Source organism: Rhinolophus sinicus, linkage group LG07 (genome assembly GCF_036562045.2).
Source record: "Rhinolophus sinicus isolate RSC01 linkage group LG07, ASM3656204v1, whole genome shotgun sequence".
Classification (NCBI taxonomy): Eukaryota; Metazoa; Chordata; class Mammalia; order Chiroptera; family Rhinolophidae; genus Rhinolophus; species Rhinolophus sinicus.
In genome coordinates, this window is record NC_133757.1 from 114,586,532 (window position 1) to 114,730,710 (window position 144,179).

Sequence of the window (144,179 nt, forward strand, 5' to 3'; positions counted from 1 at the left end):
GCAGCTTTGTTTACGGTGGCCAAGACATGAAACAACCAAAATGTCCTTCGATAGATGAATGGATAAAGAAGTTGTGGTATATATACACAATGGAATACTATTTGGCAGTAAGAAAAAATGAAATAGGACCATTTGTGACAACATGGATGGATTTTGAGATTATAATGCTAAGCAAAATAAGTAAGACAGAAAAAGTAGAGAACCATATGATTTCACTGATATGTGATATATAAACTGGAAACAACAAAGGAACAAGACAAATGAGAAACAAAAACTCATAGACACAGACAATAGTTTAGTGGTTACCAGAGGGTAAGGGGGGTGGGGGGTGGGAGATGAGGGTAAGGGGGATCAAATATATGGTGATGGAAGGAGAACTGACTCTGGGTGGTGAACACACAATGGGATTTATAGATGATGTAATACAGAATTGTACACCTGAAATCTATGTAATTTTACTAACAATTGTCACCCCAATAAATTTTAATTAAAGAAAAGACTCGGGCTAAGCCCCTCAATTATTCCAAACTGTCTATCATCAGTCAGGGGTCAGATGATAACCCCTCAGCCTTTCTAGGAGGCTCTAATCAAACACACCCCTATCAGGCCAGACACGCTGGAAGGAGACATAATCCTTAGGGACCAGTCTGTAACTCAGGCTGCCCCAGATATCCGCAGAAAGCTACAGAAGTTGGTTATAGAGCCCGAGGGCATATAGAACAATTGCTTAACGTAGCCAACACTGTATTTTTATAATCAAGACCAGGAGGAGACACAAAATAAAGATAAAAAAGAAAACAGACATGCTTATAGCGGCCCTACAAGCCACTGTCTCAGAGGAGACCAAGGGAAAATACAACTGTTAATCAATGTGGACGGTCCAGGCACTGGAAAAAGGACTGCCCCCAGAGACTGGGGGCAACACAGAGACCACCCCGATCATGCCCCCACTGTGGAGGAGACCACTGGAAATTCGAATGTCCTCAGAGGCCTCAACACCTGGGGTCAGCCTCGTCCAGTCAGGCCCCCACATGAGATTGAGGGTGCCGGGGCTCTTAACAATGGCTCCCAAATCCCTGATGCCAATAGAGACTTCTGAGCCCCAGGTACTGCTAGAAATAGAGGAGAAACCTGTAACTTCCTCCTAGATACAGGAGCCACTTTCTCTGTCCTCCTCTCTAACCCAGGGACATTCTCAACCACTGCGTAACTATCTGCAGAGTAACTGGAAAATCAGTCACCAAATACTTCTCACAATCTCTGGGGTGTTTGTGGGGCAATCTATTGTTCCCTTACCCTGTTTTGATCATACCAGAAAGTCCCACTCCCCTGCTGGGAGGAGACCTCATGACAAAACTAGGAACAGTAGTCCTCCTGGCCCCTGGACAAATTCCCAACTGCCTCCCAGTAATAGAACCAGACATTGACCCTGAGGTCTGGGCCGAGCCTGGAATAGTCAGCCGTGGCCTAACGGCCGCCCCAATCCATGTTTACCTCACAATGACCCCCATACATTTCCTTGCAGGAGGCTGTACCCCTTAAAACCTGAGATTTGACAAGGACTAATCTCAGTTATCAATAACCTTAAAAAGACAGGGCTCCTCAGGACATGTAACAGTCCTTGTAACACCCCCATCCTGGGAGTCTGGAAACCCAGAGGAGACTGGCTCTTGGTGCAGGACCTCCGGGCCATCAATGAGGCGGTCGTCCCCATACACCCTATAGTCCCAAATTCATACACCCTCTTAGCCCAGATACCTACAGAAACCAAATGGTTTACTGTCTTAGACTTAAAAGATGCCTTCTTCTGCGTACCCTTACACCCTGGTTCACAGTATCTTTTTGCCTTTGAGATTCCCGAAAGCTAGACATCACAGCTCATTTGGACGGCGCTTCTGCAGGGGTTTAGGGACAGCCCATATTTATGTGGACAGGCCCTCTTGAAGGACCTGTCCGACTTCTCCGACCAGTGTACCCTGTTACAATATGTAGATGATCTCTTGTTGTGAGCTCCCTCTGAGAGCCTTACAAGCCACAGAACAACTGCCCTCCTAAACTTCCCAGCTGCAAGGGGTTACAAAATTTCTAAGGCCAAAGCCCAGATGTGCCAGAGCACAGTCAAATATTTGGGCTTAATGTTTTTGGAAGGATGGAGAGTCCTAGGGCCAGAAAGGGTCCAACCCATTTCCACGTACACCTACCCTAGGACTCTTAGGCAAATTAGGGGTTTTCTTGGCATTACAGGATATTGCTGTCTATGGATTCCTGGCTATGGGGAAATAGCCAGACCTCTGTACCAAATCATCAAAGACACTCAAGAAGCCAAGACGCACCTGTTGCTCGGGACCCTGAGGGCAAACAGACCTTTAACATCCTGAAACAGGCTTTACTAACTGCCCCAGCTTTAAGCCTCCTGACCAGGGGGCCCTACAACTTACATATCAGAGAGAGAAAAGGAATGGCGCTGGGGGTCTTGACCCAACCAAAAGGGCCTCCCTAACAACCGATAGAGTATTTAAGCAAGGAGCTGGACTTAGTAGCTCGTGGGTGGCCCACCTGCCTCTGTTGGTTGTAGCCACTGCCCTCCTAGTACCAGAGGCCCTCAAACTCTCCCTGGGGTAAGACCTCACAGTATACACCCCCACCACATTCAGGGATTACTAAACACTGAAAATAGCTACTTGTTCACAGACACTGGTCTCTTAAAATACCAGGCCCTGCTGCTAGAAGACCCGATCACACAGATCAGGACACGCTCTGCCTTAAACCCTGCCACCTCCTCCCTGAGGATGACATGGGACTCAAACACGACTGTCAACAGGTGTTAACACAGACCTATGCAGCCAGGTGGGACTTGCAGGATGTGCCCCTAAACTACCCAGTGGATGCTCTTCACTCTTTTATAGAAAACGGGGCCTGCCAAGCTGGCTATGCCGAAGTTACTTTGCATGAGATCACAGAAGAACCTGCCCCCAGGGACCAGCACTCAGCCACCTGAAATCACTGCCCTCACCTGAGCCTTGGAACTGAGCAAAGAAAAAAGGGATAACATATTTACTAACTCCAAATATATCTTCTTAGTTTTACATGCCTGTGGAACCATCTGGAAAGAAATAAATTACTTAACAGCCGCTGGATCAAATACCATCAGAAGATCAATCTGTTACTCCAATCAGAATACCTCCCCCAAAGAAATAGTGGTCATACATTACATGGGACACCAAAAGGGAAATGATGGGGTTTCTGAAGGTAACCATCTAGCAGATCAGGTGGCCAAAAACGCTGCCAAACTAGCTCCCACAATGGTTCCTCTAGTCTGGGGCTTGATATGTGTTGTCGACCATACAGGAAGACCACACAGGAAGAACAAAAGTGGACAAAGGAGAGGGGTTACACTTATCTGCCTACAGGATAGCTACAAAGTGAAGCTGGCCGTCTCCACCTCCCATCAGCAAATTTGTGGAAGGTCCTCAAAACCCTACACAAGACCTTCCATTTAGGGCGGAAGAAAACTCTACAGATGGCTCAACAGTTATTCACAGGCAAAGACATTCACAAAACTACAAAAAACATCCTTACCTCCTGTGAGGCCTGCCATAGAAACAACCCCTAATGCATCCTCAAACACCCATGGGAATTCAAAGGCAGGGTAAATATCCAGGGGAGGACTGGCAATTAGATTTCACCCACATGCCAAAGCAAAAGGATACAAATATCTCCTAGTATGAGTAGACACCTTCACACATTGGGTTGAGGCCTTTCCCTGCCGGACTGAAAAAGCTATAGAGGTAGTTAAAGCTCTAACCACAGAAATCGTACCCAGGTTTGGTCTCCTCAGGTCCCTCTAAGGCGACAGTGAACCCTCTTTCAAATCCTCGGTCACTGAAGGAGTCTCTAAAGCCTTGGGAATAAATTACCATCTCCACTGTATGTGGAGACCCCAGTCCCCTGGCCAGGTAGAAAAGATCAATGACATCATTAAAAGACATCTGCAAAAGCCATCCCAATAAACCATCCAAAGCTGGACCACCTTGCTCCCTATAGCTCTCCTTCGTATTCAAAAAACCCCAACAAATGGGGCCTAAGCCCTCTTGAGAAGCTCTATGGCAGACCCTTCCTAACAAATGACCTACAATAGACCATGAAACCATAGAATTGACCCAACATATTACCTCTCTAGCCCAATTCCAACAGGCCATCCAACAGATATCGGGATCACAACCCAGAGAAAAGCAGCTCCCTGTTTTCTCCAGGGGATGAAGTGCTTATTAAAACCCTTTCCTCTATGTCTCCTAGTCTAGACCTGGTCTGGAAAGGGCCCTACATGGTAATACTTTCCACTCCTACAGCAGTTAAGGTGCCAGAATTCGACTCCTGGATCGACCACTCTCGGGTCAAGCCAAGGACACCTGTAGATCCCAGCCCTGAATACTCCAGCCATCCCCAAGGAGATCTGAAAGCAATCCTGCGCCATTCAGATAAGTGCCCAGATGGTGGGACTTAACCCCAAAAGGATGATAGTGGAGGGGTTTCACTCTCCTAATACTTGCCTTTTTCCTCTTTCTTACTGTCACTCTCACCTGCACGGCCCTAGACCCGACACCCCTTCCCGGTCGCGGTCTCCCATGGGCAGGCTTGAGTTTGGGCCTGATCTGCATTGTATTCTTAGGACTCACTCTAGAGGTCCTACAAAACCTTCCTGAAGTCCAGGACGACCACAGGACTCATCTCCCTTGCTGTCCTGCCCGCTGCCACCCGTGCCCTCCAGGCAGAGGGAATTTCAGAATGGGTCCAGCTGATGGCAGCCACCTTTAACCTAACTGATTGCTGGATCTGTGGAAGGAAATCCCTGGGTACCATCTTCCTGCCCCTATTCCCACCTGGCTACAAGCTACTTACACTGTTACCCCCCCTCAATCTCTTACACTAGCCCTTTCCCCAACAAGGCCATTGAGGGATTGTTCCTGATGCCTGGAGGGAGGACATGGAGAACAAGAGATGACAGAGTCCCTGGTCCAATGATACCCAGACTCTCGCCTGGCTAGATAGGCTGAGCCTTAATACTTCTGCCACCTTTCCACTTTGCTTTGAAAATGCTATCTAAGCTGTATGCCTGGAATTATTCCTTGGGATCTTCTCTCTTCCCAATGTAAATTCACTTTCAAGGTCACCACCGGTTCTGGGGAAGAACATTGGAATTCTTCGAATTATAACACCCTACAGGCATATAAAACCCCCACCAAATATCACATGTTCCTCAGGAACCCCAACCCCCCCGCTCCCAAGTAGGGCATGCTTTACAGCTACCACAAACCCATCCTGTTCTGCAGGATGGTTTCATGCAGTCCGCAACTCATCACAGCTCACTTTGGTGTTCCGACTGCTCCTCTCCACTCACCGGTTCTCCCTAAAAACTTACCCCTCAAGCGCTTTAGCTTCCACAGTCTCTGATAGACTCAACATGGATCTAACTTTAATTTGGCAAGAACTGAGGGGAATGTCCTCCGGTTCAACCAAACCCGAAACCCTCTATACATACAGGTTTAATCTTAATCTAATACCTGAGGAAGGTCTTTTTTTCTTCTGGGGCACCAGAGCCTATATCGCCCTACCTTTCCTAGCTCCCATGGTGGGCTATGCTTCTGGCACCAGCTATATGCCACATGTTTTGAAACAACTGTGCCCCAGAGCATGGAGGGTAGCAGTAGCACCGGTTCTAATCCTGCTTCTAACTCGGATCTAGCAGCATCCGGTACTGCCTTAGGGGGAACCTCCATCCATCTGTCAGTCTAACTAGCAAAGGATTTAAAAGAAACCACTACGGGAATATGGAAGCTTATCCAACAAGTAGATTTACTAGCAAGGGTGTCTCTTCAAAATAGACAGGCCCTAGACTTACTAACTTCCTATACCGGGGAGGGGCGGGGCATGTGCCTACCTAAAAGGGAATGCTGTCTCTACATAAATCATACTGGGTCTGTATACTTAGATACTGCAAATGAACTCGTAACTTCCTTTGAAAATCAGACTGGTGGGCATCTCCGAGAGCTCAACTCTTACGATGGCTATGGCCCCTCCTGGACCCTCTAATAGTTCTTCTTTCTGCTCTCATTCAGACTCTGCATCCTCAATCTGCTCTTTCAGTTTATCTCTTCTCGCCTAGAAACTGTAAAGCTACAAATGGTACTCAACATGGAGCCCTGCATGGACCACCAAAACCCACCCATCTACTGCGGACCACTAGACCGCCCTCTGACCGACTAGCCCACTGCTGGCCCATACCTCCACTCTTTCTCAGCAGAAAGCAGCCAGAGCGGTCTTTGCTCTTTCCCCAATGGCCATTAGGATTACATCATCAGAAGGGGGATTAAGAAAGTCCTAGGTAGTCAGGAACAGGACCACAATAGACCCCGTAGACATCAAGGTCCAGAAAAACTGTTTCAAAGTAAAATGGAAAAGTCATGGGCATAAGGGACATACAGCAGAGGACATCAAGGCCAGAGAAAACAGTTTCAAAGTAGGTGACAGAAAAATGTGGAGAAGGGAACTGAGCAGGAGTAGCTACTATGCCAGACTGCAGTCAGCCAAGACACCAGCCCAGGTCCAGGGGCGTGTAGGTGGGGGGCAATCAGCTTCTGGTAAACAACTTAAAGATTACAGACTCAAGGACATATAGTCTCTGGCACAGCTTAGCCTGCGGGACAGTCCATTTTCTGATCCCCTCTCTCCCGAGAGCTTTCCCCTTGTGATTTACAATAAAACTGTACTGCTCAAACGTTGCCTCTCTGATCCACGGTTCCATTCTTCAGCGACTGCGAGATCATGATCCCGGGGACACCACGGACACCCTCCCACATCAGTAGGGGACTTTAATACCCCACTTGCTTTAATGAATAGCTCATCCAGATAGAAAATCAATATGGGAGCACTGTGTGTTCTACAGTTTCTGGATGAAATGGACTGTATATATCTCTTAAGTTCATCTGACCTAAATTATTGTTTAAGGTCATTGTTTTCCAGTACACATGGAACATAGTTTTATTGATCTTTTTTATTGTGTGTTTTTTTTTTTTTTCTTTTTTTTTTTCCGTCTGTTATTTCTTCCCTCCTACTAAGAGCAAGAAAGAGATAAATTCCTGGAAACAGAAAACCTTACAAGACTGAATCATGACAAAATTGAAAATTTGTGTTTTTGGAATTTTAAAATTCTGATCTAAAATCTAGGACCAGATGGCTTCCCAGACAAATTTTACCAAACATCTAAACTATTCCAAAAACAATTGAAGAGGAAAAAACACTTCCACACTTATTCTACGAAGCCAGCATTACCCCCATACCAAAACCAGACAAAGACACCACAAAAAAAGAAAATTACAGGTCAATCAAAAAGTAAAAATCATATGATCTCTCAACAAGGTGGGCATAGAAGAAACATTCCTTGAAATAATAAAGGTCGTATGTGACAAACTTGCAGCTCACATTACACTCAATGGTGAAAAGCAGAGCGCTTTTCCTCTAAAGTCTGGAACAAGACAGAGTTAACACTTTTGTTTTTTCTCCAATTGCTGTGGCTGGAACTTCCAAATACTATGTTGAATAAAAGGCATCCAAATCAGAAAAATGCTAGTAAAATGTCACTATTTGCAGATGATATCCCACGATATATGTAGAAAACCCTAACAATTCCACCAAAAAAACTATTACAATAAATAAATTCAATCAAATCATAGGATTCAAAATTTATATACAGAAATTAGCTGCATTTCTATACACTAATAATGAGCGATCAGAAAGAATTTTACAATCCCAATTACCATTGCATCAAAAGAAATACAATGGTCTCTTCAATAAATGGTGTTGGGAAAACATGACAGCTACACACAAAATAATGAAACTGGACCACTATCTTACACCATATACAAAAATAAATTTTAAAATGGCTTAAAGACTAGAATTTTTACATTTTAGATAAGAAAACTATCAACAAAATGAAAAGGCAACCTACTGAACGGGAGAAGCTATTTTCAAATCATATAGCCAATAAGCGGTTAATATAAAAAAAACAAAGAATTTATACAACTTAACCTAACAAGTGTTATGTGGATGTGGAGAAAAGGGAACCCTTCGAAACTGTGTTTGGGAATTAAAATGGTACAGCCACAAATGGAAGAGTATGGTGGCTCCTCAGAAATTAAAAATAGAATTATCACACAACTCAGGTGTTCCACTCCTGGGTATTTACCCGAAGAAAACAAAACACTAATTCCAAGAGCTATATGCATCCCTATGTTCATTGCAGCGTTATTTACAATAGCCGAAATATGGCAGCAACCTAAATGTGCATCAATAAATGAATGGAGGAAGATGTGGTATAGGCAGACCTTGAAGATATTGCCGATTTGGGTCCAGACCACTGCCAATAATGTGAGGATGGCCATTGAGTTGTGAGGCATGGACCTCCACTGGCAAAAAACAAATCACAGATGTTGCCTTTTTTTTTTTTTTTTTTTTTTTAACAAAAGCATTATAAAGTGAGGTGCAATAACATGAGGTATGTCTGCATACACACACAATGGACTATTACTTAGCCATAAAAAAAAAAGAAATCTTGCTATTAATTGTTTTGGGTTTCTACTTTGGTGTCCCAATTTGAAGATAAACAGACTATGGAAGAGTGAGTCTAATTGTCAGCATCAAGATTTTCTCCAACGTCAGATGTCGTGCGAGAATGCAAATTTCTTAAAATACGTGATGGTGCTATCAATTTAGGTATGATTTCTTAATCCTGTGAGTATAAATTTTGTTGATGGAACCAATTATTACATTTTAAGAAACATATATATCACCTAGTAAACTAGGAAGGAATTTCATTAATTACAGTGCTAAAGCTTGTGGAGTTTAATAATTTCAGAAGATAATGATTGTTATTTTTAATGCAGGGATTATTTTAAAATACCATATACAGGTATATGCATATGCGTATACAGGTATCAAGAACTTGTTATATTTTGTGAAGCAGCTTTTTGTATTTTCCTTACAGGCTCTTATTACTAGAAACTTATTACATTTAAAATGCTACAAGGTACGGTTTCCACGTAGGGACAGCAATGCTTTTAGCTGTGGTAGCTGTTCTAGGATCAATGTCAAGATTTATAAGAAGCTGACAGAGTTTTTCCAATGAAAGTCGTCCAAAATCTATGGTGTGACACATTCTGTATATTAGCCCTGTCACTACTGTGCATGGATTTGAATCCCAGATAAATTGAAAATCCCGAATTCCTGAACTTTAGAAAATGGATTTTTAGATAGCTGTAATTTCTATAGTCTCTAGAGAACACATAGTGGCAGTTATAGATATGTATTTTTTCTCTCTGAAAGCCGTATCTTCCGCCCATTTCACCATCCTGCTTTCCCCCTTACCCCATATCTATTAAGTAGCTTTTTATGCTTGGCTGATTTTGAACAAGATAAAAATCTTATTGGGTATTAAAAAAAACACAAACCACATGATGTCCCTTGGATTTTTATCCCTGTATTGTTGAAGTGTGGTACTTCAGATGAGAAGAGTACCCATGAGGATGTAATTGAGGATGTAAAAGGCTTTATTTTTCCATAGCTTTCTAAATATAAAAATGACTTTAGCATATTAACCCTCACCATCACCTACATGTTGGCCGCTCAGTAACGGTAAACTTTGGGGTGCCCTTAACAATCACTCAGACTACGTAGAAATTCTTACAGTATTAGATAATTCTAACTGGCACAGGTGTTAGGACCCATATTTGAAGACAGAGTTTATTAGAAGATTGGGATATCCTGGAGAAAAGTATAAACATCTAAAAAATATGTAACACGCTAACAAAACCAAGAGATAGTTGCCAGAAAACATTGCACATGAGGTTTGATTCTTGGCCTTTAAAATCTTACAATTGGATTGATTGGTAAATATGGGGATAATTTTACAACTTCTTAGGATGAAACTGGCTCCTTTTTTCAGACTTCCTCCACATGTTGGCGATGTGGTTGAGTTTAGCCCAGATGTCACCTATCACTCTTACAAGGAATTATCATACTGTATGTTGGCAGAAATATAGGTGTTTTGCAATTTGTAATTCAACGGCTCAGTTTTTACAAAGTGAGGAAAAATGAACAACCAACAGATGTGACACAAGCCTTAAGAAGTCCATTCAGCAGTTCAACTTTAGCTACAAGATTTGACAAGCTTGGGCAACATTAAGTGTTAGACAGCAGTACTCTATAATTTGCACATAATTTTATAGCCTTATCAGCATGTTAAATACGATGGCACATTGGCCTCACAACAGAGCACATCAGAATCTCAAGGAATGCAGAATGAAAGCCAATGTAAGTTTTTTGTTGTTACTTAACCTTAAACTTTACAGAATGTTCTAATACCCTGTTTACCCGAAAATAAGACCTAGCCGGACAAACAGCTCTAATGAATCTTTCGGAATAAAAATTAATATTAGACCTGGTATCGTATCATATCATATCATATATTATATTATATTATACCCAGTCTTATAGTAAAATAAGACCGGGTCTTATATTTTTGATCCAAAAGACTCATTAGAGCTGATTGTCCAGCTGGGTATTATTTTCAGGGAAACACGGTAGGTAAGGCATGTGAAACTGATTTTAAACATTTAAAAATTGTACTTTTTTTCAGGCTATATAATAAACATATTTGATTTAATAAATACTTGGTATGGCTTAATTCCCTTTTAATTAAATAATGAGCCTTTTCTGAACATCTCCCCTGTTTTGTTTCTCATTAATAAAGCTCCTGAAGCATCTGCTGTAGACATTCTATCCAAGAGACCGTCCTTTGCATAGAGTAATGAAGAGCCATCTGTTTCCGTTTTACAATCATTAGAATTGTGCTACCTATGAATGAGATTTAAGATTCTCACAACTAGAAAACAATCTTTTGTATAACTATTATTTAGAATGTAAGATTTATCTTCTAAATGGGAGGACGGAATTTAAAAAAGAAATTATTCTAATTATCTGTTAGCTCTTAATATTGCCCCTATATTTCCTTGGTCAGAATGATGTAAAGGTTACCAGGAGGGTTATACTACGGAACAAAACCCTATCTTTATATAACAAGGTTAACAGAAGTTCATAATTATATTAATTACATTAAGCTCAAATGTTATATTAAACATTATTGCATTTGTCTTATTGCTCAATGTTGTAGTTCCATATTGGCAGTGAATTGTTACTTCTCATGTATAAGAAAAGGCCCCCCATACCTAGGTGGCTGGAGTTGAAGATGCAGGACTCAGTGATGTTTGGAATTAAGCATTTCCTGAGATTTCCGTTCAGATTTATTCATGTAATTAAGAACCAGGCTCTACCTGTCTTTTCTGGTTTACTTTGTGGGATAAACCACTAATTTACCCCATTAGTGGTTTACCCCACAAGGTCAATTGTAGCTCTAAGCAGCTTTCTCAGGAGGGAGAGCAGTAGAAAATACTCTTCTGTAAGCCAAGCGAGAAAGGGAGTAATAGCTGCTATCTAAACAGCCAGCAGTGTCTGCTATGATACTTTGCATAATTTATTGATAAGATATAGGTGTGCAAGTATATTACATATATTTACCAAGTATATTTACTTAATGGTTTTAAAGAGAGCAATTACAAATAGTGGCATAACTACAACCTTCCTTGTCTTTCCTTCCCTCCCCTGTTTTTCCCATACAGTTGAGCTAGGCCCTCATTCTTTCAGAGTAAAAAGTCTATAAATAATGGTTATAAGCGAACACATTTTTAGATAAAATTAGGTTTCAAAAAAAAAAAAGATCCAGAGAATTCAAACTATTTTTCTCTGGGAAGAAACAGGACAGAATATGAAAACGAATAGAGAAGGGACAGTTGCTTTTTGTGTCACATAAATGTTTCATTTTTAAAAAGTCATGTGCATACTTTATTTGATCAAAACTTAGAACATTTCATTTACTTCTGCACAAGGTCTTCCACTAAGAAAGAAGATTAACTGTCATCATAATAGATCTTTTATTTCCTACTTTTGGTATATTAAAAAAGAAATTTATCCATCTCAAAATCCATTCCTTCCCATTTCAGTTTCTTTGATGCATTTAGTAATATCTCAGAAATTGATATGCCACATCTTTAACTTACATATAATTCAGTGAGTGAAAACTCCGTGTCACTTGACTTTGAAACAGACTTTCCAGTTAGCTTAAGAATCAGTGTTTGGGAAACATAATAGAGTCCGTGTGAAACTGCTACCTTGACTGATCTGTCATTGTCTGACTCACTCTCGGGGGTCTCTCTCTTATACACATGCACACACACGTATACACACTTGCCTAAGTGTTGTAATTCTTTACCTCAATAGTGCATTCAATCCTCTGTAGTATTTTTTAAAGCATTCCTTGAAAATTAAATGGATCATTGAAGCTCCCTGGTTGTACTCATATGCACCTGCATTGAATACCACACAACCATCTTCTAATTTCCTCAACAAAGTCACAGCAGTCCATGGATTTCATCATGTCAGAATAATTTAAGGAACCAAAAGAATGTATATGCCTCAGTTCCAAAACCAGCCTCAAAAATGGGGATCAGAAAGGCTTCATGAAGGGGCAAAACGGGTCCAACCACAGGCAAACACTGCTATGGGTGCCTTCGAAATGGAACTCTGATGTCTGGGAACCACCTCAGGGTCTTTCCAAAGAGGCACAGAAACCCTTCAAGATAGGGAGCCAGCATTTTAGACTTGCCACAGGTAGGTAATTGTCATGCGGGGTCTCAGCTCCCGCTCCCCACATAAGAATGCAGGACATGGTGAGGCCAAAAAGGAACACCCACGGAGCCATAGACAGGGGAGTCATACCGCTACATTCTCGCTGGCGACATTTGCCTCTCTGCAATCTCCCCTTGCTAGCCCCCATTTTCTTCTAGCGAGCCACGGCAGTTATATTAATGGCCAATGGCTCACTGGTTACAGCTGACGGCCAACTAGCCACAGCTGATGGCCATCCAATCACAGTTGATGGCCATTTACTACGTGAGTCAGCACCTTTCCACGTGAGGGCGAGAGCCTGGAAACTGCACTCCTGGCTCTGTCCCCACAGTCATCAATAGCCAGCAAGTTTTAGCTAAAGATGGTGACAGGGAGCATTTGAGATCTTGGTCCCTGACATATGTCATCAGTTTGGCTCAAATAAACTCTTATAAAAAGTCTCAAAAAACAAAACAACAACAAAAAGGCACTGACAACCAATACAATGGCCTATCAACGGTATCAACGGGCAGTTGAGATAGCACAGAAACGGCAAGTACCTCCCTCCTATTTCACTATACCGATGTCACAGGAAAAGAGTTATGTTAGGATTAGTCCTGGCGTCAGACGTCTCCGCTCTAAGGTGGCAGAGTGGGAAGAAGAGTACAGAGAACAGCCTGGCTTGCACCAGCCTTGATGGCACTTGCCAGAGGCAAGAGTAGGGGTGGGTAAGATGAACATCAGGCTAAACTGATCAGCCTCTTAACCACACACTCCCATGAAGCACTTTATCAACTATGGGCCATATACTGCGAATAAAGCGTATTAACATTTGTACTATTTAGCATTCCTTGAGCCACTTAATTTAATATAGAGAAGTTCAATGGTTCAAATGGTTTCCTGAATTGAGAACCCAAAACAATCTTGGGCATATTCCTAGAATACAGTCATAGCCAATAACTTTTCTTTACCTAACCTTACAGGTAGTTACAGAAGGGACACACAGAAAAACAAGCCAACAACAGGGCTGTTTGTGTTAGAAAAGGAATCAAGGGAAAAACAAAAATGAAAGGAGGGAAAGAGGTAAAAAGGAAAAGAGAAATAGAACATAAGTTGATGGATTGTAAGTAAACAATTGAATTTCCCAAATGTCTGTATGTTTCAGTTTGCCAAGGTAAAATCCGAATTAAGAAAACTGACAGGTTTGATAGACAATATACAGTCACGACTATCTCTAAAACTACAAAAGTTTCTTTATGCTATTACTTCTGTTGTGAATCTGGGGAACCCCTCATCTGCTGAAATCAGATTCAACTTCATTTACCACTCTCTAAATGGCAAGGCAATTGATTCTGCTCCCAGAACAGTGTGCTAGATCACATAAGCACATTGTAATGTAGGAGTCTGCCTGTTCAAAAGTCAGAATTAGTGTTAAGCTATTCAGCCCAGCTTTGCATATGGTAAAAATCTAGAGGTTAAAACTTACTTTTTTGGAAAAAAAGAAAAAATGAAAGAACTCAGCAATCCATTATTGGTTAGACATGCATTATTATTGGTTAGCAGCTGTTTTTTTTTTTTTTTTAACAGAACATTTCATTTCTATCATGCTATCTTTCTAATTCAGCTCATCTGTGGAATTTAGCAGTGTCTAGAAACTTGCTTTATTTCATCAGTATTTCACAGATTCTTTGTTACATTGAAAAATATCTATGGTGTACTTCGGAAAATCAGACTTTACAAGAATCAAGTTTTATGGTCACTGAGTTGTTTCACTGGGATAACGAATCAATCATTTAACATAACAGAAGCTATAACGGCAAAGTTATGTTCTGCCACTTCAATTATCAAAAAAGAAGAAAAATTGACAGCTCAAAGTTCAACTAAGTTTTGGTGAGTTTCCCTTTAAAGCAGCATGTATTACTCTTACTGATAAATAATGTGTTCCACATGTAAACGCTGTGTAACTCATTTCCATGCCTCACTTGATTCAAGTGCTCCTCTCTCTAATTAGGCATCTGTTAGACAATGAAACTTTGTTTTCCTGCACATAATATTGCTCCCTTTCCTAATGTAGCTTGAATAATAACAACTTCTTTCTCAAGAGATTAATTTGATGCCTAAAGTGTCAGGAAGGAAGATTCAACATTTACATTGTGGTAATTGGTAGGGTATGAATATGGCATGGTTTTTACACAAAGCCACATATTTTAAAATACAATAGTAGGAACCAAAACCCAACAACTTTGAACACAGGAAGTACGGCACTGGCAGCATCAGTGTGGTATCCCGAATATGGTATCCGTGGCTGTTTGTGACATGCTATTACTTTCAAATATGCAAACTGATAGATCGGCCTTCTTTGTTTTGTATGGTTATACATACCCGTATTTTTATCTGTATTCTTAGAATTCAGAACACATTTCCTCCATGAGAAAATTCCCAATATACAAAAATGTGTATTGATACATGGTCATTAGTTTTGTAAAAGAAAGCTGTTCAAGGAAAACTACCAAACCAAAGATGAAGCTATGAACTCTGTGGAGCTCTTGCGTGTCAGGGTGGTCAATTATGACAACAAGTCAAACTGAAAGCAACCATCAGGCCTACCATGTTTCCCCAAAAAGAAGAAAGGGTCTTATATTAATTTTTGCTCCAAAAGATACATTAGGGCAGATTTTCAGAGGATGTCTTGTTTTTTTCATGTATAACAATCTACATTTATTCAACTACAGTCATGTCATTATCTTCTGGAACATATCATAACGTATTAAATGCGTCCATCTGGCTAAGATCTTAACTGGGGCTTATTTTCAGGGTATGTCTTATTGTTGGGGAAACACGGTATTTACTTACTGTAACAGTGTGACGAGAGAGCACAGTAGATGGCCACTCCCCAATGTTCCATGGCTGTCCGTGGAACAGCAAGGCGAGGGTTAATGACATGCAGTGCAGACAGGGCCATCATGTAACAGCCAAGGAGCCCCAACAGAACAGAAGGCCCCTGCCTTTTTATGACTCGAGGGACTTGGGGTGAGGGCTAAGAGTGGAAAAGTACTGAGCCCAAGTGGACAAAAGAGTCTTGGTTAAGGTCCCCACAAGGAGGTCTCAGCAAAGATGCCTGAGAAGTGACTCAGCCAGTTCCCCCGAGTCTTCTGAAGGAAGCGCCTAGGCTAGGGAAACAGATGTGTAAAAGCATGGCTGGTCTGGGGAGCCTCAGGCCTTCATTGCAGCTCCCTCCAGAAATTGTAATACACAGGCTATGCAGCACATCTGTTGTGGACAGGGCAGCTTTCCCCATGAGGCCTGCAAGGTTCACACAGGGAATTCTGGCCCAGAGTCGGACTCCTCAGACCAGTGGTGTCAAATTCAACAAACAGAGTCCACATTTCTGAACACCTGTAGCCTTCACCTGTAGCATGGCAGAAACAACTTTGATTTCAGCAATGATAAATAGCAAAAACAATCTATTCAAATTTTCTACTTCATAAAAAAGAATGTCTTTCTTTATATACTGTTGAATTTGGTATAAGCATACTGAAGTGTTATATCACTATAATCTCAGTGTTCATAGAATGCGTGACCTCAGATGCTATGGCATGTGACATTTACAATGTGGACGAAATACTATCTCAGCCTGTGAATGATGGAATTTATTGCAGCAATGGGTACTGCTGCTCTGAAAGAAACAGTGCTGTTGTTTTTTTTAAGATGCATCATTGTGAAGCAAAAAATATTGGCTCTAATAATGTATTTATACACCAGCAATAATGAGCAAAACAGAATTATTGTTGAGCTGAAAGCCTTTGAAATTAATAGTTAAATAGTTATTCATTAAAATGAACTGTACATGATGTAAGAATAAAATTTTACCAAAGTTGTTATTTTCTCTTCAATATTGAAAAGGAATGTGAAGGAAAAAAAAGTCCTGTTTAGCTTTAAAGAATTGTTTGAAAAAGTAATGGATAAATAGAGAAGTTGTACCCGCTGCAAATCCAATTACTTGCTTATCAAGAAATCACAGCATTTAATCAAATACAGCTCCCATCTCATTTTTAATGTAGGCTTTTTAAAGCCGTAAGACATGTATGGGTTATACAGAACAGTGAAGACCAAAAATAAACAGGAATTTAACTTAGTTAATATTTGTATATTATAAATATACACTGCACATGTGAACACAAGCCCTCGTCCTTGAAAAGATATTTATCAGTTTTCAGTTGAGCAATAATATTGCATTAAATTTGTATTCATTTTAGTCAGTTTCCTGCTTATCAAAAGATATGAACAGAATCTGAGAAAAGGACTGACAGTATCACAAAACTAGACATGTGAAACCTGTGACATAAGAGGATGTGATACACATTATCTTACAGTTCCCTTTGCAAAACCACAGGACTTAGTGAGATGCTCTAGAGCAGGGGTGTCCAAACTGCGGCCCAAGGGCCAACTGCGGCCTGCTATCCATTTTTAAATGGCCCGCAGCAAATTCCAAAAATACATTTAGTTTACTTAAATAAACCAGGTGAGGCAATATGTACTCCACCTCGAGTGAGTGACCCGGCTGTTTGTGTATTTTACCGCATACGGCCCTTGGTGAAAACCATTGAAAAAAGTTTGGACACCCCTCTCTAAAGCCTAGAAACTAGGTAATATGTAAGTGCTATTTCCCAGTTACCAGTGGTTTACCACCTGCCTTGTCAGGTGACATAAGACATCAACTTATAACAATCATGACAGTTAAACTCACTGAACTAAATTGTGATTAGCACATGAATAAGTATAAATGATTTGAGAATTATATAGGAGAGTTTAGACTAATCTGTAAAATAATAACATAGTTGACATAAAACTGACTCATGAAAATAAAGTAATAACATACTAGACATAAAACTAAGTCATGAAAACAATGTATTTTTTCCTCATTAGAGCTGATATAACAAACTTATTACACACGAAATGATATAAACAGAATTTAAGTACACTTGCGCTGTCACAGGTTATGTATCTTTCTTTCCTGGAAGTAATTGGCGGTGGTATATAAAATTTTCAACATTTATATTTTTAAATAAATTCCTTCACACTTTATGAAATAATTTTGTTACCTATGGTCCCATGATTCCAACAAATGTAAATATTGTGGACAAGTGTAACAATAATTTAGTGTCATACAAAATCAAAATATTATTCTTTCAAGTATATATCACCTACGTACTTGGAATTGTAATGAACGCATTTGTAAAATTCGAGTTGTGGGGATTTAATGGAACTAAATACATACTGTCTTATCAAATTCAACATGCATGCTCAGAACAAAGACCTCATTTAGAGTAAACCAAATCATATTCCTGTCCTGATTCCTGTATCTACTGCCCCTGCACATTAACCATGTTAAAATGAAACCGACAGTGCTTTAACAATTTCTGTTGTTGCTCTGCTAGCACATTTCTGGTTTCCTAAACAGGCAAACAGCACAGTGAATTACATGGATCTCCTTAATGCTAAGTCAAAGAATTTTTTTGGTAGCAAATTAACTTTTATGTTTGAATTGAAAACACGATACAAGCAAGCCTGGAGTTGCAAAGTGATTGATAAAGCAAAATTCAATTAGATTGGTCTCAGTTCCTTCTTTGCAGTTTAATCAAATTTGTGAAACTTTATAACTCTTGGGGAGTCAATGTCACAATCGTTTTAAAATAAGGATACTGGGAAAGAGTCAGTTATCATATGGAAACTAATTTAGCTGTTTTGCTAAGAACATACTCATTTCTGTTTCATGTATCCTATGTTCTGTAAGTGTAACGAAAAGCCTCGCACTAGGGTACAGAAATGCCTGCTTGCAAGGGTAGAAAAGGACTTTCCCTTGGCCTAAAAATACAAAGATACTGTAGGCTGATCTCATGCATTTGTATATGACCTTAGTATAGCTATGACCAATCTTCTTACATCATCTTGACATAGAATCCCAGGCCTGAAAAATCTATGCAGAATAATTCTGGCTTTGATAATATGGCAAAATAGATAACATGACTTCAACCCCTGAGCTCGACCTCCAAAAACCAACCTGCTCGAAATGTGGGATAAAATTTAAGAGCCATTCTCACAAGGAAGAAAGCGAAATCCCCCAAACAAAAGAAAAAAAAATTGAACTTCAGCACAGATTGTTAAGAAAATGAGCTGGCACCAGAGCTACACAGAGGTCTTAGTCCTTAATCCTTGTGTAAGTTACAAAAGAATAACAGAATCCCTGTAGAACTGAGACCCTCGGAAACTCTACTCATGGAGAAAGCCTGCCTAATTGCATATGGGGGTCACAAGGAAGACAGTACCATGTTTCCCTGAAAATAAGACCTAGCCAACTATCAGCTCTAATGCATCTTTCAGAACAAAAATTAATATAAGACCGGGTTTTATGTTTTAATATTTTAATATAAGACCTGGTCTTATATGATACAATATAAGACCAGGTCTTATATAAGACACGGTCTTTAATATAATAATAACATAACATAACAATACTGGGTCTCATATTAATTTTTGCTCCAAAAGATGCATGAGATCTGGCTAGGTCTTAGTTTCGGGGAAACACAGTATGTCTGATGGGAAGAGATATGTATCTTGGAATTCAGAACAACAGATTCACCTCTACTGGGTTTTGGTTCAGTTTATATTAACCGAATGCTTCCGGAAACCCCACACTAAGAAATCTACATTACGAAATAGGTGTTGGCCCAAAAGGCAATGGTAGGCTTGGGGTATGAGGAAGAATCAAGTACAACATCTCTCTGGCCACACAGGATCATACAGGTAAAGCCCTGTGAGGACAAAGTCACGCTCCAAGGTTACAAATACACTCAAACAAAAAATATCCCCTATAAGAGAGTCACAGACATGATAAGCCAGACGAACAGAATCTGAAAACTTTAGGTAATAAAACCAACTGGTGGGCAAGAAAATGTATATTTAAAATGATTGAAAACAAATTGAAACTATATGAATAAAAAGCAAAATAAATTATAAATATTTGGAAAAGAACTAAATGTAACTTTCAGAAATGGAAAATTTCCAGTGAAATAAATCACTCAAGTTAAACCATTGATTAGAAACTGGTGAATAGAAAATTACTGACCTGGAAGCTAGATAATAGCTAATGATTATTGTGTGATTACTAAGCATTCAAGGGCTATATAAGCACTTGCTATTCTACTTTTTATGATTGTTTGTTGTTAATTTCATTATAAGTACATTCACTAATATGTTCTTGTTGGCTGGAATTTGTTAGGGACAAACAGACTGGCTCTGTGACTACTCTATCAACCACTCTGCTGTATTGCCTCTAAGGAAATTATCCAGAATTCAACAAAGAGTAATAATTAAATGGACAATATAAGGGATTATGAAGTATGGAGTATGAAATTTAAGACAAGTATGAAATATAGAAAAGTATTACTAGAAAGTGAGAATTGGGTATTATATCAATGGCTTCAGTTATTTCTATTCTTTTCATCTTTTACCTCCATGACATAAGTTGCCTAAAATAAATAAGCTAACAGGACAAACATTCTTAGGAGCCAAGGGTATAAGATATATTTTTTTCATTATTTCTTACACTTATTCTAGGTGTTACCCTAGACAGAAAGAACAGAGCCACCAGGAGAGAGAAGGTAGGAAAGAAGTGGGGAAAACGAAGGAGGAGATTAAATCTTTCTTAAGAAAAGGTGCAGCCACAGCTAATTGTAATAGACTATGATACTATTAGCATGGAGGACGGGGAACAATCTCCATCCTCCGTGTTCCCATGACAGTTCCAACAAGAGCCAAGTAAAAACAAGGGAATCCCACCTCCCCACCAGAAGAAATGGTCAACAAGGATAGCAAGGACCCACCGCGGGAACTGAGACTGCCTGTGACACCACCCCTAAAACTTGAATATTGCGCACCCTCATTGGAAGAAAATCCTAAGCCTTTGTTCCACTGCGCAGTGGCCCTCCCCCTGGCCTGCCCAGTCCCACTATTTTGGGAGTGTAGTGCTTCCTTTCTCTTAATAAATTCACTGCTTGCTTGTCTTTGTTCACATGGCTAATGCTGCACGTCCTGGAATGCCTTCCTGAGACAATACAAGAAACCTTGTTCTCCTGTAACACAAGGACTGAACATAGGATTTAAATAGTTACATTGATGCCTCAGAATATCTTTCTCACCTGTGTGAGTAATAAGGTGCTTACACATGGTTGTACAATTCAGAACTAGGCAATAAATTCTGTAAGTGTCTCCACGACCCTCTACATATTTCAAGAATATGTTGCTACTACATTTGCCTTTGTACTTTGTATCTGGAGACTGCATTATAGTTATTTTGTTAATTTATTATGTCCATTAGTTCTTAATAGCATTATTTTCCACATGTGCAACATAGAGTAACCAAAGCATATAGGTTGCTGTCATACTCCATAAAGGCAGCGTCAAAACACTGTTGCTTCGTTTTAACTAAAGCAGCAATGTTGCTATTTTACTAATTTCCTTTTCAACCTTACAGGGCTAGGCATGTTCTTGTTAGTGAAAAGAAGACATGGGACTTTTATATTCATATTCTGTATGTTGACTACAGTAAGCAAAATGCATTAAAGAAAGTGAAAATTCACTGTGACGTTTGACTTCATTTCATAATTTAGGTCTGGCTTTTTGAGTCTAGATTTTTCTGGTTCACTCGCTACAGTAATGACTTTATTCATCAAACAGCAAGGGAATGCAATGCTATTGCAATCACAAAGGATCATAGGAATCGGTGTTGATATTTTTTCTTAACTTCAATCAAAACCTCTGCAACATGTAGCTGCTGGTTCAGAGTTTCTACAGTTGAAAGCAGTAGCATGTGAGCATTTTTCTTTCTCAAGGCTGTAAGTTTATTTTTCCCACCCTACTCTAGAGGGAGGAGACAAAGGAAGTGGGAAAGCAGTCAAACCTTAGCATGCTGTAATTGCTCAGTGGAGCCTACGTGGTGACTCAGCTACGTGTGCAGCAACAGTGAAAAGACTTTGCCTATAAGGCAAATATCCACGGCGGCCCTTTCTTCCCCAGCTTGCCTAGAAGCTCCGCTCCAGGCTAAACGTATGGCTTTGTCTGCTCCAGGCTAAACGTTGTTCTTCAAGTCTGCATTTTCAACCACGTTACTTGAATACCAAGTCATTTCAGGTTTCATAGATTTTAAAAAATTATCACTAACATGTCCCTGCTTCCTCGTTACCCCCCAAAAAAATACTCAAGTGATTAAAAATACCAGGGGTGCCAAAAAAATGTATACACAATTTGAGAGATGTTAGCTATGTATTACCTTTCAAAGTGAAATTGAATTACGGTAGCAATGCTTAGTATGATGTTCGCTCAAAAGGTGGGGTTAATCAAATGAATGGTAGCATCACCATGTGACAGGCAGAACAGTCAAAGAAAACAGTGGAAGCATGGGTGTCTTTTGAGGCGCGCAAGACCATTTTGAAGTGTTATCTGAAATCAGACAATGTTGTGGCAGTACGATGACAACGGAAGCATGAGTATGCAGCAGAACCTCCAAGACGCCTAACAATTCACGCCTACGTGGTAAGTCTGAGACACACGGTGCTGTGTGTGATGTGCACCAGGGAAGCTCCGGGAGGCCTCGCGCAGCAACACGTCCTGCTGCTTCTGCTGTGGTGTTGGGACAATTTACACGCTCCCCACAGAAGTCTACCAAACGATGTTCGCCGTCACCAGAAGGGTCTGGGCGGCGATGGCAACCACTTTGAGCACCTCTTGTAATAGCACAAGTCAAACATGACTTGGATTCATCTTTTGTTTTTCGTATATACTGAGTATGACAATTTTAATACAGCTTTTTCCTTTCTTAAAATGTGCATACATTTTTTTTTTTGGCACCCTTTGTATATAACTTTTAGAGCAAGCTATAGTAATAAAGTCGAACTCGACCCTACTGATCTCATCAATATTAATGTCTTACTTGAGAATTCTCAAGAACAAGGAGAAAAACGAATGTTTTACAATTTTCACAGAGCTGACATTTGAGACTGACTCAGAAATCAGCTGTGTGGTAATAAAGTCTCTATGATGGAGCAGAAGCTCTCCTGTGTACTCTGTAGAAAGAAATGATCTGACATTTTAACAAAGATGAATTAAATAATAGATTGGAAAACAACACGTATACAAGGGAGAGAAAGGTGGAAAATACCACTACAAAATCCGTAAGACTGGCTAATATTTACACTGGATTGCAGTAGAGAAACTGGAAGTTGATATCAGAACCCCTTAAAACACTAATACTTTATTTTTTATATTAAAAAGTAATAGACATCATGAATGTCTCAAAAATAACCTTCATTAATTCCATGTGAAACAATGTGGCATATAGAACTCAAACCTGGGTGGTTCTTATCAGGGTTGTTAACATCAAAATTAAATGTCCAAGGGTAACAAAGTAGGAAAATTATAGTCCTGACAGATGCTGTCTTAGGAGCTAGACTCAGGCATGTCCAAACTTTTTTCAATGTTTTTCACCAAAGGCCATATCCGGTAAAATACACAAACAGCAGGGCCACTCACTCGAGGTGAAGTACATATTGCCTCACCTGGTTTATTTAAGTAAACTAAATATACTTTTGGAATTTGCTGCGGGCCAATAAAAAATGGATCATGGGCCGCAGTTGGCCCATGGGCCGCAGTTTGGACACACCTGAGCTAGAGTGATGCCACACATTTACTTCTGTCCCATATTCTGTGGCATCATATTTATGAAACTTCCTGGGGATGTGTTTACACACACCCGATATACATTTCAGTTCATCCACATACTATTTTCAAAGATCTCTAAGTTTTGAAACCTTTTTTAAAGAATTGTCAGAATGTATTTTTGCTTGAAGGTGTTCCTCATTATGTTGAAACTCTACTGGGGTTCTCATCTTATTTTTAGCACTATTTAGTTTCTAATGTTGATATGCTGAAATGCTATATTTACATATTTTTATTACTATTCAAATGGAAAATTAATATATGCATATCATAAAAAGGGGTGTAAATGGAAAGATTCTTTTCTATCCAAGATTCCACAGGGCTCCTTTTGATATACAAATATTATATTGTGCAACCTACCAGAACTCACCTATGAGTATACACAAATACATTATTTTTAACAAAAATGAAATCATGTTTTATGTACATGCACACACAGATACATGTTTCCTCTCATGCAATTTTCTACTTTCAGTAAAAAATTACAATATATATTTTGGTTCAATCTGTATCAAATTAGATCTGCTTTATTTTAGCAGCAGAGTGAATGTTTCATTATATAAATATATAATACATTTAATGAACCTTGTATTAATGAGCATTCGATTTGTTTCTAGCATTTTGCTAATACAGACTATCCTACAATGAGAATCTTTGTCCCTGTGTCTTTGCACAAGTGATACTGGGGCGTGCTCTGACTAATAACAAGCAGAAGACAAGACACTGTGCTGCTTTTGTGCTACGGGAAGCAAGTTGCCAAGCAAGACGTCCAACTACCAGAGACTATGATGCCCTCCCAAACTGCAGAATTATGAGTAAATAACAAAATGTTTTAAACTGATTTTTATGTTAGGTACACAGCAATAGATGACTGAGAAAGGCTTCATTAAATTGAAGACTTTCTGCTCCTCAAAAGACACCACTAGGAGAACGAAAAGGAAGTCGTGGACTGGAAGACATTCACCACACATACCTAAATAAGGACTTATATTCAGATTATACAAAGAACCTCTACAAATCCATAAGAGAGAGAATGGCTCTCATCAAAAAGACAAGAGGTAAACACTGGCAAGGATATGGGAAAAAGGGCCTTGTGCACTATTGGTGGGATTGTAAATTGGTGTAGCCACTATGGACAATAGTATGGAGGTTCTTCAAAACATTTAAAATAGCATTACTATTTACTATATTATCCAGCAGTTCCACTTCTGGGTGTTATTTACCCAAAGAAAAAACACTAACTCGAAAAGTTATCTGCACCCCCACGTTTATAGCAGCACTATTTACAATAGTCAAGACACGAAAACAACCTGTGTTCATCAACAAATTACTAAATCAAAAAGTTGTGGTATACATAAACAAGGTAATGTTATTTAGCCATTAAAACACACACACACCAAAAAACCCCTGCCATTTGCAAGGTCAGTGGACATTATACTAAGTGAAATAAGGCAGAGAAAGGCAAATGTAGGATCTCACCTATCTGTGGAAACAAAAAAACAAATTCAGAAAAAGATGAGAATTGAGTTGACCAGAGGCGGGGTTTGGGAATGGGGGAATTGGATGAAGGTGCTCAAAAGGTACAACCTTTCAGTTATAAAAAAAAGTACTGAGGATGTAAGGTACAACATGATGCCCATAGTTAACACTGCTGTATGGTATAGTTGAAAGTTATTAAGAGAGTAAATCCTAAGAATTGTTTTTTTCCTGTTTTGTATCTAAATGAGATGATGGATGTTAACTAAACTGAATGTGCCAATCATTTAACTGTATATGTAAGTCAAGTCATTATACTGTATATCTTAACTTACACAGTGCTGTATGTCAATTAACTGAGAGAATAGTTTATAACAAAAATAACTCAATAAAAAAACAATGTAAAATTATACACTGTACAATGTCTCAATAATATACTGTATGCATGATAAAGCTAACATACAATGGTTAACGTAGGCTTGCTACAATGGTGGAATTATGGAGTTCTACTAACTTTTTAATATTATCATTTATATAGAGCATTAATTATGAACACAAAACAGACTCTAATAATTCTGACAGCTCTGTCAGTCACAAAGTGACACTGGTGCCACAGCATCACTTGAAAGGCGTACCCAGTGAACGCCCTAACCAGGTAACTCCAGATGCAGGGTGGAGTGTGACCATCTGGAGGGCTTTATCTGACTGCAGATGGGTGCACCGCACCCAGTTTTGAACCTAAGATCAGAGCTCTCTGACGGCTCTTCACTCAGGCTGCAAGTGACAAGCTGACAGCCACACCTGCACTCGTCCCAGACGGAGCTTGAAGCCTCACCTCCTGACCGTCTCACCAACCTGGTCTGATACCTGAAGCCATGTACCCCAGCGCCAAAGGGACTCTTGCCAAACACGACTCTCGCTCATCCTTCTTTTGTAAGACTCTGTCTACTTGCCTAACCCTGTTGCTTACAAACCCGTGCGACCCTCTTGTGTGAAACCATTCTATCTCGACTATTGGAGACTATCCTTAGGCCGGAGCCTTGGTTGATGCCGGTGGGAAACCGAGTCAATAGGACTAGATCCATGGCTTTATTCTAATAAAGTCTAACATTATAGAAAAGGCACAAACGTGGGTGACACTGCTACTGTGATAGCCAGGTCCCGCTCACAACATCTTTTGAATACAAAGCAAATTTAAAACAGTTACTGTATAGTAAATCCTCCCTAATTATAAATTCATGGCATTTCAGATGTGTCCTATGCTACCGAGTTATACTTGATGACTTAATTCATAGAAAATTTAATCATTAACTCTTTTCCAACATATACTGAGTATCTACTACATGGCAGTTATTATTCTAGGCACTGTCAATATAGCTGTGAGGAAAACAGGAAAAAAGTAAGACTTGCCCTCCTGTAACTAATACTTTAATGGAGAAGAGGCCAATAAATGCATTTAACATTTATAAGGTATTTTAGAAAGTGGTGCTGTGGGAAAAATAAAAGCAAGGAAAAAGGAAGGAAAAAAGTTGACGGTGTGGAAGAGGGAGCAATTTTAAATAGAGAGGTCAGGGTAGGACCTAATGATTTCAAAAGGGAGTTTAGACAAAGCTGTAAAAGAGACAACACTGCAAGCATGCGGAAGGGCTGTCTAAGCAAAGCAGCAATTCAAAGAGCAGGAGAATGCTGGGAGAGTAAACAGAAAAGCCAGTGCATGCGGAGCACGTAAGCAAGGAAAGTATTTAAGAGGATGAAGGTAGTAACAGATGAGTGGGGTCAAAAATTATCAGTATTTGAACATTTCTTTTGTATACTTCCAAATGAAATAAAGTCGGGGCAAGGCATAGGAAAGGCACACGTCATCCATTCCTCCGTTTTCTTTCATGTATCTTCAGCTCTTGTAAAGCAGGAACTTGATAAATGCTTATTTAAGAGACTATCTGGTCCAAGTGTTATAGTTTATAATTATTTGAGAAAATAATATATATCTAAGATGTATTATAGACAATAATTATGCTTCACATATTCTTGAGTTTATAAATGCTGAGTTAATTAAAATAAAAATCATACAAAATTTTACTCTAAATCTATACTTAGGTGGTTATTTTCCTTTGATAACAGGTTATTTTGCATATTTACTTACTAATAATACTTACTAATCCTAGACCCAATGCAAAAGGAAAATGTGTGGTATAATACTGACCTAAAAAAATAGAGTGTTCCAAATATCATTGTAACAGATAATATTAGACAAAGGATGCACACATCCTAAATGGAAGAGCCATTTACACAACAGAAATGTCCTTCAAGACTAGGGAGACCAAAAAGTCAACTCCGTTAAGAACAAACCAAACTATAGCATTAGCACAAAGAAATTATGTGTGTGGCATTTTCTACAGACATTTAAAAACACTAAGCTGAAATCCATTATTTCCACATGTTGCTGTGCCTTACAATCTCCAGGGGAATATAATGGATTATACCTTAAATACAAGGTCAGACAACTAAGTTCATGAACTCATCCTAGAAAACGTGCTACATACCTCATTGCTGAATATCACTAGGGTCACCTTCAAAGTACCCGCTTGGGAAGCTATGCACCAATGCTAGTGCCTAGTCCACCCTTCAAAGCAATTTTGGAACTCTTTCTAGAATGGCCATCAGAGCTGTCATCATATTACCCTTAATGTCCTGAATGCCATCAAAATGTCTTCCTTATTGCCTTTATCTTCAGGTAAAGAAAGAAGTCATCAGGGGCCAGATCAAGTGAGTAGGGAGGATGTTCCAATACAGTTCTTTGTTTTCTGGCTAAAAAATTCCCTCACAGACAGTGCTGCATAAGCTGGTGCACTGTTGTGATACAAGAACCATGAATTGTTGGTGAAAAATTCAGGTTGTCTAACTTTTTCATGCAGCCTTTTAGCACTTTCAAATAGTAAACTTAGTTAACTGTTTGTCCAGGTTGTACAAATTCATAATGAATAATCCCTCTGATATCAAAAACAGGTTAGCAACATCATTGCAACAACTTCTCAAACATACTTGTCAGATCTTGTATTCTATTTCTTTGTAATGCACATCAATACAAAGTTCACAGCACATGTTTAGACATATTTGTAGTGAGTCCCTGATACAAAACACTGAAGAAATTTAATTATATGTTATAATTATAGTTAGTGTTACCAGTAAACCATACTTATTTATATTTTTACATCTAAAGGTGTATTTACTCACTGTAGTTCCATATGATTGATGTGATTAAATTCAAATAATTTGGGAGAGTATTTGCACAGAAAAACATGTCAAGAATTTTTAGAGAGCATTTTCTCAGTATGTTGAGATTTTGCTTCCAGGTATGTTCTTTCTCTGACAAACTCTAATAAACTCTTATAAAAAAAAAGAATTTTTAAAATTTATATTGTCGTCCCACCTAAACTATTCCTTGTATTTAGGAAGGGATTCTGAAAAGCAACAGTACCCTAAGCAAAGTGTGACATAAAGCAGTTTAATAGATGCAAATTGTGACATAAAAAGAACAAAACATGAAGGAGTAAAAATGTAGAGCTTTAGAATACAAACTTAAGTTCCTATCAACTTAAAACAGATTATTATAAATATAAGTTGTTTTATGTAAGTCTCATGATAACCACAAAGCCAAAACTTACAGTAGATACACAAGAGATAAAGAAAAAGGAATCTGAGCATACCACTACAGAAAATTATCAAATCACAAAGGAGATAACAAGAGAAGAACGGAACAGAGGGAGAACAAACAGCCAGAAAACATAACAAAAGGGCAATAAGTACATGACTATCAATCATGACTTCAAAACTAAATGGACTACATTCTCCAATCAAAAGAGACAGGGTGGTTGAATGGAAAAATAAATAAACAAAATAAACCCAAGACCCATCTATGCTTCTTAAAAGAGACTCATCAGATGTAAGAACACACACAAGTTGAAAGTGAAGGGATGGAAAAGATATTCTATGCAAATTGGAAACCAAAAGAAAGCTAGGGCAGCGATACTTACATCACACCAGAGAGACTTTAAGAATGTAATAAGAGACAAAGAAGGTCATATAATGATAAAAGGGGGAGGGTCAATCCAATAAGCGGATATATGTGTAAATATTTATGCACCCAGCATAGGAGCACCTAAATATGTGAAGCAATGTTAATGCCAAAATTGTAAAATAGACAGCAATACAATAACAGTGGATGACTTGAATACCCTACTTATGTCAATGGAGAGATCATCTAAAGAGAAAAATCAATAGAAAACAATGAGCAACAGGACTTATCAGATATATAAAGTATATTCCATTCAAAAGTAACAGAATACACATTCTTGAATGCACAAGGAACATTCTCTAGGATAGATCATGTTAGGCCACAAAACAAAACTTAATAAATTTTAAAATATCAAAAATATATCAAGCATCTTTTTCAACAACAATGGCATGAAACTAGTAATCAATTACAAGAAGAAAACTGGGTAATTCACAAGTATGTGGAGATATAACAACATTCTACTTCACATCCAATATGTCAAAGACAAAAAGAATTAAAAAAAATACCTTGAGCTAAATGGAAATAGAAGCACAACATACCAAAACTTATGGGATATAGCAAAAACACTTCTAAGGGGGAGGTTCATAGCCAACAAATGCCTACACCAAAAACAAGAAAGATCTCAAATAAACAACCTACCTTTACAACTCAAGGACCTAGAAAAAGAAGAACAAATAAAGCCCAAAGTTAGTAAAAGGAGGAAATAAAGATCAGAGTGGAAATAAAAACTAAAAAGACACTAGAAACAATGAAAATAAGTTGATTTTTAAAAAAGATAAGAATTGATAAAACTTTAGCTAGACTCACCAAGAAAAAGAGAAACAGGACTCAAAATAAGAAAAGTAAGAGGAGATGTTACAACTAATACCACAGAAATACAAAGGATCATAAGAGACAACAATGAACAATTATATGCCGACAAGTGGACAATCTAAAAATAATGGGTAAGTTCTCAGAAACATACAATCTTCCCAGACTGAATTATGAAAATATTGAAAATCTGAACAGACCAATTACTAGTAAAGTGATTGAATCAGTAATTTAAAAACTCCCAACTAGGTGGTTTCTACCAAGTGAATTCTACCAAACATTTAGAGAAAAATTAATACCAAAAAATGGAAAAGTTTGGAACACTCCCAAACTCATTTTTCAAGACCAGCATTACCCTGATACCGAAGCCAAATGGATGCCATAATAAAATCAGAAGCCAATATTGTTGAGGAACACAGATACAAAAATCTTCAATACTAGAAAACCAATTTTCATAATACATTAAAAGGATCACACACCATGGTCAAGTGGAATTTATTCCAGGGATGTAAGGATGGTCCAATATCCACAGAACAATGTAATACACCACATTAACAAAATGAAGGATAAAAATCATGTTAATCTCAATAGATTCAGAAAAGGATTCGACAAAAGTCAACATCCATTTATGACAGGGAACACTTGTCATAAATGGATGGGACTAGAAATTGGTGTAGCCACTATTGAATACGGTTTGGAGGTTCTTCAAAAAATTAAAAATAAAACTGCCTTATGACCCACCAATTCCACTTCTGGGTATTTAGCCAAAGAAATCCAAAGCACGAATTCCAAAAGATACATGCACCCCTGTGTTCCCTGCAGCACTATTTACAATAGCCAAGATATGGAAGCAACCCAAGTGTCCATCAATAGACAATTGGATAAAGAAGATGTGGTAAATACATACAATGGAATATTACTCGGCCATAAAAAGGAAATCTTACCATTTGCAACAACATGGATGGATCTAGAAGGTATTATGCTAAATGACATAAGTCAGAGAGAAACAAATATCATATGATCTTACTTATATATAGAATCTAAAGAACAAACGAAATGAACAAACAAAGCAGGAACAGACTCAACAGAAATGGGCTCATAAATAACAATGATGGTTGACAGAGCAGAAGTGGTTGGGAAACTAGGTGAAAAAGGGTGAAGGGATTAATACAAATTGGTACTTACAAAATACTCACAGGGATGCAAAGTACAGCATATAGAATATAGTCAATAATGTAACAACTATGTATAGTGCCAGGTGGGTACTAGACTAATGGGGGGGAAATCACTCCATAAATTATGTAAATGTCTAACGACTATGTTGTACACCTGAAACTAATATAAAATATTGCATGTCAACTGTAACTGAAAAAAAATCTTAAAAAGACCATTTATAACAAAAATGCTCAATAAAGCAGATATAAAAGGAACATACCTCAACATGATAAAGTCCATGTACTATGTTTCCCTGAAAATAAGACCTAGCCAGACAATCAGCTCTAATGCGTCTTTTGGAGCAAAGATTAATACAAGACCTGGTATTATATTATGTTATGTTATATTATATATTATATGAGGCCGGATCTTATAGTAAAATAAGACTGGGTCTTATATTAATTTTTGCTCCAAAAGACGCATTAGAGCTGACTGTCCTGCTAGGTCTTATTGTCGGAGAAACATGGTATGAGAAGCCCACAGCTAACGTCATACTCAACTCTAAGATCAGGAACAAGAACAGGTGCCCACTCTTGCCAGTTTTATTCACCATAGTATTGGATGCCCTAGCCAGGGAAATTAGGCAAGAGAAATAAAAGGCATACACATTGGAAAGGAAATAAAAATGTCACTATCAGCAGATGACATATTATATATAGAAAACTCTACAGACTCTTCCAAAATACTGTTAGAAGTAATAAATTTAGTAAAATAGAGGGATACAAAATCAATATAAAAATTCTGTTCAATTTTTTTATACTAATAATGGACCAGCAGTAAGAAAAAGGAAACAATCCCATTTATAAATCCATCGAAAAGAACATACATAGGAATAAGTTTTAAAAAGGAGGTGAAAGACCCATACACTGAAAACTGTAAGACACTGATGAACGAGATTGAAGATACATAAATGGAAAGATACTCCATGCTCACGGATTGGAAAAATATTGTTAAAATGTCCATAATACCCAAAGCAATTTGCAGATTAAATGCAATCCTCATCAAAATTCCAATGGCATTTTCCATAGAAAAAGAACCTAAAATTTTTATGAAATTACAAAAGACGCTAAAGCCAAAGAAATCTTGAAAAAGAACAAAGTCAGAGGCATCACACTTCCTAATTTCAAATTATATTACAAACTTTACTAATCAAATCAGTGTTGACATAAAAATAGACACATAGATCCATGGAACAGAATAAAGAGTGCAGAGTAAACCCATGCATTATATGGTCAATTAATTTATGACAAAGGAGCCAAGAATATACAAAGGGGAAAAGACAGTCTCTTCAATAAATGGTAAAAAAATTGGACACTTGGAAAAGAATGAAACTAGACTATCTTATACCTATACAAAAAATCAATTAAAAAATGGGTTAAGGACAGGAACATAAGACCTGAACCATAAAACTTCTAGAAAAAAACATACAGAGTAGCTTCCTGACATCAGCATTTGTGATTTTTTGGGGGGCTTTGATATCAAAATAAAAGCAACAAAATAAAAAACAAGTGGGAATACATCAAACTAAAAAGCTTCCGCACAGCAAAGGAAACCAGTGACAAAATGAAAAGGCATCCTATGGAATGGGATTAAGTATTTGCAAATCATATATTTGATAAGAGGTTAATATCCAAAACATATAAGAACCCATACAACTAAATAGAAAAAAACAACAATCTGATTAAAAAGTGGGCAGAGGATCTGAATAGACATTTTCCCACAGAACACATACAAATGGCCAACAGGCACATGAAAAGGTGCTCAGCATCACTAACCAGGGAAACGCAAATCAAACCCAAAATGATATATCACCTCATTCCTGTTAGAATGACTATCTTCAAAAAGACAGGAAATAAAAAGTGTTGGTGAAGATGTGGAGGAAAGGAAACCACTGTGCACTGTTGATGAAAATATAAATTGATGCGACCACTATGGAAAACAGTATGGGGGTTCCTCAAAGTATTAAAAACAGAACTACCATATGATCAGCGATTCCACTTTTGGTTATTAATCTGAAGGAGACAAAGTCACTGTCTTGAAAAGATATATACACCCCCATTTTCATTGCAGTGTTATTTACAATAGCCACAAAATGGAAACAAAAAGAAGGAAATCCTGCCACTTTCAACAAGATGGATGGACCTTGAGGGCATTATACTTAGTAAAAATAAATTAGATGGAGAGAGACATATTGTATGATTTCACTTAAAAGTGAAATCTAAAAAACAAACAAACAAACAAAAACCCAACAGACAAAAACATACCACAAAACCCTCATAGAAACAGAAATGGTATATGCTTGCCAGAGGTGAGGCGGGTGGCAGTGCGTGGGTCGGGGTGAAATGGCTGAAAGCAGTCGAAAGGTATCAACTTCCAGTTATAAGTCCTGGGAACCTAATGTACAGCATGGTGACAATAGTGAACAATACTGTACTGTATACTTCAGAGTTTCAAAGAGCAGATCTTAAACGTTCTCACCACAAGAAAAAAATAAATAACTGTGAGGTAAAGGATGTTAACTGAACTTACTGTGGTAAACTTTTGCAATATATACCTACATGAAATCACTATGCTGTACACCTAAAACGAATATGACGTTGTAAGTCAATTATCTCATAAAATTCCTTAAAACAAAACAAAACAAAGCATGGTTAAGTAATTTACAGATCTCAACTGCACTAGGAATCAGGGAAATCCTAACTAAAGCAACAATAACATACAATTTCATACCCACCAGTTTGATAAAAATGTAAAAGTCTTATTATATATAGCAAGTGTTGGTGAGATATAGAAACTGTCCTACACAGCTGGTAGTAAGTAGTGTTATCAAATAAAAGTACTGACCCAGGCTTTCCATGGATTGCCTCATTTATTACTTACAAAGATTCTATGAGGTAATTACTATTAAACAAAGCAAGTTAAATGAAAGGGAAAAATACTTTCAATTAATCTTTGTGTTCAACATCAATATTTATACAAATATACCCAATAGGAAATAAACTTTAGCATATTTATTTTTTCTATGTATGAGTCTCATTGGTGACTATAATCTGTTAAATCAAAATAATGCAATACCTGTAAATAACAAAAGTTGTGTTTTCTAGGTCTAAGGTTCTAAAAATAATTAGATCTGACATAAATACATATAATTATATGGATGACATTTACAAAGAAAGGATTCCTTCCTTTAGAACCAATGTAGAAATGATTGTATCTGAATATGTGTGATAATAAATAATATTTGATTTTGTCACCATCCAAAACATATGGGGGGAATCAGTAAGTCAGAGAACTTCACTGACAATGAAATTCCATGTCCGCATTATTTACAGAAATAAGAGGTTTATTTTATTAAAGGAATTGAGGATACCCTAACACATTCAACCATATGCCTCTGTCATGAGGTTTTATACTACATTACATGTCCTCGACTATTAAATATGGTACCTATGCTGGTTTTGATTGCAAGCCTCAGAAGTCACTTTAGCTAATTCAACAAAAACAAAATTTGAAGGATAAGGGTTTCTCAGAGTCATAAGAGTAGCTGACTTATGAAAACTTGAAAGGTTTAGGAAATCAGTGCAGATCCAAGTTTCTAGATAATAAGAGATAATTTCCTCAGGTACCACCACTGACATAAATGAGCCCAAAAGCACAATCTCAGGATAACAGGTGGACTAAAGAATCAAATGCCTACTATCTCCTGCAGAGGGAGAATGTAAGTGTAGCAACACTGGAGTTAGTACTTGATCATATTGTAATCTACTAATTTGCAGTACAGAACACGGTGAGTCAATTAGGAGTCTTAAATAACTTTCCTTCCTTACTTTGTATTTATTTTGATAAATATGCAAAGGCAAGCATTGAGAAGTTCATCTCAAAGTGAGACCGTAAAGTAGAACATTTAAGATGTCAATTAAAAAAAAAAATAAGTTAGTGGTTTGCTTCTTTTCAAGGCCAAAATTCATGTCTCAGGATAGGCAAGATTCGAAAGAATTGCATTCTTTCTTGTTTAACTTTAGTGTATTATATTTTTCTGGTGTTAGCACACTTCCAGCAGCTTTCCATCATTATGTCAGGGTAGTCCTTCATAATATTTTTCACATTTTCTGCCTCATACATCAAACTATAGAGTTTTATCCATAAGGCAAAGCTGTCATTCTGTAAAATTTTTAGCAACGTTCTCATTTTTATCTGACATCTAGAAATACCTAAAGTAATAAAAAATCATTTTTACCTCATATTTGCTTTGGTTTTCATTCTGTCCCTGTCAGTCTATATACCGTAGAGCAAGGGAAGATTTATATAACATTTTGCGTGTTCTCGAATCAGACAAAGAATACTCACCTTAGCTGTTTTTCACACAGAATTTTATACAAAAGCATAAAAACTATGCTTAAGATCGTCTCCTCTTAAAACTTTACTTTTTTTGCCATAAACACTACCCATTCGGTGTTTTATAAGTTTTGCAATATACATGTATAATACTTTATATGTATAAAATATTCAATAACTACAAGTAAAAAAAGACTTCATTTTCTCAAGAAAGTCACTCTTCCGGGCAATTTAATGAAAACATTAAAAGAACTGCCTTTATATGTTCCTTGGTATTGTCTCATTATAGTTTCAACTAACTATTGAGCAACTTAGAAAATGATTTTACCAAACAACCAGGTTTTAATTCTGGGAATGCAAACCAAGCACTAAAATACATCCTCATTTTCAAATGACTTATTTCCCCAAGTGTTTTAAGTACAAATGTAGTTCCAAACCTCCACATGCTGAACCTCAAGGTTATAAACAGTAACTGTGTATTTTACTAAGCACTTAATATGTGCCAGATACCATGAACACGTATTAACTTACTGGATTCTCAAATAAAACGAGGAATAATTTATTCTCCTATTTACTATATTTCCCCGAAAAGAAGACCTAACCAGAAAATAAGCCCTAGCTTATTTTTCAGGATGACATCCCCTGAACATAAGCCCTAATGCGTCTTTTGGAGCAAACCTTAAGACCTGGTCTTATTTTCGGGGAAACACGATAATATTGAGAAAACTGAGGCTTAGAATGGTCGACCAACTTGTCCCAAGTTCACCAAGCTAGTAGGTAGCAGAGCAGGCATCTGAACCCCAGCAGTCACCCTTCGGCCCTTTCCTTCTACCAACTCTGCTGTATTACTTCTCACAAAGTGGCTGCATTGTAGAAAACCCTAAACTAACAGATGGCAAGTATTCCAATTTCATCAAGTATTTACTTTTCATAGTGATGACTTCACGATGGACAAAAAGGGTTAGTATAGATGCTGTAGTTCATCATTCCCCTCAAACATCTGTTATAACATAAACTGCAAAACAGATCAAATAACTCCTCAATGCACAACAAGAAAATGAGCCACTTCAGCATCCCCCCCCCCCCAAATCCGAGGACCTTAGAGGACCAGGTATGTGTTCTGGAAAATAGGGTGGAGGTAGAGTGATCCAGAGAGTTTGGGAAGTGATACCTGCTTTCTTCTTTTCAATAATATATGTTATCATATTAATATTAGAACACTGAGGCCTGCTTACCTTTATTGCGATATTTTCCAAACATATTTGAAACAATGAATGAGCAAGTACACAATTTGGGAAATGTTATTAAAGACTGAGAAATCTCATTTTCTGTGATACTGTTGCAACTAGGGAATATCAGATCCTCTGAAAACAGTTTTAGACATAAAACTAGACAGAGTGACTAAGTTTCATCAAGAATTGCTGGAGAGTGTGATTATTTCTAAATGCCATGGATAAAATCAGGCCAATTAAAATTAGCATAACATAAAAGTACATGCATGCATTATCAATTTATAGTTTTTAAAATTGTTGCTCCCCCTTGTTTGTTTTGCATTTCAAACTAGATAGAGGAAGAGACAAAACCAACTAGTTTGTAATTCCCAAAATGTTTCAGTAAAGCTTCTAGTTACCATACTTTTTAAAATGCATGACAACATCAGGTTATTTTGACTTAATAGCAATACAGAACTTATCTGGTATAAAATAAAGGATTTTGAAAGAAGTTTTTACTTAGCCTGACATTATAAAGGTAAGCAAAAAGCACTTTCACTTTTTATTTTAAAATATTGAATAGCTCATTTTTCAACAATTTTTAATCACAGGTTGGTTTTCCAAAAATGCTTACACACTGCCTCAAAATTAATTGTAATATATACGAGATGAAGAGAAAATAATTTTCTCTTTAAATACTTGAATTAAAAATGTGTTCACATTTCCAGATCGGATTCTGTACTTTAGATAACTTACCACTAGGTGGAAGTAGTGTCTCCACTGTCATTAAATCAGTGTTGCCTCTAGTAGCCAATTAACATTAATTACATTTTGTATTTATTCATGAAAGTATAATTCTTTACTCTACGGCCAATACAGTAGCAACACAGATATTCCTTGAAAGTTGATACTTTTAGCTCTATGTTTTTAAAGGTGAAAAAGGAAATGATCTTGCACTGAGATGAACTGGCAAATGGATTTTTCAAGTTTTTAGTACGTATGCAATTTCATTCATCAGAATACCTGGATAGCGGAGGAAGTGCTTCACTTTTATTGTTTTACTGATGAAGAAACAGCTCAGATAACTCCTGTAGTGATGGATTTGAGATGTGAATCTACCCAACAAAAAACTGTACTCTTTTTCTCATGCTTTGTCAACTTTATCTTATCAACTAATAGCAAATCCTGGAGGAGAGTTAAACCACAGATCTGCACTTACAAGTGTTAGGCTCTTTAAAGCTCACCTACCCACCGCTGTCGGGGCACATCATTACTTCCCAATGATGCCATCCACTCAGGCATTACTGGAAAAATCTTTACAGGGGCCAAGAAAATAGGCTCTTTCTTTGCATACTGTGTTCAGTTTGTTTGCACTCCTAGTTACCTACCACCTGCCTGACTTTGTCCAGTGCTATCTTCTTTTCAAATTGGTGAACATTCTTTGTTTTCCTGGGCTACTGTCCTGATTCCTGCACCTTAAGGAATAGCGACATATCATGGAAAGAAAAAAATATCACTGACATTTGGGATCTGGAGTCAAACTCCAGTCTCTGCTACCCAATAGCTACAATAGCTATTATGTCGATTCTTTGGGCGTTTTGCTTTGTTTCATATATATATTAATTTGCCATATATATATATATATACACATACATATACATATATATATATACATACATATACATATACATATATATACATATATATACATATATATATATATATATATATATATATATATATACACACACACACACACACACAATTCTGGGCTTGGTCTGAATGATAATGTTCCTTTCCAGGTTTAATATTCTATGATTCTATGATTCTCAGTGGCTATAACATAACACTGATAAATTGGATGCAGTTTGACAGTAATAAACGTTTTATGATAATGTTTATGATCAATATGTCTTAACATGTTTTTTCTTAACAGTAGAATTCTTTAGATATTTCATCAGTGCCATTTTTCTCAGCCCTCAAAGTCCCTAAATATGTTGAAATAAGTTTCGATTTCATTGGATCAGGCCAACATTACATGAAAAGAAACAAGGCATGTCAAATTGAACTAGGTCTCTTTTGGGGGAAAAGGCAGCACTTTCCCAGCTGGCATGTCATCAATTAGAGGGAACAGAAATATTCTACCTACCCTACTTGTGGGTAAAACAAGAAGCTAGATAAATATGTCTCCAGGCTAAGCACTTTTTAGAAACATAAGACCTCTTCCAAAAAAATTAGGAGAAAAGCAGAAACTAAGAATCGCTGTAAAAAATAATTTTCTAAAATTAAAATACGGAAATATATGCGTTGGATGCTTCTTGTTATCAAATACATCAGAGAAGATAGGAATGCTAAGAAACAAGAGCTTGGACCTATAAAAGGAGGTCAAAATTGGGATGAAGACAAAAATGCAAAGAGAATAAAGTGACAAAAAAAAAAAATGCTGGGAGGTACAAAATACACTAGTGGCAAAGCTTCTATTGAATCAGTGGATTTGAAGCGCACACTTGGAAAATGAGCAAGACTCCCCTAGGATGCAGTGGGAGACAGGAAGCAATTCCAATGAAAGCAAGCGTGGGTAGGAGCTTAGAAGACCAGAGCACGACCATCATTCTAACACGGTCGCTGACAGAAAAGCAACCAACTCAAAAGGAATGGAAGCAGTAAAATTGATGATGATACAGGAAACACAACACAGACTCAGTAAACCCAAAACTGAGTTTATAAATTCACAAGAATGATTACATTTCTATATTAAAAGGGTTGCTGGACCCAATTCCAATGTAGGGAATGGTGGTGTTTCCCCCACGCCAACAAACAATTCTCAGATACCAGCAGGATATCGAACAACTCAACCTGACACTATTTACCTGGAGATAGCATCAGATCCCACAGTTAAAGTGTTCGGTCCTGTAGGAGTGCCCTCTTTACACAAACACACACACACACACACACACACACACACACTCCAGATGCCCGACGCCCACCCAAGCTTCCTGTGCTTCTGATTGACTACAGATTGGAGGTTCCAACAACCTACTCCAACGCAACATGCCAATCGGAAGCCCAGATTATCACCTATACTTCCGATAGATTGGCTATAAATCAAAGGTTTCCACAACCCCCTCCTTGGGTTCTATTAATTTGCTAGAATGGCTCACAGAACTCAGAGAAACGTGTTATTTACTAGGTCACAGGTTCACTGTAAAAGAACATAACCCGGGAACAGCCAGAAAGAAGAGATACATAGGGAAGGGTATGTGGAAAAGGCATCCAGCTTCCATGCCTTCTCCAAGCACACCACTCCCCACATCTCTGTGTGTTCACTAACCCAGAAGCTCTCCGAACCCCATACTTTGAGATTTTTATGGAGGCTTCATTACATAGCATAATTGATCAATCATTCGTCATTGGTAATTGATTCAACTTATAGCCACTTTCTCTTCTCTGGAGGTCAGGGGGTGGGACTGAAAGTTCCAACATGTCAATCATATGGTTGGTTCTCCTGGCAACCAGCCCCCATCCTTAGGTGCTTTCCAAAAGTCACCACGTTAACAAAACAAAAGGCATCTTTTTCATTTCGAACACTTAGAAAATTCTAAGTTTTGGGAGCTGTGAGCCAGGAATTGTAGATGAAAATGAAATATATTTTGGACATCGAATGACCAATACATAGTTCTTACAAATCACTATATCACACACCACCCGCTGGTCCCTGAGCACATTCCTTAAGCAAAACAACCACAAAAGTCAAAGGGCACTGGCACATTAGAAGTTCACTCATTAACTATCCAAGCCAACATCATATCACATGAAAATGTGTCCCAGAATGAGGTCACTCAGGTTTGTGGGCTTCCCTTTGATCTTGTCAGGTACCAAAACAGGAGTGGTCTCAGCAAACATGGCTTTACCCTTTTGGGCACCTGGTGTACTTCAATGAAGTGACAATGTCACCTCTTGCTCTAAGTCTCTTTCAAGGTGTACTGTAGTATTGAATTTTCCTCATGATGTGACCGACTTATTCCTCCCTTTATCCTCAGCTACTATTTCTCCTTCTCTGCATTTATCATTCATCTTTACCTGGACTTTCCCACCTTTGGAAATGACATTAGGTTCGGCCTCTGTGCTGGTCCAGATTGCTGGGAGCAATACTAGTCCAGCAAGAGCCTCCCCCAGTCCATTCCGGTTCAGGCAAGGTCAGTTACACAGGGCGGAGAGTGAGCTCTTTATTCCACCAGGAAATCTAGTTGAATTCACTGTGAATCCCAGCTGTGTCAGAGAACCTCCAGCCAGGCACAACCTGTCCAATCAGGCCCTTAGGAATGGTGACATAAAGGTAAAACAGTGACAGTTTCTTGCTTAGGAATCATCCCTGTTTATAGCCACTGTGGAGTTGTAGCCCTGGTCCTCTGACCGACAAATGCATCAATAGGAAAAAAAAAATTAGGTGACACGGGGGAAAAAATGACCAGCATCTCCCCCACCCCTCTTCCCCACATCCACCAAAAAACAGAGAAATCTACCTGGTGGAAAGAGTCCCTCAGCCCTGCTCATGTTCAGGTTGAGGGTGAGCACACACCCGTGAAGGTGTGTAAACCAGCCCTTCATGCCTCCAAATTCCCCTAATTTTAGACGAGTGTTATAATTGCCCGTTCCAGTGCTCTATCCAGCAGTACTGAGGAGGTCACTCTGCTCATTGTTGGATGTTACTGGCTGTAAAGTATGTTCCTTGGTCTGAAGAAATGATGCTCAGCCATCCAAGTTGGGGCAATGCCTTCCGTGCAGGTTCTTTCATTACCCTCCAAGCATTTGCATTTACCACCTGGTAGGCAAAGTGCAGCCCAGAGTCACTGTGGGGACAGAGCCAGGAGTGCAGTTTCCAGGCTCTCGGCCTCACGTGGAAAGGTGCTGGCTCGGGTAGTAGATGGTCATCAGCTGTGACTAGTCGGCCGTCAGCTGTCAACGGTTACCATTAGCCACTGATATAACTGCCGTGGCTATGCTAGCAGAGGATGGTGGCTGAGCTAGCAAGCGCGGATTGCAATTAGCACAGCGGGTTGCAGAGAGGCAGATTGCAGTTCGCAAGTGAGGTTGATTGGTAGAGAAGTGGCCGGCAGATTGCGTATCATGTGGCTCCTGCTTCCTGTGTCTCCAACCCAGCCGCCAGCGAGACTATAGTGGTATGAACTCCCCATCCATGGCTCCGTGGGTGTTCCTTCTTGGCCTCTCCATATACTGCGTTCTTATGCAGGGAGTGGGAGCTGAGACCCTGCATGACACCTTGCATAACAGTCACTGTCCATTTGCAGCGTCCTAGGGCCATCAGCATCAGTGTGATGTGCCAGCTCAGCGCAGGGTCTTCCCTCCAGGGAATCTGCACATGGCCATTGGCAGTGTCTGCATCTTTTGCTGGCAGACAGAACAGTTCTCACAAGCACTTAGTGCCTCCGAGGGTGTGGGAGGACTCTGCCTAGATGCAGCCCATCGCTGCACTGCTGCAGTGCCGCTACGTCTATTCATTTTATGGACATAGGTGCCCATCTCAGTCAAGCTCATGGGGCCAGCTGCTTGTTGAGCAAATCACCTTTCACACCTGGAAGGGCATTCTTCTGATGGGCATCAACACGCCCTACTAATGCACTCTGCCAATCTCCTCAGGGCTGTGCCCCACCCGGGCATGCCTTTAACAGGCCAGGTTTCCATCGCACTGCTGCCTGACCACATAGCCAGGCCACTGGCCACTGCCCAGAAGTCAGTAAAAACCCAAACACAGGGCCCCTTTGCCACTGTTCAATTCTTTCATCACTGCAAAGAACAGCACGCAATTCAGCCCAACGAGGCTGGTCATTTTCACCTTTTCTGATCAGTCTTCAAATCTGCTGATCTCAATACATCAGATTTCCAAACAGTCTGTCACTTCACCTTGGAACTGCCAGCCACAAACCACACAGCTCCTTGTGGGTCAGTCGGGAGCAGTTTACAGGCCACTGTCCAGGGACAGGAGACTCCAGCATCTTCTCAGGCAGCTCCAGACTCAGTCCCAGGGCAGGAGGCTGCCTGGCTCTCCTTTCTCCTCCTCGCAGTCCCCAGGCAGCAGGCTCCCGTACAAACCATTCCCACTGTATCATGGGACACTTCAGGGCACCGCCAACCCTCTTAATGTTTCTCTGACATCACCCGACACTGTGGGTACTTCGGGTTTCGCTCATTTTATGTCTTTCAGTCATAGCAGAAGCTTCAATTAATAGGGTCAGAGAGCAAGGCAGTAAATGCCCCTCAAATGGAAATTCTCTTGTATGGAGTCTCAGTATCTGTCGTGGACGGCACTCATAGGTTCTCGGCATGAGGCTCAGTCTGCACCCCACAAAGGGCTCTCTCACAGAGCATGTGTCCCTACCAGCACTGCAGCTTCCATACTACACAGTGTGGGTCCAGGAAATCTTCCTGGTTCCCTTTTAGCTTGTCCAATCAATATGGCTTGAAGGGCGGATTTACATGCCTTCAGTTTTACAATGTGAGGTAGGGCAAGTGTTCCCCCATCAGATACAATTTTCCTCCCATAACACATACATCAGTAAAAAAGATACAATATTTCACATAATGCCTGTTTTAGACACACCTATTCCCCTCCATGCTTTTACCATAATTCCATCCTCTCATGTGTTCTTTACTACAGCCCCCCCTTAGGACCTATGGGTTTTGGTTACAATACAACGGTAGGGACTCAGACGTGTCTCTGACCCTACACAAAATCTATTCCCATAAAACACCCAAGTAAAGAGACACAACTTCTTACATATCTGTTTAAACATTCCAACTTTCGTTATCCTATCAAGCATCACATTTTACTTCCTCTCAATCTAATTGTAGCCTGAGTGTTGGCTTTGCCAGTGAGCTTTTTTCTTTCTTTCTTTCTTTTTTTTTTTTTTACTTTCAGGTGTACAAAACAATTAATATTCAGACATTTATCATTTATATCCCTCACAAAGTATAACCCTCCTCCCCCAATCTACTACCCATCTGACATCGCATACAGTAGTTACATTTCCACTGTCTCTATGCCAGTGAGTTTTGTTTGCTTCCACGGGTTCATGGGATTCTCACAACAAGGAATCCTAGAAATTTCTCTCCACTGTCGACAGTTTTACCCAGTTGTGGAAAAGGCTTCAGGGTTGAGCCAAGGGACTGGAGCCTTTTTGTCAAATTTTAACTTTTTTTGGCCAAACTGCCTCTCCAAAAGTTAGGAGAGGTTTCTAACCTCTGGTTAGGTTTTCGCTTTCTGGCTTTTTAAAATTTCTCCAAATTGTGATAAATAGAGCAGACTTGCTTGCAGCCCTTTAATGTTGGTTGACAAGAAGGGGGCCCCGTTGACCGCCCAACTTTAGGTAGTACTATTTTAAAACCTTTGCTTTAACGCCATCTGTTTTCTTTACCCCTTTTCTTAATAAACATCTAAAGATTTTCACCATGTTGGGGGAAGTCCTGTGACTCCCCCTTTTCTGCTTTGTTTTGTCTCTATCAATATGCACTTTATTCACCTTATTTCTTATAAGGTGAATAAAAATATCCACCATGTTGGGAAAACTCTCTTGGCTCTCCCCTCTGCCTTTCCCACTCTTTAGTTAATTAAACTGTTTTTATTAGCCTCTGTAAAACCCATGAGGGGAAGCTGAGATACAAATCTGATAAGGCTTCTGGAACAGTGTAGCAGTAAAATGACATGGGGTGCCCATGCAACAGGGGCCCCTTAATCACAGCATTTACCATGACCTGGCTTAGAGGCATATTCAGCAGGTGAATATCGTGGGCATCATAACACCAGTCCCAGGGGGTTTGCATGTGAAGCATGTCAGCTGCTTCAGTTGGGGTGTTCCATTTGGCATTCATAGGGGGCGATGGACAGTCCCGCCTTCTAGGGTAAACAGGCCTTACAGTGGCTTTTATCTGGTCTACCAGGTGTGTTGTTCCCTCAGGAACAAGCCTCCTGATCACACAGCCTGTGATTGTTCCATAGTGAGCCGCGCCTGGCGTCAACCCAAATATGCTCTTCCACTCTGTACCACTCAAAACCAAGGAGCCAGCCCCCAAATTAGTTACTCGCATCACCCATTTCAGTAAAGGATCTTCAGAAACCTGGTGATAGCAATCCACAAAAAGAAAACTCCTGTACACTCTACCTGCTGATTTCAAGTTTCTTAGTGTTGCCCTTCCCCCACATTGGCTACCTTCTTCGTGAACAGAGGTCTTAGAAATACTTCCAGTTACTCTGCATAATGTTTTCCCTTTTAAGGTGGCTTTGAAACTAATGGCCAAAAAGCTCAGATCAACCCAAATCCAAGCATCAAGGCCCAACCCAACACTTTTCTACTTTCAGTGCAGCTATTACAGATAATAACCAAGGGCTTGAATATGTCACCTATTACATTTTAGTTTGCTTTCTTTTATGCATCCAGTGAACCAGTTCTCCAGGATTTGATCCATTTCTAATTTCCATTGGTAACTTGCACCTGTAGTAACTAAGAGCCGCACAGCTGTGCTCCACACCAGGAGTGACCATGTGTCACCAAGGAATCAAAGGTTCCTAATCCTTCACACCGTCTCATTCCTTCTCTTCCCAAATCACATGTTTCTGTGAGCCATGGCCGTTCTAGCAAATCCCACTTCACTGACACCAACTAAATTGGTTTCCTGGACCCAATTCCAATGTGTGCTTGTGTGGGGGGAGGGGGATGGTATCCCCCCAGACCAACAAACAATTCTCGGACTCCACCAGGATGTCTGAGAATTCAACTCAATTCTGACACTATTTACCCAGAGACAGCATCACACATTCTGCAGGTTACATCACATTCCAAAGGTTCAGTCCTACAAGACTAGTGCCCCCTCCAAACACATACATGCTTCAGATGTCACCTGCAAGTGCAGGCAAGTTGTATCTGGAAGAGATGCATAAGGCAAGATATGTGGGAAGGGGTGTGGGGCTTCCATGCTTTCTCCAGGTGCATCACTCTCTCTGCATCTCCATGTGTTCACAACACAGAAGTCCTCCAAACCCTGTTCTCTTGGGTTGTTATGGAGGCTTCATGACATAGGCATGACTAGCTCATTGTCCACTGGTGATTGATTCAACCTCCAGCCCCTCTCCCCTTCCTGGAGTTTGGAAGGTGGGACTGAAAGTTCCAACCCTTCAATCACAAGGTTGGTTCTACAGTCAAGGAGTCTCCATTCTTAGGTGCTTCCCAAAAGTAACCTCATTAACATAATGAAATAAATCTTTTATTCACTCTCATCACTTAGGAAATTCCAAGAATTCTAAGATCCAGGGACTTGTGGATTAAAAAAAAACCAAGTATATATGAACAATATATTTTGTTCATCTGAACTGCCAAAGATGTATTTCTCATAAATTATAATAACACACTATATTAGAGGAATACTGATATATTTAACAAACTAAAGAAGCTATTCAAAATATTTTACCACCAAAACAATCATAAAATCATAAACAATCATAAAATTTAAGACAAAATACAATCTGTTTAGTAACAGAAAAGAAACTACCAAGAAATTTCCCAAAGTTTCAGAAACTAAGCTAAACATTTTGGCTATGCTAAACATTTTGATTATGAGAAGAAACATTTATTCTTTTGTAAGCTTTTAAGAAAAAGAGAAACATAGTGTTATATTATTAAAAAGCTGAATCCATAATAGGGGTTTAAAAATCATGAGTTTTCTTGTGATATATCAATACTTAAAATGGTAAAACATTTAGAAGTACAAAGAGAAACCTAGAGAAACAAAATATAGACTTTTTTCAGTCTTTGCCATATTAACTAAAATGAATAAGGACTCCAATATTTTAATACATATGTAATTTATATACATAATAGAATTTACTGGACTATAAAAATACATCTCTAAAGTTGCTCGTGAAAGCCTTAAGTTGATTAAATTGAGATATCTTCAATATTTCTGGATACAAAAACTAACTATTGGAATTATTTTTCCTGCATAATTTATATAATAGAAACCATGATGACGTTTCTTTTTAAGAAAAAGTAATTATCGAGTTCATTTTGATGAATTCAAAGAGGAAAATAACTAAGAATATTAAAGACAAAGATAAATAAGAGGGCACTTGTATTGTCAACTCAAATACTATAAAACTACAGTAATTCAAGATGTGGAACTGGCACAATAAATGATAGAACAGTGTAGAACACATAGTTCTGAAAAGGAGTCTACACACAAACTGAGCACACAAAGGCATAGGTCATTGTGAATTAAGATACTGTGTGGTGGAAAAAGTCTACCTAGGAGTTAAAGAAAACAAAATCAAGTGAATTGTTCATCATCTCATGTGCTAAGACAATTTCCATATGAGATGATGAATTGAATTAAAAGTGAAATGTGAAAGAGCAAGACCATTAAAATTACAGAAAGAAAATAATTTAATGTGTAACTGATCATGGAAAAGTCAAGATCTTTCAAAACATACTAGTAATGAAAACAAACCCAAGAGAAAATACTGATCATTTTAACCTGAACCTGAAATGTCTATTTAAACATTCTATGGCAATAATATATCGATGCTAACACTTACTGAGAGCTTGAAAGTGGGAAGTGGGAGGAGATTATAACTGATTTTAATGAAACAATGGGTATAAGCCATAAAGAAGAGAATGGTTATTCCAATCTGTTACTACCTGTGTTGAAAGTACAGCAACCAATTCAAAGGAATGGGAGCTTTTATACGTTTTACATTTATTATTATAACATATCTAGCCTTCATGATAGCTCACTGATATAGGTGCATTTATTGTCCACCTTTTATGAAGAAACTAAGGAACAAAGAAGTAAGGGTAACAACAGAGTAACAACAGCCAATAAGGGCAGAGCCAGGATTAAAAACAAGATAATCTGACTCAGAGCACATTCTTTTAATATGTCATTATAATGAAAAGGAAAAAGGAAAAAAAAAGTTAATAGAACATTTAATATGTTCTAATACATGACTCTTAAATACATATAGAAGAGATAGTCTTCAAAAATGCAAGAGAGACATTTTAACCAAAAATGAATTTTTAAATAATCAATTTTGTCTATGTAATATTGATATTCTTATAGGAAATTTCTGGAAATTTTCTAGAAAGTGATTTGATTGTATTATAGGGATCAGTAGCTTTAAGAAAAAGTTTTAGATTTGGCCTTTGGTCCAAAGATTTCATATCTAAGAGGTACCCTAAGAAATACTTAGTGATACAGAATATAAAATGTTGTATTGTCTGTCACGCTAGCAATTTGTGTAAAATTATTATAGTGAGAAACCACTGTTTAAAACTATCACAATCCTCCGTAGATTTTCTACCTAAAAATCACAAGTTCAGAATTTTTAAAAAGACCCTTTGGTGATTTGTTGCAGTCAATGTTAATTACAGCACCTATCAGAATTATTTTATCCATTAAAATATTTTTGACTATTTAGTACTGTACTGCAAAATATTTAAAATATTTGTCAATTTTTATACTTAAAATCTATTAATTTTAGTTTAAAAAACAAGTAGGTAAAAATATACTGGCTCATGTTCAACAAATATGTCACTAAAATTCATCCTGGTTTATACTTTACTAGGAAAAAAGTTCACAGAGTATACTTATCTGCTCTGAGGCTCTGTTAACTTCAATATTAATTTCATGGTCAGGTAACATATTCAGCTAAGGGCAGTGTTTTTATCTTGGTAATCCTCATATCTCTAGCTACTATCAAACTCTCTTGCAGAGACTTGGCATTAAAAAAATAAATAAGAATGGCTAAATAAATGAACAAATATAAAATCCATTATAGAACTTATATATTAACATATGCTCGGAATGTCTGTATGTATTCTCATTTATTTTATAACATGAATTTCTCTATTCTGATGGTTTGGAGTAGGATTTTTTTGAGTAGTATTTTTTTCCCTACCCTTCACGTTAAGAACATATTAATATCTTACAAATATGTACATTTTGTGGTTGAATACTTAATTGCCTTATACTCTTTTTACTTAGAGAAATATTAGAATTGAAATATTAGAATTGAAAATAGGGCACACTTGCTTTGTATTAAAAGAATTAAGAACTGCCAGTGTCTGAAAAATTAGACAACATAGACAATTAATTATATCCTATTAATGTGTAAAAGACTTGTGACAAATTGTATTAACTGCATGCTCTTATACATCTGAAGAGGTCATGCTACTTTTAAAAGTATCTTTTGGAAGACAAACGTATTTTTATGTGATTGATAAGATTATAAACTGCATTATTTATGACTCTACTGGAATATTTAATTGTAAGCTTTAAATTAAACTGCTCATTAAACAGCAGAGTTAGTACCAAATTCTTAAGATAAGCCAGAAAAGCTGGCTGCAGCGTAAGATAAATTTGAAAGTCTAGAATTTCCTGAAATGTCTTTACAGCTTTGTTTTTAAGTGACTGACCCCTAGAGATGTTATATTTATCTTAATGTGCCCTTGTAAAGGGGAGAATTCTTCCATTAACTGTCTTCACCCCAAAGAAATGATTCATTTTTAAAAGCCCCCGGGTGCTTAAATTCAAATTCATCCTGTTGAATATTCTCATTAGTGCTTGAGCTTTATTTCCAAACAAAGATGGAAAGAAAAAAGTAACAACTGTGGGTGGGAGTTGTTTGCAGGAGACTAAGGGGATTTTAGGACATGGGCACAATTAAAAGCGAAGAAATAGTGGAAAAGGAGTATGTTAGAAAAATGGACAAGTCACCCAATAGAAGCTTAGAGAGTGAGAAAAAGTAGTAGATGCAAACAATTTAAAGTGAAGGAGTCAGAGTGGCTCTCACAGGCAAATACTTAATTACACAAAGGCACTTGGTTTCTTTCATGGAGTACCTGTCAAAGGGAGCGGACACCAGCATTTCTAGCGGAAATTGTTTCTGTTTCTGTTAACAAAACTGGATGCTCACTCAGGGTTCTCAGAGGGGCTTCCCAAATAATGTAGATTATTTTCCTTCTGTCCCCCAGAAGCAAAGTCCTTCCAAAATAAACCTGACTGTCACCACACTTTAAATGTTCATGGTTGGTGAGCTCAGTTCAACAAAATAGTGTGCTAATGAAACCTCCATGCCAAGCTTCACTCTACCGGGAGTCTGGAAACTGCCATCAAGTTTACAGTGAAGTGGAGTGGGGCAGGGAGGGGGGGTGGGGGGGGCATGCGCAAGGGAAAAGGATGAATTCACATCTTCTGCTCGCTGTACAGCCATCCCAGAAGCTATTTTAATGGACAGGTCCATTAAGAGTACTCCAGAGCCCTTGTCCCATATGAACCAGTTCAAGTGTGTGATCCAAACATCTGAACATTAATAATTATTTCAATATACGGTTCATAGAATTCACTTACTTTTGCTTTCCCATGTCTCTTTCCACCTGCTGTCCATCGATTTCACTCACATCAGATGACAAAGATTGATAGTGTCTACAGTAAGGTACTTTTTAAGCTAATGCATGTAAAAAGACCTATGATAATGGGCAGTCAAATAATAATAATAGTTGAATTATGGAAAAATCAATTCCAAAAAGTTTAACCCTAAGATATTGGCAGAGAATGGTGCAATTTTATAAAGCACAAGTAGACAGATGACCTCTAGGATTAGAAAGGTAAGTCTTAAGGGGAGAATATATCACATTCATGGGTATGACTAGTCCTATATTTCAGCTGAAGAACTTTTGGATCACTGAGAAATCTATCATAAGAACATAGATTAAATTAGTCCAAATGCGTGGAGATTGTTATAAGTGATCTGATCATAATCTTGATTCCTTGAGAAATTTTTGGTCTATTTTTCATGCTAAGCATTTGGTAAAAGTAAGTTTTCAATGTGGCCATCTGTTCCAAACACTCGTGTTTTATAAACTTTCTTCCTAGTGAAAATTTGCCATTACTACAAACTGATCTTCAGCGTATTTTTCACGAGTTAGCACTTGTTTATCTGGATTGAACTCAGGACACCATGCAGGACAGGAAAAATTCAGCTAAGTTTTCAATGTAGAACATAGGTGAAAATGTGAGCGTATACAAGTACTGGAAGCTACACACACACAAGGGGAATTTGCACAGACTCACAGGTTCTTCCCCAAAGCCCTCACTGAGAGCTCATAACAGAAAGTGGGGGCAAAGACCCAAGAGAAAACTCCTTTCTGGAACATGCCTGGGAAAGAGATACAACATCCTCTAGCCTCTGTCTCCCCTATGGCACGAAAGCCTTAAGCCAGCAAGGGTAGGTCAGTATATCACCTTTAGGGTAAGGGTGAAGACCCATTCTAGCTTGGGAAAGACAACAGAAAATAATCCTCTCTACCATCGCGGACGGGACAGGAATACATCTTGGGCCCAGATAATTAGAGGTCTCCTTCACCAGGTGGAGATGGGGAAGAGGAAAGTCTCCACAACTCAAATTCAGAGACGCAGGGTCTACCGCGTTTCCCTGAAAATAAGACCTAGCCGGACCATCGGCTCTCATGCATCTTTTTGAGCAAAAATTAATACAAGACCCTGTCTTATTTTACTATAATATAAGACCTGGTATAATATAATATAATATAATACAGGGTCTTACATTAATTTTTGCTCCAAAAGATGCATTAGAGCTGATGGTTCAGCTAGGTCTTATTTTTGGGGAAACAGGGTAAGAGGCTGAACCAGAACAATTGAGCATGACTCCCCACCACTCTACCAGCAGGTTAATAACCCGAGTTATAAGTGATAACTGTCTACTGCAGGAAGAAGATCTAGAGTATGGAGAAAGAGCTTCTCTGAAGTGTACGTAGTTGAAGGGGAAAATGTTAAGTTGTAGATTGACCAGACATTGAGAAAAAACTTCTGCCGACCCAAACACAAGAAACAAGCACCAGATGAATGGGACGCCTTTGGTGCCCCATAATAACTGCAGGGCGGTAGTTCGAATCCTAAGATGTTTCTCAGTCCTGAAGTCAGAGGGGTTTCCATGTTGACTTAGAGGCAAACTGCCTTGGTTTGCAAGGAATGGCCCCCACTTAACAGACATCAAGGAAGTGAGGACCTTGGTTCTACAGTCATGAGGAACTGTATTCTGCCAACAACCTGAATGAACATGAAAAGGGACCCAGAGCCTCAGGTAAAACTGTAGTCCTGGCCAAAACCGTGACTTCAGCCTGATGACCCAGAAAAGACACTGTGTCTGGACTGCTGACCAAAGGAACTCTGAGATAATGGGTATGTATGAGTTTTTATCTCCATTTTTATCATCTTCAGTTGAATAGGTACTCATCAGCCCCTTAAGAGAAGGGAAACCCTTGGCTCCAACAGATGATTTTTTAAGGTAAAAATTTCACATAACATAAAAGCAATCATTTTAAACTGCACATTTTAGTGGAATTTAATTTACACTATTATGCAACTATCACCTGTATTTAATTCCACAAATGGGTATTAAGTCACTAGGTAACCTGTCACACAGCAACAGAACACAGATTTGGGGGCCCACTATACACTACTGGAGGGATGACAGGTCACTCAAATAAATGAAGGGCATTGGAAGTTGCATGAATTAACGTAAATATAAAATTTAAAAAGTGTAATCGTTGTGGAGAATAGCTGTCTGAAACAAAGGGAATAACAATTTGTGACTTGACAGCATTGATGGAAATGAAACACATGACAGTATTACAAAGGATGGGGGGGAAGAATTGGGGACATATTGTGTAAAGACCTTAGATTACCCACAAAGTGATTTCTATTGCTGTGAATAGGTTACCAGTTTACTTGTTGCAGTCTACCTTCAATTAATTAAAAAAACACATATTGTGCACTCTAAGGCACAAAGTTTTTCATAAAATGTATGAACAGTAAGTCAACAGTGGGAAAAACAAAATCATAAAAAGTCAGTAGTTCAAAAGAAGGCGGGGGGAGGGGTGGGTACAAACAAAAGATGAAACAAATAGAAAACAGCTAGAAACAGGGACATCTTAGTACAATCATATCAGTAACTACATTACATATAGATGCTCTGAACACAGCAAGTAAAGGAGACCTTACAAGATACTACACATCTACATGTAATCTGCTTTAAATTGAACTGGAAATTTTTCTCAAAAATGTCATGGAAATGTAATCAAAAGAAAGCTGGTATTGCTATATTAATGTTGGAAAACGTAGACTTCACGCTCAGTATGTAAAAGAAGACTATTATATAATGATAAAAAGGTCAATTCATCAAGAAGGCAAAATAGTCAAAAGATAGAACTGCAAGGAGAAATAGACAAATCCATAGCTATAATTGGAGATTTCAACACTTTTCTCAGTGATCAATTGAACAAGTAGGTAAAAAAAAACATTGTTTATGAGAAGAACTGAGATATTTATGAAAAACTCTACAACTGAATACATGATCTTTTTAATTGCACATAAAGTTAAGTATACCATATCCTGGACCATAAAACAAACCTTAACATAGTAAAAAAAAAAAAAATTAAAAAGTAAAGTAAAAAAAAAAAAATTAAAAATTAAAAAGTATGTCCTCTGACCATAATGGAATTCAAGTAAAAATCAATAACAGAAAGATATCTTGAAAATCCCCAAATATGTGGAAATTAAACATACTTTAAAATATCACATAGGTCAAATCAATAATCACAAGGAAAACTAGAAACTATTTTTTATTGAATGAAAATGAAATACAACATATAAAAATTTGAGATGCAGCTAAAACAGTGCTTAGAAGAAAATTTATGAATCAAAGACTCATGCTGTAAAAGAAGAAAAGCATCAAATTAATGATTTAAGCTTCTACTTTAAGTAGAAATGTGTATTAGATACAAGACATGTAGGAGGAAATAAATGAAAATAAGAGCAGAAATCAATAGACTTGAGAAAACCAACAGGGGAAATTATTTACACCAAGGATTGTTTTTTGAAAAAAAAAAAAATACTAGTGATAAACCCCTCTCCAGAAAGATCAAAAAGTTAGATTTTATTCTAAGCTCAACAGGAATCGATTGAAAAGTTGTCATCAGAAGAGTGAATTGGTCACATCTGCATTTTAAAATATTTTTCTGCCTTCTCTGGAAAATAAATTAGTCATGAGCAAGAGTTGAAACCTGGTGATTAGTAAAGGGGAATTACCACTGTCCAGACAAATATAGTGATGCATGAGTCTAGTGGCCACAGAGCTCTGGAGATGTGGACACACTTGAAACACTGTTTGTACTCAAAATTAAAGGACTTGCTCAGGTATTGGAAATGGGCTTGAGTTACTGAGTTGAAGACTGAGATTTGACCAGGTTTGTGGGAAGAAACCAAGAATCCAATCTTGTCTGATAGCCAAAATGGTAGATGAGGCACCAGTAAAGGAGACTGAGAGAAATATTCAAACATATTTGGAAAGACCCAGTAAAGCCTATTGGTACAGAGCCAGAAGAGGAAAGTGTTTCGAGAATAATGGAGTAGTCAGCTGTGCTACAGAGCACTGTAACAGATTAAGGAGGCAAGACATCACAGGGAGAGCATAAGTAAACATCCCAGGGAGATACGTGAACTTGGCTATCTTCTTTTCACTGAAGTGCTAAGGGTAGAAGCTAGGTTGAAATATGTTAAAGAATGAATAGTAAATATTGAACATAACATGAGTAAGCAAGTCTTTCAAAAGTTTAGGAACAAATAAATAGGGAAGCAATATAGTTAGTGGCTTAAGTGAATACAGGGTAAAGGGGTGGCATTTTAAGATGGAAGATGCTGAGGCATGTTTGTAAAAATGGAAATTGATACTGCAGGAAAGGAAGTAAAAGAAGAAGCAAAGTGTGGAACAAAACAGTCTGATTTAAATATCCTCCCTATACCTAAAAACAAACAAACAAACCTGCCTAAGCCTACCTTAGACCAATGGCGTCTTATAATAAAGTGTACTACTTTTTAGGTCTGAGGGGGAAGCCACCTTCATGAGGATACTGTCTCTGCACAGAACTTTTTTTTCAGGTTTTTCCAATCCTTGAACCTGGGCTCTCTCTCTACCTGTAGGTGTCTGATGGGGACACATGGTAAAAGCCATTCCAACCTTCTAAATTTCTTGCCATTTGACTCATATCTCAAGCAACGTTATCTTAGGTAGCATGTTCTTATGAAGGTCACCAGTACTTACAAGTATTAAAATGCAAACTGATCCTAAGGCTGGCTCCCTGTGAAACATATTTCTCAGTCTCTCTCTAGCCACAGTCAGACTATGGTACCCTGGTCTAGTATAGTGTCTTCTAGTCCTAATCAAGAGCAGAGCACCAGCAACGGGAAGATGAACCAGGAAACCCATCTCAGACACTCTAGGACTATCTGTCACTGGATTAGGGGAATTTGAGTTTCTCAATGGGCACTGGGATTCTTAGTCAGAAATAGTTCAAAGGCTAGTTATTATGCTTGAGGGAACTACTAGCATGATGCTGGACAATCTCTTTTTCCTATTCCAGCGGCTCTCAGTTTTTGTCTTAAAACAATTTACACTTTTAAAACTGCTGAGAATCCCTAGTCCCAAAAGCACTTGTTTGTGTGAGTTACAGCTATCAATACCATATAAATGGAGAAAATTCTAGAATATTTACTAATATTGCAATAAATCTCCTTTACCTACTATAAGTAGCATGTTATGAAAATAATTATATTTTCTCTAATGAAATATTAGTGAGAAGAATAGCCCTGTTTCATGTTTTTGTTAAACCCTTTCATGCTAGCTTACAGGAGGGGATCAGGGTTCCCACATCTGCTTCTGCATTCAGCCTGTTGTGTATGTTGGTTTGGGTGAACATGTGAAGGAAATCCAGCCTACAATGTTATGTAGTTGAAAAAGAGGGAAGTATTTTAATAGACTTTTCAGATAATTGTGAATATTCTTTGACAAGCAATAGTTTCTTAAAGATTGTCTACAATGTGAAATCTGAAACCATCCATGAATTTGTACTATTACATTCAAATCCATTCATAGTCTGTGCATTTTGGATGGATTGCTTGCCCGTATCATGAATTGGTCATTTGGAAAACTGATTCCTTATGCTATGTAGATACTCCAAATATTAATACATTTCTTCATGCAGTAATGAAAAACACACTCATTATCACCATCACTTTCATCAGAAAGCCTTTAAATATTGGGAAGTTATCAAGCTCACAGTGGCAGAGACAAGCTTTCCAAAATTCTAATTTCCATCTGAAAGTTCAGATTTTATCACTGGTAACAAACATTGTCAAGTTTTTTCTTAGAAGTGACAGGCTCACTAAACTTATCTTCAAAAAAATATGTGCCAAACACCCAAGTCTGCATAACCATTAGCTTGGGAGTCATTCTTTTAAATAAAAATGGTGCTCCAGGAGAACCGTGGCTAGTTCACCTCATCATTCAGACATCAGACAAGTGCTTTTCCTTGAGTCAACCAACATATGACTCTGCAGGGTGCTCTATGTGTATTTCTGTCTTTGTCACACAGAACATTAAAAAGATCTATATCTAAGGGTTGAGATTTAATAACGTGAGTAATTTCTACTGCTTCACCACAGCATTCTTAATTGAAACTGTTCTTTTCTTCAATCTGCAAGTGCGTGACGATGAGCAATACACTTACTGCTAGCAGTGTGGTACCGCTGCCGTGATTCAGGCTAGGGCAGTAGTTTTACTACGGATATTATTACGATTATTGCAAATGTCAATGCTGAAGAAGCAAATAACAGTACTGTTATAAAATTCTGATATCATGGATCTCCAAAAAATAACTTGGGCTCACCCCCTAGGAGTCCATTGGACCACACAGTGAGAATAGGTGCCTTCCTACCAAGATACACTGGTAAGAACACAGTTCAGGGATGCACTTAAGTATAACTGCTAGGGGAAAGGTGGTGGTTAATTTTGTGAATTAAGGCTACATTTAATATATTTTCTTAGTCACCCAAAAAAATTTATAATTAGTCACTGCTAATATTCGGCTCTGTAAAAGGAGTACACACTCCAAAAATAAAAAGGACAGCACACATTTTAATCCTAAAAGTGAAACTGAGAAGTGTTTATCCCCTCAGTCCATCCTTTCAATCCCATCCTAATTTAGAATGAAGATTTAGCTACTACAGAAGGCATTCTTGATACAAAGAGAAGCCTGGTGTTATAATGTCCTTGAGTTATAACTACTCAGGGAGTTCAGTGAAGAAGTCAGTCACAAATAAATATAGGAAAGTTATCATCCACATATACTAAGTATAAACAGAAAAAATAACCCTTTGACAACCCAATAAAAATATAAAATTCCTAGCAATAAATATAAGAATATGCAAAACCTCTTCAACGAAAACCGCATGAATCTTAAAAAGGACATAAAAGGAGACTTGACAATAGGTAGGAGCCTGCCATTCTACTAGGTAGAAAGAATAAACAATTATAAACAATGTACATCTTGCTTTAATTGACTCATATTTAACCCAACCACAATAAAACAAAAACAAAACCAAAAAACATTTTCGACAACATGATTTTTTAGTCTCTCCAACAGAATAAATATGTGAGACTAGCCAGAATATTTTAAGAAAGTAGGGAATTTTCAGTTTTTAAAGGTATGTATATCAAGGCTACATTCATTAAAACAACGGGTAACTGGGGCAAGGTTAAACATGTTATCCAATGCCACAGAATTTGCAGTTAAGAAATAGACCCAAGTTATGTAATAAATGTGGTCATGATAATCACAAAACTAGTGGTCACATGCTGAGTACTTATTAAACACTATTCTAAGTGTTTAATATATATTAACTCATTCAGTCCACTCTGAAACTCTATGAGGTAGGTATCATTATGTCACTTTAGAAATGAGTTTTCTGAGTTTAGCAAATTCAGGATGATTGAATAACCAATTTGGAAAAAATATTTGCCATTAAGGCAAATAAAGTTAGAGGTTTTGTTTGTTTTTTTTCTGCTAAAAAATACATTTCAAGTGGGTTATATTAAATATAAAATAATTGACAAAACTTTAAAAACAAGGCAGACTATTTACATTAAACTAATGGCAACAAACAAACAAACAAAAAAAACCAAAACACCTCTTTAAGCATGATACCAAATACATAATGAAAAAGATTGGTAAGTTTAATTATATTTTTATTTCTGCATTCAGGCAAAGATTTAAGATAATAGCAATAATGGTGGAGTTATAGGGAAATGGACCTCATTTCCTGTAGGAGGAATGACAGGTCAATAGCCTTCAACATATGTAGACCCTTTAAGCAAACAATTATATTTTCAGAAAAATTTCACCATGAATTATAAAAGTAAGTATATATAAAAGATGTTCATAAGTATTTTTATACGTATAACAAATTGGATACAATGTAACTATCCAACAGTAGCCTGTTAGGATAGAACCTGCAGTATATCCATATAGTAATTAGTAGATATTATAATGATACTATAGTTCTGTATTTATGGGCAGGGAATGATGTTCTATTGTAAATTGAAAAATTCTCATAAACTGTATGAACAAGTTGATCCCACGATCATACCCACACTCATCTCCTTCTAAAAAGTGATTCATAACCCTCGCTGCGTGTTAGAATCACCTTGAGAGATTATAAAAATCTTATTTCTACGACTACAATCCAGACCAATTTAATCAGACTTTCTAGAGGTGAGATAAAAGTATCGATATTTTAATGCTAACATGATTTTAATAGCAGCCAAGTTTGAGAACTATGGGTACAGACTCATACACTCAACTCTTAGCTATGATGGTCTTTGTGGGATGGAATTGTTTTGTCTCTTCTGTACGTTTTCACTTTTAATCTATAGATTTGAATGTTGATAATGGTACAGGGTGCATCTCTATATGTAACGAGGAGTCTGGCTCTCCATTTTTTGATGTCTGACTGTTGACAGCTTTAAGCCTCACCCGTCTTCCTCCCCTGGTTTCCCACATCTGATCAATCTGATCAGAAGGCCGGGGTTCACCCTCCTTTGGCACAGGTGGGAGATGTAAACCAGGCCAGCCTCTTCTAGTATGTGAACCCCCTTCTGGCCTTAGAGTAAAAAACCCAGGCCCATCAGTCTCCTTGGCTTTCTCAAGCTGTTTCAGACCTGCTTGAAAGGCTGCCCTCCACTCCCCAGAGGCCTCAATTACGTAACTAGCTTGTTCATACTCTATGTATGTGTATACGGCATCATCAGTCTCAACGTGAACCAAGTTTTGGGTGGGGGTTCATTTGACTTTACAGGGAACTATAACTGCATGGAAAATAGCCACCATTGAAAGCTATCATTGCCACTCCTAAGACCACATGCCATCACGTACCATCGAACACTCTCTACTGCATGGTACCTGGTCTTTTATCATCCTCAGCTGCTAACAACTCCTATTGTCTACAAGAAGTCTAAAGCTTTGAGTTCTACCAGAAAATTCCCAGAGGGTGTTGCTATTCTATTCCCAATCTTCAAACTGATTTTTTCAGACAGGGTGGGGTATGGATCTGCCCATTCTGGCATGGTTCTCTTCTTCTGCTGTAACACATTATACATATGTATGTGTCACACTGTCTTTGCTCTCTTCTTCTGCTGTACCACATTATCCCTTGATTCAAATTCCTCTGGAGTTTTGATGCTACAACAGGAAATGGACTGAAATTTCAACACCTTGGTTTTAGAGCCTGAGTTGATTTGTGTGTGTGTGTGTGTGTGTGTGTGTGTGTATCCTTGTTTAGAACCCTCACTTCTGTAGTTTTGACCAAATTCCTTTTAGTCAGTCTTTAGTCAATCTTTAGCTATGTCTCACTTACACTCATCTTGCCATGCTCCTGGCAATGTTATTGAATGAGTCTTTTTATATTTACTAGCCATTAATAAGCCTTCTTTACAATTTTTTGTACTTATACTTTTTTCATAGAATGATAAAAGATTCTTACTCTCAATTATAGTAGTTTACAACTCTAACAGTCCCAAGTAATCATTATTTTAATAGTTCCATAATATTCTTGAGTAAATCAATGTATTCTCAGTGGTTGGCCAGCACATGGGTCCTGTTTTTGTGCATGAAATTTTATTGCCGCTCTTTTGTTTATGTAGTTTCTGTGACTGCTTTTGTGGTACAACAGCAGAGGAGAACAGTTGTGACCGACACCATATGGGCTGCAAAGCATAAAATATTTACAGTCTGTCCCTTTACAGATGTTTGCTTTTGATCTATATTATTGTGGAACAGCTAGAGGTAAGACTTTCCACAGTAAAAACTACTCAAACAGGAATAACAAAACATTTAAAAAATATTTGATAAGTGAAAAAAGTTACAGGATAAGAACTGCGGTGGATGAAAGGGGATTGAGACTTTTTAAACATGTACCGAGCAATATAGACTGCTATGGAGATTAGATGTCTTCACTCACAAAACCCTAACAACCCTATGTCTTCCTTTTACATCGTCAAAGCAAACGTCCTCTAATCAATTTTGGAGGGAAGAGGAATTCTTTTTCATAGTCTCTTCTTAAGCCAGAGGAACTTCAGTGTTTCCCAAAGTAGCCTGGCTTCTGAGAGTTTTGGTTCTGTTACTTTTCTTTTTTTTCCAAGGTAAAATTTGGCCCTCTTAGAAGTATAAAATAAACATGTCAAATAGTTTATTTAACTCAATTAATGAGGAAACTATAATAGTAAGATGCTATTACCAATTCAAAGGATAATTTAAAGAATTCATAAGTAGTAAAAACGCTAAAATAAATTTACACATAGATGCAAGACTTGGTCTAGCTATAGGCAATAGTCCTCCTGGATACAACAAATTTATACAGAAGTTAGCCCAAAAAAAAAAAAAACACCAAAAAACAAAAAAAAAACTATACACATTTTAAGAAAGGGAAAAGCTATTAAAATTGTAATATATACTGATAACAAAAGATGAATACAAGTCCTGTGTACACATTTTTTTGGCACCCCCAGTATTTCTATGGACAGCATCACTTGCAGTATCATCTGTTTTCTACAACTTAGAGTTGTAAAATAGCTTAAAAAACAATGAAAGGCAGGGACAACACACATGGAGTAAATGACATAGGACCCCCACTAGTCCTTTTGGTGCTTCTCAAAGTCCTAATTTTCCTGACAGCTCAAATGGTCTACCTATTTTCTCCTTGTCTATTTTACTGTGAATGTGGAACACTGACTTTTTAAATTTGTTCTTGCAAAGTTGTGATTCTCAGAAGGGATACATACAACACTTTGGGGACTAATGCTACAGTCGTTGCATAACTACAGCACAAAAAAGGAAAAAATTAACAGTTAGTATTAGACATTACTATCCAAAGGCCCAGGCCACTCTTTTTCTCCAGAGTAGATATTCCTAAAAGTTCTATTGTACTTCCTCAGCCATCTAATTCAAAGGCCTAAATTCAATATCCCTTACTTGATTATGCCAAGAAATTCAGTATCCTCTTTATCTTGTCCTGGGACCTGACTATGCCCAAACAGATACAACTGGTCAATAGAAAGTTTCCATTGAGATCGATCAGGGTGTTTTCCTAAAGAATGAGTCTCCCTAGAAGTAAAAATATGTCAGTTCTCTAGAGGACAAAGTGCTTTTCGTCAGTCTTTGTCTTCAATTCAATAGCAATTTTTCCAAGGTAATAGGTGACTTCAGAGGTAAAAACGCAGGGTAAGGTGTACGGACAATTCAAAGTACCAGGATGGGTTTGCTATTTTTATTGAATTGCTAGGGAACGCCTCCCTGGTAAGAGATTTGGATGAAGTGAAGGAGGACCTTGAGGAAGCATTCTAACGAGGACCAGCTGGTGTGTAGTCTGTGATCATTAGTGTATCTGAGGAGGAGCCAAGGAGCCAGCCTCGCTGAGTGGAGAGTGTAGGCATGAGAGGGTAAGGTGGAAGGCAGCTCTGGTAGGGCCTCATTGGTGAGGTGCCTGTGAAGCCCTAGTTTGTCAGAAGAATAACAGTTTCACCTATTTTCCAGCGTAATTGTGTATCACCTCTTTTTCTCTCAAAAGTTTTGATTCAGATAATTATATTGTTACCCTACTTACATGTCATGGTAAAAACTTAAGCTACTATTTTTGAGTTACATCAAGAGCCACTGTAGAATTTTAAACAGAGGAATGACATGGAAATTTATGCATTTTAAAAAGAGGAAATTAACAAATCAAAAGAATATTGATTGGGATCACTTTCATAGACACTGAAATCACCCATAATGATGTCTGGAGTGTTGACAGATTAAGGCTGTCGACAGATTAGCATGAGAAGAGCACACACATTTAACGTAGATTTTACAACACAGTTCTTTTCAAGGAAACGAAGATCCCCTTAAACCTGAACATTTGAATGCTAGGTTTGAAGAGTGAAAGTTGTAGAAAAATGTGATAGGACAAAAATTATGAACTTAGTAAACCGAGGGACACTTGGCAAGGCCCGTTGGTTCAGATTTCCTTTCATGGCCTTCTTTCTTTGGAGATAAAATAAGAATGCTCCTTTCCTCTGGGTGTAGGGAGGGCACCTGTCACATGAGTCTTCTGATCTGCTTCAAGGGAGATGGTCCGAGAATCCTTCCTGCACCTGCTATGTCTCCAGTTCTTTCATCTTACAATATTAAATATGCCACTGTGCCATATTTTGGGGTGGGGTAGCCTGAATCCCACCACAGCCAATTGCTAAACTCTTCTAGGAGCAGGGAGGAGTAATCCAAGGCCCATAGAAATAGCAAAAAGCGGAGGTGATAGGCCTGTAAGAGCAACTGAGCATCGAACCTGGGGTTTGATGGAGAAGGACGATATTTTGGAAGCAGCAATGAACAAGGAGGGTATCTGTCCTACCTCTGGGTCCACTAGAAGGTTTTAGGGAGACTGATTTCAGGCGAGAGCTAGAGTTCAGGTAGAACAGAGGGTAAAAGTTGTTCTCTGAAGGTACTTACTACATAGTATTTTGAATACAGGCACTTTAACGTCTAGGCTGAGACAGGATGCATACTAAGTCACAGACTTGACTTTGAATTTTCTTAACAAGTGTGTGAACTTAGGGAAGATGCCTAAACTTTCTAAGTCTCATTTTTCTCTTCTACAAAGTGAGAATAATATATTTATCTAATTTTTATAAGAATTAATTGCAATAGCAAAAATCAAGTATCTAGCATGGAGTCTGGCATATTTGTCAAATAAATAGTAACTCAAACAGTTGTTTGGAAAGTTTGTATTAAATGAATGGACAGGATTCTTCAGCCAGGAGCTGAGGCAAGTAACTAACTGGACTGGATTACATTATCACTGTTATCAAAAAAAACACATGTACAGAGCACATTCTATGCTCAGGTTAGAGAAAAATGAACCTAATTTTTAAATTTCTTCCCTTTAAAATGTTTTCGTGTCATTCTTATACTCAAAATTCTACAATGCTTCTGGATTTCACTTAAAATAAAAGCTAAAAGTTTATAGAACTAAAATAATGATTTATTTATGCAAATGTAATTTTAATACTGCTTCCTACCTTCGAGTCAAGACAAAATTTGGACGTCTACTTCAGGTCAAGATGAAATAACATGGACTCAATTTCCCTCCCTCTTCAAACAGAAAAAACAAATTAGCTTTGATTTTTAAGATACTAGATATTAAGCAGCAAAAAAGACAATCCTTGCAAGAGAAGCAAATGAACGTGGAAGGCAGTGGAATGTGTGTCTCAATCGTCCCAGTTTACTGCCCTGAGAGTTTCCAGCAACAGGACACGGAGGAGAATCCAAGAGGAGCCTGACAGTCTCTCTCCAATGAAGGGCCCGCGCTCAGAGTGCAGCAGACCAAGGCCGTGGGAGTTCACAGACCAAACGGGACAGAGAGGCTCAGAAAGAGAACTCAGAAATGGAGAGGGTCCCTTGTGGCGTAGTCAGCTGAATACTGATGAGCACATGTCTGAAGAAACTGCCAGAAGCCTACAAGAACCACCTGAAAAGATAAGAAATGTTGCTTCTTGGAACTCCCATCTGGCCTAGAATAGCGCTGGCTCCCACCAGCCAGCATGGAGGACACATGAAGAGAACAAAAACTGTCACTGGTTGATGTTACACAGGTTTTTCCAGAGCTACGTTCCTTAATATTTTCTATTAAAGTGATGCCTTTGGAAAAATTACTGGAGGCAACGAAATGAGGATACCAGTGAACTATTGCCTCAGGATGGGGACTTCAATCCCAAAGAAGCTGCTGATCGCAAGCAGTATGAGCATCTGTGAGCCTCCCGACTTGGAGACCACCCTCAGCTTTTCCCAAACATCCATCTTCTAAAGGGATGAGGGGAGGATTGTGGCTGCCTTCCTCTGGGGGACCATCATGCTCTATAAAATGTCTAAAGCAGAGGTTCTCAAGCTTTAGTCTATTAAATAAGATTAATCTGGAAAATCTTAAGATGCAAAAAGTGATTCAGTAGGTCTGGGGGTGCAGCCAAAGATTGTGCATTCCCAAGTTCCCTCCAGGAGTCCCTTTGAGTAGCAAGGTTCTAAAAGTTTTAAAGTGCTGTGTGCACTTTAAGTAAATTAGGGCTCCTAAACACTGGGTGGTGGGGCCTCAGCTTTTGTGGTACCAAGGTATATACACTGTTTCCACTATATCAAGTAGTACCTACCCCCAAGGAAGGAAATTGCCTAATAGAAATGCTGTGTCAAGGATATCAGAACAGTAGACCTTTTAGATAAAAAGTAGGTATTTTTATATGCTACATTAGCAAAATATTTATAGGATAAAACTTATTTATAAACGTAAGTGATTTACATTTAGTTGCCTTTGCATTATGTATGTACATCAATTTCATTTCTCACTGGCAACCTCCTAAGAACCACAGCAAGACAACCAAGTGTTTATATATAAAAAAGGAATGGTAGAAATATGAAAAATCGTGAAAGTTAATCCTCAGACAACATAATGTCAAGAACTTGTGTCCTTCTACATTAGAAATTAAATCAACTCTCAATAAAGCAATAGAAATGACAGGAAAGTGAATACTGACCACAAAAATGCTTCCTATTGCAGACCTTCCTAATTGCCATCATTTAATGCCTAGACAAAAGATTTCTGGAGATAGTAAGGCAATTAGAATCAACTTCGAAAAAAGTCAATTCCTGGTAAATCACCTCAGATCACAGCTCGCCTGGAGAAAACTGGTCTTAGAAATCCACCAATGTCAAGTGGCATCCAAGCAAGATGCTGTTACATTCTCTATGTCCTTTGGCTATTATCGTAGAAAACTGAAAGGAGCCAAGGAAGTTATGAACTGTATACTGGTATCATTTTCTTCAAGGCATTCTTCGATAATAGAACTGAGGCTTTACAATCACTACAAGGCAGGCAGGCCAGAGAGGAGCTGCTTAATGTTACAGGGGTCACAGAACTGGCAACAGACCTTTTTAATCTTTGATCCCTGGTACACCTAGAAGCTGGGCTCGTAGGATATAGAAACTGACTTGAGAACTACGATTTGTTTATAGAACTGGCCTGTGTGAAGTAAAACTTACGCAGTCTATTTCACAATGAGACTTGTGGAATAGGGACATAGCGGTCATCTAGTGTGATTCCAGTCAAGGTTCTATTTCAGTAACTGTAGGTGCTACAGGTGATGCTTTTCTCCCCACTCTGTCACTGCCCACTATTTTGCAGCTCCCTGCCAGCTGCACAATTTGCTGGGGATTTGGCATGGCCACTGGAGTTCATTATTCACTATTGCATCTTAGAAATGCAATTTTCCATTTATTTCCTATTGAATGAAATGAAAAGGCTACCGTTTCTAAAAATGTATTCAAGCAATCATTTGCTTTTCTTTTATTTCCTGTGGGAAAGAGTCTCGTTGACTTTGGCAGGCTTTCTGTCTTTTTTATTAGGTGCCTTTCACTGATAAGTTGAAAGAAAATGTTGTATCATATGGGAACTAAAAGAATCTCTTGTGAAATTCTCCCACTGATAGAATAGCCAGAGTCAGAATAGCCAAAGACTGACTTTTTAAAAGCAAAGAATTGCCTGTCAGGTTATCTAACCAAATAAGCTAATTTTCAGGCCATATAGCAATATGATTTAAACAAAGCCCTGGAGGAGGTACAAAACACATTGTGAATCCATTGTCAGTAACAAGTTATGACAGACAATTGTAAAAATATAGTTTTTAAAAAAATGAATTTGATTTGTTATACTGTGGGAATAGGAAAAACTTTTTAGCTTGATATAAAGGAGGGAAATAAAATGGATTTTGAAAGAGTATGAGTTTTCAAGTTTTCCAACCTTCCTTCCTTCATCTGTCCCTCCTCCTCCTCCCACCAAGACACTAGGACATTCCTTAGGAGGAACTGCTATCTAGATTTCATTGTATCGTTTTAATAGTATATGGTTTTCCAAGACTTGGCCTCAGATACGTCCTGAAATTTCAAGCTCATGTCATAATCTGAGGGTAATTTAGAGAGTGTGTGGCTGTATATTCTATGGTTTCCTTTTTTTAATGTTATGTGCCTTGAATTCAACTGTGAAACCACTTATCGAGCAAGGATTTGCAAAGCATTACTCAGCGAGTGACTGTTGATGCCCCAGTTGATTAGAGATGGCCTCTGCCAACTGATGGAGGAGATAATTACAATAAATACGTAAAACAAATTCAGAAAAGCACTGTAATTGATTCATTCATACATTTGCTGAGCTCCTGCTATATGACAGGTACTACGAAAAGCAATGGTCATACCAGACAGAAAGATAGCCTTGCCCTTAAGAAACTTGTAATGAAAATTTAGAGGGATAGGGAAGCAAACAACTATTGCCTATACTAATTGCTCTGAACACGGGCACATATATAGTGAATCTGACCTTATCTATATCAAAGATATGTGCTATATCTATCCATTTGTGCCACCATTTCAAGGGCAGATATGAATATTAGATTGTAACGCTGCTAAGCCTAGACAGAGCCCTTTTAAGGTATTCCAGGCAGTGGCTACAATTTGAGTGGCAACAACACAAGAAAGCTATTATCTATTCCTTATGTCTAGCCATACATCCATTTTCTTTCTCACTTGCTCTCCAGAGAACATTCTTATATGTCAGGATGCCCAAATCCTTTAATCATCATCTCATTCTAGCCCAGTTTGCCATGGAATGAATCTCTTTACTATTTTTCCATCCATACTTAAAATCCATCATCTTGGTGTCGTGTTCTTGCTCTTCTTCCCAATTCCTGCCAAATCAATCACCGATCTCTACGATGCCTCCCACTGCAATGCATTAGAGCAAATCCGAAGTTTTTGATGCCTCATCCAAATCTAGATCCTTATCTTTCTTAGGCTACTTCTGTCACGGCCTTCAAACTGTATTCCTCAATTTAATCCCTTTAGTTCTATGATAGATGAGTGTCTAGAACACTCTACACATTAGTCCCTATTTGACAATCAAAAGTACATTTCTGTTCTTCATAAATTATCACCTCAGAAAGGGGAGCTCTGTCAACACCTTTTAGTTCAGTGAGACTAATTTCACACTGACCCCCAGAACCGTAAGGTATAATAAATGTGCTGTTTTAAACTCCAAATTTGTGGTAATTTGTGACAGGCACGGAACCCACTAAATTTGTGCCTGCTGTCACAGATTAATATGCAACATACCATTTATTTTATTAAAAAATGTAAATGGGCAATCCTGGAAAAAAAATCTATTGAGATTTTTCTATTAAGTCATGAGATTATCTCCCTACTCAGTTTGTTTTCCAAGTGTTCCCTCTGTGTGACGCAACCTGATTATTAAATAGTATACAGCTAAGTGTGTCAGCTAAATGTGAACACCTCGGCATGATCCCTAACCTGAACTGCACCTCTCAGCATTATTCTCATTCGAGGCACATGCCACACTCCCCTACTTACAGCATTCAGAACCAGCTAAGCCCTCTCTTAGGTTTTCGCTGTTTCTCGTTGCACTCACTGTCCTCCACACACTTAAGGTGTGAGAAAAACTCAGTTTGGACATTACTTCTACTTTAACCTTGCCATGCCCAGTCTGTTAGACCCTTTCCTTGGTGTTTCCTTTGCCTGCTACACTTCACTTTAACACAGGTATTACTTACTCTAGTTTAGTCTTCCTCTCTAGATAGTTCCAGCCCTTACGTTGTTTCCAGTGCTTTCACTGTCCTTGAAACCCCCGTCTTTGCAGTACAGTTCACAGTAGCTACTCAAGACAATATTGTACAGTGAATGGAAGAACTCTACCAAACCTCTCAAATTCCTCTCAACAGCGTATTATTTCAAATTACTTCTGCATTTGACTTTCTTGTTCCCCATGTCTCCTTTGCTGCCATTTTAAATTTCCCCTTTCTACGGAGTGCCATCTGACGTCTATTTCCCTTCTTCCTTTTATTGCCAATTCCTGAAATGGGTGAGCTACGTCCATGCCACAGCTTCTATTCATTCATGTTTTAATCCCCTGCATATCTGCCTTCTGGAACCATCCTAATACTGGCATTATTCTCTTAATATCACCACCTGCCTACTCAAACTCAATAACCTTTTCTCAGTTTGTGTTTTATTAAATCTCTCCAATTCTTTAGACTCTCTTGATCTTTAAGCCTCTTTATTATTCTTCTGCTCTTTTCTGCTAGTTTCCCTTTCTCCATAGCTGGCACTTCTCTTAACTGTGGTTTATACTCCAGTTTGGTTCTACGTCCCCTGATCTTCCCCTTAACTACTTGCATGATAGGTCCTCTCATAGCATCAAGCACTTTACATTTTGCTCCCTGACTTTTCACCTCTGCTTCACTCCCATATGTGCAAAACGAAATGGCAATACAAATTGGTTACCCTGACATTATTGGAAACTCAACCTTCCCTAAACAAATAGTACTATAATAGAGGAGTGTCTACAACACTCCATACATAACTCCCAGTTTGAAAATCAAAAGACTAGTTCTGTTCTTCATAAATTACAGTCTCCAGAAAGAAGGGCAGCCTTGTTAACACCTTGATTTTAGCTCAGTGAGACCAATTTCCCTGAAACCAGTGACCCTTCTGAATATGCCCAGTACTGGCAGGAAAACCTAGTTAGTTTTAGTTCCGTCTTTGAAAACTTGGCAACAGCACACATTTGTTTTTACTTTATCCAGTAGGTTCAATCATTGAGTTATATCTATGATATAAATTATGTCAACATTCACAATTCTCTTGTCCTCTTATGATTGTCCAGTCATTCATCATTTACTTTTCTTTTTTTAAGTCAGCTATGATTCAAATACAAATCCTCTCTGTGTGCTGTATGGCCAAGGGTAGGTTGCCTAACTTCTCTAAGGTTTGGTTTTCTCAGTTTGTATAAATGGGATTATAGTGATACCTGAAATATTAAGAGAGACTTTGAGAGTAAGTGAATGTAACTATTTAGCACAATTTCTAACAAGTAAAAGCACTCACTAAACAGTAGATATCATTGTATTCATCTGTTAAATGACATACTTTTTTCACATTTAACATCTCAGAAATCAGACTGTGCTGTCATCTATAGCATGTCAGATAATACACCAGTTTATTTTCTCCGATTCTAGAATAATCAATATACAATTGTGCATCTTTCAATAGGTAGTGTCTAAGATTCAATGAATGAGGTTATTTTATACTATTTTATCAATCTTTTTATTCCTTTCAACTTTCCTTGTAATATATTGCCATCTGCATACTTTTTGTAAATAAAACTTATTTTACTCCCTAGTTAACGTTTTACGTGGTCCTTTCTCAATGTTTTCAGCTTTAAATGTTCTCTAGAATTTAAATTCTATCGATAGTGTATGTTATATACCACTCCAACTCGTTAATCTGCCGGGTTGGACTTCTCACAACTGCCCCCCAATCTCATGCCTATTCTTACCTCTATACATTTGCTCCCGTGACTCTAAGATTCTCCCATTTCCTACCTGTTTAAAGACTACTTATCCTTATGGATAAGATTCAGTTTCAACAAGTTATTCTATTAAGCTATTTTGAGTTTAAGAAAAGTATCAAAAAGTTACCCTAAACTGCTCCTATATACATATTCAGAACAAATTTCAGTATTTTACGTGTGTGTGTGTGTGTGTGTGTGTGTGTGTATATATATATATATATATATATATATATATATATATATAATCTCAGGATTAAACAGTTTGAGAATATTTTTTTCTGTTCTGATTCCATTGATAATGTATGTATTCAGTCTTATGTTCTCACCTAATGTCATAGCATCAAAGCCGGACAAGGGCTCCCTTCACAAATTCATCTAACGTAATTTACCTTTCTCTTTGAATCAGAAAAGAGCAGTATCATTGCCTCCCTCTTTCCATTATGATTCAGACATTTTGACACTTTCCCAGGGTCATTGTGGTAGGTACCCCTCATTTTTGTTCTTTTCACATTCATTTCTGAGAGCTGCATGAGAAAGGGCTTAGCCAAATGTGAGAGTGGCTATCAACTGTGGTGCACAGTTAACATCCAGATAGAACTGCAGGCTTGGCAGTGGGTAGGAAACTGGCAGAGGGAACGGAGACACACCTGTTCCCTTGAGTGATGTTTGTTCCCTAATAAGAATGGGCATGGGTCCTGATTTTCATGTGTCCTGAGAATCAATAGTAGGATGATTTTCAAGCTTTTGGAAAAATATTTAAATTCAATAGAGTATGCAGTCTATTTCTAGATGAGATAAAGTTATCAGAGGACTAACTTAAAACTATAAGATTTATTTTAAGAAAAACCGACTTGAGCAAGCAGTATAAAGTATTAAGTAATTTGTATTAAAATATAGCTGTTAATTGGAAAACAGGATTTGAAATTTTGGATCATTTGAAAAGTGATTTTTGAACAAGCATAATTGTTTGTCATCTAGTACTTAGTAATGCCAAACAGTATGACATAACAGTAATTTAGATTTTTGTTGACCTTATGTACCTGTAAAAGACACCCATTAAAAACATTTTAAACATGTTATCTTTAAATATATGCATTTTTTGTTTTAAGATTATCTAATTTTAATGCAAAAGTTTTTAAATAATTGACTACTTTATATTTGATTCCCTTTATGTTGTACCTGCCCTGCCTATGATGGGATCTAATTCCTACTCTGCCCAAACTGTCAGAATCTAATCACTTCAACTAATTTAATCTCTTGTTTTCCCCTGAACTACAATTTCTTCATTGTAGCTTTAGGGATGTTTTGAACTTGTTTAAAAACTCATTCGGATGTATCTAAATTTAAACACTACACCGTACATATTGCCAAAACAAATTTAAGTTATACTTGGTAAATTTTTCCTTTTAACTCAATAATTTTGTTCCTGTAATGTACTTTTTTTGAGAGTCAAAAATTATTTTAACTAGCTCCTACAGATAAGAGTAACATACTGATTTTATTTTTAAGGAAATGTGTTTACCTACTGACATATTTGCTCTGAGTTTGATTGAGTTTGATTGGGTGTGAAGATGAATTACAACTATTAACATGAGCACCAGAAAAAATAAGGGACAGCCAATCTTGGAAAAGCCTCAACAAACAGGATATGCTTTGTGCTATAGTTGAAATACCAATTAGGGAAACAGTATCATAAATAATAGGACATGTGAAATCTCTTTATGTCTATAATTATTATTCAAGATTAACCAAGATAACCCAAATCAGTTAGCTACATATAGTCACCATTATTCAACTGATGTGTCAAGCATTCCTAGAGACGTAGAGTGGGATGGAGGCATCTATCTGCCTCTCCTTCTGCAATGGCAGATCTACGTAAACGACTGACTCTTACACAGGTTTTTCTTCTGGAAGTTTATACATGTAATAATCCACTTGATGAGCAAATGTAGTTACAGATCACACTCAGATATATTCAGATACGAGTACTTCTTATGTACATTTATCTCCTATATCTCCTCTCTCTCCTATAAAAGGAGAGAATCTCCATTTAGCTCTCACTCCAGCATCAAACTAACATTCTGGCTTCTACATAATAACGGCTCATCATTTCAGACAATGATCTGTTTTGGGGAAATATGCACATGACAGGCTGAGGTTACTTACTTAGTGGTCTTGGTTTCTCCTCAGGTCTCTCCCCTGGGGCTGGCAGATGGGCCGTGTCCTCGCGTGGCTTATTGTGTGATACACATCCCAGGTCTCTCTTCATAAAGACACCAGACACCAGTCATAGTGGATTTGGGCCCATACATGACCTCACTTAGCCTTATTAGAAATTTTAAAGGCAAATTTAAATCAACATAGAACTGCATTCTGAGGTATGCTGAGGTTTAGAACTTAAACATATGACTATTAGGGAAATACAGTGTCATGCAGTGGCTCTGGTCCCACTCCCCGCACCAGAACGCAGGATATGGTGAAGCCAAAAAGGAACACCCACGGAGCCATAGATAGGGGAGTCATACCACTATATTCTCGCTGGCAGCTGGTTGGAGACACAGGAAGCAGGAGCCACAGTCCACCGTCTGTTTCTCTGCCAACCAACCCACCCACCCCCTAGTGTAGCCATGGCAGTTATATCAGTGGCTAATGGCTAACTGGTTACAGCTGATGGCCTTCTACTACCCGAGCCAGCACCTTTCCACGTGGGGCCGAGAACCTGGAAAATGCTCTCTGGGACTCTGACCCCACACACAATTAGGCCCATAATATGAATGAACTAACAGTGTCTCCTGTTTAGCCATGATAGTCTCTACTATAAATTAAAATGATTGAGAGTATTCTCTGGGTCACTTTTTAATTAACAAGTTAGGTTAAATGCACATAAAAATCAAACACATTTTTAAAATTATACTTTGCATTATATGTAATTACAAAGCAGTGGGATATCCAATTAAAGGCTTCCTCCAGGGAGGAAGTACAGGCATACTTTGGAGATATTGTGGGTTCAGTTCCAGACCACTGCAATAAAGTATCACAGTAAAAGTGTGGGGATAGAGTCCCAGAGAGCAGTTTCCAGGTTCTCAGCCTCACGTGGAAAGGTGCTGGCTCAGGTAGTAGATGGCCATCAGCTGTGACTAGTTGGCCATCAGCTGTAACCAGTTAGCCATTGGCCACTGATATAATTGCTGTGGCTGAGCTAGGAAGCACGGATTGCAGTTAGCAAGGTTTTGGTTGGTTGGCAGAGAATTGGACGGCAGACTGTGGCGCCCGCTTCCTGTGTCTCCAACCCAGACACCAGCAAGAATATAGTGGTATGACTCCCCTATCTATGGCTCCGTGGGTGTTCCTTTTTGGCTTCACCATGTCCTGCATTCTTCTGCGGGGAGCAGAAGCTGAGACCCTGAATGAGAAAAGCAAATTATAATCTTTTTTGCAGGTGAGGGTCTTACCTTCAGTTTGTAAAACATAATGCAACACCTGTGAAGCTCAGTAAAGCAATGAAACAAGGTATGCCTGTAACATAAGCATGCAATGATGAGGTGCTTCCACAGATTGAAAAGTAAGGCACACACAGAAGTTAATTTAAATGGTGGTATTTCTGCTCTTGTATGAAAAATTTTTTCAAAGGCAGAGGTGGAAAAAGGAATAATAGTTAGACAATAGAATCCTAGGGATAACTGTTTGGTGTGGGGGGTGTGAATCTGTCTCCAGTATATTTCATAAAATATTTGTTCTAATTGCTCACTTTCATGATGAACTTTCTGTATCAACTTGATTGGGCCATAGGGGCCAGATATTTGATCACAGTTTCTGGGTGTTCCTTTGAGGGTGAGTTTAGATAAGATTAACATGTTTATTAGACTGAGTAAAGCAACTGCCCTCTATAATCTAAAGACTGAATAGAACAAAATGCTGGCCCTCCCTCCCAGTAAGAGAATTCTTTTGCCTGACAGCCTTTGAACCTGGGCATCAAGCTCTTCCTTGTTCTACAGCAAACTGCAGACCTTCAGATTTGAACTGGGATATTATATATGCCCTGTAGATTTTAGGCTTATCAGACTCAATAGCATGAGCCAGTTCCTCATAATAAATCAGGATCTGAACCCTGGTTAATACTCTATAGTAGCTTGATTTTTGTGTAAATTTTAATTACGGTCTAGCCCACCTGCCAATAACAGAGCCTTCTCCTCAGCTATTCTAAGGTATTGGTAAGAATAATGCACTGCAATTGATTTGTATTGGGGTAACTTGTCAGTTAGTAGGGAAATTAGCAGAGAAGTCTTTAGAAAGCACACGAGGTTTAAGAATTATGAAAGGCATAGCGATATAAATTTACAGATGTGAAGGATCGTTTCATTTTGGTTTGCAACAGTAAGTTTTTATCAGTTATCTATTGCACCTTTTAAAGAGCAAAACCACAGACCCAAAATGGCAATGCCCGTGCTAAAAGCCCATGATACCAAGCTTAGATTTATTGCCAGATTTAATTGCAGTTTCAACCGCTCCAAGAAATATTTTTAACCAACTAGTCTGGAAACCTGTGGTCAAGCACCAGTAATTTGTCACGTGGGCCCTCTTCATTCTCTCCCCCCCCCCAACAGAAAAGAGCTAAGCCATATAAAAAAGAAAAACTTACCCCACCTATCTTCCCCCAAAGTAAAGATATCCTGGTCCAAAAATAACCCCTTTTCTTTTGTCAATATCCCCCTCACCCCACCCTTCCTTCCTATAAAAACGTTCCAATTTTGCACAACTTCTCAAAACGTCGTTCTCTTTGCTAGACAGGATGCTGCCTGATTCATGCATCACTTAACAAAGCCAATTGGACCTTCAAACTCGCTTAGTTGAATTTTGTTTTTTAACACAGCATAACAAGCCACCCCAGAACTTACTTACAACCACATGAATTCAGTATTTTACTCATACGCAATTCGAGCAGGACGCAGCCAGACCAGGTCTTCGCCTTTCCACACCTTACGCGGAGCGCAGGAACCGACGTGTGAGTGGGGAAGGAGGGGCGGCTCAGTGCTTGGCTTTCTTATATGGGCCCCTCCACGGGCTGCCCAAGACTCCTCACAGCTGCGGGGCCTCCTCTTCTCACAGCGTCTCAGCTAGTTCCAGGGGCAATCACAAAATTCAGGAAATGGAATTCACTTGTTTTTTTTTTGTTTTGTTTTGTTTTTTAAGCCCTGGCTCCAGAAACTACTATAGAATCATTTCAGCCATATGCTATTGGTCAAGCTGTCAACGAGCCTGAATTTAAGGAGAAAGAACATAAACCTTCTCAATGGGAAGAGTGTCAAAGCATTTTGGAATCCTGCTTTTAAACTGCCACAGTACGCCCTCTGGCCACAAATTCTTTACCTTCCCTACACACATGTAAAAGAGACCTGCCCCCTTGACAGACCCTAGAAGAACTTATCCCTTTATAGAATTGGTCTCTGTCTCAAAGCCCAGAGCTTCATCAACTTAAATAGGTCCAGGTCCAGGTCCAGGTGAAGCTCCTTGGGTTTGGCTCCTTGGAGACAGCTCCCTGAAGATGCTTCTGCTAATCTTGAAGAACTGGGAAGAAAACAGTAAGGTCTCTCCCACATAACACGTTTGGCACAGCAGGAGGGAACAAGTGTAACATAATTGCCAGTGACGTTCCCATTAACAAGGGAGTAGCAGGAGGCACACAGCAGTCCCTGGTATCTCCTAACTGTTAACGACAGCCTGGCCCATTTCTATACCTTAGGCCTTTGATGATTGGGCCTCTGTGTGGCTCTCCAGGAATTATTCTGTGATTCTTGTCTCTGCTCTCTGGGCTCCTGGCTCTGCCCTCCGAATCCCTTTCAACCTGCTGCCTGCTCATAAAAGTTGAGGGATCCGAAGACCTCTTTCCATTTTATTCTAAGCTGGAGTTATTTTGACCAGAACAATTCCCTTGAAAATGGAGTGGATTTTCCATGAACGTAATTAGGGTTCTCTCTATGAGGCAAAACCCACAGCCGTGTCTTTTTGTAGTAAGTCCTTCTTTACCCTGGGCTCCCTGAAGAGCTTCTGTGAGACAGTAGCTTTAAGACTTTTAAAAACCCCATTATTAATTGGAGAGGCTTTGCAAGACATGCCTTCTGATTTTTATAACCCTTTTTGACTGCCTGAAAGAGTTCCTGAGTTACCACAGTTCTTTCTGAGATATTAAAAACAATCTTATAGTCCCACACAGAATTAGATTTGGGGCATCAGAGTATTTATTATTTTGAGATTTTTTTGTCATATGGAAAGGCCTGGAAACAAAGTGTTTTACTTTTGAACTCAGCAAATTCTGGCTCTTTTGTTCTTAGCACTGCATTCCCTCACCTTATACCCTCTCTCCTCCTGCATTTTTATCATCGCTGGCAAAGAAGCAGCTATGTGCAATTTTCAATATTCTAGATGTTTGAGTTTATTAAGTTCATTTCCCGTTTTCCATATTTACCGCAGGACACAGGTTGCCAACATTTCCACCACTGCATAATAAGAGTCTCGTTTCTTCCAGCATCCAATAATATTTCCTTCATTTTCCTTTAAACCCTCACCAACAAGCTCCTCAGTGGCCTTTGGCCACTTGCCGTAGGCTTTTCTGGCTTCCTCCTGCTGCCCAGCCTAAAACCAATAAATAACATATGTTGTTTTTTCTTACGGAGGCACCCTGGATCTTCCAGATAACAAACTCTGTATCAGTTATCTACGGCTATATACCAAACTATCCCAACAGTGGTGTCCTAAAAAGATAATGATCTGTTATTTTGCTCACAAATCTGCAATTTAGGCAGGGTTTAGCTAGAAGGTTGTCTTTACTCTGGAATAGGGGTGTCAAGATTAGAGGCCGTGCTTTAAAACTTCAAGAATGTCCAAAGAAAAAATATGAAAGAAAAAGCTGTTTACTTCAGGGCAATGACACGGCACTTTTTGAACAACACAATATAGTGGTTGGTATATTATTAGAACTTTGAGATGAAAAATGATTCACTCAAGAAATAAACCTGTTTGAAAAATTTATAAACCTTGGACAACTTCAATTTAACACATCAAAAAGTATTAAAATCATTTATTTAAAACTGAAATGAGGAGATATGATTTTTTTGATAGATAGGGAATTATATTCATGACAAGAAACACATTAGGGGATAAATTCCAACTTCTTTTGGAACAGAATAAACCATACATTTTCCTCTGCTATTCCCTCTAATAATTACCTTCCTATTTGCATCATCCAATATCCTCACACAGCACCTTCATTTTCCCTCTATTTCCCCTTTCTACCAATTCCCATGAAATCCTTTTTATTTGTGACTTTGTTGGATGACTTTTGAACTAAGTCATCTTTGCTTATTGTTGGTTATATCTCTTTTGGTTTTCCTTAGGACTTTATGTTTCTCTTTCATGAGCAATGTCCTTTTATTTGTTTTGATTATTGTTCGTTAACAATAATCTCACATCTACAGAACTAGTTAAGTTACATGTCTTCCTGAACATGTGAGAGTCACCTAGACTTCCAGAGTCTGAAATAAATTTAGAAGTGTTCAACAACCACAGCATTCCCTTTAGTGATTGAGAGTAGTTATATTCAAATCTAATTTTTTCCTTTGGAGGTAACCAAAAAAGTCCGAGAGTTATTAGTTGTACAACTGAGACAGGTTAATTAGTACGACATCAGGCAATTAGAGACTCTTCAGTAGACTGAGCAAAAACAGAACAAAAACAGAACACAGGGCAACTGTACCAGGACAACCGTACCAGGACAAACATGTCATCAATCATACTCTGGGGCAAATGGGTTTGTTTAAAAGGTTTCCCCCACAGCTGAGCCGTAGAGTGAGTCTGGGAAATATTGTATCCATAGGCACCCACATCCCTACATCCCCCTCCCAGATAGAAATAAAGGTATATAAACACAAGCTTTTGCCTTAGCTAGTGGGCATCCCAGTTTCGGGTACCCCCTCCCGTTAGGGAGCTGTAACTCTTTGCCTACTATAATAAACAATCTTCCTGTGCAACTCTGCCTCTCCCTGGTCTGTGTATCCATTCTTCGGCTCCACGAGACTATGAACCCCGACATTCACTAAGCAACATCCTACATCACAACCAAATGAACACACCGTGAAGTTCCCACCCTACTCTAAAAGAAAACTTCCTCACACTAATTTCATTTCTGGTTTGCCATTGTTGCATGAAGACTTGACTTTATGGGTTTAAGCTGAGATTTACAAGTAGGAGACATATTTTGGTAAGAATGTATCAGAGGAAAGGCTCAAACGGCATAGTTTAAAAATATGTTTCAGTGAAAACCTTTAAAGGATCAGAGAAAGGAAGGGAATGGAAAGGGAGGGCAGAAAGAGTTTTATTTCCATTCAAAATGAGAGAAAGAGAGAGACAGAGAAAGAAGGAAAGAGACTGTAGATTTGATTATTTAGAAGAGTCAATGTCTACCAAAATGAGAAATTTTATCTTAGTTTATACAGTTACACATACTTTCCAGAAATAGATAGCATTTTATGATTAAAAGGACCCTGCAAATTGTTTTCTCTTCTGTAAAATGATCACATAGAATTAGATTCCAATAAGTATAACTGTCATTTCCTATGGCTGCTTAGGAGTTTTGTTAAGAATTACAAACACTTCAGAAATAATTTTCGAACATTTTTATTTCTGCTGATACTGTGATTCTTAAAATAGATTAGAAAGATGAGTTAAAATATTTTTAAAGTTTACAGGAATTTTAAGTTTAATTTACTCATCACGGAGTATTGAGCCAGCTTCCAGAAAAAAAAGTAGCTTTTTCAATGACTCATTCAGAATGGATTACTTAAGAAACCTTTGATATTTCAGAATTTTCCTTAATATTTAGATGTTATAATCCTGAACTTAGCAGACTTTTTCCTGGGGCTAGAGCAAATACAGTGTTGGCCTGTATCAACAATGATTTTGACTCCACATGAAAATTGCTAGAAAAGTCTGTGATATAATGTCTTTAAATTATGGCAAAAACAGACTACAGCATTATAAACATTTTTTTTTAAATCAATATTTTTGTAATGTCTCAGGCTTTCATTAACAAAAGACTTTTTACAACTTGTGGGCTTTCTTTTCTCACATATGTGATCCCCATAAATACATGAAAATTTCTTATTGGCATAGAAACAAAACAAAAAGGAAACCTTGATTCTTTTCAAAGAAGGGCCTGTGAAATGTTTGTTGCCTATTATGTTGCTAAGAATTCATTTATGAATTATGTGAATTCTTTAGCATGCATTGGATTATTTAACTGTTCATTTCTATTTACTTTTAATTACCACTTTGTAAATACATGAGAAAATGCAAATTTAATAAAAGGTTTAGTACAGCCATCAATAATCAGAGCAACAATGAAGATAGTTCTTTCCTTTCACACATCTGCAAGTCATTACCTAAGTACGCCAGAATTTATGAAATTACATCTATCTAGCCACATGGGCAATATTTATCTAAAGCATTCACTTCCACCATTTATACATTACTTAACATGTATATATAATGTCTAGTGGTATGGTGGTGAACATTATGAATGCCCTTTAACAAGCTCAGAAGGGAGAACACCCACGCGTCAGTCACTTAATGAAATGAAGGATGACGTGGGATGACTAATCTTGGTGTTCCCAGCCCCACCCTCTGTGCTCCAAAGTGGTGCAATTACTTACATGCCTGTATATGTGGGTTCTGAGATATTTCCAGCTGGGATTGGTCTCTGCACATGAAGGACCAACAGCTCAAACAAAATACCTCAAAATATAGTAATACTGAAAAATGTACTGTCAAGCCTAGAAGTTAAACAGAAAATCTAGAACTCATTGGAGACTATTTTGATTCCTAACCAGTTTTCTTTTTTTGACCAACTGCCTTCCCCTTTTGGTATTTTTTTCCTTTGGCTCTCATATCTGGTTTTAATTTTGTCTACTCCAGACTAATTACATGTTATCTGTCTCTAAAATGCTTAGATATTTCCAGATTCTGTCTCTACCTTTCTTATTCATTGACATATGAGAACTCAGCTTTATCCATGGATTTTCCTATTTGTGCTTTGGTGTTCCTGGTCTGGATTCCTTCCTCCATATATTATGCATCCCCCATATGCCAGCCTGTTGCACAACCTTAGTGGTGAGAAAGAGATTTGCTCTGGTTTGGGATAAAATATATCTTTCTCAATTTTGTTTGAAAGTCAATATTTCATTGTTATAAGCTCAATTCTTACAGGAAAGGAATTTCACTTATTTTTAAACAAATTTTTGAGTTTCTCAGAAGTTACTCATTTTTGCTTAGGTAGATCACGTAGATAACGTAGATTACGTTATTAACACGGGCTGCACAATATAATCATGTGATGCCAGTGTCCTACTCAAGATTAATTAAATAAATTCTCTGTTGGTAAACCCTGGACATTACTATTTTATATATATATATATATATATCTTAGATGATTCTGACACAAAGCATGTACGTATTGAGAAACCTTGTTCTAGATTAATGTGCCTCAAACGTACATGTGCATAAAAATCACCTGTGGAGTTGATCAGATGTAGGTTCTCATTCAGTAAATCTGAGAGCCTCCATTTCTAACAAGTTTCTTTGTGATTTCAATATTGCTGGTTCATAAACCACATTGAGTAGCAAAGGTCCAAATGAAAGTAGTTAACTACCTAATTATGTGACTATAATTAACATAATGAAGAATTTATGGAAGACATAGTGCTTAAATAAATGCCAGGTGCGTTCTTTGGGCTGTAATAAATATTGTAGGAGACTTTTAGCCTAATGGCCACCTGACAATGTCGTTACTCTTGATGTTGTCCTTGGTACTTTGTTTTAAATTCTCCTGTTGAATAATTATCATCACTTACTTTCCGAAGCGTGCAAGATTACACAAGATTTCTAAAATAGAAAATTCAATGTGTTTTGATTAATCACTAAATAGGAAGACATTAGTTTGTGTGAGTGTATGTGTGTAATGGACCTAGGTAGGACTTTCTGTCTTGTTTGAACTGTCTCCATTTAAGTGGCACCTTCGTATCTCAGCACTGAGATGTCATTACTGTTCTGTGGCTATGCAGGTAAAGAGGAGACTCATGCACTCATTCTGTGATGGGCCGCAGTCTTACCATTGCCTCACATCTTTGTTTATTATTTCAAGTATTTGAGAGCTCCAAGATATCAATGGATATAGAACATCTTGGAAAAATCTGTGATTGTATGAGTGGGTAGTGATAAAAATATGAAACCATGGTGAAAGGTATAATTTTAGAAAAATTAGAATGACTACACTAGGTCTTAAACTTTAAATCTAGAGCTACTTTGTCAAAGGGAAAGAACATACAGGTTTGTTAATCAACCTTAAGACTTATAATCCATTGAATATTCAAAATTGAGACTCCTGACCACCCTCATTCAATCGCGTCCTTTTTTCCTTCCATCAGGTAGTATCCTCTGCCTGTCTGATCATTGCTAATTATTTTATTCCATTATTAAAGCCTTACTTCTCTGTATTCCCTCCCCCTTAGTGGCATGCGAATCATCTCTGCCTTCCATTCTACTTGAGTGAAAATGGCTAACCTTTATAGACTATATATTCTGTGCCATGTAATGTCTTTAGTCCTTTATATGTGATAATCCATTTAATCTTACAGAACTCTTGAGAGACAGGGTATTTTTTTTTCTTCTTCTTCTATTCTACTGAAGAGGAAACTGAGACACTCAGTAGTTAAGTAACTCCCAAGGTAATATTGCTTGGAAGGGACAAACTCAGATTCAAACCCAGGAGGTCACTTCACCTGTACCATCTTTTGCAAATTGTTAACGAGATAATTGTAGTCATTCCTGAAAGCATTGTCCTGAGGACTGCCTCATACCCCTGCAGCTCCCTTGGTAGACCTTCCCTTATTTTCTCTGTCCCAAGGCAGTTAAAATGAGAGGGTACCAATTTGTTTAACAATAGCTAAAATTATACATAATATTTACTAGATGTTGAGTTCCAGTCAGAACACTTTATCTGTATTAACTCAGTCTTCACGACAGGCCCTTGGAGTTAAGCATTCATTTTCTCTGCATTGTAGGTGAGGAAACTGAGGCACTGAGAGTCAGAAGAGCTTCCCCCCCCCCATTCCCACCCCATGCTCACACAGCCAGCAGAGTGGTTCATAACACTGGCTGTCACGCTGCAGAGCTGTGCTGCTCTCAGCCACCTGGCGCTGCTTGCCTGGGGATAATGAGGATATATTTACCCTCTTGTCTTGTGGGTCAACCTGACTAACTCTTTTCAAAGAGAAAATACACAAGCTCCCACAATGCTGCTTAGTGATTCATGAATGTGCAATTTCATCTCAGAATTTAGACATATTTCCCACAAGTAGGCCCTAAGGAATTATAAGATGCCTGTTTGCATGCTACATAGCTTCTTTAAAATTCTGGCCACCTCTTGAGTTAGGAAATATGGATTTAAGGTAAATAAATTTTCTGCAATCGTTGTCAGTCAACCTTGGGACTGATGGTCTGAATAAATATGTTAAATTACCATTTTTATAAGCAATATAAAAAGTGACTGTTAACAGTTCGGAAAAGTCAAACAGTCACTGCACATAAGGGTTTGCTTCGGGATTCACACCAGTTCAGTGCACCCCACACATCCAGCAAAGCCACACCACCAAGGGCATACCCAACTTTGTGTGCTGAAAGATTGCTCTGTTAGAGTGTGTGTGTCTGGCTTTGCTTTACACTTTTACAAAGGTCATTTTAACTGAGACAGAGGCAATTAACTAAAGATATTCTATTTAATGTCATTTTTTTTTACCCTTATAAAGGTATACATTATACCAGTGTATAGCCATGCTCCTAGGTGCAAGATAGTGAGTTAAAAATGTTTTCTGCATCATGTTTTATTATTATTATTATTATTTCAAAAGAAAATCAGGTGTTATTTTTCCAAAAACAAGAATAGGATCAATTTAAAGAGAGAAGTCTGAGATTTACTATAAAAGCAGTTAATTGAAATTATATTTAGAAGAATATGAGATACTTCCCCCCCAAAAAAAAGACTTACATAATGTTTTATTTAACTAATGAACTAGAACTACTTTTCTTCAAGATATTAGAATCTACATTTGAAAAACAAGTGTGAAAAAATAGGAAGGAAGGAAGGAAGGAAGGAAGGAAGGAAGGAAGGAAGGAAACAAAGAAGGAAAGAAACAAGGAAGGAAGGAAACAAGGAAGGAAGGAAACAAGGAAGGAAGGAAAGAAGGAAGGAAGGAAGGAAGGAAGGAAGGAAGGAAGGAAGGAAGGAAGGAAGGAAGGAAGGAGAAACGAACTTTGTAAGTTCTAGTTTGAGTGACTGGGAGAATGGAACTGCCTCCAATTAGAAAGTCAACAAGAAGGGGTGGATATTTAGGAAGAAGAGAATTAACTCAGTTTGGGACACTTTAGAAAAAAAAAAAAAAAGAAAGTCTTGCTAAGCTCTCATAACATATAAGCTCCATAGTCACCAATATATTCTGTGTTGCAGTGATTAAAATCCATGTTAGAGATTCATAGGTTTACATTTAGTCAAGTGACTTCATTCATCTAAACCACATCTATCATCTATAAATGCAATAATAACAGCATCTCTCCCTTATGGCTGCTAAATGTGTTACAAATAATATATGGAAAGCACTTAGCCTATATAGCAAGAGCCCCCCCAAATGTTAAATGCTATTTTTAAAAAGTTAAGAGAAATATCAGGAACTTTAAAATCATGACCTCTAATCTGTGGTTTGGAAAGAAATAACCAGGAGCCTTGGTTGTCAGTATTTACTATGGCTTTTGTTGGTATTATAATTGATGAATTAATTATCATTAAGAATAGCTTTAAATACTTTAAAATTGTCGTATGCTATTTACATGATTGCCTAGGTATTCTTTTTCATTAGGACCATTTTGAAAAGAACCTACAGATGGAATCAGACTATCATTCATTTAAATGTCATGTTCCCACTAAACTTGATTTTTGTTATCTTAATTGGTTCTTTATATAGACAGTCTAGAGGAGGCAAAAACTGATCTTGAGGGATCTAACAAAATTAATTTTATATTGGACTTGAGTTACAATGAGGTATTCTGATACCATCATAACTTTATTTTTAGTATGAAGTAATACACAACAGTTCTTGGAGTTTTTCAGCATGATGATCTGACTTTCACTGTAATAATTTGCACACTGTACTTATTGTGTAGGGCCAAACTAAATAGAAACTGATGTTGTGGTTTCAAACACAGGTCACACCAGGTTTTCCCATACCACCTCTCAGTGTTGCCTACGTTTACTCTAAAGGAACCAGGTCCTTAGAACTGTTTCTTATTGATGTCCTGTGTGAAATACTAGAAATATACACTAACTGAAACTATGAATGGTATGAATTTAAATCAGAATCACATACCATGTATTTATTCACAGGAGTTTGATGAAGATAATATAATTTTCATTCGACAAATATTAATGCTTACCATATGAAAATCACTTTCTTATAAAATTTCAAAGCACATAACACATGTTCAAGTTACTCTTTATAATCCTCTAGCATGCAAAGATTATTACTCTCATTTTATACAATATTAGATTCTAGAAAATAAGGTATTAAAACACTCAGTGGTTGAGGAAGCAAATAAATGAAATCAGGACAGCGGTCAAATGGAGAAAAATAATGAGATTCTAATTATCCAGCCCAGTATGTCAAATGAATAAAGCATGATAGCGCGGACAGTTGGCTCCGTTGGTTAGACTGCAGTGCTCATTAACACAAGGTCGCTGGTTCAATTCCCACATGGGTCAGTGAGCTGCACCCTCCACAACTAGATTGAAAACAACGACTTGACTTGGAGCTGATGGGTACTGGAAAAACACACTGTTTCCAATAGTCCCCAATAAAAACAAACAAATAAATTTTTTTAACATAATAAAGTATGATAGATTCTTACAATAAAATCATATTTCATGTTACTAGAACAGCTTTATTAATATCAATACTTAAAATATTATTAGTTATCATAGAAGCAAAAATACCATCTTCAAGTTGCTATAGAACCAAAGAATCCAGATGACTTTTTTTCTCTGTGACTCCGCCTAAATTTGAAACATACTAACCCCACTCTTGATTCTAACAGCCATATAGGAGGTCTACTGTAATCTGGAAAAAGGTCTTATTACCGGAAATGTAACATATTTGCAAATTGTTATTTTTTCCTTTTATACTACACATCTAAATTTGCCAACTACTTCCACAGTCAGGGAAGAACCTTTACATGTTATTTTAAAAATGTGAATTTTTTGGACTGACTTTTTGACTTTGAGTCATTTCTTGTGACATTTTGATGAGATCCTTTCAGTTTAATGGATCCTTGGAGTCATGCCCAAACATATTTGGTTTTAGTAAACAATTAAGAAAATTGTATTTGAAACTTTGGGTTGGATGTGTAAAGCATGTGCAAAATCCCATTTCAATATGAACACAGTTTCTAAACAAAACCATATGTTGCTAGCAGATCTTAGCTAGTATTGAAAAATCTGCCGGCTATCTATAAACATTACTTTCCAGAAGAGAATGTTAAGTTCTTCCCTTTAAAACATCAAACAGAAAAACTATTACTTTTCATAAGTCATATTTCATCAGATCATACTAAGAACTAAATAAAGGGGGAAAAAAGTAAAGAAAAATGAACAATGAGAAGTTTTGTGTTTTTTAGCATATCTGTCTATAAGCAGAAGTTGAAGAGTAAGGAAGCTAAAGGAACTGAAGAGGAAGATGTCTAAACACCACCTGCTGTCCCTGGGCTACACCTTGGCAAAGACCTGCTTGTCCACATTACAGGCTGGGTTTCCGGAGGCTGGAGTCAGGAAGGAAGTCACCCTTCTAAGGACGTCCAGAATTGAAGAATCTTGAGACAAGTCAATGAGGGAAAACTCTATTATGAAATGCTGGGCAGACCAAGAAGACAAACTCTGCCCTGGAGCTACAGGTGAAATCCAGCGAAGGTGCTGATCCAATAGGTGGAACAAAGATGGAGACACTGCAAAGTGAGAGTGGGTTGGGGACCAGAGAAGTGGGCACAGAACCATTATTACAAACAGCCTCAGGAGATCTGTGATTCTTGTCTGTTCTAATGTTTGAGTATTTTGGGCAGGAAGAAAGTGTGAGAGCTGGAAGGAAGAGGAAAATACAACGGAGCAGGCCATGGTGTGGAGCCCGTGTTAGCCTTCCTAAAGACGATGACTTTCTTCTCTAAAATGAGAGAACTGAGAGGTAGAATAGATGGAAAGAAGAGAAACTCTGATAAGATGTGACTACACTTATGTCAGGTGGAAACAGTGTTGGTGGGAGCTGTGGAATATGGTAGTCATATCACTCTTAACTCACATTGAACTAAAAGCCAACTAAAAATTTTTATACTTGCATTTTGGCTATGTATTGTTGATGAATTGGATATGAATTTTGAGGGAGAAAAGGCAGGACTTCCCCTCGGTTTCCTGTCTAAACAACTTAGTGTACAGTCATGACATTGAGGTAGATGACGCCACCAGCCCTCAAATCATCAAGACCTGGAAGACCCGGAGGCCCTTTAAATGGGTCTGTGACATCTAAATAACTTTCATAATAATTCTAAAATACAATATGCCTTTTATGGATTAATAACTCTTTATTAAGAATTTCAATTCTAAACATTAGAAGGCTCTTATTCCGGTCTGCAGTGGAAATGTTAGTGTTCTCTGCCGGGCGGTTGGATGCAGCCATAAGGAAATCCAGAAGGAAGCCGCTGTCATCCTCCTTCTCAAAGTTGATGGGGTACATCTTGAACCCAGGTTGTTTCTCTGGGCTGGGCAGTATGGACTTGAGCTCCTGTAGGTGGCTGTCACCAACAGAGGCGTTTGTGTTCTGTAGCTCCTGGTGAGAGACGTGGAACTTGATGCCAGACTTGGGGGTGAACTCGGGGACCTGTACCAACTGCAAGAGTATGGTCACAGCAGTTCTGTCCCAAAAGCCCGTTGGCCTGCAGGTCTGGGCACACAGGTTGGCATCAGCCCTCACATGTCCAGACACAGGGGACTGTTGATGTCAAAGATGAGTGGGTGTGGACAGCGTTCGGGCCCAGACCAGACAAGGCTCCTGAGCTTGGTGGGAGGAAAGCTGTGCAGAGGTTGCTGCAGTACTGGGTGAACCAGTGGTGACAAGCCCAGGTCACATGGTCAGCCCAGGTCTGTCACCACTGGAGCACTAGGCTGCGCTGCACAACCACTAGGGGTTCGGTGTCTGCCAACTGCAGTGTCCATTCCATAACCTTGGAGCCTGTTACATAGGTTTCTTTGCTGTCTGCTTGCAGAGGCCTTCAAATTCACCCCGAACCCACAGCAGGGTGTGCCCAGTGGCATTGGGGAGGTTCTTCAGCATGCAGATGGAAATGGACTTCTCAGGAGGGTCCTGGCAGGAGTTATATGACTCTGTCAAGTCTGGGATAACCACTTGCACGCTGCCCTTTGCGCCCTGTGTGACCGATTCCAGCAGCAGCTTAAGGTAGTACACACAGCAGCGGTCCATATACAAGTGGGCGTCCACACAGTCCAGGGCACTGGCCACACCACCCAGGTTTTGGAAGAAGTCATTGTCAAAGGCACCATCAGTGTCAGGGCTCCTGTGGTTCTGACAGCTCATCACACGGATGTTTGGGTCTGTCGGGTGCACAGCTGCAGCAGCTGTGTCAGACTTCAGTTTCGAGACAACCCAGGGCAGGAACACTATATGTTCAGATGGGGTCTCCGTGGTGTCCATGTCTGTCACGGTGATGGCCCTCCTCTCCCTGCAGCCTAGCCCTATCACTGCAAAGTTCCTAAGCAGCTCACAGCCAACGGCCTCTGCACCCACCAAGAAGTAACTCTGTCTGCCTACCTTCTCTTGTAGGTGTGAGCCAAATACAGCCACCTGCCCACCATAACGGTTCTGGCACAGGAGGCACTTGTCCTCTGTGAGGGCCTCTTTGTCCTTGGAAAGACACTCCAGGGCATCAAAGTACAGCCACTGCATAATAGGCATACATTTCCAGAGCAGGCCTCCATTGCTTTCCGGGAGGCCAGGCCCTTAGTGAAGGCATTTACAGGTGCTAGATCTCAGCCATCACACGTTCAGCTTCCAAATGAGGCGCTCCTGAAGGTTGTCCTGCTGCACTGTCGGCAGGGCCAGAGCATTCACGGCCTGTACTAGGCTCACCAGTTCTTTTGCACCTCCTCACTGTGGGGCCGAGGGGGCCGGCTGTGATCAGCACAGAACTGGTGCAAGGCCTGGAAGCCAACGTGCAGCTGAGGGGGTGAGAAGACTTGGCAAAGTCTGTTCTCACATAGTCTTGCTCTGCCAGTGAGGCCAGCAAGGATTTGGAGCCAATCTGCTTAGGTACTTGGACCTGACTGGTGAGGCCTCCAAGGATGTGGTCAGAGAAGCTGGAGGTATCTCAGATACTGAAGGTGTAAAGGACATTATTCTGTATGGGGCAGGTGGTATTGAGTTTGTTCATGCCCTGGACTTGTGTGAAGGAGGCAAAGTCATGCAGAGCCTCATCTAGGCAGGTGACAACATCAGGGCTGTTCCCCATTGGAATCTGTGAGGATCATTTTCTCTCCAAAGTAACAGAACAACTGCCCAAACAGGCCCCACGTATCTGCCACCGCCAGCTTAATTCCATGGCTGTGACAGAACTCACCCACCTGTAGCTGGTCCTCCAGGAGCGTATTGATGAGGACCACCCCTGGAAACCACCGAGGAAGTCCTCAACGAGGGCCCCAGTATAGGGTACATAGTACATGATGAGCAGACGGGCACATAGCCCTTGATCTCAGCAACTTGGGGCTATGATGCCTCAGCCTGGTTTTTACTGATGTCTTCCTCCTGCAGGTAGAACTGAGAGAAGAGGTCAGCCCACTGGGCAGTGCCCTGGTAATGCAGGGTGATAGCTCTGACTGCACCAAGGATGATATTCTTGGCTATTTCCACACCTAGGCCCTGGAGGCCTGACACCAGCACACTGGATGTCTGGAGATGCTTCATTGCCTCATTGCTCATCACAGATAGCTGAGGGGACACTCATCTATGGCTGTTTCACTGCCATTTTTTTTGGCATTCCACTGGAATGCCAAAAGTCCTGAGGGCACTTTGAACATCACAAAACAGGCAGAGGAGCAGTTAGAACTTGGTTTTGATTCAGGCCCAGAGAGACAGTGTTTCTTGGATGGCAGCACACTAGACATCTGAAGGGTCAGAGGTGGTCCAGATGTGGTAGGTTTTTCTTTTTGTTAGTGGCAACTCTCAACAGCCAAAACAAGATGGCAGCCATGGAGCTGGAGGTCCAGACAAAATGTTTTATAACATGACTTTCTAATTCTCATTCTCTCATGAGTGTTTAGTGGAATTGTTCAGAGACTGTACCTCTTGAGATAACATCATTGTGCTATTGGGCTATCCTTCTATTGAATGATAGTATGTGTATTCTTGCATTTAAATGCTTAGTCATGATTTCTAATGCAGTGAGATAGATATAACTCTTATAAGACAAACTCTTGGGAGTCCTCCATTACTTAAAAAATTCTGTGACATGACATTCAATAATTTAAATGAAATTGAGAATCCTTGAAAGTGACAAACAAATAAAGCTCAGTTAAAGAGAAATAATGGCTAGAATAGCTCTATATCTACTAAAGAAATCAAATTCATAGTTAAAAGCCTTCCTACAAATAATATTCCAGGCCCAGATGGCTCTACTATTAAATTATTTCCAATATATAAGGAAGAAATCATACTGATTTTATACAAATTCTTTAAAAAAAATAGAGAACAAAGAACAATTCCCCATTCATTTTTATGAGGCCTGCATTACTTACCTTGATATGAAAACAAAAGACACAAAGATACTACAAAAAATAAAGGAAAGAAACTACAAAGCAATATACCTCAGAAATATAGACACAAAGATTCTTAACTTATATATATCCTAGTGAGGTTTACCCCAGGAATGAAAGAAGGGCTTAACATTTGAAAATTAATCACTCTAATTCACCATATTAAGGTTCTAAAATGAAAAAAAATCACGTGAAGGATTCAGTAGATGAAAAAAAAAAAGTCATTTGACCACCTTGAACACCTTGTCATAAAAAAAAATTTCTCAGCAAGTTGGATATTGAAGAGGATTTCCTCAATTAAATAAAGAACATCTACAAAAATCCCATGGATAGCATCAAACTTAATAGTAAAATACTGAATTCCTTCCCCCCCATGATAAGAATAAAAGTAAGGATGACCTTTATCACTACTTCTATTTGACATTATACTTGAACTTCTACCTAGTGCAATCAATAAGAAATACAAGTTGGAAAGAAAACAGAACAATTTCTATTTGCAGAAGACATAATCACCTATGTAGTATAGAACTGCTAAGTAAGTTTAGTGCCAACAGCCTTTTCCCAGAAACATTTTTTCAAAAACAATCAGTGGCAATTCTTGAATATCAAAAAAAACAACGAGATCCAATTACTGAATACTGAAGATGTCAGTAACAGTTGGGATAAATTAACACGTTTGCAAAAGCTTAAAAGGAAAAGCTGTGGCATGAGATATCTGTAAGGGACATTGAAAGCCTACAGTATATTCTTGAGAATGTAGAATGCTACGTGCACGTATGCAGCTGGGCACAAACCTGGGCAGAGTGCATGCTCAGGAAAACATAAGAAGGCCCTGAGCTCTCACCTCCAGCTAATCTGGAGACTCTCTAAAGAGGAAGTGATGGCTAAGCTGGAGTTGTAAAGTCTGGATGAGTTTTGAAGGCCTGTCCCAGGACACATACAGAGCCCCTTGGCAAAGAATGTGAGACCTATTGGTTAGAGGCAACCTCTGTCCAGTCATTGGCTGACAGCTAGAGATTTCGGTGGCCACACATGATAAAGTGACTTTACAGAATTACTTCAGAGATGTCACTAAACGAACAACACAACACAACAACAAACAGCCAAAACAACCCTGATGAAGGAGAAACATCTGATTTCCCATGTTGCCACATTACAGTATTTAAAATGTCCAGTTTTCAACAACAAAAATATATGTGAGATATGCAAAGAAATAAATTATGGCTCAAATAGAGGAAAAAAGCAGTCAATAGAAACTGTCTCTAAGAAAACCCAATGTTGGGTTTACTAGACAAGGGCATTAAAACACTTATTTTTAAATATGTTCAAAGAACTAAAGAACCATATCTAAAAAATACAGGAGAGTGTTAGGATGATGCCTTACCCCTAAAAAAGACTATTAATAAAGAGATAAAAATTATAAAATAGCGCCAATATAGATATTCTGGAGTTTAAAAATATAACTGAAATTAAAATTTTACTAGAAGAAATCAGCAGATTTTAGCAAATGAAAGAAAATATCAGCAAACTTGAAGATATATCGAGCTTATCTTAGTAATGAGTCTAAAGAACAGAAAACAAAGAAGAGAAATAAACAGAGACTAGAGATCTGTAAGACACACACACACATTTCTCTCTCTCTCTCTCTCTCTCTCTCTCTCTCTCTCTCTCTCTCTCTCTCTGTCTCTCTGTCTCTCTCATGCAAGTAGCCAATACACATATGAAAAGATGCTCAACATAATGAGTCACTAAGGAAACACAAATCTAGACCACAATGAGCTACTTCACACTCACTAGGATGAATATAACAAGAAGGACAGACAATAACAAGTGTTGACAAGGACAGGAAAAATTGGAACCCTCATTCATCGCTAGTGGGAACATAAATGGTGCAGCCATTAGGCAAAACTAGTTGGACAGTTCTTCAAGAAGTTAGCGTGACCATATGACCTAGCAATTCCACTCTTAAATATAACCCAAGATAATTGAAAACAAAGGTGCACAGAAGAACATGTATGCAAATGTTCATGACTGCATTATTCATAATGGCTAAAAAGCTGAAACAATCCAAATGTCTATCAAGTGATGAGTGACTTAACATACGGTATATCCATACAATGGCATATTATTCAGCCACATAGATTAATCTTTTTAACAGGTTAGCTGGATCACTTGGATAGCCATATGCAAATAAAGATAAATAAATAAAATTGAACAATAATCCTTATCTCACAGCATATGCAAAGATTATACAAAAAGTAACTCAAAGTGGATACTGAATATATGTGTGTAATCTAAAATTATAAAGCTTTTGGAAGAAAATATAGAAGGAAAAATCTTTGTGACAGATAAGACATAAAAAGCAGGAAAAATAAAAGTTGATATTTTAGACTCAAACATTAAAATCGTTTGCTCTTCAAAAGCCACAGTTAATAAATTGCAAAAGGAAACAACAGTTTGGGAGAAAATTTTGTAAAACATATTTCTTATAAAGGACTTTTATATTTACCAAAGTACTCTTATAACTCAAATATCTCTTAGGTAATGAAGTCTTGTTTCTGATCTTTGTGTGCTGAAGAACCAGGCTTGTAGGAGGAAAGCACTAAAAATTCTGGGGCTTGGCCACATTTCAAAGTATTTCCTGTTGTAATAATGTTCACTCTGTTTCCTGTCCCTGAAATCCAAATTTACCACAGTGTTTCAGTTCTCCCCAAGGAAGGACATATTGGATCCATGAATCTGAATTGTATTCTGTAAGGAAGGAGCCACTAACACTATATTCATCTTAAAAAGATGATACAACTTGGTTGAGGCAGGACAATCAGAATTATGCCTTTTGTCCTATCTTTATTATTAATAACGCCCCTTTTATTTTAGAATTTACCAGTTTAATAGATAGTTATTGGGTCATGCTAAACATAAGCCACATTCAAACCCGCAGATAAACAGTGATCCTTGAAAGAATCCTTCAGGTAGACAGGATGGGGGAAGGAGGGAAGAAATTAGATAGTGTTACTTTCTTCTTTGTTAATAGCACCCACATCAAACAGCTTATTATTATTATTATTAGACACTGTTCTAGAACTGCTAAAGTGTTTCAAATGTCTAGGAACAGTGGAAGTGCTTAGAGAGACTGTGTCCAAATTACCAATCCAAAAGCCATTCTCTTCTACCTTTCTGACCTTCAATATTTTAATTTTTAAAATAGGGATGGGACCATCTTTCTTCCATATATCACAAGGATGTCATAAAGATCGTATATGATAATGTATGTGAGTGCAATTTGTAAATTCCAATGTGAAATATAGAATTGTTTTGAAAAAAGTTTTATTTTTCTTCTAAAATCTCAACCTCCATGTAAGTTTTCTTGAAGACTATTTAGTGGACATTTGTTGATTATCTTCTTTATTCACATTGTTGTTCTAGTCTTTACTGAAGGTAAACCTAGAAATCAGGGTTTGCATCAAGTGACTGAACTGATTTGGGCATACCATCCAGGCTCACTCTATCATCTTTCTCTTGAGAATTTGAATTCACATGAAGTATTTTTCAGACACTGTCCCTGGAATCATAGGATTATATAAAGTTGTGGTCAGAGTTGGCTCGATGTTTACCCAAATCCTTGGTGAACTGAAAGAACCTTGAGGGTGAACATTTTCTAGAGATTCAAGGGAGAGGAACACAGAGCCTGGCTGCCTGAGGCTCCAGCCTGGAAGAGAAGACAGAGCTGCTGCCTTTAAATCTGTGCCTTCTGGCTCTGTAATCTATGCTACTCTCTCTTTAAAAAAAAACAAAAAAACAAAACAAAACAAAAAAACAACCAAAAAAAACACACAGCTATATTGAGATTATTTTACATGTAAAATTTACTCATTTCAAGTGTATAATTCAGTGATTTTTAGTAACTTTACGAGTGGTACAACTATCACCATAAATCATTTCTAGAACTTTCATCCCCTAATATCTCTCCTGCCCACTTACAGTTAATCCTCACTCTTACCCTCAGTGTCAGGCAATCACTAACCTACTTCTTATAAATGTGCCTATTCTGGACATTTCATAGAAATGGAATCCTACAATATGTCATCTCTTGTGTCTGGCTTCTTTCACCTAGCAGCATGTTTTTGAGGTTCATCTCTTGATGTAGATGTGTCAGTAGTTTGTTCCCTTTAATTACACAGTTGGATTTCATTGCATAGATATACTGCAATGTCTCTATAGGTGATATAGCTCAGGGAAGAGCATTTGATTGCATATCCCATTCTTAACGCAAGTCTCCCTTCACTTATGATAGCTGGCATGCGTTTCAGTTCTTAGCAACCAAACGATCTCTGACTAACTGGATCAAGGCAGTTAACCATTACAGAAAACAGTCCTCGACTCACCTCAAACTATCTTTGACAAAAATATAGCGTTATACTTATCTTTTTACTTTACTCTTATTATATTGGTATCTCTAGACTTAAGTTTCATTATTCAGGTTTCGTACACATGTTCAGAAAAAGTATTACCCATCTTTTACTATAAATCCATAGTACCTACTATACTCAAATATTATATCATTGATATACATATCTTTTAAATGATTACTTTTGTATATATAGAAAAGAAAAATAGATTATTTCTTGGAAATAAGGAGATGTTAGGATTCTAGTATGTTTTCTGCTAGTAAGACAACTTATTTTTCTCTTCCTAGTTTTCCTGTGCTACAGAGTTTTATGCTATGCAGATTGCCCAACTAATGCACCACTTGCTGGGAAGTCAAGGTATTATCTGTGCAGCTTAAATATTTATGAGTCAAAAGAAACTACAAGCTGAAGGGTGTGCCATTTATGAAAGCTTTAATGGATGTAGTTTAGCCCAAACTGAAACTTGTTTGGGGAACACAACTGCATTTGTTTAATGATACATGAAAATATTACTCTGTACTTGGCATAACATCAGCAAGTAATTGGAAAGCAGAAAATGCCTAACTGTAGTTTGTGAGACTTTTACTGCTGAAAGAAAAACTGCTATGATTATAGCAGAAGACTGTGTTAGCAAAAGAACAGTGCTTCTGGGGCTTAAATGCAGGGGATATTATGCCACATATGTCATGACAATGCAGTTCCTGTGTCTTAGGAAGTGTGGGTTTGGTCCCACATGAGCAATGGTGAGCAAATATTGGATAGCACGGCACTTGGCTGTGACACCTGAAAGCACAGACGTCACTGGCAAATATTGCACTTATTCTAATTGAGAACCATGTTGGCTTGTAATTAGACTTCTGAGACACAGTGGGATGGTGGATATTCACAACTTCCAATTAGACATAGGAGAACAGGAATACAGCATGTAGGGAGATTGTTGGGGTACTCTTGCATTTGTTTCATTGTCATATATACTCTACCTATTCCACTCACCCCTCTTTTTTTCTCCTTTTTTCCTTGAGAGACAAAGACCACCTTAGGCTGAGTGGATCTCAGTGATTTGTTTCAAGTGTGGATAGTCCCTAGTCACAGTTGATGGAATTTGCCGTTGTGTGTTTGTGGGTGAGTAGAAAGGGGACAGATGAAAGAGGAAAAAAAGGCAGGACCACATTGCAGTGGACTAAGGGTGAGAAGTGTCAATTAGGATTTCCTGTGCAGGCTCAATGGAGGGGGTCACCTTCTTGAAATCCCTTCCTATTTCCCTGGAAAAGGAATACTCCTGAAGTACGTCAGGCTAGAAATGTTGGGTCAATTCATCTTACCTTGTCAGCTTCTGGTCTTCTGGACCAAACAGAAAAGCATGTACCTAACTACAAAATAGCTATTCTGAAAATAGCCCTAACTCCTCAATAAACAGCTTTAAAGCTCACCTTAATTATTTAGTAATTAAGAATTTAATATGTGATAACATATAATATGTGATTTTGATTTGATCTAGCCAGGCATAAAAAAATCCATAGCTTGTAATATACACGTGTGTTTGTATAAACACATGTGCTATACTTTCCTTTTGCAATTCAGTGTTATGTGCATTAAAGAAAAACTAAAATTATAAAAGTTATACATGCAGACAGTTTCAAATAATTCTACAGGTTTGAATGAAAAAAGCAAGAGCATCCTTTTCCCTTTCCCCAAAGTCATTCCCAACTCTTGCTACCTTTCCTCGCCTCCAGAAGCAACCCAAATGGTAAACCTTTAGTTATTTCATTTGCTATTTACCTCCATGTGTCTAAAAATATGCTAATGCTGCTATGTTTTGATTCATTTTTCAGGCATATTGCATTCCCCTATGGAAGAATAGATTATGCTTTCATATGTACCTGTTAAAAAATTATTCTGATACTTGTTAAAAACAGTAAGGAAGACTTTATTCAGGACGTTGTGATAAGTGTCAAGACAATCACAATAATGGAGAGAAATCAGGCTCATTCCTGAATATGGTGAAGACAGCCAAGGAGCAGAGTGAAGGGGTCAACAGATGGACAATTACTAAGAGGAAACCTCAGGGTGGGGGGATTCTTGCTGAAGGCATGACAGGGTGACCAGATGTCAAGAGGGGATGAAGAATTTCATCAGATATCAAAGGTGTGAGGAATTCCTGCTTAGGAGGGTTGGGCTAGGTAAGCTAAAGACAGGGCTCAAGACAGAAGCCTAGGAGAAAAGGGCTCCGAGGAGCCTGTCTACAGTTTGGTCAAGGAGAGGGTCTTTATCACACCCACCCCCTACCACCCCTAAATACTTCTCTTCCCAGGTATCTATGCAATAATTTTTAGTTCAGTCAATAGTCAATGTTTGCCTAATGATTTCACAAATATTATTATAATACACTTTAAGGCTCAGCTGTGTTGAATGGTTTATTATATTTTCTTTCCTCTACAACTTGATTTCTTTGAGGTTAATAATTGCCTCATTTTTGTTGTTGTTTTCTATAATCAAATTATTTTCCAATTCTTTATAAGTATAAATCTCCCCTCGATGTATTCAAACATATCAGATTCTCTTGCTTCCCCCTTCCTCACTCCCTATCATTTTTTTTTCTTTTCTTGTCTCTTCTTCTTTCTTTCCTTTTCTTTTTCTTTTCCCTTCTCTTCCCTTCCGTTTCTTTTCCTTTTCTTTGCTTTTCTTTGTCTTATCCAAGAGTCATGCCAGAGCAATGGAACTGGGGATGAGCAGATGTCCCTAAGCAGAGTTTGTTCTCAGGGAAAGATGGGTCAAAATCAATGATTTTGCATATAATTTTAAAAAATATCAGCAGAGACTTCCAAGTAAAGATAGCACTTTGAACATAGTCATCTACATTTCTCCCTCCCCAAATTCCACAAATTCCTCTGAGTTTTGTTGTTGTTGTTGTTGTTGTTGTTACTGTTTTGTTTTGGATTCCGTCATAAGAAAGTTTCTCTGCAGGGATGAAATTTGAGCTATGACACGAATATGGCCACTGTGGATGGCCTGTATAGTCAGCACTACAGCTCTGGGCTCAAATTATAAGAAAGATGCAGATATTCCAAAATTAAGAGAGAGAGTATTATCAGAAGAGGGAACAGTATTCGATTCAAAGAGAAAGCTTCTTTAATGTGAAAACAGAAATAAGAAATAAGGACTGTTAATGTGGTTGGGGGAAGGAGAGAGAAAGGGGATATACCCAGGGAAGTAAAGGTCCCAGGTCAGGGTGACTCTAGAAGCAAGAATCAGAAGAGTATTCTAAGGAAATGTAAAGGCTCCAACCATGAAGTAAAGATTCTATGTGATGATAAGAAGGCACTGGAGTAAAGTATTTAAACTGGAGTGTGTGGATGGATATATAACCTGGTTTAAGTTTTTCAAAGAACACCCTACTTGCTGGGTAGAGAATCAAGTGAAGGGGGATATATTTTCAGTATATATTTTGGAAATTCCGGCATAAGATTTGCTAGTTGGTTGGACGCTATGGTGAGAGAAAGAGAGGAATCAAGAATGATTCTTTGGTGTTGGCTTGAACAACTAGATAGGTAATGGTGTCATGTACCGATATAAAGAAGAAAGCAGAAGGGACAGGTCTTGGAGTATCAAGAAGTATTTTGTTTGTTTGTTTGTTTTGTTGAATTAAGACAGGTATTTCCCACCCAAGGGAGAGAATCAAATGGTCCTCTTGGAAATGAGTTTACAGACTTCAGTTATAGAGAATCAGAACTTGGATTGTATAGATATCATTAAAAGTCACAGCTCTTGAGATTTTCTAGAGAAAAAAATTACTTGAGGCAGAGAAAGGGGCTTAGAACTGAACACTAAGGCACTTCACCATGTACTTATCCAAGAGAAATAGAAGAAAGCAGCAATGAAATTTAAGAAAGATAAGCCAAAACAAAAGGAAAACAAACAAAAAAAACGAAACATAACAAAAAAACCAGGAAAATAATCGGACTGAAGTCAAGACAAGAAAATGTTTTAAGAGTTGTCAACTGTGTTGAATGCTGTTGAAAGATGAAGAAAGATAAACTTAGACAAGTGATTATTAAATTTGGCAAAGCTACTGTGATAATAGTAGCCTCCATGAAATGTGGAACATGGAGTGATTTTTGAATGATTTTAGGAGAAAAATGGAAGATGAAAAGGAAGTGAAGACGTGATGGAAGACAATTTTTTAAGTGGTTTTACTGTGAAGGGGATCAGAGAAATGTAGCAGTAGATAGGAAAACTGAGATGAAAGGAGAGGTTTTACTATTCATTTTTTTTTTTTTTTACATCAGAGATTTAATGCATATTTCTATGTTAATTGAACTGATAGAGAGGAGACAGAGAAACCAAACTTCCAAGAAACAGGGGTGAATCAAGGAGCAAAAATCCTTGAGAAGGAAGAGCAGATGGCGTCCAGAGCATGAGAGGTTAGCACTTGCTAGGAATGACATTTCCTGCAATGTAACCTGGAGGGGGGCTGAGGGTATACACATACAAAGGAGCTGGGAGTTTTAATGAAGGTATGTGAGCAAGTGCATGTTTGATTATTTTTATAACATCATTAAAACAGAAGCGAGGTTATCTGCTCAGATAGTGGGGTGAAGGGCATATTGGAGTTACTATCGCCAGACTGAAACTTAGACTGTGCTAAAAAAAAAAAAAGAAAAAGAAAAAAGGCAGCTGAATCAAAATGCATTTCTCAGTATCACTTTAGCATATGCCAGCACTGAAAAATAAAGATTTATGATCCTTGAAATCCACATCACGAACCATTAACAACTTTTCACTCAGATATAAGTCCTGACATATTGCCTCTACTCATTTAACTGTAAAGTTGTCATCTGGGGGTTAAAATATTAACATACTGATGGTATAACCACATTATGTTATGATCACCAGCAGAAGTGTATTGAATCATTGTAGTTTTTGTGTGTCATGTAAATCAACATTTGCTCCTATTTCTGGTGCATCCACAGGGTATAAACATCTCCCATAGTGTGCAGAGGCAAGCGATGGAATGATAGAGGTTCATCTCTCCTGAAGTTTGTATCAATCACCATCATCAATTTGTATTTTAATAAGCAGTAAGTGCTATTAGGAGATAATTCTGTGACTATAACCCCAAAACAATGAGGTATATAACTGTTTCATCCTCTTTGAGAAAATGTTTTATTTCCTCGGTAGAGCCTCTGAGACACTCCATTAACACAAAGAAAATAGATGCCGGAGGATGTAGGAAATGATTTCCATGTATCCTATTTACAGTTTAGTTGGTTAAGATACTAAGGCCATGTAAAACAGAAGACCATACAGAGCTTCGAGATTTTGCTAAGTAATGCTTGTTTCAACAAAAATACGCACTCACCCATTTTTCCTGATGTTTCCATGTTTGTTTTAAAATGAAAAGGAAACAAGACCTGAGTCATGTGGTCTAGGTTTTCTACCAGGGGGTCTTTTAGCAGAAAGTAATTTATGTTAATGAAAGTACATGATTGTACATATCATCTCATTTAGTATTAAGGAGAAGGTTATTGTTTGGGAAAACAAGTTTATCCAACTGTATGAGACTTAGTCATCTATATAATTAATTAGCTAATATTAAATGTATGCATGGCTTCATTTTATTCTTGTACTACACTTGACTTAGCCAAAAGTCTGAGAAGTGTTAAATTTTTCTTGTAGATCAACAGTAAATCCTCCTCAACTATAACATACAGGTTTTCTTTTTTAATGAGGTGAGTATATTAGACATAAAGCATTAAAATACATTTCCTAAACTTGTGGATTTTTACAAAATGGTCAATAAAATTTCTTTACATAAAAATTATCATTTTGAAATCGAAGACCTTAGGGGGGAAAGAATTAATTAGATCAAGTGAGCCCATACAAAGGCTAAATGCTCATGCAACACTATTAAAGAAGTCCTCTCTAAATTATCTTCTTAGATCAATCATTGATTTACCTCACTTGCACTCCAAATAATTCTCCATTGCATTTTCTCCTTATCTCACCAAGACCAGGCATCCTTACAGAAAATAAATAAAATAAAAAAGAAAAACAAAACCAAATGAACACATAATCTTCAGAAAGTCATTGCAAAATGCACCTATGTTGCTTAGATGCCCTTTCATTAACAATTCTGATGGGTAAGCTTACTGAATAAACGTGCACAAGTCATCACTTCGGATCATACTTTCTCCAATTATGAAATATTTGGAATTTTTGATCTCTTACAGCCCTTTGAGCTGTTGGCTTCTATCATTTGAATCATATCACCTGGTGAAGCCACAGAGCCCTGATAGGAAGACACTTGAGCTAACGTATAATTGATTAGGAGTGGGGGATGGCAGCAGATATCATACAGTTATAGCACTGGTCATGTTTCATTGTGGTTAGTCATCTGGAGAGCTGTCACTGACTCCCTTAGACAGTCTTGCATATGACTGCCACCAAATCTAGGGAATTCCAAAAAGTGCTTGTTGCATTGGATCAGACTGTATCCGCAAAGCACAATTTCCCCAAACTGGAGAGTTCAGATGTGAGGTTAGAAGTCCCCAGGGAGAGGAGAAAGCAGTATCATAACAAATGATATCATTAGTCCCGGGAAATGTTACTTTCCCCATCTAGCTATGGAACCATATTAATCTAGCTACGGAACCAACAACATCTTTTGAGCTTTCCATGTAGATAGATTTGGCCTTGCACGGAGAAGTGAAGCTTGAAATGAGTTTAAAATACAGACTCATAATTCTTAGAAAGGCCCTTTAAAATCAAATGAAGGAAATGTTGCTGGGAAGTAGGAGAAGTGGTAAGGTGAGGGGGACTGTCCCTTTTACTGTGTATACATACACCCTGTGTTGGTTGATTTCTCTCCTATTTTTGTAACAAGTGTGTTTTTGTAACTAAATAACTAAGCTGACAGATAGATAGATAGATAGATAGATAGATAGATAGATAGATAGATAGATAGATAGAACCAAAAGCAATCATTGGAGCATCAGGTGAGTTAAGAAATCAGAGGAGAAATGACTCTAAGAACCCCGATCTAATTTTCTATCAACACCTTTTAAGTTCCCTCACTCACACCCAATGCCCTCAGGTAGTTAGGGCTCCCTCTTCATCTGTAATTGTTTTGAGTTTTATTTAATGAAGGTGAAACCACCCCACCTGACAACCCTAGGGAGTATTGGAAACATGGTGTCTGTGTTGAGAAGGGGCGTGTGTGTGTGTGTGTGTGTGTGTGTGTGTGTGTGTGTGTGATTGGATGCCTATGGGACACTGCAGCTATTTAGTGCGATGAATGAGTGAATCCCACAAAATGAACTGTTGTGGCCTAAATGCTACCTGCGTGTCTGTTGAGAACAGTTTGTGAGTTTTTATATTTGTTATCCCTCAACTGATATGGGATCCATAAAGATCCAAGATTAGGATTCAGGTAAATATTCGTTGTTTTGAAGTAGGAATATCTCTATTACATTGAAACCCAAGAGTATTTTTCCTTATGAATAAAATGTGCATCTTTAATGCCATGGTTATTTTCTATAGTTAAAAACAAACTTTTATTGTCAGAGAATACGATGCAGAAACACTAAGTCAAGAATAAATTTACAAAATAGGTATTTTCCCCATGCTTACAAATTCTTGGTCTTTGTCTTCAGTTAAGATAACTCATCTATACTAACCTACCACCTGTTGGAACCTACCACCTCCACAGGTAGCATTTTCATTTAGTGCTCACAACGCTAGTTTTTATGCCAGTTTGGAAATCACAAACTGAATATTGACCCGTTCTTAGCTATGTACTCACCTTCCTCTATGATTCTGAAAGGAAGAAGAAGAGCATGGAAGGGAGGAAAAGGGGGTACAAGGAGGGAGAGACAAAAAGAGGGAGAGAGAGAGAGAGATTTAGTTCTTCATTACTATTTACAATGTGTTCTCTGAAATAGCAAGACCACTGCTCTAACATTAAATATCATTTTTAACTTCCTTTGGATGGTTTCTCCTTAATCAATTCAAAGACCTAGTTCTCCCTTTCTCCTTCACGCTCCAATTCCACTGACATTTGTAGTTAGGCCACGCGCATGTTTGGCTTTTTTTTCTATATGATCATTACAACTATAATTTGACATTTACTAAGCCTTCACAACCACAGTTTCTCTGTGTAGTAAATATATGAAATTAATAAAATGACAGCTTCCCATTTACTCTCACTTTATTTCAGAATTAAACAGGTTATCGTCATGCATATTCTGATTTCACTGAGTTCAATAAAGAAAAAAAAAATTGTTTATCCTTTGTCTGAATTGTTTTGTGCCAAATAGCTGGCTAGACAAAAACTTTTATTTTTATTCTGTTTGTTTGGCTTTGCAGAAATTCAGTTATAGTGTACATCTGTGGTTGAAAATACATTTGGTTTTATATCACAGTTCTCTCAAATTGTTTTGAAAATAATTCTTTACTCAGACATTACAATATGTGCTCTTTGGTTTTTCCATGGGGAAAAATACATCACTGATTTTGGCAGTGATTCCTATATATATCAGTGAATTTAAACTTAATGAACCTCACTTAAAATGTATTTTGTAAACATAGACAACTATAAAAATCAGGAATAAACTAATTTTAAGTTTTATTACTTAAAGAAAAACAACCCTACAAGATAAAAACACCATATATGTGATCATAGTGAATTGAAGCAGTACAATTTTATGATATAATGGATCTGGAACTTGGTCTCTCAGAACCTATAAATGCAGAATTTATCCCATATAATTTTACATTGTTTAAAACTTGTGTCGCCTCAAATGTTTGGTGAAAAAATGGTGAATAAATGAATTAGGATGAGAACAACTGGAGAACCAAAAAGTCATTGGGTAACTAGTATACACTTAATTTGTAGAAAGACACTCATTTCATTACAGAGGCTGTAAAAGGCTGCCTAGAGAAAGTTAAAGGGTCTAAACTTTGTAAAAGTAAAACCCAGTGCTTTGGGTCAAGTTCTGAATTTGTGCCTGTGAGAGATCTTTGGGCAAAGTCAGGCAGACACCCTAGAATAATGCTGTCCGTTGGATCTTTTGGTTATGTTGGAAATAGTGTGCATTTATGCTACCCAATATGGGAGCCTCTAGCCACATATGGCTACTGAACACTTGAAATGTGGCTAGTGTTATCTAAATCTAATTAACTTATTTTAAATAGACACACATATTTGGCAATATAGCCCTAGAGTGTTCTTTGTAATGGAAAATAGGTATGGAAGCAGCAACAATGCAACCCAAAGTAACCGTGACTGGAAGTAAGCAGAAGTAACCCTCCTCTATTTCTCATTATTGTTGGTCACTCATTCTTTCAAGGAATACATGTACACAAGTATCATCTGTGATGTCAGCAGAAATCAATTTTTATATATGCAAAGACTTCAAAATTATGCTACCCGGGAACATTTTCTGAAAAATGTGCATAATGAAATCTCCTGCTGGGAGACAAATCAACCAAACGAGCATAGATATAAAAAATTTGCTACTACTAATGAAGTAATACAGCTTTGTCTCAACAATGGTTTTATATATAGTGATGAAACAATACATATGCCAAATGAGCTTGCTTAATATTTGTAACCAGAAGAAAACACAATTGTAAGTCTTGAAATAGTAAAAACTGGTGTTACATTTTCGATACATTGTATTGGATAAAATGAAGGTATCTTATTCTTTGAAGTTGTTCTAGCATAAAACCCAGTTGTAGGCATATTGAAGAGACTCCGTTCCTATTCTTTTTGAATAATATACAATGAAAACTAATATTCTTTAGCAGTGTTTTATAATGATGCATTTTAAAAATTGATTCTTGTAACACTGTGAGTTTAGTGAGGCAGGCATTATCATTACCACTAGTTTTCAGAAGCAAAGAATGCAGAGAATTTGTGGACCTAACCCAATAACATATAGTTAGTAAGTGCGTGGAATCAGGACTTGAAATTGGTTCTTGGGAAATGAGGGCAATGTTCTTCTTATTCCATATCCCTGGCCCTCTATTAATGATGATGGTGATGATTATGACTGCCACAGTGAGGAAATAATGGTGTTGATGTTATCATCATTTGTAGGGACCGTGGATAGTCCCTTATAAAGAGATCTGCATGCACCATATTTGTCTCAAATTGGAGTAGCTTTTTGATTGATTATACATTTCCTGTGTTTCGTGTGCTATGTTTGAAATTATAGTCACAGTTTTAAATTTTATGTTATAGTGAAAGAAGTTTTGAAGTAGTGATATTTTTCCTCCACCCATTACTATTTCCTCATATATTCTGATTTGCATTGTTTCCACTTTTTCTACTTTATCACATTGATTTCTGACAATGATATTAATAGCCAGAAAGTTGTTTTCTCCCCACCCCCGTATGGTTCAGTTTCACACAATTTGAGAAAGAGTTCAAAGTATAGAATCTATGTCAAATATTTTTGAAACCACCTTAATTGGGAAGTTAAAATATTTAAATGTATTCTTTTTTTTTTTTTTAAATCAAGTATGACTTGAACAAATCAATTATTAATGGGAATTTAAAAAATTCTCATGGTGTCTATTATATAGATAATTATCTTTGTGATAGAGTTTTGTATCTTTACCATTTAGTTTTGATAAAATTTAACATTGTTTGCATTACATGTATTCTGATGCAGGTTGCTAATATTAATGTAATTAGCCAATTGAATTGATAAAATTAAGGAATAAAGATTAAGAATTTTGTCATTATACTTAATAATACAATAATTTCCCCCATAAAACTTTCACTGATTTAACATTTTTAAAAGATTCTGAGTAGTGTTAAATAATGGTTCATTTCCTAAAATATCTAATCAAGTGTGATTACAAAAAAAGTATATTTGTTAAAAATATCAAAAGACGTGTTCTAGTTAGGTTTCATGTACAGATTTATTGAGTGTTCATATAATTATCAAGCAATGAAACAATTATATTGGTGTTTCCCACAGTGGAAATATTTACTTTGTTCAAAAATATTACCTTGAAAACACTTGCATGTATGATCATTCTTCAAGCGTTTAGAAATCATTAAAACAATACTAATAAAATCAGAGGAACCCAAAGTAGGTAAAAAATAAATAAAAATGAAAGACAGGCTTATAATGAGTTTAATATATTTAAACAAATAATTTTCCCCCTCACATCCAAAAAGGGAAATAAAATTAAAAGAGGAAAACAAAAGTGGGGGAAAATCCAGTTCCATGAAGTTGGTAGACTGAGCTATTTCCCATCTTCTCAGTTGAAAGATATATATATATATATATATATATATATCTTCCAAATATTACACAATCATGACCTATGTATGTATAATATACAGGGATTCCCCAATGCCTGAAATGAAGAGGGGGTCACAGTGCAGGAACCCAGGGGGAGGCGGGGGACAAGATGCTGGCCCTCCTGGCCAGAGACAGGGCTTCAGGCCCTACACAAGGACTGTACACCAGGCCACAAGCCCAGGAAATGTGAGCAGCTGGAAGTGAAATCCTCATAGAGATCCAGGACACAGGAAGAAGTACCCAAAGAGTGAGCAGTGAATAAAGAGCTATAGAACCACCGCCCCCTGGCTCAGGGTGGTGGCAGGGAAGTATGTCTCTTCTCTTGGGTCAGAAGACAATGAAACCCAAGCCTGAAGTACATGATACTGTGGATTCAGAATTTAGAGTACCTTGGGGGAATCCCAAGCCTAAAAATCCCAAGCAAAAAGACTAGATGGAACCCAGTTTGGGATCAACTCTCTTGAGATACCTCGTAGAAACGAATGTAAACTTTTGAAGGAAAATTCTTCATCTCAGAACTTAAGTGAATCCCACAGGAAAACAAAGTGAAACAACTCATCCTTCTCAGGCCCAATAAGGCCCCTAACCTCGCAAACACACAGTCACACAAAAACTAGCTACTAATGAGCTAAAACTAAAAAAAAAAAAAAGAAAAGAAAGAAAGAAAAGAAAAAAGAAGGAAAGAAAAGAAATAAAATGAGATCCATTTATTCGTAAGAGAATGGCAGACAAAATAAATAAAAGGATTGGCATCCACCCCAAGAACTTCAGATGACAGAATGACCTGAAAGGGACCAGAAACTATATGTATTTTAAAACGATGATAGATATGAAAGAAGAAATATAAACCACAATGAAAATAAAGCCCATTATGAAAAAATAAATAAATAGAAAGATTTAGAAAAGCCCCTAATGGAATGTCTAGAAATCAGATAGGTAGTCATTAAAATTAAGAACTTACTGTCTGCTTTGAATAACTTAGCTTAGGCTGAAGCAGACTAAAAAAACAGTGTGTCTTAGTATCCAAAAGTCTAACAACAGAAGCATAGTCCCTGTGAGCTAGGCTCTGGGCCTAGGGACTACAGCTTGCCATCCTATATCCACAGGGATCCACAGGAGACACAGATTCAGTGCAGTACATTTCCCAGATCTCCGCAACGTCATCAATCATCTTTAAGAGGGAGTCATGTTTTCTCCAAGTAGTCTTGCCAGACAGAGATCAGCATTTAGCACCATGCACTGGGATTAAAACCAGGCCTCCTCCATTTAGGCAGCACAGATCAAACGGGGACCTTTCAATAAACCTGCTGTAAACCCAACGGAGATTAAGAGTGGACTTTGTATTCTGGAGTTGGACCAACACTACTCCTCTTAAAACCACTTACTCCCAGTCACCAGGGGCCAAGACGGGACAATACGTGCAGAATAAAATCTGATTTTCCCAGATATTCTTAATTTAGGATGCACATGAGGCCCAGCTTGCATGAGACAGTCTCGGTTTATATTTGTTATCCCAGGAATTATGAACAGTGCCTTCTTAGATTCCCCAAAGTATCCAAGAATGGCCAATATATTACCTGATGACCCTACCGAAACCTCATCCACACATTCTTAGAGTAAATTGATTTCTTCCCTAAAAGACAACAGGAGTAAGGCTATTTAATGAACAACTGAAAAGTTTTCTTGTGGCATATAACAAGTATTTTGAAGCAGAGAAATGTAATGTAATGTAATTAGAACTAATTTAGTCTCATTAATTTCTATCAATAGATACACATGGGCAAGTATTCTCAAAATAGTTCTTTGCTACAATATGAGTAAAATTATAAGTTTGTAGAAGGTCTCCATAATATTTTTGATAGTTTGCTGTAATTTCCCTAATTTACAGATTAGTTGTTCATAATGTGAGATATGGGGACAAGTTAATATTATCTACATTATAAGAGATTTGTCTAACATATCTTTCCTTAATAACTCTTTTCATCATTTTAAATTCTTGAACTAAAATTTCTAGAAGAAACTTAGAATAAAGTTTTAACAGTACTACAGTACTATGTATGTGGTGATGGTAGTAGAACAATTTTTATTCCCTTTGTATCTTTTTTGTATTTTATCAGTATTTGTCTTTTTCTCTTTTTCATTCAACATGTGTTACTTTTATAATTAGAAAAATTATTACTAAACATTCTATACTCTCATTTCTTAGGAATTTACGTCTGACTATTCACCTCTTTCTCCTTGTATCTGGCTCCTTTCTATTCTTATTTCCCATTTGCCACAACTTTTATAAGTGTCTGTGCCATCCACCTGCCTGAAATCCTCCTCTCTGCAGTCTGCAGCCCGTTGCTCTCTCATGGCTCATGCTTTTACAGACAGTGTCTGTTCTCATAGCATTCAATATGCTTATGAGCCCTGGAACTCAGTGGGCTGACAACCCCTGCCAACATCAATTGGCAGGGACCTTGCTCTCCATCCTCTCAAATGGCTCGGCTTGCCTACCCGTGCCGACTGAAACTGTCATTTTCACGAGGCCCCCATTGTTGCAAATTAGCTGTTCCTGGCAGAAGTTCACAGGCCATTTCTAGGCATTAATTTATGATCTGTGCATCTATTTTATTCATTCAGACCAACACAGCACAGGAGCTCTTCTGCATTTGAGCCCTTACTTATCTAGGCAACTTGATTAGAAAAGACAAAACAAAACAAAACTATGTTGTTTTTCAGCAATTTCTGCTATCATGCAGTCATCTTCACACTAAAGGGTAAACATATCTTGGTTTCCTTTCCTAAGTGCACTCATTTTATTCATGGCATTTATTGGGTTGACATACAGAAAGGAGGTACTTTTTCTCTATCTAGGTTTATCTCAATAATAATACGGAATGGCTGATTATAGAATTAAAAAGAGAAAGGGTGGGGATGAGAGCAAGATGTCAACATTTCTCTATCTCGCCTATTATTTTATTAATTGTTCAAGGACCTGGACAAGCAAATTAACCTATTCTAATAGAAAAGAACTGAATCTTTAGCAGTGCTTTACATTCTAGTTTGTTTTTTTTTTTTTTTTTAACTCCTTAGGAAATACCTTAAATGCTGAAGCAGTTAAAGATAATATTTATTTATCATACTCTAAAAATAGTGACATAAACATATGAGCTTTTCCTCCTTTTATCCCAGTCCCTCTCAGAGAACATGCAGACACACAGCAGATGTTCAATAAACACTCTGTTGATATGAACTCTGGGAAGATACAACTATTTGATGAAAAAAACTACATCAGATTTATCATTTCAAATTATCAACTCAATAATTCTTATGAAAAGCTCAGATTTCACAGAACCTCTGAGGTCAGAATAGCTTTTAATGTCAAAAATGGGGTTTCAGAGTATCCCCCCACACACTTTAAAATTCTAGATAAATATTTGAATTTTCTTTTTTTTCACTCATTCACTTATTAAACAGATATGAATTGAAAGTGATGGGATAGGTCAAAGTCTCCAAATCATTTAATACTGCTTCAATGTGGATCAATGGAGATTGCTACTAGTTAATATTTTAACTTCTATACTTTGTATGCCAGAATTAGTTTGCCCCACATATCTCTAAATTGCTTCACCTCTGCCCTGCAGATAAACTAAGCGTGAGAATGAGATTACCCATAAAGAGCTGAATGTTCTCTATTCATGTTCTACAAAGCGAAAAAAATAGTTTTCCCATTAATAAAATATCTTAATAAAGTTGAAATTATTGTATTTCTCAAATTGGCAAATGCTATTGAAATAATGGAATGATGAATTTATAAGCAGGATAATTCTGTAATCCTGTTCACGGTGTCTCATATGTACTCAAACACATGTTTTGAATAAACATTCTGTCCAGCATGTGGTTACTTTGTGAGAGCCATTATTTGTTTCTTGACAGTTCTTTAGTAAAAAATGTTTAACACAAAAGCCTGCCTTGTGATTTTGCATAACAATCACAGAAAAAAAATGTCTTTAGGCATACACCATGTGTGAGAAATGGTCTCCTCTATTCTCAAGCTAGGAGAAAAAATACTTACCTTTTTGCAGGTGTAAGTTAACATTGCCAATTTTAAATGAAGCTCATTTGAAAGCTGGGTTATATATAAGCCATTAGTATAATAGAGCAATTAACACTTCTCCTAGGGTAGATGAATAAATTGCGATGTATGACGTTGTAAATGTTGTCACTAAGAATATGATATATGTGTGTGTATATATATATATATATATATATATATGCATATATCTATCTACATGAAAGTATGAGTGAGTGGAAACACACACATACATACGTACATACACATGCCACATATGCCATTAGGCAGACTTCTGCTTGTTCTCAAAAGGTGACACATGGACAAGTGGAGGGGGAAAACATTCACTATAGTTTACTTCTTCCTCTGAATACTTAAAGTAGCCCATCTTTTCCAAATGTATTTATGCTTTGGCCTTATATGTCTGGCTCAATCATAATTTAAGCTATTTTTTCCCTCAATGATTTGAAAACATGGTAATGGCAAGGTGATACGGTGGAGTAGGGCACCAATGGTTCTATGGGGTGATGATTTTGTTTATAGGAACAGTGGAAAGCTTGTTTATCAGAAAGCATATGAAGGAGACAACAGATTGCCATTCCCAATTCTTGCTTTGGGATTTTGCCTCTATTTCAGAGGAAGCATTTGGAAGTAGACAAAACTATACCTAGTTTCTCTAATATAAAATCCCAAGGGAAACTTCTGTTTAACATACATCCTCTTACAGTAGAATAATAGGAACCAGCATTTCTGCTTGCTTCAGTGGGTCTGCATGTAATGGACTATAACATAGGTAAGAGAGGGGTATTAGAAGGCTGGGGGTCTGATCAGTCTACTGGAGGTCAACCTAGAGAGGTGAAGTGGCTCTCTCCAAATAAAAACAAACAAACAAACAAACAAACAAAAAACAAACTTTCAAAAATTAGTAAAAACAATAAAAAGGTCTCTACCTGTAGAGATGATTAATAGAAAGAAACCATAATCGCTTTAGAAGTGAGTTCACTAATATTGCAATGATGCTTTATGGATGTCTAATACCCATGAAAGATTAACCTGAGTGAACAACAGACTCCCTGATGACTAGTTAGGGACTGAGAGCCTTTATAGTGCACACATTAAAATAAATGAGAATTCATTTTTACTCCACACGAGTAAAATTATGCATTCTCTTTACATATCTGTATGAATCACCTAAAGAACAGAAATGGTCTTGTAACCCAAAGGAACTAGTGTTTTGTCTTTCTTTAACCATTCTTGTTTACAAAATATTTGCGTTTACTGATTGTTTTTACATGGAGACTTTGTTTTGTTATTATATTATGGTTATTGTTGTCAACAAAGATTTTATGCCTACTCAGATTTTAGACGAGAGGAGTTTTTTTGGTGTATGTATGCCCCCGGCTTTTGTGGTGCAGCATAGGGGAAATAGTTTGCTTATGATGGTGAAATGAAAGTGAACTAAATAAACCCCTGTTTCTGTTGGCAAAGGGAAAGGAGATCCAAACTCGAATGAAAAGAGTCAAAGAATAGAAATGTGCTCAAGAGGAGGCCTTGGGACTTGGCTCTTGAGAGGACCAAAGAGAAAGCTGACAATGAACAAGAGCCTACTTTTGTCACCATCTGTTAGTGGTTATTTCCCTTCTCTCAACTTGACATGTTTTCTTTTCTTTTTCTGTCTGGGTCAATAGGGAGAATTCTGTTGTTTGGTCTGTCTACCACTCTCTCTTCCTTTTAGTAGCATCACCTGGTTTTCCTGCAGGGAACCCTTCTCCTCTCTTCTCAGGCTATGTGGCTGAGATGGGACTGAAATCACAGCCAGTGCTAGGGGTCAAACACATATCCTACCTTTGGTCAATCCCAGTCGCAGGGATTAGTTCATCAATGGGTCAACCAACCCCAAACACAGAAGCTGGTTCCAAGACTTTTCCCAGAGCCAATGGGTATCAGGCCTTCTCTTTATGTTGAGGTCTTTAAACTAGTAGCATGTAGGTAGGTCTGGAGCTTTGAAAACTATGTGGGGAGAGAGTCCTTCAGAACAAAGCCTATGGAGAAGAATCAGAGCCCAGATATAACAAATGGTAAGAAAAACAAATTCCTGGTGATCTTATTTGAGTAGCTTAATCAGTCTATTCTAGATGTTAACCCTAGTATTTCAGTATGGTGAGCCATTTACCTCTCTGTTTTGTTTAAGGGAGACTCACTGTATTTCTGTTACTTGTAACCTAAGAATAGGTTAATATACCATAGAACTGAAACAAATAATATAAGGTTAAAATGATAGAAATTTGTCTCTAGATAAGCAAAACAAAACAATCCAAAACAACAACAACAACAACAACAACAAAAACAGAAACAAACAAACCCAAATGAAAATATTAAACACATTGGAGGGTAACAAAAAACAAGGAGATTAAGGAGGAAAATTAACCCTTGGATGAAGGGAAAGCATAGGGAGAATTTCTTAATTTTGTAGTTTTTAGTCTGAAGGTTTCCAGTCTCTTCCGTATACGGTGGCTAAATCTCTGCTAAAAAGCCTGCAGTCTTTCTGGTTTCAGGCAATCACAACTGCTGGAAAATGAGAGGGAAACCCCAGCAAAGATGGAGTCACAAATAGAGGGCCTTAAATTCTGTGTATAAAGTATGAGGAAATCACTGGCTCATGACGGAACTATGCGTGGGATAGGCTTCAAGCAGCCAGGACAAGAATCAAAGCACTGAACTGAGATTTGAACTGCCATCTGAGAGAGATTGCAATTTGATTCTAATCAAGTTAATCGATCGCTAAAAGAACAACAAAACAAAACCGATACTTTTCAGGGGAATATAACAACTATTATAACTATGCTTATGATGTAAAGAAAAACATGCTTGTAATTAATAGAAAAATTAACAGAGAAACATAAATTGTAAACACGAACTCAAAGAAATTGCTATGAGGGAGTAAGAGTAGGATTCCATAAAATAAATAAAGGACATGAGTGTACTGTGTAGAGAATTCAACATCTCTCATATAGACTGGGAAATATATCTTCTTTTCTTGCAACACTTACTTATTATCAGGGTATTCGGGTGATTCGTTTATATTTGTTATATTCTTTATTCAATACATAATGAGTCCAGCAGTCATTGAACACATTAGTCCGTAAATGCACTTCTAACTTCCTTGTAACCTATGATAAACTTTACAAAGAAATAAAAGTAAAATTTACTTGTCAGAACTTGTCATTATAATTTTTGTCATTTTTAAAGATAATTTAAATCTATTTTGGTACAAAGTGGTAGATAAGTAAATATTTTAAAGTAATATTAAAGGAACTAATTTTAAAATGTCCAAAAATAAAAAAGGACATAAGTGATAATGTAATTTCTCTATTATACAGTGTAGAAAGCACTTCTGCAGCATTTCAGAAAAAATAAATGTTAACAGTTCCATGGGAAATGCAAAGTGCCGTGGTTATAAAACACATGGGCACTAGGATAAAACAGTTATATCCTTAAGTTCCAGATATATTATTTATTAGCTATGTGAACTTAGGCATTTTTCTTAGCTTTTTTAGGTCATTCTCAAAATGAGAGTTTTGGCAATTACCCTACTGATGTCTTTTTTCCTGTTTTAATGCTCATTATTTTCTCAGGTTACCTATAGCTGCGTTAATTAATACTAGAAGCTATGCATATTATCATCTCTCATGATACAAACTAGAGCCAGTTATTTGGGAATATCTTATTGATCAGTGAGAACAATTTATGTTATTCTTTTATCAAGGTGTCAATTTGAAAATACATTAAGGCAAACATGCTTTTTATCATTACAGTATATATTGTAAGCCACTTCCCTTGCAACATTATCAATAAATTGTGTTATTCTTTGTGGAGAAAAATGCACTAGGTTTTTAGCAAATCCAGAAATTTAGCAATAGCAAATCCAGCTTTTATGCAGCGATTTGCAAATGTACCGTGTTTCCCAAAAATAAGACCTAGCCAGAATGCATCTTTTGGAGCAAAAATTAATGTAAGACACGGTATTATATTATATTATATTATATTATATTATATTATATATTATGCTATATTACATTATATTAAAGACCGGTCTTATAGAAATAAGACCAGGTCTTATATTAATATTTGCTCCAAAAGACACATTAGAGCTGATTGTCCAGCTAGGTCTTATTTTCGGGGAAACACGGTATATACTTTTGGGCTACGTTTCATAATTATTAAAATGACACAGTTCAGTTGTACAGTTCCTCATAATATTAACCAGACTTTCACACATTCCCCTTTGTCTTTGAATATATATCTTTCTTTTTATCTTGAATAAAAACAACTTCTAAATACTTGGTTCCATTTCTCTGCAACATTCTGGTTCCATTTTCTCTATAATATGCACTTGGCTAATTCCCTAAGGATTCCTGCAATATGCCTACACTTTGGAATGACTTCCAATGTTCTCTCTTTTGCCAATAAGTTCAGTATGCTACTATTCCTCCATTTGCCGTGGGAAAAAGCGAGCTGTTCTCTTCAAGAATAGTCATGAAAGGAAAAGCCAAAACACTCATCCCTCTTCCACACCTTATAAAAAGAAAGAATTATAGCCTAATGAAAACATACAAGCTGCTTGAGATTTTCAAAATTTCTAGCCATAGTGTTGCAATGACATTCCTTCAGATATGTATGAATCATCATTTTTGCAGAGCGAAAAAAGGAGATGCATGAAAGAGTATAGGACTTTCTCTGTGAAATGATCTAATAGCTCAGCGACTCCCACAGCCTGCCAGTTCCTGCATCAGAACTCTTCCATAAAATACAATGGATAGTTTATTTCCGCCTTCAGACTGGATGATTATCAACAAGGCCCTTGAGATCTTCTGTGGGATCCCTGCGTAAATTGGGAACATAGGTGACAATGAAATCGTCTTAATCATTAAAAGGGTAGCAAGATTGAAAATTGACCCTAAAGAATGAATATTTCAACAGATCCCTTGACTCTATAAATCTATACTCATAGGCTGGCTGAACTCTAGTCACAGTGGTAGTAAATTTCTACCTCATCATGACAAGGCATTACTTACAAAGAACATAAAAGCATGCAGCAGCAATTTTTAAAATATTTTTGTGTCTATGAGAAACCACCTGTCTGTTATAAAACCAAATAATTTGAAAACATTTGAATAATATACATATACATACACATATACATATGCACACAAACACACGCAATATATAGATATATATCAGCCAAGCATGACATGATTAGATTGTGTGTTACTATTTTTTTATGAGTTATTATTCAAGTGCATTTTCTACTCAATGACAGAAACAAACATTATAAAAATAGAAATAAGAGAATTAGCTCACAGAATGGGACCAAAAGTATAAACATAAGTGTAATGATATAAGTATAATCGTAATTATAAAAGTATAAATTTATACAAGAATTATAATTATAAAAGTATATTACATAATTATAATGATTTTAGAAATAATGGTTTTAGTTTTCTGATTATGAAAGTGATACATACTCATTACCAAAACATTCCAATAGTACAGAATCTTATAAAATACAAGGTAGAAATCCCAATAATCTTCTATGCCTAAAGTAAATCACTGTTAATAATGTGATTCTTATCTTTCCTGACTTTTTTGTTAGCACACAGTATGCATTTTATTATTTTAAAACTAAATGCTATAATGCTATAATGGTTCCCAGACTCTTAAAAAAACCCATAACTAAACATAAACACTCACGCACATGCACATATACAATAACCATTTTTATTAAATTAAGAAGATATTTATGTACTTATGTACATCATATGATGTTTTCTTCATTAGTACATGGATATCTTCCTAATTTTTTGACTGGTTGCATTGTATTCCATTTTATGATTGATATATAAATTAATTAGTATCAGTAGCAATTGAAGTCATGTACATTTTTTAAGAGTTGCTCTATATTTAAAGGGAAGTATATTTGAAATTTTAATATTGTCAAATTACCCTCCTAAAAGAGGTTGTATGACTTCCAAAGTGTATAAAATGATATATATATATATATCTTCCTAACCACTGTGCATTGATTCTTTTTCACTTTGGCTTATCTGGTAAATGATTAGTATTTTAAATATATCTTTTATATATTTATTTATATTTCTTATGTTAATATGAAAACTGGGGAACTTTTTATATGCTTGCTTAATATTATGATTTCTTCTATGAATTGTTTATTTTTATCTATTTTTTCAATATACATTCATTTTTTAAATGAAACCCTGATTACCTGAATTTCTACATAAAATTTGATCTGATAGACTCAATACTGCTGTTCATTTTTCACTGAAAGTGGGTCATAAACCATTTGATATCAGTTAATTCAATGAACATTAATTTATTAAAACAGACATTTACTGGGCACTGGTCTTTCCTTAGAAGGGTATTAGGTGCTGAATACATGAATATAAATAACTCTACACTAGAATTAGGCAAACCTTGCTTGAAAAATTTATTTCCACATTAATTAAATAAAAGTAGCTATTTCATTTGTCTGAACTGCCTAATAGATTATGAAGAGAAGCACAATATTTGATTTTGGCTTTTATTGGTGTTCTGTGCAGGTTGTTTGCAAAGCTCAGTCTGCCCGCTGCCTTCATAGAAATGTATTGCCTTTCCTGTGTGTGGAACTTGTAAAAATGCCTGCCTCAGTACACTTGCCAGACTCAGTCACTGCCTGAGCGCAGCCTGTAGGAAGTGTGGCCATTGTGTGAACCAGGTGTGGGTTCAGACTGTAGCACCTGGGGTCCTGCGTCCATTATGCTCCCCTCAGGAGGGGATCTGAGTGGTGCATCTTCATGGTTGCAAGAGGATATCTCTCACCTTTTAGTTGGTTGTATCCTGGAAAGATGTGTAGGTAAGTTCAAAACAAAATGGCTCAAGTCAAAGCATCATTGGGAAATTGGAGTTTTTGTTTTGTTTTGTTTTGTTTTCAGTATAATCCTATGACAAGGAAGGTCAAACCAGGAACTCCACAATTGAATATATGGCTGCTTATATGGGACAACAGGTCTACCCTTCTGGAGATAAGACTGCTGAAGACATTTATGATGGTCCCAATTCAGGCTTATATGAGTGAATTTTATAGAAGATGGAATTCAACAGAGAGAAATTGACAGGTGCCACTGAAGGGCAGCTTTTAATTTATTTGTCCTAAATGCATTCTAGACCTAACTAACCAACTGAGAATAATCCCATTGTAAACATTCTTTCCCTTGTCTTCTGGTGGAAACAAGTTATTTTTTTATTCTTTTAGTTGTGGTTTTGGAGCCATCAAAAATGAAGGGGGCGAAAGTAGGGTAAGAAAAGGAGCAAAGAGCCCTCTGCCAGTTTTGGGGTGTAAGTGAAGCTACATGTTTCTGGCAGCAGAAGGAAAGGAATCCACCATCAAGTCTTGAATGGTTCTTCATAGTTACACAAGAAGAGTGACAGACACTTTCCATTCTGAACATGCTATCTAAGCACTCTTTCTCTGTTGAGTAAAGTCACTGCCGCAGCATGGACACTAGGACCCAGTGTCATGTTCATTATTTAATAAAAAACACCCAAACACCTGTGCTCTGCCATTTTACATTATATTAATTTAAGATGACAGCTTCCTTGGTGAAATGTCTTTGTGTTTTTTTTCCTGTTTTACTTGCACACTGTTCCCCCTGGTGATTATTGTAGACATAACTTCACACAGGGTGGTCCACAGCCCTTTAACACCTTATATCACATTGGGATCTCTCGATAAGGACTCATTAAGTAGGTGGACAGAAGATAAATGTATCTGGAACAATGGCAAGGAGCCAAGGCTTACTCCTCCCAGGTGTTCTGAGAACTTGCTAGAACCCAATCTATCTTCAGGGAATGAATAACATGGGTTCAAGAGGGGAAAACACTGTCATGAAAGAATGCTACTGGAAATAATCATTAAAAATGAAATGACTTACTTATTCAGATGAAATTCTTTTAAATAAGTCTCCCAAAAAGTTCATAAGCAACAATCTTGGAGTACTTCCAGTTTTGTGCTGATACAGCTTCCTGGAGAGTCCAGTAAATGTTTTGACAGATCCTGTAATAGGGTCATTTTATTATATTTCAGGATCTAACAGCAATGAAGGTGCTCATAAAATATACTAAAACTGGCATTCATTTGGAGAAAATTAGAGGGCTTTTTATGTCCAGGAAATGAAATTCTTTGAACAAGAAATGATTTCTCTCACATGTTTCTCTTTACTGAGGTCTTTCATATATCTCAAATAGTATGCCTTTTTTTTTTTTGGTTTTTAAACTGTCGATGTCTGTGATGTTTTGAATCACTTTTTGTTTGAAGATCAGGGCAACAAAGTTTAAAATTCACTGTGATTTGATTGATTCATTTTCTATGAAGATTTTTGTTTGTTTTAAATATGTGTCTCCCAAATAAAGCTTTACCATGACATAGAAAAATGTCTGAATAGAACGTTGGTTGAAATGGTCTACAAAAATAAAACTGGGTTATTTTTGTGAATTTGTGTATCTTTTAAACATATTCTAAGTCATAAACCTTACAGTAGCAAGTTTTAGAAAATGAAGTTAAGTCACCTAAAAATATCAGCTGTTGGGACTATTACATCACTATAAGGACTGGTCCTGCCATAGCAGAATATGCACAGAGACACTGGATAGAATGGGGGGATAAACATTCTTTGATTTTCAGGATTTGTTCTTTACTCTTTGCCTTACATTGGAGATATAAACTAACATGTTGCTATTTATATGCTACTGCAATCAGACACTTATTCTTAAATGTTATATATGAATCAAGTACTAGGAAAAACATGATGCTCGGAAAAATGCCTAATAATGAGGCCCAGATGTGTATTTTGCCATTTCAAATGTTGATTATACAGTATTTAAGAGAAGAATGTTTTATTGTCAAGGGATATGTATTATGTCTCTTTATTTCACCTTCACTGTGTTTTGTTTAGCCACCAGAATAAAAACTGAAAAGGATTGGCAATAGCTTGCCAAATCCCATATCTTCCCTAGGTATTTGGAAATAAAATTTGTCAAATTTTTATGGCTGGCTATTTTCAGTGCTTTCCAATTATATTTTGAGGAGTTTGTTTGTTTGTTTGTTTTTTGCCAGTGAATAAGTGATACAAAAAAAGTCATGATGTTTAAAACTTCTTTTTCCCTCCCCTTTTAAAAGTGCAACTTTTTGGAAAAGAAATCATACTTGTCTTTTAAAATACGTCTGCTTTATCCTTCTGAAGAGTTAAAATTTTTATGCTGCTAATTTTATTTTTAAAACTGTATGACATTGTATCTGTGGGGACAGAGCCCCAAAGAGCAGTTTGCAGGCTCTCGGCCTCACATAGAAAGGTGCTGGCTCAGGTAGTAAATGACCATCAACTGTGATTGGATGGCCATCAGCTATGGCTAGTTGGCCGTCAGCTGTAACCAGTGAGCCATTGGCCACTAATATAACTGCTGTGGCTACGCTAACAGAAAATGGGGGCTAGCAAGAAGATGGTGGCTGGCAAGCACGGATTGCAGTTAGCATGGCAGAGTGCAGTTAGCAAGAGGTTGGTCGGTTGGCAGAAAAAGCGGACAGCAGGTCACACGTCATGTGAATCCAGGCTCCAGTGATACTATAGTGGTATGACTCCCCTACCTATGGCTCCGTGAGTGGTCCTTTTTGGACTCACTGTGTCCTGTGTTCTTATGTAGGGAGCGGGAGCTGAGACCCCGCCTGATACCCTGCATGACAATATCATTTTTTCTTTTTTATTCCTACTAGAAGAGATGTCATGGATTACATTGTTTTGGCTAATAAAGCACATTTTGAAATCAAAGTAAGGTAAGACAAATGTTCCTCAGATATTTTCTGCTTTAGAACCTAGGGAAGCAGTAATGTCTGCTAAAGATTACAGAGAATTTGAGGGATCAACTGGAAGAAGAAGAAACCAAAAGTTAAGGGAAATTAGAACTGTATTTTTGGGTACAAAGACAATCATCTTTTTATACTTTGCCATATATTAATTTATTAAACAGATATTTGGTGAACTCTCACTGTGTAAGCCTATGTGTTCTCTAGTAAGGAAACTAAGAGAATATTTCTTTACTATATTTAGTAGCATAGATGAATGACTGATACAATAAATATTATATTTTCCATTTGTTGATAGGGGCATTAAGAAAAATTCTTTCTATAAATGTTTTAGAAATTGGATTGTTAGTCAAATTTAAACTATTGCTGATTCGTTAACATTTAAGCATTATATCTTTTCCATTATTTTCCTGAAGTCACTTTCCATTGTAAGTATCACTATGAAGTATGACATGTTAGTTTTACAAAATCATAATAATTTAAAAAATAGAGTTGAGACCCTCTGATGGATTTGCCATGAAATTCCTACCAGAGTGACTTTGTTTGATCTGTTCTGTTTTCTATAATTAAAAACATATTTGCTCTGAGTATCAACCCAGGACAATAAATTTAAAAGAATGGTTTCCATTTGGGTTACATAAACGGCTATATGAACAGGATGTAAATGTACCATCCAGTTTTGTTTCACGGCAGATGAAGCAGTTGCTAGAAGTAGGAATATATTCAAATCTATTAACCTCTTACTAAAACACAATCTCCCACGATCGGTATTTAAATTCTAATGTTTACAATGCTCATTGTTACTTGTCTTAAAGATGGTTATCTCTTATTTAATGGAATGGATTCTTTTATTATAATAGAAATCCTCGTGCTTTATTTCTTCCCCACTTAACCTCATTCCCTGCACCTTTGAGCTTCCACTGCTTTTCTGTTTGTTGTGTTGTTATCTAAATCTACTCAAGGTAGGGACTATTTTTAAAGTAAATTAACTGAACAGTTTATCACTGATTGCTCTTGGTGGTACCTCAAATCTTTTTCTTGGCTTTTCTCTCCAGTATTCTCTTTAGGTCATCTTATGTCATAATGTGTCTTTTGCTAAGCTGTGGACTGAGTGTTATTGATATTCAACTCAAAGTCTCCTTTGCTGAGGTATCTTATTTTTTTCCATCAACATACATCCAATTGCTTTACAAGACCTCTGCTTAGATATCTGAAGCCTGTATCATCTCCACAAATGTATTATACCAAACCTCTATTTCTTGTAGTATTTCCCATTTTGATTGGGAGCCCAGCCACAATTGCTGGATACAAAGCTGAAGTACTGAAAATGATTCATCCTAATAGGGATGTTCTTGTATAAGTTAGATGACATAACTGATACATTCCTTAAGCTTAGTGGCTCACTTCAATATAAGTTCTCAGTCTCATCTCAGTCGAAAACAGGTATTCCTGGTTGGCAGCCCTCCTGCAATATTGACTCCAAAATTCAAATTTTTTTGTTTTTTTTGTATGTTTTGTCTCCAACTTTAAACTTTGGCTCCCAAGGTCACTGTGGGGGTCATCTCCATCCAGGAAGTCAATGGGAGTAGAAAGCATAGAGATTTACTCTTCGGTGGCTTTTATGGACCAAGCCTCGAAGAGATTACATCTTTTCTGCCATAATTTTATTAAGTAGATCTCTGTGCCTGGCTATAACTAACTGCATGGCAGTTGGCAGATTTAGGCTTCCTGTGTGTCCAGAAGGAAAATAACATCAGTTTTAGTGTGTCATGCAGGGACTCATGTGGGGTCTCATCTCCCGCTCCCTGCATAAGAACACAGGATATGGTGAGGTCAGAAAGGAACACCCACGGAGCCATAAGTAGGGGAGTCATACCACTATATTCTCACTGTCAGCTGGGTTGGAGACACAGGAAGCAGGAGCCACACTATCTGCAATCTGCCGTTCACTTTTCTCTGCCAACCAACCTCACTTGCTAGCTGCAATCCGCTGTGCTAACCGCAATCTGCGCTTGCTAGCTCAGCCACCATCTTCTTGCTAGCCCCCATTTTTCTGCTAGTGTAGCCATGGCAGTTATATCAGTGGCCAATGGCTCACTGGTTACAGCTGATGGCCATCCAATCACTGTGAATGGCCATTTACTACCTGGGCCAGCACCTTTCCACGTGAGGCCGAGAGCCTGGAAACTGCACTCCTGGCTCTGTCCCCACATAGTGATTACATAGACTTGTCTACTGGATCATTACAGTCTTCTCAAAAATCTCTCCAGCCCATTTCCAAACGTCTGTATTGATGTTTAGCACCCTCTCTTTCTTTTTCTCTCTCTTCCTCCCTCCTCTACAAAATTGCGATGGTCTCTTAATCGGTCTGTACAATGGAATGGTAACAGTGTCAGAATTTCAGGTTTATTTTAAGGAAGAAAGATGATCCATGTAACCTTTCTTGTATATAGAAGTGTTTAATAAATGGTAGCTATTCATTGTCATCATATTCCTCATCATTTGGTTTCCAGGTAGACCAAGAGAAGCCAAAGACAATGTGCATTTTTGTTACCTTTGTATCCACAATACTTGTTTTATACGATTTAAAGATCCTTTTGATAGAAGACACAACACAGTGACACTCAGATAGGTGAAAGGGAGAACTCTATTGTTATCCATCTCCAAACAACAGAAGGTGGCTAGTAAGGCCATATAAACTTTTGCACTTGAGCGTTGAGGAACAGTAATTGGGTGCTCCTGGGGGAAGCTTATATGTATCGAGGTTTTGAGGGCTCCCTACAGATTCGCTAATTTAACAATTTTGCAGGCTCTGGGAAATAGAAGCTTTTTGTAGTTTTTTGGTACCTGGCCTGGGGCAATTAGGACAGCTGCATGGTAGCTCTAGTGTGAGAGCCTGAGAAGGGAAGTTGTTGGGCGTGGTCTTAAATAGATACTCAAAAAGGAGAATTGACTGGCTGCTAGTCAGAACTTCAAAACTGGGTCAAGAAAACAAACAAACAAACTATATTTAGAGTTCTTACTAAAAATAAGTACTTGTTTTATCTTTGTTAAATGGAAGGAAATTAATATCGTGGGAAAATATTATCTAACATTATTTCTTAGATCTTGTGCTTAATATTAATGTTTGGTTTTGGCTATACTGATATCAATGAGGAATTTAAAGCTATTTCAATGCCTTTTATTACAAATCTACAAAGAGATAGTGATATATTGCATCAATGTGTTTAATTTTTAGTAACCTTTGAACCTCAGGAAGTTTTTGAAAATAGTGAATTTTCAGATCTGCCCATAAATTGACTCACTTTTTTTGTTTTTGTTTTTGTTTTGTTTTGTTTTTTGCTGCACCATGTTAGATAATGTTCCGATTCTCACCTCCATCATCTGATGGAGGAAATGTCATGTACAAAGCTATCTTTCATATCGGTTGCATCCACTTAAAGTAGATCCAATCCAAAAGTATTCATACTAAGTCTTAATTTACCATACATTTTATTTTAGGGGTCATTAGCAATGCAAACATAGCCACCTTCTGGTCTCACATCTGTTAAATGTAATGGACCTTCAAGAGGACCACTAAGAGTTATTTTATTTTATTCTGCACCATGCATCCATGTTTTCATGATTTTTCATTCTTAATAATTTGGGATGTCTTGCACAATTCCACCTACTGGACAGAGCTGGCACAGTGATCTCCTTGGAATCACATGTATTCCTATTTGGTCTTACTCATCTTGAAAGCAGAAAGAAGAGAAACTATTTTCATTTCTCCTAATGCCAGACACCTGCTTCAGTTGTCTGGTTTGGTTTGCATAATTCAGTCATTTTCAGAATTATCATAAACTTACATCAGGAACAATTCTGGCAAAAGACACACTTTCATTTGAAGCATTTACTCCTGGTTTCACCTTTGCATTCTCCCATTCACTCTCCCTGTGCTCCCAGTATTTTCCCCTTGGTATTCATCAGGTTTTTTCTTGTTAATTTTTACTACTGAGTTACCTAGTTATGAAGAAATACTCTGAAGATTTCCTTGGTTCACATATGATATATTCTCTGTTCTGGTAATGATGTACTGAATAGATTTTGGCTTAGATTACGCCCAAGATAACCTTGATAACTACTCAGCAAATTACAAAAATAATGGCAGCCAAGTTAGCAATAATCTTACCTGTACTACATGATGCTTTTATGTGAACTCCTTACATATACATCAATTTTTTAGAAAACATTTATAAAACCTTGTGAGCTAAGCAGGTCAGTACAGTTATTCCTATTTCACAGATTATGACTGAGGCTGAGAGTGGTTAAAAGACCTGCTGAAAAGTCAAAGTGTTTTTTCTACTAGTACTTTTTTTCCTACTATGCACAAAATCACGCACAATTCTTTAATATCTTAAAAAATTTGAAATAATTATGCAAAATAATTTTTGAAATAATGTAATATGTTACAGTAAATGTCAGAAGAAAGCAAAAATGGAAATTCACAATTCACATTGCTTCTTAATAGTCCTTAGTCAAAAAATAAATGGAACTTCTATTTTTAAGATATTTGCCTAGTGTCTTTGATTTACAGTAAGTAAATGTAGGTCCTTTGATTTAGAGTAAATAAATTATAAAATATAATTCTACATGTGTATTCCCAGTCCCATAGATACTAATCTTATATACTTCTTTGAAATTAAAAAGAGAACATAGTGCTATAAAAAATAAAAACATAATACTATTTATTGTAACTCATATTACCTGACAATGAATGAAACTGTCGATGTATTTTTTACCTCTACATTTTTTATGATGCTATAATTTATTTATATGAGGTCAGACAATTAAGTTCATGAACTTTTTGCAATGATGTTGCTAACTTTTTTGATATCAGAGGGATTATTCATTATGAATTTGTACCAACTGGACAAACAGATAACCAAGTTTACTATTTGGAAGTGCTGAAAAGACTGCATGAAAAGGTTAGATGACCTGAACTTTTTGCCAACCATTCATGGCTCTTGCATCACGACAATGTACCAGCTCACAGGGCACTGTCTGTGAGGGAGTTTTTAGCCAGTAAACAAACAACTGTATTGGAACACCCTCATCCTTATTCACCTGATTTGGCCCCAAATAATGTCTTTCTTTACCCAAAGATAAAGGGAATATTGAAAAGAAGAAATTTTGATGACATTCAGGACATCAAGGGTAATATGACGAGAGCTCTGATGGCCATTCCAGAAAAAGAGTTCCAAAATTGCTTTGAAGGGTGGACTAGGCGCTGGCGTTGGTGCATAGCTTTCCAAGGGAAGTACTTTGAAGGTGACCGTAGTGATATTCAGCAACGAGGTGTGTAACAGTTTTGCTAGGATGAGTTCATTTAATTGTCAGATCTTGTAAAATTGATACAATATTCTTTTTGAACAAACCTGTCCTCTATACAATTATAATCACATAAAGCCAAGAACTTTTAATTATATAATTTAATAGGATCCCTAGAATTATAAAAGCTAATGCTAGAGTTAAAAATTTATTAGAAGTAAACACTTGAAAACAGGTATAACCTTAACTAATTTGAAAACAAAATTTTCTTGGCCATTGTTCAAAACAATCAAATTTTTTCAATAAATGTAGGTAGTAAAATGTATGTGGAAAAGTTAGCATTATTCGTTGTGCAAGTTCATTTGACAAACTTATGGATTATCTACCATGTGACAGTACTTCCTTACACCCTCATTGCTCTATAATACTGTCACTCCAAAAAAATCAAGGTTATAGACAATAATGGATCAGTGATTATTGGTAACTTCCAAAGGAAAGCCAATAGTTTATTTCAAACATTGTTTCCACCAATGAATGTAAAAGATCTTTAGGTTTGCTATGATCTTCCTGGAAAGTCCTGGTCACTTCACTAAATACAAAATTTCAGCCCAGGATAATTTTCCTACCTGTGTCACATCACCTCAGTGCTGAAAAATTATTTCATATTTTAGAAAAAACATCTCCCTTATTCAAATTATTACATTTGTTCTAGCCTATGATATAAGACAGCAGACAACTAACATTCCGACACAGGATTTTTTTTTTTTTTTTTTTTTCTTTTGAGGATGTTAAATTAGTCAGCTCAGACTGCCATAACAAAGTCCCACAGACTGGATGGCTTAAACAACAGAAATTTATTTTCTCACGATTCTTGGGATTAAACTCTGAGATCAAGGTGTCAGCAGGGTTGTTGGTTTCTTCTGAGGCCTCTTTCTTTGACTTATAGATGGCTGCACTCCTTCTGTATATCACCCTGGACTTCCACTGTGCATGCTTCTGTCTAAACTTTTTCTTCTTCTAAGGCACCAGTCATATTGGATTCAAGCACACCCTAATGACTTCATTGTAACTTAATTATACTTTTAAAGTCCCTGAGTCCAAATACAGTCACATTTGGATGTTCTGAAGGTTATTCACATATGAATTTTGAAGAAAAACTATCTAGCCCTTAAATGGCGCCAATATCTATCGGTCAAGACACAGGCCATGGATCCATCTAGGGAACTTCTCAGACATCATTTCTGATCTTCCCAAATCCAAGAAACTCATTTATTCTTTTGCACTCTATTTGGAAACATCAAGCATCATCATCGTGGAATTCTATAGAGGACAGTGGTTGTACTGTGTATTGCTTGTACATCTTACAGAATTCTTTGGTGGGTGTTTATCCATTTTGACTTGTACATTATACAAGCCAGTAGAATTCTCAGGTACTTTGAGAAATAAGTCCTGGATATTTAGAAAAGGTTGTGTCTCTCTAGATCTAAGGGCTTTTTCCTCTTTTCCCTTGGAAATTGGATTCCCTCTAATTTCCTTAGCAGAATCAAAATAACAGATGTTTTAAATTCCCTGATCACTTAAAAACGTGTGAGTTTGTGTGTGTAAGTGCACTTTTTGACTATGATTTTCCTTATGTAAGGAGCATAGCTAGTCTGCTTTCCACTCTGGTCTCATTAAAATGACAGAGCTAGGCTGCTTAACCATCCCCTTCAAAAGAGTAACAATTTTCTGCCTAACTATATTTAGACATTTACAATTTTCTAAAGGAGGCTTCTAATCTTAAGGTAGTTCATGAAGTACTCTTGCTTATTTTAAATATTTTCCTGTTCTCTATTCCATCTTCTCAATGTGTTTATTAAGAGTTACATTTTTTTTACACTAGCAAACTATTCACATACCCAGTATTTCTTCCCATAAGTTTAAGAATGGAAATATTTATATCCCCTTCTCTATTGAAATAAGTAAGAGAATTCATTTGAACATTTATTCCCCCTATTAGACTTTAACCTGTTGAAATCATTATTTCAAGTCCTTTTCCTTATATTTTGGATTCTAAATTAAAAAAAGAAAAAGTATTCCTGACAGTTAGCAAAGATGTTCAAACTGTTTAATTATTCCCTTTATTAATCAAAACACTGTTACACAAAAATAAGGACAATAAACTTTCAAGCATACTGAAAGCAGCATTTGTTTGTATGTTTGCTGCTTGTTTAGTTTGTATTTTATCACCATATTATTCTTAGATTAGTAAATTGAAGAAGATACAAATGTTACCAGAGGGGTGCCAGATCTAGAATTCACACAGATTATTTTTCTGGTTAATCTCCCAACATCTGAAAAATTAGTAGAAGTTCTATCCAAACGCCTTCCCCAAAGTACCTCTAGTATACAGTGAATATCCACTATAATAATATTAAATTTTAAATATTTTTATGATACCTCATATTTTTGTCAGACAGATCAGTTCTCATCAATGAATTACTCATGAAAACCATTCTGCAGTGTAAAGCACCTTCAGAGTTCAGAACGTATTTTCTGCATTCTTGCCTCTTTAGCAGAGCTCCAAGGCTTACAGAAAAGCTCTTAAAAAAGGAATCCCTATAGGTTGTATTTTCTACTTCAATCAGTCAACATTTTCATATGACCCAGAGTATTGCTCAATTCTGGAAGGGTTTCTGCATCCTTGGATTTCCATAATAGGTCTTATTTCCTTAATTGTTATGACAAATGTAGTAGGAGTTACAAATTTCTCATCAGCTCCTCCAATTAGGTGATGCACTACACCGACTTCAAACTTTCCTTGTTATAGGTTTACTATATGGGATTCCCTGATATAAACATATTGTCTATTAGAAATGGAAATTTGAAAGGTCAGGAAAGAATCCAGCAAATTTCCCTTGTGAAGCACTATAGTACATAGTTCTTACAGATTGAGCAACAAAATCAAGGTCATAGCATTTGTGTAATGATTTAAACTTGACAAAAATCACTTTGTCTTTATTTTCGTTCACATTATTTCCTTTGATAGAACTGCATCTTAGATCACTGAAATAACCTACTTACAGCCCTATAGATAGTAGGCCCTATAGAGGTTTGGGGCAATGTCTTCTGCCTGTTTTTAATACCAGAAATTTGAAGCAATTGTGGGAAAGGTAGAAGTATGGTAAATGGTGTAAATTAAGAATTCTTATCCACTTTGTTTTAGAAATTCAGTCTCAAAAGCATGATCACATTAATAATAATAAGACCCTAACATGTTTATAGTTAGATATACCTTCTTAATCTCTCTCTCTCTCATGAAGGAACCAAACTGATGATATGAGAACGAACTTGGGCCAGTTTACACAAATGATGGCTTCTTGTCTGAGACTGAAAGACAATATTCCAAGGGTAGTATTAAATTACCAGCATGCCTCGGTGCACTGCTCAATTTTCAATTCGTTGTCAAATGAAATTGGTATAGTGTCAAAAGCCATCAAAACCCTAACACAACAATTTCTCCCTGGAGAAACATACTGTAACTATTACAAGGTACTTTTAAGGTTTATTGATTTGGAGATCGGAAGCAGAGCTAGATGTGAGAGATGACAGAGATGAAGTGCATTTCTCAGGCAAGCATAATAAACGTGCTCCCAAGTCAGGGATCATGTAAATACAAAAACAGAGCATCACTTAATTGTCATATGCTCTGCTTTCACAGCTGTATTTGTGCCACATTATAAATATCCAAAAAGCAAAGACATTGCTTTTCAAGATGTTGGTACCAATATAATATTTGCTTTATCTCTGATAGGAAAATAAGAATGATAGTTTAAAAAAGTCTAGGGACTCTGAAGATGAAGAAATCATGGGACAGCTTATGGACTCTGCAATATCATAATTTCAACTTCAGAAGAATGCAGTAAATTGACCTGCCTATTTCCCATATTTGTTAATCAGTATGTAGTATCTTCCTATAGTGCTGACCTCTGTAATGCATTTCTGGGTAAAGGTGACTATTGGTTTTTCCCTGGGTAGAATTATCAATCAACATAATTATGCTTGTTTACAATACTAAAAATAGTGTCAAAAGAGTAAAGCGTGTTCTTAAGTACTCTCTATTCAAGAATATGCTACTTTCCACACAGATTAGTGTCACTTCAGAATGATTTGATCAAACTTGAATTCTATATTAAAATTGGCAAATGAAACAGTGACTTAAATAAAAGCTATCTTAACAGATAGATAACCACTTCCTAATTCAAGGACACCCATACTGCATTTTTTATTATGTTTTAATATTAATAGTGCTATTTTATTTATAATGAGTCTAAACAGACTATGTATATATACTGATAATAATAGAATAAAGGTGGTGCGTTATTTTACATATTTGTAAGTTCAAATAAAAATAGCATTAGAGATGGAGAGACATGCCAAACCCTGGATAAAAAGACTGAAAATTCTAAAGATGCCAATTTACCCAAATAAATTTATATTTTAGTGTAATTCTGAACCACACCACAAAGGAATTTGTATAAAGATAATTATATTTGAAAGAGAAAGTGAAGATACAGATCCTAAATAGTTTTGTAAAAAGTAAACAGTAAAGGATATGTATTTTCCAACTATCAAATATTACTGTTAAATGATAGGAATTAAAAGAGCAAGTAATGACAATAAACAAACAAGGGAACTCAGAATAGAATTCTACAAATTGACATGTCTATATCTGAACATTTACTTAAAGGTAAAGGTAAGATTGCAAACCAGAAGCAAAATTGTGTTATTCAATAAATGTTCTAGTTACTCAAACCATATAGAGAATTCCAGTTGGATTCAAAACTAAATTTAAATTCATTTAGAAGTGTTGTATGGTTTAATATACATAAATGCATGTAAATATTAAGAGTATATAAACAAAGATGTTTGTTTAAGGAATATAATTTAGACAAAAAAATTTGGGGTGGAGAGTGCTTTCTAAATAAACACTAAATCCAGATAATGTAGAATAGATAATAGATGTGGCTACATAAATAGTTCTCTGTTGTGAGTGCTTTTATATTCAATGTTGAAAAGTCTTCTACAAATCAATAAAAAATTTTAAAAAGATAAACAGCCTACTCCCAGAATAAAATATGACATAGGCCAAGACATTTACAAAAGTATGACATAACACAATTATTCAGGGAAATTTAAATAAAGCAACATTGAAATGCCATTATTTTCATCAGATATTAAAATACCAATCTCAGGATATAAATATGCTGCTACATTGTTAATAATATTATAAATTGGAACAGCTCTTTCAGAGAAAAATGTAGAAGTATCTAGTAACTTGAACATGTTCAAATACAGTGACCTAGTGATTCCATTTCCAAGTATCTCACAATATTTCTGTTCTCTACATAAAAATGTACGTAGAAAAATTTTAATTCTTGGTACATTGGAAAATAATTATAAAGGAACTCTATTTCCACCATCAGTTTTTGCTTAAATAAACTACAGTGCACTCATACAACCATAGGACAAGGTTGATCTCTATGTCCTGACCTGGAATGAACTCTGAAGTCTATTGCTAAGTAAGAAAGCAAAGGAGAGCACAATATGTAACCCATATGTTCATTTATGCTAAATAAAACAGATTTTAAAAACGTAACTGTATTTTATTTCATAGAACATGTTAGAAAAGAATAAACATCAAACTTTTAATTGTGATTGACTGGAAACAGCAGTACTTGAGAAACATTAAGGGTAAGAGTAGTGGGAAATTGAACATTTACTCTAACTATACTTATCTATTGTTTGATAAAAAATGCATTTAAACATTACACATACTTTTTCTAAATCAAAAATAAAAGTTTGACAAAAAACTATGATAAAATCATAAGAGCTACAGTAAACTATATTTATATGTGTCAAAACTAAGGAAAGAAAACTTCCTAAGTTTTAGAGAAAATTTAGAAAATAACAAAGTCACAAAGGAAAAAGTTGATAGAACAAAATTAAATAAAACGGATAATTTCCCACATTTGATAATAAAGAAAAATTGTAAAGTATACAATAAACTAAGAGTAGTTTGAGCCATATATTAGAAAAGAAGGGGTAACATTCTTTAAAATGAAAAATTTGTACAAAGAAATAAGAACATATTATGAAAACAACTGGCAAACAAAAAGCATAAAGAAACAGATCATGATATGAAGATACTAATGGCAAAAAGCAAAAAGTATTTGAAATATGAAAATTTAAGCAATAGAATATATTTCACAGAAAGAGAGAGCAGTGAATGGTCCCATTCATTTCCACCCCAACACCAGAAAAGCCTGAACACATGGATTTATTTATATTGCTGCCTAGCGGTGGAAGACACTGATTAAACAGAGTTTCAAATAACATCTAATAAAGGCAAGTTTACAAAGTTTTGCTTTGTTTTGTCTTTGTTGTTTTTCATACAGATAAGGCTAAGGTTGGAACCTGGATGATTTGGGGTGATGAGTTTTGGAAGGGGGTGGGCTCCAAGTAGGATTTGGGTGAAACAGGCCAGGTCATTTTCAAGTTCTGGGGCTTTTCAAATCAGTGATTTTCTGGAAGATCCTGTGATTTTGTGTTTCCAAAGCCAAGTGTGGTCTCAGAGCTTATTTTGGCAAGTTTATAGTCTATAAACATTCACTTTATTTCTCAACCCTCAAAGATATGATGCCACAGAACAGATTATGTGTATTGAGATCTCTTAGGTAAGCAGTCTGTTAGGAGGTACTGTATCTGACACTTGGTAATCCACCCTAATCCTTGGGTCACATGAATTATTCTGGAGTTGGGGACAGTCCCCTAGACCCTCAAAGCTTTTCATATGAAACACTGCCCTCATCTTCTCTACCTGAGGACTTTCTACATAGCAAGCCTCAATCAATGGGCAAATGGAGAACCAGACTCCAGCTTGCAGTGGCACAATTCAGAGCCAAAATACAAACATAGCCACTTGGCCATTCCAGGTCTTTATTGTTTCCTATATCTCTGCACAGGCTCTATCTTTGTTCTTTTAATTATATATGACTTAAAACAAAATAATGCCGTCATCCCGATGCAAGCTATTTCACTCTGTACCTCAATTTTAGAAACTTTAAGATGGAGTTAAATATCGTACCTGTATCAGTCATTGTAAGGATTAAATTAGTTTAAATAAAATGCTTAGATACATGTCTGTTAACAAATAATAATAACGATAATAGTTGTTATTATTACTACAATTTTCATAGTTATTATGATTCCTATTATTATTCAAGTTTCCTTAATATAGCTTGATGCTAAGAAGAAATTTCCCATTTCCTCAACCAAGAACATCAATCAACCTTTAGCAATTCACCATTAACTACTTTAAAAATTTGCTCAAAATATCTTTAAAAATATTAGATTTAATCCCAAGCTAATTATTTTTCATTTCCTCAATACATCTAGAATATTTTGAATTATAATTTACGAAATAAAAAAAACCTCATCAAATACTAAGTGCATACCTTGATGAATTATCCCCAAATGCATGTAACTGTAAACCCAATATCCAGATCAAGAAACAGAATATTGCTAACACCCCTCTTTTTGTCATCTTCTGTAACAACATCCTTCAAGCGTAACTACTATTCCCACTTTCTAAAGGATAGATTGGTTTTCCTCTTTTATAGTTTATGTTAATTAAATCATGGATATAAGTCATTCTTTTGTGTATGGCTTCTGTCATTCAGTATGATGTTTGAGAGGTTTATCTATATCATTGGTGCTTTCTAAACTATTGTTACCTTGTATTCCAACTTAGTAGAACCATCTGAAGAGTCAGGATGGTGACTTTTACTTGGATCCCCTCACACACTTAATGTACGCCATACCTTGATAAGTGCTCAGGAAAACCTTCCTGAATAAATATTTTGGCTCCATTTAATTCCTCACAGAGTTTTTACCTTCCTGGATAACCACACTAACCTATTCTCTTTTATCAACTGTCATTGCCATCTTCCTCAGATCTCCTACTCCCTTGCAAATATTTTTACATAATGATGTACATTTAAAATATGGATTTTAAAAAAGAACAATATAAAGAAATAGTCAAAACTACACATAAATAGACACAGCCTAGCATGTATCCACTGGTATCATGCTCTTGTTGAATTCTATGTTCATTTTAACTTGGCTGCAGATTTTTTTACATTTTAAGCAGATTAACTTTCAGGTATCATTGAATCACCTTTCATGTCATCTCTCTCTTTCCCATTACTGAATCAAGTATGTGTAAATCATGTTCTTTATTATCACATCATTCACTATCTTTAATTGAAATTTCTAGCTGGTTGATTAAGAGATGTAAGGAAAATTGGTATTTTTTAAAAAGGCTATCCTTGTAGATGATTCTACTTTCCTTTTTGGGAACACTATTAAAAGTTTATTCTAATTTTGGATTATGGATTTGATAAATTTCTCAACAAGTTTTTATCTGTTGCTTCCTAAAATATGTTTTTAAGAGTCCCTATTGAACTTTATGAAGTAAAATCAGGGAGAACCAATGATAGGAGTGAAAAAAAACACACAAAAAAACAAAAAAACACAGCAAAACAGATTACAATTTTTAAAGAAAAAGAAAATTAAAACCATGTGGCTAAAGGACAATTACTTCTTTTCACTCTGTTTTGCTTAAAAAAGATAGAAATAGTTTACTGTGAATATAACAAATGCACTACCCACATGTCTGTTACAGCACAGATGAAGGAGTTAGTCCAAAGTGATGGTGAAAAAGCACCATTAAGATTTCATAACTCTGCTATCAAACTAACATCCCAAACACCTGGTAAACTTGCATATTTGAGGAAAGGTAGCGAGAACTTCTAAAAAGGAAACAGAAAAATTTCTGACTGCATGCAGGTGTAGCAACCACACTATGAAAAATATGTGATTTTTAAAAGTGCACCGAGTTCTTGAAGATTAAGTTATCATTACTTAAATCACTTGGAATATTCTAGAAGCTCAAAAAGTTACTCAAGAAACTGAGAAAAAGATTCTTTCTTTGAATTATTCATACTGATTCTTTTAGCTCTACCTTGAGAATAATATGATTTTTGAGCTTGAGGATTAAATCACAAAGCAGACTACATTTTTACTTTTTTACGAATTCTAGACAAGTTTTTTCTTTTTTTCAAAATCAGGGAAAATATCTACATGCATAATACATATTTATATTTAAACCATATCAAAGAATGCACAAATGGTAATTCTTATTTAATAAATGAGGAAAAATCATTTTTATTTTGCTCACACCTAGATATTTCTATAATCAAAAGGACACTGACATTAGTTACCTTCTGAAAGTTATCCATCACAATGAAGCTTTCCCACATTTATATTGGGCCTGAAGTTGAGGATAATTGTTTCTCATTTCTAATGTATTTATGCTTTTTATATATACAGGGGTGATTGATACCTGTGTTCTTTGAGATAGCTTTGAAATGCATACAGATTTGAACTTCAAGTAACTGAAGTTCCTCCTAACAACTTATTTTCTCCACAAATAAATATTTCAAAACCAAGAACTTCTCTTTAAATATTGACTTCTTGTTTGAATGTCAAATACACTGAACTTTCTAATAGTCAAGGCCTTTCTAGTTAGATGCCTGTAAAAATTAACTGTGGTTCCAAATAATTCATTTTAAATATCTGGTTCCATTTCTTATATATCTACCACCCTTACATGTTCAAAAACAGAGAGTATTTTTATTTTTTTAGACAGAGAAAGCAATTTAAAAAAGTCACTACTAAACAGTTTGAAAAAACTTACTTGAAGAGTCTAGTGAGAGATATAAAAGGTAGACATAACTTGTTTTCAAAATTTTCTTTGTAGAGATCATTTTTAAGTTGGAGTCATCACCCCTTGAATTAATACATTTAATTATGTTGATAAACAGTACAATAAATGGTTGAAATATGTAGCTTACTCTTGGCAACTCTGACTCTCACTCTCAAAATATAGCTTTATAGAGCATTAGAGTTTTAAAAGAAAGGATATTCTCATGCAACACTGAATTATGATTCTGCTTTGTGACTTGGTATAATGAAGCAGTGAAACTTTTGTTTTACATGAATTTTGTTTTATCATAGAATAAAAAATCTCTGATTAAACATTTGAACTTAGAACTCAAATCTAGTGTCTTGGCTCACTCAGTTTCATAATGTTGTGTGTGTTTGCTGTGAATTATAGTAGAATCTCACATATTATATTACTGGATTACTGTTATTCAAGGGAAGGATCTTTCTTTCTTTAGATTAACAAACAGATTGCTGAATACATCTGAGTACATGGAGACAGTCATAGGGCGAGCCCAGCTGGTTTTCTGCTTTACGAAGATGACCAGATCTATACTAAGATTTGTGCAACCCAAGTTGATTAAATATAGCTGATTATGGAGATGGAGGTGGAATAATCTAGCATCTATTAGCAGATATCCAGGCACCCAAGAGAAACATCCAGCCTTACAAAATCATCATCTTATTTTCACTACTTTTGTACTTCACTTTTTCAAATTCCAGTGTAATAGTTAGGAATGTTCTAACCAAATTGCTTTGTGAACTTTTCTAAAATACTTACATGTAATGTGTCAGGATCCACACTTATAAAATTGACATACAAAGTATCTGTCCTATAATTGTGAGAACTAAATTTAAACAACTTAGCACAATGCCTAGTACATCATAAAAAATAATACTCAATAAAAGTTACTATCATGTTTAGAATAGCTTCTTGTTGTGACTGTTTTATCATAGCTTTTAAAACTCTCTCAAATAATTTGGTAAAATTTTTTTATAGGAAGGGTGTTTTCATGTGTATTTTGTATCCCCATGATGCCAAGCATATTTTTGAAACATTATATTTAAAAGCATTTGTGCAAGTGAATAATAGGCCAAAAATTGCTTTATGTCTACTAGATTCTAGTGCTAGAAAGATTTATATCCACTAAGAAAGAACTCATGGTCATTGTGGTTCTAGGAATAACCATCAAGATTTAAAAAAAGATAAAACTATTTTTATTAAAAGAACTGAACAACAACTGTCTCATCATTGATAGATTGCTTTTTTCAGGATATACTGCATTTTGAAGACAATTAAGATAAAGTTAATATTCTACTCATTAGTTCAAAGACTTAAAAACTCCTATTTAAAAGAGGTATTATCCTATTTTTGCTGAATACATATATAGACAAAAGATATCTAGAAATCTGTTGGAAAATATGACAGCTGTGAATATTTCTTAAGCAAAAGTTTGATAAAGTATTTTGATAAATTTTTGATACTCTAGTAGTACTACTTTGAGTACACTGGCAGCCACATATGCGTGGTCGTGATAGATTATGTATAGTTTGGTTCTGGACCAGGGATACTTTTGTGAAACAAGAGTTCTCACAATTAAATTGTTACAAAAAAGTTTTAAAATGACTGTTACATTAGCATAATCTGAATAGGGCTGTTTGGTGCTCCAAGGTTCTATATTTCTACATATGTAGGACATAAAACATGGAAAGCCTTTCAAAAGGTCTCTTTTTAAATGGTCTATGCTTAAGTTATAGACATATCGAGTACCTGAACTGAGACCTGGTGATGTTTGCAAGGACCTCTCTTTTGTTATTGGGCCCCGAATTCCAGGTTTTGTCTCCGCAGGAGAACGAGATAGTAAAACACTGTTTAGCACTTTTAGCCTCTGAGTGAGTGCTTTCTGCTTGCTGTTCTGCCCTCGTCTTCCACATACACAGCTTTTGGCAAATGCCTAGAGGGATAATTGGAGGCAGAATGTTACACTCACTTCTCTCAGATTTCTTTTTCTCAGGGATCCTGTCCCTCATGTCCTCTCTTCCTGGATACCTGGATGTTTTCCAATGGCCCCGTCCCCCTTTTAAAAATCTAGCTTGCATAGTTTTTCTCAGTTGGAGACTTAGTTTAAACAAGCTACTCCAAATAGCCTGCAACAGTTAACTGAAGGTATGATTTTTAAAAAATGTTAAATGTATAAATTTTGTATATCAGGGCACGGCATTTGAAAATGGGTTTCATGGTGAGATTCTAATTTTTTTAGGTCCAATGGCATCGTAAGAGCAATCATTCTGAGTATTGTTCTAGACTCTGGAAAGATAATTTTATCCTTGGCTATTCATGTTTTCTTACAAGGTGATATTTTGTCTAAGTTTATAACACTACATAGCTGAGGAAGAAATCTACTCTTTACACCCCAAATCTGCAATGTGTCTCTCTATTGCACGGGTCTTGCTTTCTGGAAAGCGTGGTTCTGGAACGTCTCTAGCACACTTTTGTACTCACTGTCCTTCTTGTAAGTTGAACTCTCTTATAAAGGGACACACTTATGCCAGGGTTCTGGGACCTAGGACATAATTTCATTACCTTCAGTTTATAAAAACATTAATTTTTTTTCTTTTCTTTTAGTACCTGGATTTCCATATTGATAGTTTCCTTTATACCAATTCTTTGGTATCAGCTTCTAATTCTAATAATGTTTCTGTGAGAGAAAGGTGTGATCTGTTTAACAACTGTTTGCTTCATACAACAGATTCTTGGAATATACTGAAATTGAAGGGGGGAGGTTATACATATTTTAATCTATAAAAGTAATTTTAATCCTAGCTATTCATGTATGAAAATATATTTTGTATAAAATATGTGATACAAATGAGACATATATTATATAACATATAAATATATCATGTACATAAATATACAACATCTATATACAGAGGGTGCCAGAAAAATGTATACACATTTTAAGAAAGGAAAACTGTATTAAAATTGTAATACTCAATATACACTGATAACAAAAGTTGAATACAAGTCACATTTGACTTCTGCATTTGCAAGAGGTACTCAAAGTGGTTACCATCAGCGTCTAGACACTTCTGATTACAGTGAACTACTGCTTCAGCAAAGCTGACCAAAGTGTCCGTTTGTATACAATTTTTTGGCACTCCCAGTGTGTGTGTGTGTGTGTGTGTGTGTGTATGTGTGTGTGTGTGTGTATACATACACATATAAAACATTATAGTGCATAAACACTAAGAATCCTATCCATATTGTATATTCACTTCTAAGTTAATTTCCTCATAACTTTTTCTGTACACCTATTAGAATCTTATTTAACAGAAGCCACGTTCACCTATAGACATGCCTGAGAAAAGCCAGCCTGTTCTTAAACACTGTTTCCCAGATGTGTGAGAATGAGATAATGTGTTTAAAGTGTTAAGCATTTGTAAGATTTTTTAATGTTTGAAGTATTTTGCTTTAAAATGCTTTCCATGATTATTAAAAGTATATTCAACAAATACTCATGGATATCATATGTTTAAGTAGGGTTTTAAATGTATATTACCTATAGTCATTGAGCAAAATCATAGTCTTTTATCTGCTACTCATACCTGATTTGCAAGCCAGATGAAAATTAAGTCCTCTCGGAGGAAGACAATAACATTCAGAGGCTGTGTACCTTTTTCATACACCATATCCATCCATCACTCAAGATAAAAATGCAAAATATGCCATAAAACAAGAAAAATCAATGTAGAACAAAATTATTTATTAAAAATTATACGAATATAAAATTATTGGAGTATTGGGTTAGGAGTTTAAAAAGTATGATGAAAAATTTTTTAAGAAGAAGAAAAGAGAATTTTGCTAGTATATTATAAAAAATCAGCTGTAAATCATCAAAATGAAAAATACAATAAACTAAATTAATAATTCTTTATAGCGTACAGAAAAGAAATGTAACAATCTAGAAGATAAAAGTCTGGAGAAACTATAAATTTAAGCATGATGAAAAGAAAGGATGAAAAACACAGGAAACATTAGAGATATGTTTTGAATTTAGTATGTAATTGAAGTCCTACTAAAAGGGAAAAAGATGAAGGAGTGGAAGCAATATTTAAAGACATAATCCTTGAGAATTTCTAAAACTGATGAAAGATACCACTCCACACATTCAAGAAATTCGGTGAACCCCAAGAAGAATAAACATAAAGAAAACCACCTCTTGGCACAGCATTGGGAAACTGCTGAAACCTAAGACAAAAAGGTAAACTTAATGGCAGAAGAGATAAAAGACATGTTACCTTCAAAGGGCAACAATAGAAATGATGGCTGATTTTTCAAAGATACGGCATGGAACACAGTCTTGTTAGACAACTCTGAAAGACTGTAGAACACACATCAGAATTTTCTCAAAGGGAGCCATAGCTGAAAGCTGGGTTCTTTCTCAATCAATCCTTTTATTTTTTTGGTTGGATTGTTAACTCCCTGGCATCTCAGCCTTTCAGCCTGCAAGCAAAGTAGGCTTGAGGAGGCAGAAAAAGTCCTCAAGGAACTACTGGCAGATCCTTGCTGCCCTCTGCTGGGCAGTGTTGGATATATGGGATTTAAAATGCATGAAAACTATCAAATGACAAAAATAGCTTGAAATGAGGGCGGGGACAAATAGAGGTAGAATGGTGTTATGTCCTTGCATTGTCCAGAATATGGTAAGAGTGTAATTTAAGGTGGTCTGTAATAAGTTTAGAATACAGTAAATATTAAATAATAATAAATTAAAATAATAAGATCTTAAGAAAACAAGAAGAAATACAACTAGCAAGCCAATAAAAGGGCTGAAATCCAATAATAAGAAACGATTAACCCAAACAAAAGGAAGAACGAGGTAAAAAAAACAGCTGATACAATTGTAGTTGGAAGATTTATAGATGGTAATTATAGATGGTAGATATCAACCTAACAATATTTACTATGTTGATGTAACTGGGATGAATGTTACAATTAAAAGACACAAGACTGCATGAAAGAAAAAACAAAAACACCACCAAAAAAGAAAAAGAAATCCAACTATATACTGCTTATAGGAGGCATAAGGCAAATATAAGAAACAGAATGTGAAAGAAAAATATGACTATTTTACTATACAAAGACTAACCAAAGGAACAGTATAATCATATACATAGAGAAGACTTTAAAGCAAAAAATATTAGAGATAAAAAGTGACATTTTATAATATCAAAATCAACATAAATTATCTACCTTGAGAATTTTTTAATAGGCAATTACTTGACTCTGAAAGAAAATGGTTTCCAATGAAATTAGAAATATTCTATTGACTTTCAAAAATGAATAAGGTAATATCGTGATTTAAAAATATCTTTAAAAATGTCATATACAGAGGGTGCCAAAAAATGTATACACATTTTAAGAAAGGAAACAACTGTATTAAAATTGTAATACTCAATATATACCGATAACAAAGGATGAATACAAGTCATGTGTATACATTTTTTTGGCACCTCCGGTATTTGTTTAAAGAAGTGCAAATATTCTTATTGACACATTATAATTGAATAAAAGATATATATTACTATTTATTAAGTTATGAAACATACATATACATTATTAATTTAACAAAATTGTTAAAGTATTGTATGTGGATATGAGGGAGAAAAGACTTAATGGGGGAGACATAACTCATTATCTCAACCTAGTATACATCATTGTAATTAAATTTCTTGCCATCTTTACCCTGCCATTTACCTTCTTTTCTGTAACACGTGCCTCACAAATACTTACACTAAAGATTCTTCTACATGTTCGCCTTCCTACGGCAACATGCAGGTTACTGAACTGCTGTAGAAAAGAGTGTAACAACGCAGAGTCTCTGACTATGAATTTGTGAAAACGGAACTTGACTGGGTCCTCAGAGCTGCCAGCAGATTTATCAGTCTCCTCTTTCACCACAAGTGGTATTTAAAATAGTCATCAGTCTCCTGAAAACTGCTTTGCTAATCTGCCACTGTTACTTTTAGAAGTTGCCTCTGAAATCACAAAGGATATTGAATCCAGAGATCTTCACTAACTTCCAAATGTTTTTCCTGTATCTTTCTCTGTAGTGTAAGGAGCATTTCTGTAGCCCCAGGTCAATCCCTGCAATGGTACTCTACTAGATGTCATTAAATTTTTTCTTCATAATGACTTCACACTATTTTTTAACTCATTTGACAATCATAATCAACCTTATCTTTCTGTGATATTCATTTCATCAGCATTTAAATATATTCAAGGACTTTCCAATCATTTAAGAGAAAAATTGAGAAACAACCTTCCTCAACTCCTAGTAGCTAATCACCAATCTCCTTTTATTCAGTTAGACTTGTTTACAGCGTTGTGCATATGCCCTTTCTTCACTTTATTCCCCATTCACTCTGCCATGCATTGAAATCTGGGACTTGAACCCGTCAATATATTAAATATCTCTCAACAAGATCATCATTTATGTACAGCTCAATAGCGTGTGCATGTGTGCGTGCATGTGCATGTGTGTACTTATCTCATTTGGTGTCTCACAAGCATTTTATATTGCTGATTATTTCCTCTTTGGAACACTTCCACCCTTCCCTTAGTTTCCATAACCAGGTTCTTCTGGAAATCTACCTTCCTCTCTGGTTCCTTCATCACTGTCTTCTTATAAGCATTCCTCCTTGTATCTAACCCTTTTTCCTCTAGTTATTAAACATTTCATGTTTGTAGGAAACTACTAAAAATATAATGAAAACCCATGTACTTATTACCAAGCTTTGTCAACCTCAACATTTTCTTTAATTTTTTTCTTTTTAAGAATTAAAACAATACATATACAGTTGAACTGCTTTGGACATCCCACCTTGATCTCATTTCTTTAACTTCCTAGCTATTCTTCAACAATGTGCTTTTTAAATCAGTTCTATTTTTGAATTTTATCATATTTAAAGATTCCATGTATGCTTTAAAATAATGTATATTACTATTTGTGAATACAGTGATCTATATACGAGCATTAGCTCAAACTTGTATTGTTTTGTGTTCAAAACTTCTGTATTCATGTTACTTATATTCTGCTTGATATATTAATTAATGAAAGAATCATATTAAGATCTCTCAGATGTTATGGGTTTATAAGTTTCTCCTTATATATTTTTTTCAGTTTTACTTTATGTAACGAGTAGCTCTGTTTTAGCACTCAGGGGTTAGAAGTTTTCCATCCAATGTCTGATATCTTTAAAATAAGTGTGATAAAGTCATCAATGATTTATTCCTCGGTTATCTCTCTCTAGCTTCATCTCATGCCTCTTTCAATTCATAATTATATGTACCAGGATATAAGACTGATGTCAGTTTCTCAGACTTTTGTTGTTACTTTTGAAAATGATTTCCTTTGTGTGTAGATTAGAGCACACATCCCCGTCACTTTACACAGACTGTCCAGTTAGCATGTAAGCATGTTTCAAATCTCAGCTAAGTGACCCATTCTTCCTTCTGAATCCCACTAGAATAGACGTACTGTGGTTGCCTCCTGGAACTGCCTATACTTTGAATAAAAAAAGCACTTAGAATTATTTCTTTTAAAGGTTCCTGTCTCATTTAACCTTTGAATTCCTACACTTAGCACTTTGCCATATGGAAGGAGCTTCATAGACAGATGGTGGAGAGATGAACTGACATAGGCCTGGCCCTGCTTTGAAGAGAGCTTGCAGCCTACACCTTGCATGTGTATGTGTCTGTGTTTGTATCTGTACGTACGGTATGTGTACTGGTTATAAAGACATACAGGTTTGGAATGTGCGTTTATTCACAGATCCTCATGATTGCAAACACTGACATTAAGAAGTGAACTCCTTTTAGATTTTTACCAACATCACGGTGGAGAGCTTCTTACCTAGATTTAGAATCAAAAGAGCTGAGTGTATACAAAAGTCATTTTGAAACCGTGTCCTAATTATGAATGTAATTGTGATATGCTAAAATATAATCTATCTCTATGGAAGGCTCATGTTGAAAGTTTACTAATTTCTGCAATCCCAGATCAAATCACCCTCATAAGTATAGCCTTTTCTGAACCACCAAGTAGATGCGATGACTACTTTTTTTGTATTTCTCTTTGGGATCTTCCCTCAGGCTCCCTTATTTCATGTGTATCATTATCTTATTTAGCTACTTGATTATTAATTCCTAGGGCATTATTTCCTAACGCATCAGCATTTGTGATTTACTCATCTTTCATTTCCTATAGTTGTTAGATCAATTGTTTGCATATTGTAGATGCACTATTATGAAATTAAATTTGGATTTTGTTTTGATAGTATACTAAAGAGTAACAAAAGTATTAATTTTAATAAAAAATTACTAAAAACATATTACTTCTACTTGTCATGTCCTTTACATTGGACAAGTTCAATATAAAGAATTATGATCATACAATAAAATATTACTGAATTTATTATTAAAACCAAATCAGTGCAGACTATGGTGGCATAAACTTTAAACCTGCAACTAAAATAACCCTAAAAGCCACTAGTAAACAACATTATTTTATTTTATGGCATGCAGGATTGCATTGTATAAAATGTCACAAAATCGTACATATTTACCTGACAGCTGGGTTATGATCACTGTGGGGACTGTAATTTCAAATTCATAGCACGTACTTAATAGCCCAACCTTTATACTGCAGCGAGGTAGGGTTTTGTACATAATAATTATCTTTTATTTTTTGTTTCATTTCAAAAAAAGTAATGCACTTCAAAACAAAATATGTTCTATGTAGATGGAAATACATTTTCCCCATGTATCTTTTGATCATGTTTTACAATGCATATGGCACAATTGTCACTAGTGGTATAAAAGTATTCTGAGACCTTGGTTTACTTCCCATTTGTCTATTGACTTGCTATATAGCATCAAGAAGTACTTTAGCTCCTCTTAGAAAACACAGTGACCTTATAAAGGAATGATGACCTCCCTCCTTTTAAAATGAAATAACAAGAGAGTATATTTGCAGTTTCATTTTAATAGCAAATTGTTAGAGAACTATGAATCCAGAACCACATTTAGGCACAATTATGTGGTGGTAAAGTTAGTTTAAGGAAAAGTATTTATTATTTATCATTTTCCTACCTCTTGTACCCTGTCCCCAATCTCTCTCTCATTTCATACTATTCTCATATACTTTATTCTCAACTAAGTTAAGAATGATTAATGATGGTTTAAATACTACCTCTGGGATTTCAAAAAACATTTTTTTAATAAGAATCAACATTTTTAAATTAAATAAGTGGTTAGTTTCTATTTATTTGCTAAATTTGGGCAGTTATACCTAAGTGAAACATATATGTATTGATGTCTATTAGCTAAGTGCCCTTGAAGTTCAACATTTATTTAGGAATTACTATAGGTGAGGCACAGTGCCCTTGCAGAGTTTATAATCTGGGATGAGAGCAGGAGAGGCAAATTAATCAAAATAACAAAATTAATAAAATGATCACCAATACACATACACACACTGATGTATGTATGTGTTTGAAACTGTCCTAAATGATATAATATAAGATCACATCATTAAGATCACATAAGATCACATAAGCAGGGGACCTAACTTGGTCTGGTGGGAGAGGAGGTTATCTGTGAGAGTGTCACCTGAAGTTGCAGGATTATATGCTCACTGATATTAAACAACAAGGCCAGTCTTAGTCATGAAATTAAGATTAAAGTAAAATAAAATTACTTGAAAAAATATACTTGTCAAAAAAAAGAAGAAAAACA

At 36.8% G+C, this 144,179-nt stretch overlaps 1 pseudogene; it reads right to left on the bottom strand.

The window, feature by feature from the left end:
- Positions 1-86,267: 86,267 nt before the first annotated feature.
- LOC109459733 (ubiquitin-like modifier-activating enzyme 1) lies at positions 86,268-88,897 on the bottom strand (annotated as a pseudogene).
- Between the last annotated feature and the right edge of the window lie 55,282 nt (positions 88,898-144,179).